Source organism: Haliotis rubra, unplaced genomic scaffold, assembly GCF_003918875.1.
Source record: "Haliotis rubra isolate DU_JTF1 unplaced genomic scaffold, ASM391887v1 Scf604, whole genome shotgun sequence".
Taxonomy (NCBI): Eukaryota; Metazoa; Mollusca; class Gastropoda; order Lepetellida; family Haliotidae; genus Haliotis; species Haliotis rubra.
The window spans coordinates 541,949-673,548 of record NW_025767307.1 but is presented as its reverse complement, the minus strand read 5'-3'; the positions used below and the strand labels follow the sequence as shown (position 1 = coordinate 673,548).

At 39.9% G+C, this 131,600-nt stretch overlaps 3 protein-coding genes and 2 long non-coding RNA genes across 5 annotated transcripts; 1 reads left to right on the top strand and 4 right to left on the bottom strand.

Moving 5' to 3' along the window:
• Positions 1-11,682: 11,682 nt before the first annotated feature.
• On the bottom strand, positions 11,683-28,026 carry LOC124255638. The gene is made up of 5 exons (XM_046689535.1): positions 27,771-28,026; positions 27,116-27,143; positions 25,439-25,642; positions 24,720-24,838; positions 11,683-11,925 (listed from the first exon to the last, which is right to left on the bottom strand). Exons 1-5 carry the CDS (start codon positions 27,972-27,974, stop codon positions 11,683-11,685), a joined length of 798 nt encoding a protein of 265 aa, XP_046545491.1. The 5' UTR covers positions 27,975-28,026.
• Positions 22,743-25,472, bottom strand: LOC124255651. The gene is made up of 3 exons (XR_006892717.1): positions 25,439-25,472; positions 24,720-24,838; positions 22,743-22,978 (listed from the first exon to the last, which is right to left on the bottom strand). It is a non-coding gene; the product is annotated as an uncharacterized LOC124255651 (long non-coding RNA).
• A 31,228-nt stretch (positions 28,027-59,254) lies between the features above and the next one.
• Positions 59,255-93,603, top strand: LOC124255624 (probable methyltransferase-like protein 24). The gene is made up of 8 exons (XM_046689525.1): positions 59,255-59,455; positions 60,140-60,253; positions 86,788-86,865; positions 87,899-87,966; positions 89,034-89,162; positions 90,322-90,396; positions 92,272-92,407; positions 92,961-93,603. Exons 2-8 carry the CDS (start codon positions 60,173-60,175, stop codon positions 93,255-93,257), a joined length of 864 nt encoding a protein of 287 aa, XP_046545481.1. The 5' UTR covers positions 59,255-59,455; positions 60,140-60,172; the 3' UTR covers positions 93,258-93,603.
• LOC124255625 lies at positions 81,031-95,972 on the bottom strand. Its single transcript, XR_006892710.1, has 3 exons — positions 95,843-95,972; positions 95,250-95,255; positions 81,031-81,042 (listed from the first exon to the last, which is right to left on the bottom strand). It is a non-coding gene; the product is annotated as an uncharacterized LOC124255625 (long non-coding RNA).
• Positions 95,973-97,677: 1,705 nt separating this feature from the next.
• Positions 97,678-129,639, bottom strand: LOC124255623 (probable methyltransferase-like protein 24). Its single transcript, XM_046689524.1, has 9 exons — positions 129,490-129,639; positions 117,907-117,984; positions 112,185-112,259; positions 111,291-111,368; positions 108,273-108,340; positions 105,517-105,645; positions 103,879-103,953; positions 102,067-102,202; positions 97,678-98,960 (listed from the first exon to the last, which is right to left on the bottom strand). Exons 1-9 carry the CDS (start codon positions 129,568-129,570, stop codon positions 98,664-98,666), a joined length of 1,017 nt encoding a protein of 338 aa, XP_046545480.1. The 5' UTR covers positions 129,571-129,639; the 3' UTR covers positions 97,678-98,663.
• Positions 129,640-131,600: the final 1,961 nt, after the last annotated feature.

Sequence of the window (131,600 nt, the reverse complement as noted above, 5' to 3'; positions counted from 1 at the left end):
GAGGAAAGTGAGGGCAATACATTACATTGATCCTTTTTCACTGTCGTTCACTGTCTAGCTACTCTGTTTGAAATCGCATTTTAAGTTGGGACGTTTTCTGGACACTTGCTGAAAGGGGTCAGGCGAAGGACCTTTAGAATCTGATCGTAAATCCAGCGGCAGGTTGCTGTGCACTTTAATGTGACCTCAGAGCGCCATTAGCAGAAACTGGCAGAGACTGCCATCAACGGGTCCGGAATATGCACGTCGACCTGGTCGCTCCAGAGTCACAACAGTCCGAGATGATAGCCACATGATTAACACCGCAAGCCAAGGCAACAGACTTCTTAACGCAGCAGATCTTCACCGAAATTCACCAGTTTAATGTAAGGATATCCGGGAGCACCGTTCGTTGATGTTTAAGGGCAGCCGGACCCGCTGCGACTCCGTAGCTCGTCCACCGCTGACACCACGTCACAGGCAGCGCTGCTGAGATGGAGTAGACATCGTAGCGGCTGGAATAAACGTGTCAGTGGTCTCCTGTGCCTTCACAGATGAAACCGATTCAATGTGTCCTTCCAAGGATACGGCAGAGGATTTATCGCAGCAACGGAGAGCAAATCTTAGATGCAAATGCGGCCACGTACAACCGATTTGGCGGGATGTCATCGGTTTAGGCAGGGTAACTCCTACTGGAATCGTCCTCCACCGTGGCTGACTGTAATCTTACCGACAGCGCTATGGGGACGAGACTTGCCAGTATAGCAGTACCATTCCCGCAAACTATGCATGGCTTTACATTACGACACAATGCTGAGCGGATGGAGTCCGCATACCAGACCTCAACCCAATTGAGCTGCCTGGGATAAACTCGATGTGTAATAACACGTCAACCAGCACCAGTGGATATCCTGACTCCGCAGGGCCCCCAACAGAGAAATGAGAACTCGATAAGGATAATAAGAACAAGGCACTTGGCGTCCTAGACGCGAGAGGAGGATACAAAAGACATTGTATGACCGAGGCTTCCATGCCTATTTCATTTCATTTTGGGGAGTTGGTCTATACAAGTGATGCTTGCTAGTGTTGTTTGAACTTTGTCTGTATGTCACGCTCAGTCATGTTTGTCAACACATTAAAAATCATGGTGACACTCCAAGTTCTGCCACATCGAGAACTTCATTTCCTCCCTCATTAACGACGCCCCGGCATAGTTACGCATATTTAATGATTAAAACACGGTGGAACTCTATTGATTTATTTAGAAGATTCCGTATACAATCTTAAGGTTTACGGGTGTAATTAAGTTGTATACAAATCATTCGTCAAAAGAATGGGTAGTTTTAGGAGACCTAAAGTGAGAAAGAGTCGTCATTTAAGTTATTTGTTCTAGTTTTAATGATAACACTTGGAGTCTAGGGTTAGTGTGTTAATACTGAACTAACGGTGGTGGTTAGGGCCATTGAGCCAACGGTCGTAGCTAGGGCTAGGGTCAGGGTTTTTACAAAAATACTGTTGTTTTTATTCATTGTTATTGCTGTATACAACTCATCTGTCAACGGTGGTGGTTAGGGCATTGAGCCAACGAAGGTGGTTAGGGCTAGGGTTAGGGTTATACAAAATAATTTTGTTTTTATTGCAACTGGGCTGTATACAATTCATTCGTCAGTAGTTGGTAGAACTTTTAGAGGTCTAAAGTGAGAAAGAGTCGTCCTTTATTTATTTTGTCTTGTTTTTATGGTTAGCCGAGTCTAGGGTTAGTGCTGACATTGAACTAACGGTGGTGGAGTTAGTTACATTGAGCCAACGGTGTTGGTTAGGGCTACATTGATCCAACGGAGGTGGTTAGGTTAGGTTGGGGGTTACATAAATACTGTTGTTTTTATTGTAATTGGGTTGTATACAATCTTTATCTGTCAAAAGTTAGTCGGATACTTTCTTTGTGAGTTCTCAAAGCTTTTATGTTGTCGTCATCTGTGGGCCATTTTGCCTAGCTTCTAAAGAAACACTCGAGTCTAGGTTAGTGTTAACATTGAACTAACGGTGGTGGTTAGAGCTACATTGAGCCAACGCCCAGTTAGGGCTAGGGCTAGGGTTTTTACAAAATACCGTTGTTTCTATTGATTGTAATTGGCTGTATACAACTCCATTCGTCAAAAGAATGGATACTTTTAGAGGTCTAAACATGGAAACAGGGGTCATTTGGGCGTATTTTGTCTTGGTTGTAAACAAAACACTTGGAGTCTAGGTTAGTGTTAACATTGAACGAACGGTGGTGGTTATACACATTGAGCAACGGTACTAGGGCTAGGGTTTGGGGCTTTACAAAACACTTTATTTTATTGCATTTGGGTTGTATACAATTCATTCGTCAAAAGAATGGGAACTCTTTAGAGGTCTAAAGTGAGAAGGGTCGTCCTTTCATTCTATTTTGTATTGTTTTTAAGGAAAACTCTTGGAGTCCAGGATTAGTGCTGACTTTGAACTAACGGTGGTCGTTAGGCTGCTACTGAGCCAACGTGGTGGTTAGGGCTAGGCTGAAAGGGGTTAAGCACAAGATACTGCGCTTGCTTTTATTGTAATTGGGTTGTATACAATCTATCTGTCAAAAGAATCGGTACTTTTAGAGGTCTAAATATGAAACAGGGGTCATTTGGGATTAGATTGGATTCACGGGTTTATGATCGGACGTAATGCTAAGATCGGTTAGCTGAACTGTTCCAGAAAGATAACATACAGATATTTGTTTTTCTGTTTCCGTACCCAGACCTGAAGGCATATAGTGAAACATATTGAACTCGATCCTTCCAGCGCTCTCCCAGAAACATGATTTCTGTTCAAATATATATTCCGGTGACAATGCAACAAACGAGTATGACGAGAAAAAGTTGAGACAAATGTTTGTGAGACATTACGCATCCCGGAACGTGCAGGTCAACGGGCGGCACGTTTCAGAACTCCAGCAAGCGTTCCAGTAGAGGCATCATTATCAGTTAAACATCGACGCCCTTTCTGAAACGCATATCTGTTTCACAAGTGAGAATTTAATGAATTTTACACTTTAGCATTAATTCCTGCATATTGACGCTAGTACATGAGCAAATAGCATGTGAAACTACAAACGTGTTTGTTCCCTTCTTTACATCATCATCATCATCATCATCAAGTCATCATCTACATCATCATCATCGCCCATCATCATGTCTTCAGCGGTTGGGTAGCCAAGTGGTTAAAGCGTTGGCTCGTCACGACGAAGAGTTGTTCGAATCCCCACATTGGCACAATGTGTGAAGCCCATTTCTGGTGTCCCACGCCGCGGATGCTGTTGGAATATTGCTTGTGTTTATCGTGAAAACCAAAACTCAGTCAGTCAGTCATCAGTCTTTGGGGAGCTGCACCATCACATCTGACAGCGATCTGATTTCGCTAGGTCCGATCGAAATAACACAGTTGTTACAATAAGAATATCTATGGTGGATTTTGTGCCCTCTATTATTATTCTTAAGTTTGTCACAGATGTTCAGATTTGTTACGTTAATAATTTTCCATGATAAAGGTTTAAAGGTCCCTTTGAACTGTTTAAAACAGTCTTAAAATATTCAATAATATATTGAGTAAATAATGAGCAAAATATACCGCATTTCATAATACAGATATCTAGTATTAATGTAATTCAGGTCACAAATTTAAATATTGCCTGAAGTATAAAAACACAATTTCACCAGATCCTGACATCACGGCGTGAGGACATACTGATTGAAGGTGGTTTACAAATGACATATGCTGAATATAAAACCATAGTCAGTCAGACTACGCTAATAAGTGGGCATGATGTACACAAATCCAGTCATGTAAAAAGTCCCGCCCAAACACAATAACCAGCCTTTATATAAATTTTACACAGTTCTCCAAAGCATTCTAGCAAGTTAGGGTGTATCACTATCCTATCATGACATGACGTCAACACGATGAACAGCCAGCCAAGGGAGGCAACTCTGAAACGTGCTGTCTCCGTGCCATGTACCGCTACAAATACTACCATAGAAAAATATATGATGCAAGATGCTTCAAAACCCACACTCAAAACTTTAAACATCGCAACCTACAATAAGTATCACCAATCAACGATATTACAAAGCAAACACACACACCTCGCAACAATATTCCTTTAGCTCTCAATACCAATCGACGAGCAACAGGTTTTCATACCGGACAAACAGCCACGTCGTGCCAAATTCCCATCACGCAAAGTCTCTCTCAGATGACTTCACACCAGCTCTGCAAAATCACGCTTTAGATAGTCATGAATTTATAGGAAGAGGTGGGACATGGTATTAAAATAACCTGCCTCCATGCGACTTGAAGTACATCCCTCAAGGAGAAGAAGAAGGCAAATCTTAAAAAGAAGAATGGTGAATTACTGGAATATCTGACAGAGGAAATACAAGTGTATTTCTTTATAAATGAGAACATTATCTGTTACGAATTTTGCAGCAACATTAGTTTGTTGACGTGAAGGAAAAGGCATGTTGACATATAACGGAAATAACACGGCCTTTAATCAATTCAATTGGAAAATATATAATTTCTTCAAGAATCCCCGTCTTTACTGAAGGTAGAGAAAACTATATATTATCTAATTACGACCAATCATCCGATAAATAATTCTATTTGCTATCAACGTTACAGATCGATATGATTTAAATACAGAACCAGCAAAAATAAGATACAATATATATACGCTTTGTTGACTGAGCAAAAGAGTGTGTTAAGATGAAGGGTTTTGACAACTTGTCCAAGATTTGGTGATGATTGCTTAAGAAATGAAATGAGAGCTTATTTGAACAATCTTTTTGAGGAGACAAAAGACTTGGGGACATTTTCATTTGTTTTGGTAAGTAAGTATGTTAGAAAAATTAACTAGCTGAATAGCTTTTTGGGTGTCTCTTTATTATTTAATAAAAAGCTATTTTAGTTAGAGTCAGATTTTAGTGTCCGGGTACGTGTCATCCAAGGTTGGCGTTGGTTTTGAAGCCAGACAGGACTGGCTTGGTCCAGAAGCTAACTTCACATAGCAGGAATTTGTTGAGTGTGGCGATACACAACCAGGAACTAAATCAAGACGAGTCCGCATCATACGAATGTGGAGCTAGTTTCTTGCAACATTGTGGAAGTGTCACTTCAGGTTCCGCGTGGGCAGGTAACGTGTGTTGTCCTTTTGTCGAAAAATTGCTGTCAAAGACTGATATAGAGGTGAATCGAAACAATATCGCTAGCTCTGACCACGAGGTGCATTGATAACAAGATTAACATTGAAATTGTTCATAATCACACAATAATTTGATTACATGTAGTTGATAGTAATGTTCGTAACTGGAAGTGAGGGACTCTTATTCGTAAACTATCATGCAATATAAACTGTCAGGGATTTCATCACTTTCTATAAGACAAGGACACGACACAAACATCGTCACAGACTGATTTTAAAGGCCTTTGGAAATAATACCACAAGCCCCTGACCATGAAAATGTTCATAAACCAAAATTACATTATTAATGATCGATCAGCAATGATAAAAGCTATCACAACATATTTTCGGGCGATAGAGCTATTGCACCGAAATTTGTAGGTCATTTATTTCCATTTTATACCCTACTACGTGTAAACAGGACTTCAACAGCCACTTAGCTCCGGAGATGTCGGCACTTCATGTATGATAAAAACTAGGTTTGCTGTAATTCTGGAAAACTATCAATTCCCCGTGAATGGATCTTCTATATATATAAGTTTCCAGCTTTCGACATAAACGAAATCGTACAATTGTCTTTCAGAAGGGCCAGAAAATCACTTTGAAAAGTCCAGGTTATAAATTGTTTTCAGCAACCCATGCTTGTCGTAAGAGGAATTAACGGAATCGGGTGGTTCGGATCATGACCTGGTTGACACATGCGTCACCGCATCCCAACTGCATAGATCGGATAACGATGATGTTTAATTCTGGATTGCCTGGTCCGGACTTTACTATCTACAGACTGTCGCCGCATCCTGAGTGCGGAGCTGAACACAATAACAATAAATTATAAACATATGTACAAGGTGTATGGTCACATCTAATGTGACTTTACTGATCAGCCTCGGAAACTTGGTTGATGGTACAATGCACGGAGCCCATTTCCTGTGTCCCACAGTGGTGTTACCGGAATATTTCTAAAGCGTCGTAAACTAAAACTCATTAACTCACTCCCAACACCCAACGTGTGCTCATGTGGCATATGTACCTTAACAGTGCCAGATGTCGCTCTTCTTGTCAAGAGCTGCTCTATTGTTACTTTGTCAATCTCATGACATATGTATGCAGGATTGTTGTATGGGACACTGGATAGTCACACAAGGCGTAGGACAGAGGAGTACATCCTTGGCCTTTACTCCTCTTGTTACCACATAATAGAGGAATAATAAATCGCTTCCACAGCTATACATATACATGGATGTAATTTTACATCTAAAGATTGGAGCCAGGTACGAGAGTAGGCTATGAACGGTGTCAGTGTATCAACATATATAACGCTTCGATTATTAGAAGTCAGTGATAACCTTGTACCAAGTAATCGTGCTGTGCTTGTTTGAATATAGAGACGGTACTCTTTAACGATGGATAAATAATGAATGAACAACTTCATTTTAGTAGGTGCAACGCTTTCTTTATTACATAGTTCATCAATATATTTAAAGGGGATCGGGTGGTCAGGCTCTACTGACTTGGTTGGCACATATCATCAGTTCCTAATTGCGCAGATCAATGCTCATGCTATTGATCACTGGATTATCTAATTCAGGACTCGATAGGCTGACAGACCACTGCCATATAGCTTGAAAATTGCTGAGAGCCGTAAAGCTCAACTCACTACCACTCATCCATATACTGTTATCCACCCTTAGCAATTATCCAACTTCTAAATGCCAACAAGTTAAGATGATGATGTGCTTTGTTTTCCCCACTGCACTATCCCAGTGATAATGGCCCACATACTGAGCCAAGAAATATTGTCAGAAGTAACGCCATCGTTTCAATTTCCAGGGAAACACATTAATAACAGTTATGGAGGCTGCGGTAAGGTAGTGCCAATCTAATATGGTACAAAAGAAGGCAAATGGAAGCAAGAGAATTGTGGAAATGCTACGCTCGACAATTGTACTGTATGAAGATGTATGAAAATGTTGATATCGGGTGCCCGTTTATTTCCATCCATTGCAGAGTAGCTTCGTCAATTCTCAAGAAGTTCATTTTCATGTTGCACGGTTTTATTTTGGTCGTCAATAACTCCAAAACTGAACATCCCACAGAAGATAACTTGTTACACGGAAAAGAAGCAAAGGAATGCCGTGCTTTGTTCAGCGAGAATATCATTACGTATTCATTAGACATAAGTGTCTTAAATTCTTATCTGTTTTTTAAGAGTTGAACAGTAGATAGAGAACTATTATATTTCCATCTTCTATTTTGCTACAGTTTAACATACATTTGAAATTATATCTTTTTCATACCATCCTCCAGTGTAGTGGTCAGGCCTCTGGATCTCGAAGAGTTTCCATATCGAAGGTATCAGGTGCATGCAGGGTTTCCGCTATAGCTTCCATGGCCTTTTGGGCCAACTTCTAGACGAAGTGCACTCAGCTGAAATGGCGGCGAGAGAACGAAGTCTTTTCAAAATGTTTTTGAGAACGATAACCATCATGAAGTATCTCTCAGCAAACAATAGTGAGGAGTAATATTTGTTTTATACGATCACATTACTGTAAACTATTCCACACCTTAGGCAAACCAGTAAGAGGCAATTATTTTCACTGGTTTAGGAAACTCCTCATTTGTATATGGCATTCTGGAATCATAATGTGCCATGGAGGTGCTATGGGATAATCACAATGTGCTTGCACATTCATAGTGTACAGCTTTACATTGCTCTATAGTATACTGGGCAATTTACACACCTTTGAGTTATGTTTATATCCAAAAAAGGTGTAGGAATTCAACAATTAAATGCAACGATGGTAACCTAATTAAACAATGAACTCGAGAGCCGTACTAAAGCAATATTGCAGCTATATGGAGGCGGTCTGTAAATAATCATGTCTGCACCAGACAATCCAGTGATCAACAGCATCCAGCATCAATTTTATACATCTGCGCAACTGGGAACCGATGACATGTGTCGACCAAGTCAATTGATCCTGACCACCCAATCCTGTCAGTCTTCCTTACGATTAAGCATGGGTTACTGAAGATCAATTTTAACCCGGATCTTCATAGATGGTACTACTTCGAGTCTGTAAGCGAGAGTAAGTGAAATGAGCTTTTACTCCACTTTGGTTTTCATTTATAGCACAACATGTACATGGGATGAGGAAAGATTTCTAGTGGGAAATTAGAAACTCAAAGACAAACCCTAGAAATCTAAGGACACAGGATTTTTCATGCAGAAGGTTTGCACTCCACTGGAAGACTTTACAGAGTTCACAAACATGCCGCCCGTTGACCTGGTGCGTTCAGGATGCTTATGTCTCTCACAAACATTTGTCTCAGCTTCTCGTCATACTCAGCTGTTGTCAAACTTGGAATGAATCTTTGAACGAAAAGCTCTGGGGAGCGGTGGACATGTCAGGTTTCTAACATGTTTTCACTATATGCCCTTCCAAGTCCCTACACAGATACGAAAAACAGAAAAACAAATGTCTGTATGTTATGTTTTCTGGAATAGGAGTTGGACACTAACTTATCAAAGCAGATTGAGTAGGTTGATAATTTAACCCAGGCTATTGTAATTTTAATCTGTTGTGTTTGATCAAATATATAATACTCTTTGACTGTAGTGTGTACTCTTCTACTGTCAAACGCATCATAAAACAGAAGAAAGGCATCAATCCTCGTATGTTACATCAAGGTAGAAGTATCATTTAAGAAGCAATCAAGGAACGATGAGCAGGTGCTATAAAATATTTCTGCCAGAAGGTATTTCAGTTCTTTGGTAGCTTTGGGGATCGACTACTCTTGCTACTTTGAACGACAGCCCGTGTTTACCCAAATCCCATATCAACATCTTGGGATATGTCTACCGTCGGCGTATCACATATCATGCAGCAGGAGCATTTAGTGATGCTCCAACCATAGATGTGCAAAACGGAACACACAAAATCTCTACCAGGCATACCTTTCACAGGATATATCCTGTTTGCCCAGAAGTAAGTCCTCATCACCCGCGAGAGACGTCATCCTGTAAATCCTAGTCATGTCTCAGACCAAGTTCCCGGGCAAAGTCACTGCAGTAATACACTGGGGTCACCTTGACCTCATAGCCCCCTTGCGTGCCAGGAAGCTCGTCAACTGTGGCCAGCTGCACGCTTTGTCAACACGTAGAACTGCAAGATAAATATTGTTTCTTGTCCAAGCAACATGTAATTTCTTACTGAGCTCTTTATGGTCCCTACTCTGAAAACTAATGTCTCATTTTAAAACAGCCCAGAAGTTTAGGCGTTAGTGACACTTTACTCTAATTTCCTTCTTGCAGTCACCTTGTTGTGTATAGTGGTAACATATTGTATTAAAGTGAATATATGTTAAGCAGCAATTAGATGTATGTCTAGTTTTGTTGTGACAGAATAAAGCAGAACTGGTTTCTGTAATTGAACTTACCAAGAATTACCATTGAATCTCCCCGATTTCCTGTTAAAGTTAAAACATTAATTCGTTAGTGCCTGAAAAGCCATGGGCAAAGATCCATGAGAACATCTGCTGAAACAAATAGCATGGTCACATAATGATATTGGTAGCTGAAATCACCACCGTTACGTAACACGTTGCGCCTCAGAACTGCATTACAAGAACTACGTCGCAAGTTGAAATGTCTGCCCAGGGCCAGCGTAGATGCATGAATGGCAGAAGGACTGGCATCAAAGTTGGTCCCGACATGAAACGCGGCGGTGCTTCCCTGGACGATTTGGCGGCAATTCCAAATCCAATTGTTGGCAGGCATTTCCCTTCAAACCATTGTGCTGAACCACTCCAGGATTCTGTCCATCTCACGAACACAAATCTCTGATTGATGGTCCCACTTTTTCTGCCACACCCGTAATCTCTGGACACTGATTTAATATAACGCAATTGGAAATCGAGGACTTCCGGGTCACTGTCAGATGGTTGAGTTTTGGCGTGTCTGCGGACACATCGAGTAAACGTTGAGATGCATCGTGGTAGCTTCTGCATCAACTGCGGTGCTTGATCAATTCACCAAGGTCTATCGTGACACTTCTACCCCTCAACATGTTCCACATTTGTCATCAAACCATGGATTGCTATCCCAACTACAGCCCAGTTTGTATATTCCTTCTGAGTCAACTGCTTCAGCAGAATGCTTCAGCTAGATTTGTGAGGCGCCTTTTGATTAAAATTTAGAATTCAATGCATTTTACTGTTTAGCAGTCTCTCTGTATGGTGCTTCCAAGTTACAATTTACGATTACGATTTATTACCAACTGTTTCACGTCCGGACGCCCAACCTATACTTTCAAACAGCTCTTCTTGCCATTGGCATTATTATGACGGAAGGAAATAAAATGAAAAACCCTCCTCACAATTATCGCCAATTTTGTGGGTATCTAGTTTCTAATTTTGTTGAGTATACAAACAAGCGAGGAGCAAGTGCGATCACTTTCTAGCTACCAGTGAAGATCCGGAGTTACAATTCGTCTTCGAGAACAGGTTCTGTTCCTGTTTGGGCGTTGGACATTGACTGTTGTCGACCCGGACTCGGACCCCTAAATGTAGAGAACACTGACGTGAGCCAAAACTAGGTCAAATTCAGTTTCAGCAAAATGTTGAGAAACATTCATAATTGTGTTCCATCTTCTTATAAAAGGTTCACAATTCTGAGTGTTTTATTGTTCCTTGCAAATTTTCACTGTTTTATTAAGTTAAGGTTAAACAAAATGACAGGTATATATGTTGTGACTGTCCAGGAACAGTCACCATCTGACACGAGTCTTGGCTAGATCGACACATTTGCGATCTACGACTAAGTATTGAATATGATTTTACTCGTTGAAAATAATCTTAATCTTTACTGGGGTGTGGTTAATAAAATCGCCATCAAACGAATTTGGAAACTGTTGAACTGTGTTGTTCTTTTCATACCGTTGTCTACGGTACTATATTGTGGTTCGTATACGATTCTATTAGGCTTGAAGCAGTTTGGTTTCGCCCGCGCATTAATACAGCGGCTAGCTCAGCTGATTTACTTGTAAAACACTTACATAAGAAGATGCGGCTTTGAGTTCATAAATACTGGTTTCTCGGTTTAATTACAGACTTAGTTAATAATAGAATAACCCACAAGGTATATGAATAATGGGAAATATGTCCTCTGATGAAATTCCATTTTCAAATCAGTAAACATTAATTTCACTCAGGACATATTTCCCGTAATCACCTCGTAACTCGTTGGATTTATTCTCTAAGTATCCCAACTGCGTAGATCGATGCTCATGCTGTTGATCACTGGATTGTCTGGTGGTCCAGACACGATTATTTTCTACAGACTGCCACCATATAGCTGGAATATTGCTGAGTGCGGCTCTAATCCATTAAAGTCTTCGCAGTGATTCATTGATTCAATGCCCCCACTAATATAAATGAAAACAAGAACCTTGATGTCAGTTTAGTTCAGCCACTGTTGTTTTAAGCTCCAGTATGAAGAACACTCTCGTCCCTCCCTCCTTCGGTGGAAGGGTGATGTCCCCTCTGTACAGCACGGGCATCTCTATCTTCAGGGGCGCCGAGAGCACCGACAGGGGAGACATAGACAGGGCAGGGAGACAAAAGAGGACCGTGAACATTGTTGTGAAATCGTAATGTTTCCACACAGAGAAAAAGACAAAGGCTTCTTGCACTTTTGGCTGCAGAAAGAATATATTTACGTTAACTTGTATTTTTAGCAGATTGTGAAAATTATCAGAATAATTGTGTTTTATAAAATTATGCTCGAAATTGTTGGAAAACGGAAGGCAACTAAATGTCTTGTGACAGAGTATGGTTGCCCTTAGTGTTATCCAACCTAACCGGGTTTTCACATATCATTGAGATGTAGCGGCCAACACGATTTTCATGTTGGTGCATTGCTGAACATTGAGCGTTTGCTTTTACCCCAATATAGTGTGATTTGATTTCCTTTGGTTGCCAGGGGAAACAGAAACTGTATGTTGGCCTTTAAATAAATATCATCGTCAAGGAATGATTGACAGGTATAATAAAACAATATTACCATCCTGGCACTAGAAGGACAAACACGTGTCAGGGAAAGAGAAACTGCAAGTCGGCCTTAATATCGTCGTCAAGGAATGATTTACAGATCTAATAAAACAATATCACCATCCTGGCAGTAGAATCACAAACACTTGTCGGGGAAAGAGAAACTGCAAGTCGGCCTTAATATCGTCGTCAAGGAATGATTTACAGGTCTAATAAAACAATATCACCATCCTGGCAGTGGAAGGTCAGCCAGATGAGAGAACCACTACTACTGTACTATGTCATGTCAATTATGACATCAGCCCTTCACGTTCAGAACATAATCCACCATTAATCACATGAAGATTCATATTCATATATTCCATAATGCATAAAATATTGAGCAACATAATATACTCCGAAAATTTTACCTTTTTCAACGAGTGGTGATGCTCAACACTGGCTGCCGACTGGTGTTTGTGGGGTTGACGGCCGCGAAATATATACATGTCCTTCTAATCGAAATTCCCACTGCGCATGACAGCACAGTGGCGGAGGACGAATGAAAACGCGTTCACCTATATTCGATGCATATATGAATATTTATGAGATAAAATTTGCAAAGCAGTGCCATTTAGTAGGTAGTAATGCAGGATTATTTCCATTTATTTTGAATCGGATTAATGTATGGCAGTAAGTAGCATACGAGGGACAGTCAAAAAGTAGTCGGCCTGACCTAGTAAAATGATTACAAATGCAGCTGTTTTATGTTTTATTTTTCTACATATTATCTGTCAACCTCACGGTTCCAGCCTTACGATCCCCATTTTGTTTGAAATGTTATCTTGGTACCCCCCAAAAGCGCAAAATCTGCAATAAATGCACCACAAACTTCAGGTAACAAAATATGCAAGAAACATTTTGTGTGTTTGAGATAGGTAGACGTCCACTTCTAGAATCAAACTTAGATATTAAGTGCATAAAAAAGCAATTTGAAAGTACAATCGCTTGTAAAATTGATTCCCCCTTCATGTTTACTGAAACAGCTTGTTTTGGAGACACTACCCACCCCCGTTCAGACGACGAAATCATAAGGACATAAGTTATTCTAATGTTTTCACTTTTTCACACATGATGCTAAAGGTTCAAAGTAAATACTGAATGGTCACACAAGTGTCAACTCTCCGTATATTGTAAACAGGGACAGCTTGAATATCGGTACACAATGTTTTTGAAAGGCTAAAATGGGGCGTCCTTAAAAGAAACAGCCCCCGACTATATATGAATCAAGCAATCCAAAGCTTTGACTCTTGATTATGACGGGAAGTCATCCAACACTATACTAACATATTTTATATGACATTATCTGAGGGCATACCATTATCCAAGAGGTACTAAATGACGGTTCGTTTTTCATTTTCTGCATTTTTTCTAGAAATATTATACCCCAATGTATTGTGTTGACTATTATCTCGTTAATCACATAACCCACATATGTGAATTTTTTTATACGGCTTTGCTAATGATTCCTACAAACTAAAATGGAAGCTTTTCAAACATTGGACATCGAGAATATAGTTAGGCCGACTACTTTTTGACCGACCCTCGTACACACGCTGTAACCTAACGCAGTATCTACGTCCTGGAGTGTACACGTATATCACACAGTCAGAATTTTACAATCGACTCTGGTTTTAGTAGAAATTTCGTGTGGATGTGGAAAGGGTTTTGTCGCTTCTATCTCTTGTGATTTCAGATGGAGCTGCATGTATTACCAATTCTACCATAACTACGTGAAATACGATCTCCTGAATGAATCATATTTCCTTATGACCGAATTTGAGAGCTGTGCTTCGCAGTAAGGATATCTTAATTTCCAGCTAGATCAAAATTAGTGGATTGCAATTATCTATCCCTGATTTGCTTTTAAACTGAGATAGTATCCTAGTTAAAACCATTATTCGAATGAAAGTCCTGCTGACTATGGTTCATAAGTAGTTTTAATCTTTCCCTGTACTGTTCAAGGGCAAGTGGCACGTAGATTGGTATTCTAGTTGATTCTTGCTTCACTCATCACAGAAAAGTTTTGTTTTTGTTTCCTTTCATCCACATTTACAAAAATACCTTATGGTACAACAACGATGATTCTTTTCATCCACAATTACAAGAATACCTTATGGTACAACAACGATGATTCTTTCATCCACAATTACAAGAATACCTTATGAATTTACAACAACGATGATTCTTTTCATCCACAATTACAAGAATACCTTATGGTACAACAACGATGATTCTTTTCATCCACAATTACAAGAATACCTTATGGTACAACAACGATTCTTTTCATCCACAATTACAAGAATACCTTATGGTACAACAACGATGATTCTTTTCATCCACAATTACAAGAATACCTTATGGTACAACCCAACGATGATTCTTTTCATCATCCACAATTACAAAGAATACCTTATGGTACAACAACGATGATTCTTTTCATCCACAATTACAAGAATACCTTATGGTACAACAACGATGATTCTTTTCATCCACAATTACAAGAATACCTTATGGTACAACAACGATGATTCTTTTCATCCACAATTACAAGAATACCTTATGGTACAACAACGATGATTCTTTTCAGTGGCTGTGAAATGTCCACTGTAGGCAGTGGGATACACACACACACACATGTATCGACTATTATCAACATTTATCAAAATGTAAGGTCCTGATCTATATGATTATATTTAGTAATAATATAATATCACCTCAGTCTCCCCTAGAAGATGTCTGTTTTCAGGAGTATAAAGAGCATTTAATCCTTGGCCGAAAATTTAAACGGGTTTTATGCCTAAAATGATCAAATCCTTAACTGTTTTAAATTGCCTGGACTGAAAGCGTTTTAGACTAATTAATTATATTAAAAGCACATTCATACAATATTCAGATGATCAAGAACATTTGATGTTAAAATCACCATCACAATTACACGGACACACAGGTATGCACGCACACACAAACGCATACATACATGCAAATACGTACACACAGGGACTTGCACGTGGCTAAGCAACTCCAGTAATCACGCGACCATTTCACCAACCCTTAGCTAGAACAATGTTATGGAATATCGCCAATGTATCTGGTATATCCTCAAAGGTATCTCTGCAACCGGTGCGAGAACGTAGTATAGATTCTCTCACTCTAGCGAGTTCACTGATCGTTTATTCATTTTACAGGAAACTCTACAAGACTTCACATAGGTACGGCTATGCTTTCATAGAAATACATTTCGATTTTTTTTCACTTTACTGCATTCATTCGTCGTTGTGACTTTATGGGTCAGGTATACTCAGTCGCCTCACATGGATTGGATTTTTTAGCAACATGAGCTTTGTAAATTAGAAACAGCACAGTACTCCGATACGCGTAATAATATCTATACGTTATACAATTTAAGCACATACATCAGTATTATGTCCCTGTGCTGTTCTTGGAATGCACCCCTGTTACAATACCAGATCTTCGTGAAATTCGTTATACAACACATAATCAATATGTGATACATTTATTTACATATAGACTATACGTTTATAAGAAAATGTGTCAAACACGCTTCCTATGTACATATCTGTGTACAGGGTTCCTTAAAAGGTAGGGCAAACACTGTAGCACGCGCTCTCGCAGCGCGTAACCTTATTTCAATTGTACCACTCGATAGCAGCTGTACATGCACGGTTAGGAGTAAATCCGGCACTGTTGGAAGTATGATTGACTATGTGTTCATAAACCTTGAACTTCGCAGCAGTGTTGTAGGCTATTACGTAGATACAAGCGTCCCATAGTCTGTGTCTGATCACAGCCCTGTCTTAGTATGTTTCAGTATGGACGCTGATAACGGTGAACGTCCAAACTGGCGGAAAGCAAGTTGTACTGATTTTATGCTATATCGGTATGAAACTAAAAATTACTTTAGAAATGTACAGTTGATGTTGCCCATGTTTCATCTCCTGATAAATACATCGAGTATAGTTATATCACAGAATGTCTACATGCTGCAACTATACTTGCAATTCCTACTTCCAAATTCCAAGCACAATTAAAGCCATACTGGAGGAAATATGAACTTAAACACATTATGATCATATGCGTAATTGCCGCAAACATTGGATTTCTAACAAAAAACGCCACAGCTGAGATGACAATTATTTTATTGCATATAAACAAGGTAACGTGCATTTCGAAGAAACCACCGTTCAGCTAAGCAACGTTACAGAAATGAAACATTTGATGAAATTTACCAAGCAGCTGAGGTAGACATCCAAGAGTACTTTAGAGTTACAAAAAAGTTAAAACATAAAAGAGAGCAAGTCTAACTTATAACGGTGACTCCTGTAGCACACAGGAAGGTGTATGTAATCTCTCTGCCTCAGAATGCAGAATGCTTTGATACTGGATTTACAGAGCACGTTGATAAGTTTGTAGAAGATGTTGTATATAACCCTGTAAATGACGACAGTTTACTAAAGATGAGGCACTTGATACCGTGAAACGTCTTGAAAACAACAAATCACCAGGTCCAGATGGTATTTCAAACGAGCATGTAAAATATACTGGTCGTTCTGTTATTGGCCATATTGTATCACTATTTAATGCCATTGTATCGTTTGAGTATGTACCAAATGCATTTAGCGTTGGTAATGTTTTACCAATTCACAAAGGAAATGGTAAAAGCAAGGATGATCCATGTAGTTGTAGAGGTATCACTCTTACACCTGTCCTCCCAACACTTTTTGAAAGATTACTGCTCAAAAGAATTGAAACAGCTAAAAAAGATTTCCCCCAACCTCTCCAGTTTGGATTTAGGAAGGGTGCGGGGGCGGAAACGGCAGCGCTTACTCTAACTGAAAGAATTGCCTACTGTGTTGAAAGAAATTCACCAGTTTATTGTGCCTTCCTTGATAATGAAAAAGCGTTTGACAGAGTTTGGTTGAATGGACGTTTCTATAAGCTTTACAATTTAGGAATTCGGGTTAAACTGTGTACACACCAATGAAATTATGTGTTAGCACTGGTGGCTGTATTTCTAATGTATTTGATGTAAAACAGGGGGTAGGTCAGGGTCGTGTCTTATCAGCTTGGCTCTTCGCTCCATATATAAACGACTTAGTTCACAGTAGCGCTGACTCTGTGCATGGCATATGTTTACCATCGGGTAAAACACCAGGGGTTCTGTTAGACGACGACTTGTCTTTGTTAAGTGCATACCCAGGTGGCCTTCAAAGGTTGCTTGATGTTGTACATAAGTATGCGCACACATGGCACTTGCGTTTTAATGCATCAAAGAGTCTATTTCTTGTATTTGGAGATACAAAAGGTTGTCAATCCTAAAATGTACACTGGAGAGAAGGAAATACTTTCCAATACACATGTAAAATTTGCTGGTCTCCAAATCTATTCATCCGGTAAAACTATAGAACTCACGCAGTTTGTATGTGAAAGGCTTAGGATACTCTTTAATGCCAATAAGAACCATGGCCTGTGTTTTGGTGGCCTTAACCCACTCTGTTGTGTCCGTATTTGGGAAAGAACTATTCTGCCATGCGGTTTGTACTCTTGTAATGTATGGGCCCGTTTACCTGAAAAGGAATATGATATGCTGGAAACTGTTCAAAACCAGTTTTGTAAGAGAATCCAAGGCCTTTCTATACGTGGATCATCCACAATAGCCAGAGACAGTCTCGCCCTGGTCACATAAAGATATATGCACCAGAAGTCCTTGCTATTTCTCGGTAAACTGTGTAACATCGATACTGAATTTGTCTTTAAGAACTTCAGTGGAGAAAGAGCGATATAGCAAGTCATCGCCATGCTTAATCTTGTAACAATGTATGACCCAGATATGCATTTGTACAACTATGTAAACCAATCTTCCTTCTTAACGAAGGCTGAGTGGTCTGTACTGGTTAAAGAAAGAATACTTAAAGCTGAGGATTCATATGTTGCTTCTGTAGCGAGGTTGAGACTTAACCTTGAAAGATATCAAGCCATAAGATACCCTAAAAATGTTCACAGACTGTGGTCTGCATGTTATAAAATGCCAGAATGTTTCAATAATATTGCTGTTCTTCTACGTATCAGCACACTTAGCATTCAGTCTCTTGAGCGTGAATGTGACATAGTTGCCTATGATATTGTAAAACATCTATTTCTACACTGTACTCTCATACAAAGTAGTAGAAACCCTTTGACTGAGTCACTAGTTGACATGCTTGATGTTGACACTTTTGTCAGTTTATGGAAGGACGAAAACCTATTTGTCTCATTTATGCTCTATGGTCTACCAAATGTAAATGCTCAAGAGCTTGAACAAGAAATATGGTTTAAATGTATAAAACTAATATAAACTCTATAAACCCTGGCTGCATCAACTAAAATACCTGTTCTAATTTCGATTGTCACACTCTGTAACCTGTATATACATATGTACATGTATAACATATGTTACAACCTGCTGTATCTTTTCCTTGAGGAAATAAAGATCATCTGTCTATCTATCAATCTATCTATCTATCTATCTATCTATCTATCTATCTATCTGTCTATTATCTATTGCCTGTCATGTCGGATGTCGAAAGGGTACAATCATGTTGTATATGAAGATGATATTGACAAAGTTTGGACATTTCCGCACATAGAACACAATCATGTTGTATATGAAGATGATATTGACAAAGCTTGGACATTTCCGCACATAGAACACAATCATGTTGTATATGAAGATGATATTGACAAAGCTTGGACATTTCCACACATGGAACACAATCATGTTGTATATGAAGATGATATTGACAAAGCTTGGACATTTCCACACATGGAACACAATCATGTTGTATATGAAGATGATATTGACAAAGCTAATATTTTCAACTACAACTTAGTGAGCATGGCAACGGTTAGCAATGCTTCTGATGACGTAATAGATAACTGTTCTGACAGGGAAGTCAACCAATGCCTCTATGACATAAGTTTACAAAGTGATGAAGTAAGACATATTTTACTGTCGCTTGATGTCACAAAAGCAACTGGGCTAGATCATCTTAGTAATCGTGTCCTGAAATGTTTATCTGATTCCTCTTTGTGCTCTTTTTAATGTTTCTTTATCAACTTCACAATTACCAATACATACGAAAAATGCCGTGCATCATTTTACTAATTACCGACTGTCTCAGTTGCTAGTTGCTTGTCAAAAGTATTTGAGAAGTATGCTTTCAAGCATGCATTAAATTTCTTTTTAGATAATGGAACTATCACCACATTACAATCAGGTTTCAGGACTGGTGTTTTTACATCATACCAGCTACCCCATTCACTTGATTATATAGCTAAGGCAATGGATAGTGGAAAGGATGTACGTGCTGTCTTTTGCGACATTAGTAAAGCGTTTGATAGGGTACAGCACAAGGGTCTTTTGTATAAATCATGGGCTAATGGAATACGCGGTTCCCTTTCATCATGGTTTGAAAGTTATTTGAATAATCGAAAACAATATACAGTAATTAGTGGATCAAAATCAAATATCGCCTTCAGAGAAAAAGCCTACAAACACAGCATAACTCATCTATTCTACCAATATTTGACTATTGTGATTATATTTGGAATAATTGTTCAAATGCATAAGAGTTCTTATTAGAAAAATTCATTTAAATGCCTTACGAAACGCATGTGGATCTATAAGAGGAGTACGTCATTCCAAACTTGATCTTGAAACTGTTTTTTTTCATCATTAAGCGATCAACGCAAGCTTTACAAGATGAGTGTTTTCTTAAAATGTTCTATAAAAAAAGGCCGAAACACCTATCAGATTTAATTCCATTAAATATATCCTCTGTATCCACATATGAATCTAGGTCATCCAACATTCTTTTAAAAACATCCTCTTTGTCTCCCACGAACATATAAAAAATAATTTATTCCGTCATGCATGCGTGAGTGTTACCTTGTTTAAGAAACATTTTGATCGAACCTTGCCTTGAAATGCGCATCATACTATTAAAAACACCGGTATAAGACACAATCCAATTATTCCCTGCAAGATAAGTCTGGGCTGTAGTGACCTATATGTCCCACAAATTTGACCGTTTCCTTCAAAACATTTCCACTTGTAATGGGAAATATGTCCAAGTTCGATCAAGATGTTTCTTCTATCAAAATGGCTTTGATCTACAATCACTTTTGTATGGAAATTATTTATTTTCTGATACAATTAATCAGCATATTGTCAACTTTGTACACAACTATTTTACCCCGACAAAACGTTTCTTTGGCATATTTCCTTGTATAGTATGTATATTAAGGGTGGGTATTGCAGAGAATTTTCATATTGCGATATATTGCGATGCGAAAGCATGTATTGCGATATGTATTGCAATATATTGCATGAAGTATTTCTAAACAAAAACTACTTATAATCCAGTTAATGCTTGATTTATAGAGGAAAAACACAACAAAATCACTATGCTTGATCAAGCTTTAATAACAACTTTTAATCATGATAAAATATAAATGTGAATAATATTTGGCACAAACGAAACAAGGAAATGTCCGAAGATTTCGAGTGTTACGAAGTTTTCCGAATGCAAGTCAAAATACCGGTTTTCGATCAGCGTATCGCAATACGCATCGTTTTCACGTCTGAACCGGTAAATACCGGTAAACCGGTTATATTGCGCAGCCCTAATGTATATATTAATTTCATATCATACTATTACTTATTACTGTAGACCCGTGAAGATCCGGGATAGAATAGGTCTTCAGCAACCCATACTTGTCATAAAAGGCGATTATGCTTGTCGTAAAAGGCGACTAACGGGATCGGGTGGTCAGGTTTCGTTGACTTGGTTGACACATGTCATCGGTTCCCAATTGCGCTGATCGATGCTCATGCTGTTGATCACTGGATTGTCTGGTCCAGACTCGATTACTCACAGACTGCCGCCATATAGCTGGGATATTGCTGAGTGCGGTGTAAAACTAAACTCACTCACTCACTTATTACTGTAGGTTCAAAGTGTGTTTTCCAGTGTCGATAAATGAACGTTGCATTACTATTATGCATTACTTTTGTATCGGAAAATTATTCATGTAGGCGTAATGCCCTTTACCGATCCATTCATTTATTGAATAAACTTTTGTTTAAATGAAAACGTCAATCTTTAAATATTGGCCGTAGCGGGTGACCTCGGCTGCTGTCGTTCATTGTCCGACGAACTTTGTCGATGTAGGGTATGGTTATGGAACAGTCAATATTTCGCGCATCATGGAATTTGCTCACGTGAGGTACTGGTTTCATTATGTGACAAACGCCCAAAAAGACAATGCCAATCTTTATATTTTAGATAGTAGCGGGTGGCCTCACGTAGATGGACATTGCCAAGCCAGCTGCCGTTCATTACCCGATGAAGGTCAGTGTGTGATTAAGTTGTCAGTCGAGCTGAGAGTTCAACAATTGTCGATATTTCCCGCATCATGGAATTACTGGGACGTGGTCATCTTACGACCTTTAGATAAATCGTGTGTATATGAAGGACAATAAAAAACGGATTGTTTATTTACAGTTACAGATATTGCACTATTTATCTGACGCATCGAAAACTGTAATCGTGCCGCATCAAGCCTTTTCTGATTATCGACTTATTAGGTTCTAAGTACAGCTGAAGAAACATTTAATAACTCGCCACAAGTTAAAGAAACATTATGGCAATAGCTTTTATTTTATCATACTGCAGTGTCATGCAGACACATTTCCCAGAGGGTCTGTCAATGTAGACAACGCTGCACCTTAACAATGATAAGCATTGAAATCGTCTCCAGTCAGTTCTCCAATTGTCATTTTCCTTCCATCTTTTTTCTCTTTTCTGATTATCGCATTACGTTCGAATGAAACTCTTTTTCATAGGACTTTGATATTCTATGTGTGTCAATACCAGTGGTTGGTATCATAAGGAACTACAGTTAACAGGTATAGTGGCCTACATCCAGACATCTGCAGGTAACACAATAAACCCAAGATCGATATTTTCCATATCTGAATAGTCATACAGTTGGCACTGTGTTGGCAAGTACGTAGTGAACAGCTCTGCGTGAAAGGAGCCCCAGCTCTGCGTTCGTCTGAAGATCCCATCCTTTAAGTTGGTCATACAGAGTATTCTGACTTATGGGACAGCCAATCTCGTATTCTCAATTCGATCTTACAGTTATATGAGAATGTCTTCTACCTGTTTACACAAAAGGGGTTTTCAACAGGAACTTTGTAAAAGCATTCTCCAATTAAATGTACTATTCGCATACAGTGCACAGTCACAGAATGTAACCACAAATGTCACACTACATTTATTGATTTACAAGAGGAGTCATGGAATGCTGTAGTTTATTCACTGAAAGATGACTACATATTATTTACTTGACGTGTATTCCTTTAATTCATCTGCTTTTATGGTGGAACAACAGATGGATGACTATTATATTTAATCTTTGTTTTCTCAGTTTAACATTCATGTCTGCATTCGGAAGTTATATCATTCTACTCGCAACCTCCAGTGTACTTGTCGAGTTTCTGGATTCGAAGGATTTCAAGATCAAAGTGACCAGGTGCATTCATAGTTTCCGCTATAGCCTCCATTTCTTTTGGCCAACCGGAGCGAAGTGTATCAGCTGAAATGGTGGCAGAGAATGAAGTCGTTATGAAACGTTCTCAGGAACGATAAACATCACAGTATCTTCAACAAACAATAGCAAGGGAGATTGCCTTTGGACAATACTTTAATATTGTAGATCAGATTGAATTGATGATTACCACTTTGGTCAAACCCGTGAGCATAGGAATCATACTGAGGAAAAACAAAACTGTATGAGACTAACCCTCCAGACTGACACAAACGTGTGTTATCCTCACTTGATCGTGGCCTTTGGGTATTCTATTACCCTATCAAAGCATTTTGCTACAACATTATACTTAATACGAAAACTCCTCAACAAATGTTTCTAAACGATAGTAATGTCAACGGGGAGGCGGAGGAAGAGTAGACAGTGGCGATGGAGAACTTAGAAACACAGAAACAAACCTAGAAACACAAAAATGGGATAAATGAACTGTGCAAAGTTTACTTCAAATGGAAGACCTGCTATAATAACGTTAGTCAACTGATGTAGACTAACAGTTCAAAAGTAGGGAATTTTCGTTTCATAAATTGCGAGCAGTGCTATTACATAATCAAAATATATTGGCGTATTTATCATATACAAAATACCTTCGCTTGCTGTAGCATACAAGACACATACTGGTATTATATTATGACCAATGTTTACACTCAAAGAGGTGTAGAGGTCTCTAGCCATACGGATAGAATGTGACATGTTAATAACTGAGTAAGTGAGATGAAATTTACTTCACTTTCATTTCATTTATACCACGGCTACTAGTCCATACATCTTCTTGAATGCCCCAAAAAAAAAAACAAAAAAAACCCCCAAAAAAACCAACAAAAAAAAACAAACAAACAACAACAAAAAACAACAAAACATCGATTTTCGTTTCTAAAAGGTCACGATGGAACCATTAAACACATTAGACACATTAGACAAACAATTCAATCAAAATGGTATTAATCATATGGTGTAAGTAATAACCTCCATTGCTCATACATACGAAAGGCTAACAAAAGTACATTATGACTTATTTTATAGGCAAAGACATATAGACTTCAGTATTTAAAAGAGAAGAAGGATGCATGATTTGACAATGAATATGAACATAACGTCCACTCCACTTTGCCCGGCATTTGTATTGACTCTACTTTGTTCGGTGTCTGTATTCGATGTGGAAGGGAAGAGAAGGGCGATTGGGAATTCAGAAACACAAACACAAACCTAGAAACATAAGAATGGGAGTAATGAACTGTGCAAGGTTTACTTCAAATGGAAGACCTGCTATAATAACGTTAGTCAACTGATGTAGACTAGCAGTTCAAAAGTAGGGAATTTTCGTTTCATAAATTGCACAGCAGTGCTATTAAATAATCACAATATGTTGGCGTATTTATCATATACAAAATACCTTCGCTTGCCGTAGCATACGAGACACATACTGGTATTATATTATGACCAATGTTTACACTCAAAGAGGTGTAGAGGTCTCTAGCCATACGGATAGAATGTGACATGTTAATAACTGAGTAAGTTAGATGAAATTTACTTCACTTTCATACTATTTATACCACGGCTACTAGTCCATACATCTTCTTGAATTTTTCTTTTGCCAGGCATTTGTATGACTCTACTTTGTTCGGTGTCTGTATTCGATGTGGAAGGGAACAGAAGGGCGATTGGGAATTCAGAAACACAGAAACAGACCTAGAAACATAAGAATGGGAGTAATGAACCGTGCAAGGTTTACCTCAACTGGAAGACGTGCTAGAGTTCTGAAACATGCCGCCCGTTGACCTGCGTTCAAGATGCTCATTTCTCTCTCAAACATCTCTTTCAGCATATCATCATACTGAGTTGTTGTCAAATCTGGAATATAAGAATGATTTAAACGAAAAACATGTTTCTGGGATAGCACTGCAAATGTATAGAAAATCCGTGTGTACGTGTTCCTCTGACATGTTTCTGGAATAGGTTTGACATGTTTCTGGAATAGGTCTTGGACGCTAGTTTCACAATACGTTCAATGGATTGTGTAGTGTTTAATGTAAACTGTCAACTCTAAATCCAGCGTTAAGTTGTTGATCATATATATAAGCCACCTTAAATTGCAGTGTGTACCTTCAACCGTCTTCCTGCTTCATTATGAAATTATCTATCTCTGTCACTGTGTCGCATCAAGGTCAATGTGCCTTCAGGCCACATATACGAAAAAACCTGCCTGTCTGTTATGTTTCTTGAACAAAAGCTTGACACTAATTTCATTTACGCATCATTTCAAAAGCAACTGAATGTCAGTTCTTCTTTTGTGAATTTGGATGACTGCCGTGTTTACCCAAATCCCATATCAGCATCTTGGGATATTTCAACAGTCGGGGTATTACATCAGGCTGTATGTGCATCTAGTGAAGCTCCAACCCTAGACGTATAACTACATACACATAAACTGAGTTGAACTGTCAGGCTTACCCTTGACAGGAAACATCTGTCTGCCGATGATTAATTCCTCGTCATCCTCGAGAGACGTATCATAAAAGTCTCTGGTCATGTTCAGGCCAAGTTCCCGGGCGAAGTCACTGCAGTAATACACTGGCGTCACCTTGACCTCATAGCCCTTGCGTGCCAGAAAGCTCGTCAACTGTGGCCAGCTGCACGCTTTGTCAACACGTAGAACTGCAAGTAATAGGTAGTAGTTATTTCTTGTCAAGTACCGTGTACTTTCTTACTGACCTTCAGGTTCCTGCTCTGAAAATGTCTCATTTAAACAGACAGAAATTCAAGCAATAGATCACACTGAATTTCATTTTTTAAGATAAATACTGTATTTTCTCATTACATAGTAAACTAGAAATACATACACAGATAACACAATCTGCGCTAATTTTGCACTGCTACCTCGTTTTGTAATACAGTAACATATTGTACTCGGCGATTATACGTTGAGCAACAATTAGATTTGTCTCTTAAAGGGCAAGTTTACAGAAAAAATTATACTTTTTGTCTTGCATTTTTCAGCATATAATGTGTTTGTTAATTAGTTTCATAGCTAAAACAGTACAGGCATCATAAGTAATGAATTTATTTTTTGCATTATATTGATTTCTATTTCGTACATTTACCGAGAGTTCTATGCCCACAATAAACACATCATGGCTTACGTCCCTTGCAATATGACGTCAATGGTTCCATACTGATAAACCAATGACGTCATTAGAACGTATTAGACCAATTTCACGTGGTGTAGGTACAGGTGTGTGTTGGTTTAACCCTCTTGTTACCTAGCCGTCAGCTGGCCTTGTCATTTCCACACTCTGATGATGTTGCAGTTTGACAAAAACGCATAGATCGTACAAAAAGTGTTACGACGTAACCAAATTGTATAACATTCAACTGAGTCGGTCATCTTCGTACAGCGAAATTAAACGTATGTGCACTTCATCTAGCTAGCCATCGGTGAGTGTGCCGGGATTCTGGGTTTGCTAGTTGCTATACGTACAATATGTGTCCCTCCTCTTGGATCAGTCATCACTTTGATGTCGAAACCACATCCAAATACATCACGACGATAAATGCACAGTTTTGAATTCTGCTTGAAATTCGCTCTTCTAAAATATCCTCATTGTAGAGGACAAATTTATTGAAATTTACATACATCGTACATTTCGTCAGTTTTGACAAAGTACTAAATATCCATTCACGGCGTTTTGTGTAGTTTAGTGTGTGTCTCTGAATTTAGAAATAAAACGTATCATTGCGATCAGACGTATTTTTGTTGTTGTTGTTGCTGCTGTTGTCAATTCTTGATGCAGTTCAAAATAAAATGACAAATAGTCAGATAAAAATACACATGATCAATCTATACTGCTGCTTGAATTTTCACTTAGAATGTCCTTTCGTATTTGTCCATACTTTTTTCATAAGATTAATTTCATTCTGAATGTGTTTTCCTTTGGGACTAAACAGAAGACCAGACTTAATGAATTGGCACCTTTATAATCAAAGGTTTGTAACTTTGGCCTTTTTAGCTTGCCAAATAAAGGTATCATAATGGTATAAAATTTCAGGAGTTATATTCTGTTACACTTCCCCTTTAAACCACATGTGTCTGAAAGAATCAAACAGAAACAGTTTCATAATTGAACTTACCAAGAATAACCACAGAATTCCCGAGTTCCTGTTAAAGAAACATCAATTTGTTAGTGTGAGAGACAGAGCGAGAAAGAGCGGCAGTGTCAGTGTCAGTGCACACTGTATGTATGTGTGTGTGTGTGTGTGTGTGTGTGTGTGTGTGTGTGTGTGTGTGTGTGTGTGTGTGTGTGTGTGTGCCTGTGTGCCTGTGTGCATGCATTCCAATGCACGTTTCACGCTTATTACCAACTTTTCACGTCGGAGGCTCAAACCATGTGCTCAGCTTCTTGTATATGCATGGCACACGCAACTAAAATGCATCACCCTCCTCAGAATTATCGCCAATATTGCGGGTGCCTGAGTGTGGATAAAGGATAAAAAAGGAACATGATCTCTTTCAGATTTAGAATTGGTCTTTGGGAACCCACGCATGTCATAAGAGGCGACTAGCGGAATCGGCTTTTCAGCCTCGCTGACTTGGCTGACACATGGTTGTATGTCAATTGCGTACGTCGACGCACACTTTGTTAATCACTGGATTGGCTGGTCAAGGCTCGATTATTTACATATTGCTGACTGTTTAACAGACAAAACAAAATCTCTTTCAGTATAGGCTCCCGATCCACATTAAGGCTAGGCAGTATCTGTTCAATGACCCAATGACTTCACTTACCTTAAACGAAAACAGAACCTTGATGTCAGTAAGCCCCGCCACTGTTGTTTTTATCTCCAGTATGTCGGCATTCTCGTCCCTCCCTTCCTTCGGTGGAAGGGTGATGTCCACTCTGTACATACGGGCGTCAGCATCATCAGGGTCACCGAGCACCGACAGGGGGAGACACGACAGGGCGAGGAGACCAAAGAGGACCGTGAACATTGTTGTGAAGTCGTAATGTTTCCACACAGACAGAAAGACTAGGCTTTGCTATCTTAGCTGCAGAAAGAATATACACTCTTCACAACAACAAAAAGAGAACGCAAAATGAAATTTGAAAGTTTGTACGCATATATGTCAAATTAAACATGTTTTGAGGGTGGAATATTGTTGTTGGTATGGTTTAGAAGAACATGCGTGAGCGAAAGCAAATATAAACGACTGTCATGGAAAACAACCAAATTATTGTTTTCACGTGCAAAACCTAGTAAACCCTATGATTTTAAAAGACCCAAGTGCATATCGCAAATTCATCCAAGATCTTTGTATGGGATAAGAAAATGGTGCGTATCAACGCTGCCGACCGAACTATTGCCACAAAGACAAAAGACCAGGCTTCGCACTCAGGTTTTCGCTGCTTAAAAATATAGGTAGCAGAATATAGCAGATTTTCAAATTTTCAAAGTACTCAGAAAATTTACGTATGTTCATGACTACTGGACTTTTACTTCGAAATATTGCGAGATTTGATTTCCAGTAGTCAGGGAAACAAAAACTGAACGTTGATCTTTGGTCGAACATTGTCGTCAAAGAACGATTTACAGGTATAATAAAATAATATTACCTTCTCTGGAAACGGAAGATGACAGAGTTACCACGACAAATGTAACTGTTTTTGTCTAGTTTGTAACGACAAGGACTCCATATGTTCGGTAATATTATCTCCCATTAATTACATCAAGGGGCATATTCACTTTTACATAAAAAATATATCTATTAAATATTTGAATTTTTACCTTTTCAACAGTGGTGATCTTGAACGATGGCTGTTGACTGGTGTTTGTGGGTTGACTGCCGCGAAATATATACACGTCTTTCTAAACGAAGTGCCCACTGCGCATGTCAGCATAATGCAAGGAGGGAAAATGTGAACACGGGCTCAATTTCACAGTTTGCATATATGCATATTCATGAGATAATCTTTGTAATGTAGGGCTTGCTTAGAGGCAGTTTGCACCGAACTGAACTGTAGCATGCACTGATTGCACTCCCCAGGGAAGTGGATGTGTTAACGTGATGTATTTGAATACTATCACTCATAGTCTTTTCTTCTATTACCCTTCACTCATAACAGAAAATGCTCCGTCGTTTACCCTCCGTTGCATGCACATCTTATATTGGAACAAAGCTGATTCTTTTCAATGTTTGTGGAATATCAACCAAAGGTAGCTGGATAGTGAAACATCATTTACTGAGTACCTGAACGAACTTACTACGTCGTGCACTCCAACAACTAATCTTCCAAAAACAAGTTAAGTCCAAACGGTATAACTTGTCCAATTACCCTGAAATGAGTGTTTACTGCAGCCATTGAAACTAGGTTTCCTGACTCTGTATCAGTAAGTTATTCAGAGCTTTGAGTTTTAATAATTTCATGACTTGACCTTGACCATTATCATAGCTGTGAGTTTTAATCATTTCATGGCTTGATCTTTACCATTGTCATAGCTGTGAGTTTTTATAATTTCATGACTTGATCTTTACCATTATCATAGCTGTGAGTTTTAAACATTTCATGGCTTGATCTTTACCCTTGTCATAGGTGTGTGTTATAATCATTTCATGGCTTGATCATTACCATGTCAGATCTTTAACCTTGTCAGTGCTGTGTGTTTTAATCATTTCATGGCTCGATCTTTAACCTTGTCAGAGCTGTGTGTTTTAATCATTTCATGGCTTGATCTTTACCCTTGTCAGAGCTGTGTGTTTTAATCATTTCATAACTTGATCTTTACCCTTGTCAGAGCTGTGTGTTTTAATCATTTCATGGCTTGATCTTTACCCTTGTCAGAGCTGTGTGTTTTCATCATTTCATGGCTTGATCTTTACCCTTGTCAGAGCTGTGTGTTTTAATCATTTCATGGCTTGATCTTTACCCTTGTCAGAGCTGTGTGTTTTAATCAGTTCATGGCTTGATCTTTACCCTTGTCAGAGCTGTGTGTTTTAATCATTTCATGGCTTGATCTTTACCCTTGTCAGAGCTGTGTGTAGAGCTGAGTTTTAATCATTGCATGGCTTGATCTTTACCCTTGTCAGAGCTGTGTGTTTTAATCAGTTCATGGCTTGATCTTTACCCTTGTCAGAGCTGTGTGTTTTAATCATTTCATGGCTTGATCTTTACCCTTGTCAGAGCTGTGTGTTTTAATCATTTCATGGCTTGATCTTTACCCTTGTCAGAGCTGTGTGTTTTAATCATTTCATGACTTGATCTTTACCATTGTCAGAGCTGTGAGTGTTATTTATTTCATGACTTGATCTTAAAATTATCAGAGCTGTGAGTTTTAATTTGTTCATGATATGATCTTCACCATTGCCATAGTTATTCGTTAGATATTATATTAATATCATCCCGATCTTATATTAAAAAATGACACTTCCACTCCTTGGACGACATAAACTAGGTACCTACTCTAATAAAGCAATCCTGGACCAATAATGTATATGCATTTTGATGACTAAATTCTTGAATCCTACACTTCTTTGGAATTGTTTATATTGACAATGATTTCGATGATCACAGCAAAGCGATACATTATTCAGATAATCAAGTACATTCTAAATTTCTAAATGTGTTAGGTGATCCCCCGTTGACTAATAGTTTGAGAGTCTTTTCCTTTCTGTTACTCCTAGTTGTTATGTTTTATATCTCCTGATGTATTACCAAGCAGCGATAGCATCATTCTGTTACTCCTAGTTGTTATGTTTTATATCTCCTGATGTATTACCAAGCAGCGATAGCATCATTCTGTTACTCCTAGTTGTTATGTTTTATATCTCCTGATGTATTACCAAGCAGCGATAGCATCATTCTGTTACTCCTAGTTGTTATGTTTTATATCTCCTGATGTATTACCAAGCAGTGATAGCATCATTCTGTTACTCCTAGTTGTTATGTTTTATATCTCCTGATGCATTACCAAGCAGTGATAGCATCATTCTGTTACTCCTAGTTGTTATGTGTTATATCTCCTGATGTATTACCAAGCAGTAGCATGATAGCATCATTCTGTTACTCCTGGTTGTTATGTTTTATATCTCCTGATGTATTACCAAGCAGCGATAGCATCATTCTGTTACTCCTAGTTGTTATGTGTTATATCTCCTGATGTATTACCAAGCAGCGATAGCATCATTCTGTTACTCCTAGTTGTTATGTTTTATATCTCCTGATGTATTACCAAGCAGTGATAGCATCATTCTGTTACTCCTAGTTGTTATGTGTTATATCTCCTGATGTATTACCAAGCAGTGATAGCATCATTCTGTTACTGCTAGTTGTTATGTTTTATATCTCCTGATGTATTACCAAGCAGCGATAGCATCATTCTGTTACTCCTAGTTGGTATGTTTTATATCTCCTGATGTATTACCAAGCAGCGATAGCATCATTCTGTTACTGCTAGTTGTTATGTTTTATATCTCCTGATGTATTACCAAGCAGCGATAGCATCATTCTGTTACTCCTAGTTGTTATGTTTTATATCTCCTGATGTATTACCAAGCAGTGATAGCATCATTCTGTTACTCCTAGTTGTTATGTTTTATATCTCCTGATGTATTACCAAGCAGTGATAGCATCATTCTGTTACTGCTAGTTGTTATGTTTTATATCTCCTGATGTATTACCAAGCAGTGATAGCATCATTCTGTTACCGCTAGTTGTTATGTTTTATATCTCCTGATGTATTACCAAGCAGCGATAGCATCATTCTGTTACTCCTAGTTGTTATGTTTTATATCTCCTGATGTATTACCAAGCAGCGATAGCATCATTCTGTTACTCTAGTTGTTATGTTTATATCTCCTGATGTATTACCAAGCAGTGATAGCATCATTCTGTTACTCCTAGTTGTTATGTTTTATATCTCTGTTACTGATGTATATCTCCTGATGTATTACCAAGCAGCGATAGCATCATTCTGTTACTCCTAGTTGTTATGTTTTATATCTCCTGATGTATTACCAAGCAGTGATAGCATCATTCTGTTACTCCTAGTTGTTATGTTTTATATCTCCTGATGTATTACCAAGCAGTGATAGCATCATTCTGTTACTCCTAGTTGTTATGTTTTATATCTCCTGATGTATTACCAAGCAGCGATAGCATCATTCTGTTACTCCTAGTTGTTATGTGTTATATCTCCTGATGTATTACCAAGCAGTGATAGCATCATTCTGTTACTGCTAGTTGTTATGTTTTATATCTCCTGATGTATTACCAAGCAGTGATAGCATCATTCTGTTACTCCTAGTTGTTATGTTTTATATCTCCTGATGTATTACCAAGCAGCGATAGCATCATTCTGTTACTCCTAGTTGTTATGTTTTTATATCTCCTGATGTATTACCAAGCAGTGATAGCATCATTCTGTTACTCTAGTTGTTATGTTTTATATCTCCTGATGTATTACCAAGCAGTGATAGCATCATTCTGTTACTCCTAGTTGTTATGTTTTATATCTCCTGATGTATTACCAAGCAGTGATAGCATCATTCTGTTACTCCTAGTTGTTATGTTTTATATCTCCTGATGTATTACCAAGCAGTGATAGCATCATTCTGTTACTGCTAGTTGTTATGTTTTATATCTCCTGATGTATTACCAAGCAGTGATAGCATCATTCTGTTACTGCTAGTTGTTATGTTTTATATCTCCTGATGTATTACCAAGCAGTGATAGCATCATTCTGTTACTCCTAGTTGTTATGTTTTATATCTCCTGATGTATTACCAAGCAGTGATAGCATCATTCTGTTACTGCTAGTTGTTATGTTTTATATCTCCTGATGTATTACCAAGCAGTGATAGCATCATTCTGTTACTCCTAGTTGTTATGTTTTATATCTCCTGATGTATTACCAAGCAGTGATAGCATCATTCTGTTACTCCTAGTTGTTATGTGTTATATCTCCTGATGTATTACCAAGCAGCGATAGCATCATTCTGTTACTCCTAGTTGTTATGTTTTATATCTCCTGATGTATTACCAAGCAGCGATAGCATCATTCTGTTACTCCTAGTTGTTATGTTTTATATCTCCTGATGTATTACCAAGCAGCGATAGCATCATTCTGTTACTCCTAGTTGTTATGTGTTATATCTCCTGATGTATTACCAAGCAGTGATAGCATCATTCTGTTACTGCTAGTTGTTATGTTTTATATCTCCTGATGTATTACCAAGCAGTGATAGCATCATTCTGTTACTCCTAGTTGTTATGTTTATATCTCCTGATGTATTACCAAGCAGTGATAGCATCATTCTGTTACTCCTAGTTGTTATGTTTTATATCTCCTGATGTATTACCAAGCAGTGATAGCATCATTCTGTTACTGCTAGTTGTTATGTTTTATATCTCCTGATGTATTACCACATCAAGCAGTGATAGCATCATTCTGTTACTCCTAGTTGTTATGTTTTATATCTCCTGATGTATTACCAAGCAGTGATAGCATCATTCTGTTACTCCTAGTTGTTATGTTTTATATCTCCTGATGTATTACCAAGCAGTGATAGCATCATTCTGTTACTGCTAGTTGTTATGTTTTATATCTCCTGATGTATTACCAAGCAGTGATAGCATCATTCTGTTACTGCTAGTTGTTATGTTTTATATATCTCCTGATGTATTACCAAGCAGTGATAGCATCATTCTGTTACTGCCTAGTTGTTATGTTTTATATCTCCTGATGTATTACCAAGCAGTGATAGCATCATTCTGTTACTGCTAGTTGTTTATGTTTTATATCTCCTGATGTATTACCAAGCGGTGATAGCATCATTCTGTTACTCCTAGTTGTTATGTTTTATATCTCCTGATGTATTACCAAGCAGTGATAGCATCATTCTGTTACTCCTAGTTGTTATGTTTTATATCTCCTGATGTATTACCAAGCTTGCGATAGCATCATTCTGTTACTCCTAGTTGTTATGTTTTATATCTCCTGATGTATTACCAAGCAGTGATAGCATCATTCTGTTACTCCTAGTTATTATGTTTTATATCTCCTGATGTATTACCAAGCAGTGATAGCATCATTCTGTTACTCCTAGTTGTTATGTTTTATATCTCTGATGTATTACCAAGCAGCGATAGCATCATTCTGTTACTCCCTAGTTGTTATGTTTTATATCTCCTGATGTATTACCAAGCAGCGATAGCATCATTCTGTTACTCCCTAGTTGTTATGTTTTTATATCTCCTGATGTATTACCAAGCAGTGATAGCATCATTCTGTTACTCCTAGTTGTTATGTTTTATATCTCCTGATGTATTACCAAGCAGTGATAGCATCATTCTGTTACTCCTAGTTGTTATGTTTTATATCTCCTGATGTATTACCAAGCAGCGATAGCATCATTCTGTTACTCCTAGTTGTTTATGTTTTATATCTCCTGATGTATTACCAAGCAGTGATAGCATCATTCTGTTACTCCTAGTTGTTATGTTTTATATCTCCTGATGTATTACCAAGCAGCGATAGCATCATTCTGTTACTCCTAGTTGTTTATGTGTTAATATCTCCTGATGTATTACCAAGCAGCGATAGCATCATTCTGTTACTCCTAGTTGTTATGTTTTATATCTCCCGATGTATTACCAAGCAGTGATAGCATCATTCTGTTACTGCTAGTTGTTATGTTTTATATCTCCTGATGTATTACCAAGCAGTGATAGCATCATTCTGTTACTCCTAGTTGTTATGTTTTATATCTCCTGATGTATTACCAAGCAGTGATAGCATCATTCTGTTACTCCTAGTTGTTATGTTTTTATATCTCCTGATGTATTACCAAGCAGTGATAGCATCATTCTGTTACTCCTAGTTGTTATGTTTTATATCTCCTGATGTATTACCAAGCAGTTGATAGCATCATTCTGTTACTCCTAGTTGTTATGTTTTATATCTCCTGATGTATTACCAAGCAGTGATAGCATCATCTTGTTACTCCTGTTACTCCTAGTTGTTATGTTTTATATCTCCTGATGTATTACCAAGCAGTGATAGCATCATTCTGTTACTGCTAGTTGTTATGTGTTATATCTCCTGATGTATTACCAAGCAGTGATAGCATCATTCTGTTACTGCTAGTTGTTATGTTTTATATCTCCTGATGTATTACCAAGCAGTGATAGCATCATTCTGTTACTCCTAGTTGTTATGTTTTATATCTCCTGATGTATTACCAAGCAGTGATAGCATCATTCTGTTACTCCTAGTTGTTATGTTTTTATATCTCCTGATGTATTACCAAGCAGTGATAGCATCATTCTGTTACTCCTAGTTGTTATGTTTATGTGTTTATATCTCCTGATGTATTACCAAGCAGTGATAGCATCATTCTGTTACTGCTAGTTGTTATGTTTTATATCTCCTGATGTATTACCAAGCAGTGATAGCATCATTCTGTTACTGCTAGTTGTTATGTTTTATATCTCCTGATGTATTACCAAGCAGTGATAGCATCATTCTGTTACTCCTAGTTGTTATGTTTTATATCTCCTGATGTATTACCAAGCAGTGATAGCATCATTCTGTTACTCCTAGTTGTTATGTTTTATATCTCCTGATGTATTACCAAGCAGTGATAGCATCATTCTGTTACTGCTAGTTGTTATGTTTTATATCTCCTGATGTATTACCAAGCAGTGATAGCATCATTCTGTTACTCCCTAGTTGTTATGTTTTATATCTCCTGATGTATTACCAAGCAGTGATAGCATCATTCTGTTACTGCTAGTTGTTATGTTTTTATATCTCCTGATGTATTACCAAGCAGTGATAGCATCATTCTGTTACTCCTAGTTGTTATGTGTTACTCCTTATATCTCCTGATGTATTACCAAGCAGTGATAGCATCATTCTGTTACTCCTAGTTGTTATGTTTTATATCTCCTGATGTATTACCAAGCAGTGATAGCATCATTCTGTTACTCCTAGTTGTTATGTTTTATATCTCCTGATGTATTACCAAGCAGTGATAGCATCATTCTGTTACTCCTAGTTGTTATGTTTTTATCTCCTGATGCATTACCAAGCAGTGATAGCATCATTCTGTTACTCTAGTTGTTATGTTTTATATCTCCTGATGTATTACCAAGCAGCGATAGCATCATTCTGTTACTCCTAGTTGTTATGTTTTATATCTCCTGATGTATTACCAAGCAGTGATAGCATCATTCTGTTACTCCTAGTTGTTATGTTTTATATCTCCTGATGTATTACCAAGCAGCGATAGCATCATTCTGTTACTCCTAGTTGTTATGTTTTATATCTCCTGATGTATTACCAAGCAGTGATAGCATCATTCTGTTACTCCTAGTTGTTATGTTTTATATCTCCTGATGTATTACCAAGCAGTGATAGCATCATTCTGTTACTCCTAGTTGTTATGTTTATATCTCCTGATGTATTACCAAGCAGTGATAGCATCATTCTGTTACTCCTAGTTGTTATGTGTTTATATCTCCTGATGTATTACCAAGCAGTGATAGCATCATTCTGTTACTCCTAGTTGTTATGTTTTATATCTCCTGATGTATTACCAAGCAGTGATAGCATCATTCTGTTACTCCCTAGTTGTTATGTTTATATCTCCTGATGTATTACCAAGCAGCGATAGCATCATTCTGTTACTCCTAGTTGTTATGTTTTATATCTCCTGATGTATTACCAAGCAGCGATAGCATCATTCTGTTACTCCTAGTTGTTATGTTTTATATCTCCTGATGTATTACCAAGCAGTGATAGCATCATTCTGTTACTCCTAGTTGTTATGTTTTATATCTCCTGATGTATTACCAAGCAGCGATAGCATCATTCTGTTACTCCTAGTTGTTATGTGTTATATCTCCTGATGTATTACCAAGCAGTGATAGCATCATTCTGTTACTGCTAGTTGTTATGTTTTATATCTCCTGATGTATTACCAAGCAGTGATAGCATCATTCTGTTACTCCTAGTTGTTATGTTTTATATCTCCTGATGTATTACCAAGCAGTGATAGCATCATTCTGTTACTCCTAGTTGTTATGTTTTATATCTCCTGATGTATTACCAAGCAGTGATAGCATCATTCTGTTACTGCTAGTTGTTATGTTTTATATCTCCTGATGTATTACCAAGCAGTGATAGCATCATTCTGTTACTGCTAGTTGTTATGTTTTATATCTCCTGATGTATTACCAAGCAGTGATAGCATCATTCTGTTACTCCTAGTTGTTATGTTTTATATCTCCTGATGTATTACCAAGCAGTGATAGCATCATTCTGTTACTGCTAGTTGTTATGTTTTATATCTCCTGATGTATTACCAAGCAGTGATAGCATCATTCTGTTACTGCTAGTTGTTATGTTTTATATCTCCTGATGTATTACCAAGCAGTGATAGCATCATTCTGTTACTCCTAGTTGTTATGTTTTATATCTCCTGATGTATTACCAAGCAGTGATAGCATCATTCTGTTACTGCTAGTTGTTATGTTTTATATCTCCTGATGTATTACCAAGCAGTGATAGCATCATTCTGTTACTCCTAGTTGTTATGTTTTATATCTCCTGATGTATTACCAAGCAGTGATAGCATCATTCTGTTACTCCTAGTTGTTATGTTTTTATCTCTCCTGTGTATTACCAAGCAGTGATAGCATCATTCTGTTACTCCTAGTTGTTATGTTTTATATCTCCTGATGTATTACCAAGCAGTGATAGCATCATTCTGTTACTGCTAGTTGTTATGTTTTATATCTCCTGATGTATTACCAAGCAGCGATAGCATCATTCTGTTACTCCTAGTTGTTATGTTTTATATCTCCTGATGTATTACCAAGCAGTGATAGCATCATTCTGTTACTCCTAGTTGTTATGTTTTATATCTCCTGATGTATTACCAAGCAGTGATAGCATCATTCTGTTACTCCTAGTTGTTATGTTTTTTATATCTCCTGATGTATTACCAAGCAGTGATAGCATCATTCTGTTACTGCTAGTTGTTATGTTTTATATCTCCTGATGTATTACCAAGCAGCGATAGCATCATTCTGTTACTCCTAGTTGTTATGTTTTATATCTCCTGATGTATTACCAAGCAGTGATAGCATCATTCTGTTACTCCTAGTTGTTATGTGTTATATCTCCTGATGTATTACCAAGCAGTGATAGCATCATTCTGTTACTCCTAGTTGTTATGTTTTATATCTCCTGATGTATTACCAAGCAGCGATAGCATCATTCTGTTACTCCTAGTTGTTATGTTTTATATCTCCTGATGTATTACCAAGCAGCGATAGCATCCATTCTGTTAGAAATAACCACAATTCTCAATAATGGGTTTGTTATACTTTTCTTGTTTAGAAGAAGCATGTTTGACCTTATAACACCCTCCGTCGGTGGACAAGAGTGAGTGAGTGAGTAGTTTTTTTATGCCGCTTTTAGCAATATTTCAGCAATATCAGAAATGGACTTCACACAATTTACCCATGTGGGGAATAGAACCTGGTTCTTCGGCATGACGAGCGAACGAATATATTGAAGTAGAAGACGACTCGTTATCCAATTTACACGGGTCATATTCATAATATCACATAAAGAGATATTGGTACTAAGTAGACATAGAGTAGTAGGCATGGACGTGATCTGTAATAGTAGACGAGACCATGAACAATTAAGGTACAACATTCACTAAATGCTTTGTGGGGTGAAATACGAGAAGAAACAACATATATATGAGGGAATGAGGGTGTACATGGAAACACTGATAAAAATCGATCACAGCAAGTAAAGGAACAGGATGACTACTAGCTATCCATAATACGCATGTATGTCCGAATACAAGCCTTATCTCAATAGAAAAGTAATACAATATTGCCGTAAGAGTGGGTATTAAGACATGACTTAACACCCCTCATGTGACTCAATAGTTATAATAGAGATAAAACACCTGATGGTATTTAATGCTAAAACAGAGAACAAAATATTAATATAACTTTAGAAAATGGAGTCTTTAACGATACTATCACCTATCAAATTCTACACCATTATGTAGTCTCAAATCCTCAATGTGTCCAAATGACAAATGTTAATAACGCTGACAAATGACCGGTCGTTAATAGGTTGTTGATCTCCATCACAGTATGAGATATGACGTGCATAAAACACAACAGGGACAACGGAAATGTGGCATTTGTCTATACGTGACAGATGGCAAAGGCTGACAAGTTAAGGTAGCTTCAATAGGATGGGCAGAATGCTGTGTGCGATATGGATTATGTCACACAGTGCATCCACAATGATGGATTACCATAAATCACCTGTCAAAGTAGTAAAAAGAAATCTTTTCAACTGAAACGTTTTTAACCAACTGACAAATATCTTACCAGAATTTTATAGATCGTCTATCTTTGAATTTGTAAACTAGGACCACCAGCAGTAAATCATAAGTGACGTGAACACATCGAATAAGACAAAATCTTTAAAGGGATTTCAGGCTGCCAACGTGAGGTCTCGTGGGTAAAGATAGAATTGTGAGACTATACTCGCACGAGGCTGCCGTCAAGGAGATCCGGTATCCCCATATATTTTAATTCTTTGCGCGGATATTTTAGCAACACTTATTGGAAATAACACAAATATTAAAGGTATAAAAGCTCGAAATGTAGTTTTTGTCCCAGCTCAGTTTGCAGATGACAATACCCTACCTTTAGATGGCACTGAGAGAAACTTATACGCATTACTAAATACCCTATCTTCTTTGGCAAGATTCTCTGGGCTGAAAGTTAATGCAGAAAAAACAAGGTCGATATGGATAGGCTGAAAGAAAAGGTGTCGATATAAGCTTTGTATGGATTGGAATTTGAATTGGTCCCAAAACAGTTTTAGACTACTAGGAATACAGTTTGATGTTGACCTGGCAAATACGATTGAATTGAGTTACTGTGTGAAATTGAAAAAGATAAAATATAAAACGAATTTATGGTCAATTCGTACTCCATCTCCAATAGGAAGAAATATAATTTTGAAATCATTGTTACTTGCTACACGTAACCATCTTTTTTCATCACCTCCGAATGAAACACTTAAATCTTTTCAGACAAAATGTTTAAAATTCATATGGAGAGGTAAACCGGATAGAATCAAGAGAAGTATGCCTCCAAAGTATGGAGAACTAAATGTACATATTATGAAGGAAATATTTTGTGCTCAAAAGCTATCCTGGATACAACTACTACGAGGAGTAAATGTTAAATGGAAAATATTGGTTGATAAATGAATGTTTGACAATTGTAAACTATCATTAGGTGATCCTCAATACATCATGAAGTCACAATTAGAAACATATTTTGTGAATGTAGCCATGTGAAGGAGCTTTGGAGAAGTTTGACCAGTTAGCTGAAAACTGTTGCTGAAGGTGCAATTATATTTAATGTCGAAAACATAGCATATGCTAAAAGTATGGGAACACCTTAAAATGTCATAGTCATATGTAAACATAAACGTGGGGAGATCATTTATTCTCTGAGGTAAATGCAACCTTTTGTGTGCTTAATGGGCACTTTAAACGACATGTTAGAACATACAGTGAAGCAACTGATTCAATATTCGTTGAGTTTGAGTTAAACGAAACATTGTCCAAAACAGCGAAAAACAAGGGTGCTGAAACACACCAGCACCATGTTTGATTCAAACGCTGCATGGGACGTCTGTCTTCCGCATGCACTAGGCTGTTGTGTTTGGGCGTTTGAATCAAACATGGTGCTGGTGTGTTTCAGTGTTGATGTCACATAGTGTTGAAGTAAATTTGATACCTAATACCTCAAATTCATCCCGGTGCCATTATATAATTATACCATTACATAATCATCCACCCCTAACCGCTTTTGATCATATCTAGATTGCTTTAGTCTTATCAATATTTGTCTTTAGACCCGATATCATGTAAAAGGTATCCAATGTATTGATGGCAGCGTACAAACTATACTAGCCACATAAAGAAACTGTGCATTGTCAAAATATTATCCCAGTTGATAAGTACGATAACAATGTCAAAGGTACATATAAACTTTAATGGAGGGATCATGAGACCATAACAAGTAGGGAGAATTGCAATTGAAAAGTCAATCACGATGACGTCACGAGTCCACAAGCGGGACAGGGGTCAAACGACCATGTCACAAGCTCAATAACGGGTATGTCCACCATCGGCATTGAGAACAGCAGTGCATCGACGACGCATAGAGCCTATCAAACGTGCAAGGAAGGCTTGTGGGATGTCACGCCAGATTCTCTCAAGTTCTGTTGCAAGGTCAAGGACGTTATCTGGCGGATGAGGAAGACGGCGTAGACGTCGATCCATCTCGTCCCAAACATGCTCTATCGGGGAGAGATCCGGTGAATTTGCAGGCCAAGGCAGTAAGTCAACGTTGTGGTGTTGAAAGAAATCCATAGCAACCCTTTGCCGTATGAGGGCGGGCTTTGGTCCTGTTGGAATGTTAACCCAGGGCCATGACGTTGCAAAAAGGAATTGCCACAGGTCGAAGAATCTGATCCCTGTAGCCCACACCAGTTAAGTTGCCCTGAACAATCACCAAAGGAGTTCTTTGGCGTGCTGTTATTCCACCCCAAATCATCACGGAACCACCACCAAAGCGATTCCTCTCCAAGACACAGGCCTGTGCATAACGTTCTCCCACACGTCTATAGGCACGTTGACGTCCATCACTATGGGAAATGTTAAACCTGGACTCATCTGTAAAAACAACATTTCGCCACCAAAACAAGGGTCTGCGGACATGATTTCGGCACCACATTCGGCGAGCTTGTCGATGACGTTGTGTCAGGATAGGCCGTATGGCGGGACGTCGATGTCCTGATCCCGTGATGACGTAAACGTTGTCGAACTGTGTTGGGGTGGATACGGCGAAGTCCTGGGATGGTTAGGGCAGTCATCACTGCAGTCTGAAACCTGTGGCGAAGATGGGTCACCCTTATCCATATGTCCTGTCTTGGCGTTGTTACACGTGGACGTCCAGAACGTGGCCGATCGATGACGTCATTTGTGTTCTGGTAGCGTCTCACCAGTGCAGAAATGGTGTTCCGGTGGCAGTGGAAATGTGCAGCCACTTGTCGTTGAGACATTCCCCACGGACCATCCCAATGGCCTCAATGACGTTGTGCAGACGTGAGCCTTGGCATGCTATGCGTTTCAATAGCCGTTTAATTTTTTGAACGATCGCAAGGGCAGGGGTTGAGCTTTCCAAAGTGACAGTATTGTGTGGCATTCATTTGCTGTGTTTCTCTTTCCCGGAATGCACGTGCAACAACGTATTGCACGTCTCAAGGACGAACCCACTGACGTAACGGAACGTGGCACGTGCATGCATGTTGGATACATGTCGCTAATCCCTGAGTTTAAATCATTATGTGTCTACACAGGTTTGATAACTTTAGATTTTAAATTTTAGTATGCACAGTTTCTTTATGTGCCTAGTATATTTTCTGAGCCATTAAGAAATAATTCTGTGTCATCAGCATATTGTCCAAGTTTATATTCTTTATCACTTATAGTAATTCCTTGTATGTCCATATTTGCTTTTTCCATGCAACCTAAAATTTCAGCTACAAAGAAAAATAGGTAAGGGGATAAGGGGTCTCCTTGTCTGCAGCCTCCTTCATTTGTAAAAACATCTGTTAAATATCCATTTTGAATTACACTGGATGTTGTGACTAAAGTTAAGAGGTCTATCAAGCTTCTAAGTTGAGGGCCAAAGCCAAATTTTCCAATACTAAATGAATAAACTTTTTGAGACCGTATTATTGCTGTAATATATACAAGTTGGAACCAAAGGGTAAACTCTCGGTAGAAAAATAGAATTTCCGTCGAGAACCAGTCGCCCCGGTCGAACACAAGTCGAGTAGCGGGCGGGCCGGCCGACTTAGGGACGAGATTAAGTCGAGATTCGGTGGAAATTAGGTCGATGTACAACTCGAGTTGGTCAAGCACAGGTAAAGCTGGTCGAGTCGAGATTGGTCTACTGAAGTCGAACCGAAATCAAACTAAGGTCGTAAAGGTCCCCACGAGGTCCTTATGAGGGCGTTGTTGTGAGCTCGACTCAGGTCGAGATACCCCCAAGTCGGGACAGGTCGAGTAGTTTGCGAAGTCGAGTTGGTCGAACTCCGATATTGCCACTGGGACCGCACCATTAATTGTTATTTTTATTATAATTGGATATTTATATAGCACACATCCACACACTCAGTGTATGCTCAAGGCGCTGGTATTTTCACCTGGTCATTATTGATGTCAATCTGATCAGCAGATCTTATTATAAATCTCGATTCCCTGGGGATCATACAACTCTTGCTGCCACAAGGCGCACCGAGTTACTGCGGCTACCAAAGGTACCCATTCACAGCTGGGTGGACTGGGACATAATCACAGAACTTTGTCCAAGTTTACTGCACGCTGCCGTACCCACAACTAGGTGTTTTCAAGTATCCATGTGGCCACCATCTGTTCATATACCAACGGATTCGTGGGTTCTTTTAAGTGCACATGGCTGTGTACTGTACACTAGGTGTTGTGACAACACTGAATGAGTCTGCACACAAAGTTGACACCATAACTGACCACGGCATTTGAACAGACGCCTTCCTCTGACATGTTTATTCCGGTTCGTTTCGACCTGACAGTTCCTGTTCCTCTCGTCTCTTGCAGGGCGGTGGGAAAACTCAGTGGTTAATTATAAAGCGTTCGCTCGTCACGCCGAAGACCCGGTTTGAATTCACACATGGGTACAATATGTGAAGCCCATTTCTGGTGTCCACCGCCGTGATATTGCTGGAATATTGCTGAATAACTCACCCAATCACTCTCGTCTCTTGCCTTTATTGACATCCTGCCTGGACCTTGTTTCAATGCCACACTCCATACATTGGCGACTAAATTTATGTGCTCGTCCAGTTAGGTGCATATAAGACAGTAGGTTTGTGTTACTGTCTTAAACCTAGAAATATTTCGGGGAGTAACCTCCAGGATCCCCACGCCTTCAAAAACAAACAGAGAGGGATCTCAGGCAAAGAAGGAATCTTTATTACATATAAACATAGGACGGCAATGGACTCATATTCAATTAACTGGTAATCCAGAATTATTGGTCAAGACAAATATATATATAATATTGTTGCAGAAAACTATTCAATTGAAATTACAAAAACAATATGACAGAGATAAAAATATAATACTTAGAACATGTAAATGTTACACACGTTGGGCGATTATTGACTTTAAGCATCCACGACTCTATTACCTAAAGCGAACCTTATATTTTAACTGAAATAGTTTAGGCGTCTGATACACTACTAGTGGCCTATGAAAGTAGTGATTTCTTATCTGGGCTTCTCGATTATTCATAAAAATAACATATAGCGACCGAACGTTATAATCGAACAGCATTTTAACTCAGCAATGGCTGCAAGAGTTGTATACTCCCCAGGGAGTTGAGATTGATAATACAATGGGCCGTTGAGAATGACATCCAATGATTGAGGGAAAAAATACCAGCGCCTTGAGCATGCACTAGTGCGTGAATATGTGCGCTATATACATATCGTATAATAATAATAAGAAGAAGAAGAAGAAGAAGAAGAAGAAGAAGAATAAATTTATCAAACAAAATAAACTTTTTTAGAAATAATGAAAAGCACTTCTACAGGCAATTGAAAACAAAGGGTGATGGTGAACATGATAAACGGCCTCCCATGGATGCCAATGAAAGGTTCTGGAAACAGTTGTGGTCTGTACCCGGCAACTGTAACCTTGAGGCACCATGGGTCCGTGATTATGACCATGCAATGCATGAGAAAGTAACTAGGTCGTTTGTCTGTTACATCTCACCAGATTGCCTGAAAAGTGTTATAAAAAACTCCAAATCTAATACAGCTCCAGGGCCTGATGGCATTTCGAAACCGGTATTGAAACTGTTCCCCTGTGTCCAAACACCATTGCTGCACTGTTTCAATACTCTCGTTGACACACAGGTGTTGTTCCTCCACGGTTCTGCAAAGGTCGCATTACTTCTCCCAAGAAAGGGAGACTTGACTGATCCCCAAAACTTCCGCCCCCTATCACATGTTTGAATACACAATACAAAATATTCACAGGGTGTTTGACAAACCTCGTGTCATCTTACTGCTCTTCCAATGATATCATTTACAGAGAGCAGAAGGAGGCAAGAAAGGATGTTGGGGTGCAAGGATCAACTTCTTGTGCAGGAAAATGATTTTTGGAAGAGGCAAAAACATATCACCGCAACCTCTCCATGTGCTGGATTGACTACAAAAGGCATACGACTCTGTCCCCTCACGAATGGATTCTGAGAGTCTCTTCATTGTATTGACCTCCCTGAGAGACTACTTGGATTTACTCAAGTCCTTAATGAGTTGCTGGTCGACTCAGCTTGAGATGTACTCGCAAAGGGCAGGTGCAGACTTCGGAATCTATTCCAATCAGAAGAGGAATATTTCAGGGGATTCCTTTAGTCCTTTGCTTTTTGTCTGTCTTTAAATCCTTTGAGCTTTCTGCTCAATAAAGAGGAGGGTTACCATCCCGGACCTCCTCAGCACAGATCCCTCAACACCTCTTACTCATCTCCTTTACATGGATGATATCGAGGCTCCTTGCCAAAGGAGATACCAATTTGAAAGAGCAGGTTCTCCTTGTCGAGTCCTTTTCGAATGATATTGGCATGACATTTGGACTCGACAAAATGTAATACTCTTTCATTTGAAACGAGGCAAGGTAACTAATGATGGATCGGTCAAGTTACAAGGTGGAGGAGTTATTGAGCATCTTGTGGAAGATCAGGCCTACACCTATCTTGGAATGCAAGTTCGAGACAAGCTCAGGAAATGCCCAGATTCAAGACAAACTTTGGGCCGAGTATAAATCTCGTTTAAAGAAAATCTGGAGCTCAGAGCTAAATGCTCGAAACAAGGTCAAAGCCACCAATACTTTTAAGCTGTGCCAGTCCTTTCCTATTCCTTTGGAGTAGTTGATTGGACGAAACAAGACATCCAGAGTCTTGACCGTCTGACCAGAAGGATCATGTCTGATAACAGAGCCCACCACCCTCGTTCCTCTCTTAACCGTTTATACATGCCAATCAATTCTGGAGGTCGGGGTTTGATTAATGTGGAGGCTCTTCATGACAGAATTTTATTATGTACTTTGCACATATTTATTTATCAGATGATCCTCTGGTGATGCATGTCCAAGACTAATTTATGAAAGCAAGGAATTCCACAGCTATTTAAGCGTGCCAAGGTTGTTGGACAGAATCTGAAATTTGAGGGTTGATTTTGTTAATGGCGATGTACTGCTGGACAAGGTACAGCAATGGGAGTAAACCAGGTGACGTCCTTCACCAAGTCTGCTCCACAGTCGGTCTTTTGTGGATAAGCTTTCTGAGAAGCCATTGCATCGTGTGTGTACATGCAGTGTGTTGAACAGAATAGCAATCCACCGACTCCTTCGCCTGGATGAAGTCGGCTGGTCTTAAATGTGAAACTGAGGGCTTCCCTTTTGCTGCTCAGGACCAGTCACTTCCCCACTCGTAATCGCCTAAATGTGATTCTTAAAGAAAATATCAATATGAAATGTCGACTTTGCAATGAATTCACGGAGACTGTCCAACACCTTGTCAGTGGATGCCCTTCCTTGGCACAAACAGCATATCTTAAACGACATGATGGCATGGCTCGCTTGCTTTACTACCGTCTCCGACATGCCTGTGCTTTTGACTCGAGGTCCATCCATGGTACGACCCTGAACATGTCCAGGGCGTCATGGAAAATGACCACTTTCAAACTTCTGTGGAATAGGCCCATGTATACAGCCTCAGAAGAATTCCAGCTAACAAAAAGCCTGATCTTGTCCTTTTGATAAAGCCAATGAATTTATATATATCATTGAATTTTCTGTCCCTTTTGACACCAAATGTGATTGACAAGATCAAAGGAAAAGCATATGATAAATATGCGGACCTCGCCTTTGAAATGTCTCGCTTGCATCCCAAGTACACTGTCGTCAGGCTCCCCATTGTTCTCAGTGCCCTTGGTTTGGTACTCTGATCTCTTGGCACAGATCAGGAGAGTGCCAGGTTCTCCACCAGAGTACAGCCCTTCTGACACTCTAGGGTAATGCAGAAGGCTGCAGTGTTGAGGGAGCCTTCATATTCTCCGGAAAGTTCTTGGTGGGTTCGACTAGAGCAGCGTTTCCTGGGAGAAGTCCCATTCGCTGTCTGGCTGCATGTAGAGAGGCAAGGGCCCTGAGCTGATGATGAGCCGCCTTACCAGCCTGACTGTGCCAGGATCACCCGAACCCTCTCTGCTATTATCTTAATCTGTGTACCAATAATAATAAGAAGAAGAGATCAGGCCTACACCTATCTTGGAATGCAAGTTCGAGAAAAGTTCCAGAATGCCCAGATTCAAGAAAACTTCTGGCCTAGTATAAATCTCGTTTAAAGAAATCTGGAGCTCAGGAGCCAAATCTGTGCATGACAGGTCAAAGTCACCAATACGCTTGCTGTGCCAGTCCTTTCCTTATTCCTTTGGAGTAGTTGATTGGATAAAACAAGACATCCAGAGTCTTTGACCGCTCTGACCAGAAGGATCATGTCTGATATCAGAGCCCACCACCCTCGTTCCTCTCTTAACCGTTTATACATGCCAATCAATTCTGGAGGTCGGGGTTTTACTAATGTGGAGGCTCTTCATGACAGAGAATTTTACTGTGTACTTTTGCACATATTTATTTATCGCATGATCCCCAGGTGATGCATGTGAAGACTCTCATGAAAGTGAAAGCGGCGAGTTCCACAGCTATTTTAAGCGTGCCAAGGTTGTTGGACAGAATCTGAAATTTGAGGAGTTGACTTTGTTGACGGCAATGTACCGCTGGACGGCAATACAGCGATGGGAGGCAAACAAGGGTGAAGTCCTTTACCAAGTCTGCCCACAGTCGGTCTTTTTGTGGATAAGCTTTCTGAGAAGCCATTGCATCGTGTGTACATGCAGTGTGTTGAACAGAATAGCAATCCAAATACTTAAGCCTGGATGAAATTCGGCTGGTCTTAAATGTGAAACTGAGGGGCTTCCTTTTGCTGCTCAGGACCAGTCTTCCCACTTTCGTGGCTGTCGCCCTACAATGCTTGATTCTTAAAGAGGAATATTAACATGAAATCTCCAGCTTTGCAATGAATTCACAGAGACTGTCCAACTTACCTTGTCCAGTGGATGCCTTCCTTAACAAACAGCATATCTTAAACAATAACATGATGGCATGGCTCGTTGCTTTTACTACCGTCTCGCCCGTACCTGTGGCACGGCTCGAGGTCCATCCAAGCTGTTACGACCCTGAACATGTCCAGGGCGTCATAGAAAATGATGCTTTTCAAACTTCTCTGGAATGAGCCCATATACAGCCTCAGAAAATTCCAGCTAACAAACCAGATCTGTCCTTTTGATAAAAACTAATGAATTTATTTATATCATTGAATTTTCTGTCCCTTTGACACCAATGTGATTGGCAAGATTCAGACATATTGATAAATATACGGACCCTGCCAGCCTTTAGAAATGTCTCGCTTGCATCCCAAGTACACTGTCGTCAGGCTCCCCATTGTTCTCGGTACCCTAGGTTTGGGTACCACCCATTCTCTTGGCGCAGATGGGAGAGTGCCAGGTTCTCCACCGTGAGTACAGCCCTTCTGTCCTCCTGGGTAGTACAGGAGGCTGCAGTGTTAGAACCTTCATATTCTCTGGAAAGTTCTTGGTGGGTTCGACTAGGCAGCATTTCCTGGCAGAGTCCCATTCGCTGTCTGGGCTGCGAGTAGAGGGGCAGACCCTGAGGCTGATGGGGTGGACTATGTTATTGAGTCAGTGCACAGGTGACAACAAACAGTCTTTCACGATATATGTTGCGTTGGCCATAGATATGAGTGACCCTTACTTTACAATTACCTGGTTTCTGTGTCTCCTAGTTATAGAATAAGGTGTTGGGGGCTCACATACTTTTCAACCCAGGTCAACTCTTCTAAAGGCTCCGTTTCTACTTCACAAGAGGCCCATCCTGCTTGGCTTGATAGGCTGCGGCGTGGCTGGCTCTGTTTGCCACCCTGTATTCGGCACCAGCCCCTTTAATTGACTCCATTGTGGTTGTTTTTTTAAGGCCACCACTCGAGTACATTCCCTTTCGTCACATCCTTAATTGCTTATGCATTCTGTTCATATTTTATGTATTTTTTAGCCATTTGTGTGACCGGTACGTGTACACTTTACAACAACAACAACAACAACAACAACAACAACAAAAGCTCCACGACGCTTGGGGTACTATACTGACCAGCCAAAGCCAGTTATTTGTTTTGTTGATTAATATTTATCTGATTTAATGGAAATGAGTAAAGCGATCAAAATGTAACGAAGCGAATATAACATAGCTATCTTCCTGTTTCCAGGTTGCCATCCTACTCAGCAAAATAAACGTCGGTACAGATTCCAAAATAAGATGGAAACTGTAATCAGATCATTTACAGAAATGGACATAATAAATTAGGATCAAAAACATTTTTTGTGTACAATATCTTGACACATCAGTGAATAACTCAGCACAATTCAAGACATTACGCGAACGTTTGCAGTCCATTCAGATTCTTGACAGGTATCTAGTGTGACCACCACGAGCAGCAATAACTATGAAAAATTACCAGTCGATGGATGAGGTCATTTGGCACCTTGAACCACACTCTGAGAAAGACTGGCGCAATAAAATCAGCTGTGTTCGGCCTTGGTATGACATTGTTCAGGTCCTCCTCTGAGTTTCATCCCAAAGATGTTCCAGGTGGGACTGAAATCAGGACTAAGTTTAGCGCAAATAAATGTTGACACCGTTATGCAGAGTCCTGTGGCTCTGGCACTATGGTGCGTTATCATGCAGGAAAATGTTGTTCGGTGACGTGCGAACTGTGGTATGACGTGGGGTCTGAGAGGCTTGGTCGATGTATACCACTGGTCGCACCTCCTCCCTGGACCAAGGTTCTGGAGACACCTGGGACCCACTCTCTGGTTCAGGCCTGTTCCACCCATACCATGATGCTTGCCGCCCATGAGTCTCTTTCCATAACACATTGGTCTGACTAACGCTGGCCACGTCGTCGCCATTTCTACCATCTACAGTTGATACATAGTGCCGATCCCATCTCTGAACAGTACCGTTCTCATTGCCTGTATCGCCAGTTTTGGTGTTGTAAGGCAGAGCTAGAAGAGACTATCACGCACTTTCCAATGACGAGGGTCGAGGATAGATCAACAATGGGTCGCTGCAATGGAGGTTCCTTTGGTGAGACGTCCGGCGTACTGTATCCAGGTAACACAGATTTGGTCTGTGTGTTCCCACTGTCTGGCGGTGTTTTAGGACCTATACATGAAGGGATTCGTGGTGCTGTATACATTTGGTCTTGTCGTCTTGTGGTCGCCTTGAGTCTCTGCTGGTACAGGGCAAGCAGTTGTGGTGTTGGTGACCAGGAAGCGTTGCTGCACCCCAGCCTGTAGATAGTCCGACGTTGACCTGGAAGTGATTGGCAATGAAGCGTGCAGTGTGGCCAGCTAGGTCTTCCTGGGGCTCGGAACCCTCTGAGCTGTCGTGAGAAGGGGCATACTACTTTGACATTGTAATGTAGATGTTTCAACCAGGTTTGGGGGTTCATTTTATAGGGGCTGGTCTGCCTTAGACAGCACGTGCAGCATGAATTGCATAGAAAACATGGAGAACACAGTACTGATCTAGCACCGAGATCAGGTTGCGACGAGACCATTTCCTGGGTTTCCATTCCTGAGTTTAGGAAGGAATGTCTTTACTCAAGGTAAAGGTTGGAATGTTATCAAAAACTATACAAGTAAAGCATTAAATGAGTTTACAGGTTATCGTTCTGCTAAGGAAAATTCCAAACTGACGTTCCTTTTTGCTGCTTAGTATATAGCAGTGTCAAAATTGGTCATTTTCTTCTAGTTTTTGCTAAGTTCGTTCCTGTATATCTGATCTAACGCCATTACTGGTAGAGTCCTAAGCCTTACCAGCCCTGACTGTACCAGGATCACGAACCCTCTGCACCATACTATCTTTAATCTAGCAAAACCTTAATAATTTTAGATTAAAGTAAGTTGATTTCATTGTTCAAATAAATTAGCACGGTTTTAAGCAATGCTTGACAAAGAGGCAAAGTAAAAGTGGCCCTACCTTCAAAAACAAACCAGAGAGGATCTCAGGCAAAGCAGGAATGGGATTCTAGTGTGCGACACATCTATATATACCCGAGACCCTCCTGTCCAGATTAAAGAAAGCAAGTCTGTACGAGTATGTAGAATTTGCAGATTTCGATAATAGAATACTCTTAAGTCACTTTATTTACATGACGCATTCTACATCTGGATTGTTTATCAACCTTGTCGTTTGTGTATACTGTCATTCATATAACTGCTTTTGGTTAATCAATTATGGATACTCCATGTTTTCGTTTTCGAATTTAATTTTCAAGTTATTTTTTCGACTCCAACCCAAATGAAAGTAAAATAAAATGCAGAGTCAGTCGCTAACTAGTTAACTTCCAGTAATTGGAATGTGAAATGAGATGAGAAATGTCAAGTGTGTATGCATGTATGTGAAGGCAGCTGTAAAGTCATGCATCAGGTGATGGCTCAGTGGTGCCTCAACATTTTTACATAACAGAACGGAGATATAATCCGCTCCATAATTGAAAGTGTATCAAAGCGGCAAATCCAGAACACAGTTTATCACAACCTCAACTCGCTATGCTATAGCCAGTCACGGTCCGTGAATTCGATCCAACATTCAGTGTGGTTGCAATCTTTTAAATGACTTACATTATTCGGAATAAGTACTTGGATGTACATATCTAATACCTGTAAAATGGTAAACCGTCCGCTCGTCACGATGAAGACTCGGATTCGATTCCCCACATGGGCAAAATGTTTGAAGCCCATTTCTGGTGTTCCCTGCCATGATATTGCTGGAATATTGCTGGAATATTGCTAAAAGCGGCGTAAAACTATACTCCACTTACGGTTGTTTTGTACAACGGCACCCTGGTTGGTTTGTACAACGGCACCCTGGTTGGTCTGTACAACGCCACCCTGGTTGGTCTGTACAACGGCACCCTGGTTGGTCTGTACAACGCCACCCTGGTTGGTTTGTACAACGGCACCTTGGTTGGTTTGTACAACGGCACCCTGGTTGGTCTGTACAACGGCACCCTGGTTGGTTTGTACAACGGCACCCTGGTTGTTCTGTACAACGGCACCCTGATTGGTTTGTACAACGGCACCCTGGTTGTTCTGTACAACGGCACCCTGGTTGGTTTGTACAACGGCACCCTGGTTGTTTGGTACAACGGCACCCTGGTTGTTTTGTACAACGGCACCCTGGTTGGTTTGTACAACGGCACCCTGGTTGGTTTGTACAACGGCGCTAAGGTTGTTTTGTACAACGGCACCCTGGTTGGTTTGTACAACGGCACCCAGGTTGTTTGGGACAACGGCACCCTGGTTGTTTTGTACAACGGCACCCTGGTTGGTTTGTACAACGGCACCCTGGTTGGTTTGTACAACGGCACCCTGGTTGGTTTGTACAACGGCGCTAAGGTTGGTCTGTTGTTTAACGCCGCACTCGGCAATATTCCACCTATGTGGTGGCGGTTTTGTAAATAGTGGAATCTGGACCAGACACTGTAGTGATTACCATGTGTCAATCAAGTCAGCGAACATGACCACTCATCCCATTAATAAATCACCTCTTATACCCCAGTCACAATTTTGCGTAGAACAAGTGCTTATGGAATACATAATGCATTTTTAGAAAGTGGTCAAATGTAACATATGTTTGGGATTACACTTTCTTAGTAAAGTACAGATTGTAGTACTTTGGGGGTTTAGAAGTCGCGGTGGTTGAGCGGTCTAGGGGTCTGACATTGGGTGCTGGCGATTAGGTGCCTGACTCTGAGGGTGTGGGTTCGAATCCCGGATGGGACTCAACCCAAAACGTACTAGAATCTGTACTTTTGCTGAGAAAGTGTAATCCCAAATATAACATATTTTACATTTGACCACTTTCTAAAATGGCATGGTGTATTTCATAGCTTTCGGGATTCGAACCCACGCGATAGAGGAATTCTGGACCTAACAGATTTGACCTGGAAATGAGTGGTTGAATTCAGTCATTTCCAGGTCAAATCTGTCGGGTCCAGAATCCCCTCTATCGCGTCCATTTTACGAGGGCTTCCTGGAGTGAAGTTGATCAGCTGAAAATGAATTCATCAGAACGATATCACAGTGTCTTCAATAAACACCCAGGAATGAGGGGTTTGGTGTTTAGCTTCTAAACATAACATATGCGGTGACAGCCTTTTGTACGAGGAAAGCCAGACAAGATGTATACTTGGCTGTTTACCTCTTTGGCAAAACACCCGCGAAGATCTGGCTGAGACCTGGCTGAGACGCTGGGACATTGCTGAGACCTGGCTGAGACCTGGCTGAGACCTGGCTGGAACCTGGCTGGGACATTGCTGAGACCTGGCTGGAACCTCTCTGAGACCAACGATCGTACTGGTCGCGTACTTTATGGCGGCCGATCGCCCCTTTGCGTTTACACCGTACAGAGTGTGCGATTTGACTACGACCAAAAACTTTATATTTCTCATTTTATGGCGACTTGGTTGACACTGGTGCGATTGGTCTTACGCATCGCAACTTGGTCGCAATGTGGTCGTTGACCCTGCCGAACGGCGCCGACCAGGTCGAGACCACAGCTGCAACATCTGCGACTGACTTGCGACTTGAGTACGAGCAATTAGATCGTTTTTGCCACCAGGTACGATCGTTACGACTCCAGTGCGACGATGAGGAGCTTTTGGAAGACTGCATTTAGACCTATGCGATTTCTCCACGACGCCAATTGAGAGTGCGCTCATAAAATCGTATAGAAAGGACCGGACCGCCTGCGATTTCGTCATCCGTCGCCTGACAAGCACTGGAAACACTCAGAAAAAGATGGATATTCACTCTGGGGATATTGCCTTGAGCCTTGCCGGCAATGATCAGACAACGTGAAAGAAGAAGAAAGACACCCGTTAGATGAGGGTCCGAGACTGGCTGACCCCTATGGCGAGACAGGAACACTGTCAGCACTAAAACCATGTCCAGAGGTTGAAGCAGGACTATCCAAATTAGTTCCAGAACTATATGAGGATGCCCGTGGAGCTCTTTGATGACATTTTTGAGAGAATAAGGCCCATCATCACAGGAGAAGGAACCAATTACAGACCCTCTTTGGAAGCAGAGTTAAAACTGTCACTGACAGTAAGACACCTAGCCACTGGTGACCAGTATCCAAGCTACAGGGGGCGCATGTCATCAATGACACCGAGTTTGCCAGGCTATCGTGGATGCAAACCGGGACGAGATATTCAAGATTCCTGCTACACCAGGTGAGTGGAAGGGTACAGCCAGACAATTCGAACTTAGATGCCAAGTGACTCATCGCCCTGGATGGAAAGCACATCAAAGTCCGTGCACCTGCACTTAGTGGAAGCGAAAGCTCCTACTCCATCATTCTCCTGGCGCTTGTGGACTACAACTACAAGTTACTGTGGGAGGATACTGGAGGTCTTGTATACCAATCAGACGCCCAAATATATAATGTATCGGATCTGAAAGACCGCTTGGTGGCTGGTACACTTGGTCTCCCCCTCCTGAACCTATTGAACAAGCTGATGTTGGCGCAAATGGTCAACCAAGGAACCTGCCATACTTCATACTGACTGAGTTTGGTTTTACGCCGCTATTAGCAATATTCCAGCAACATCACGGCGGGGGACACCAGAAATGGGCTTCACACATTGTGCCCATGTGGGGATCCGAACCCGGGTCTTCGGCGTGACGAGCCAACGCTTTAACCATTAGGCTACCCCATTGTTCAGACAATGACACAGTGTTGTATAGTACTTCACAACGCCGAGGTTGAAGATGACAATCACAGCGTCATATTAGGTGGATGGAGACAATTGATAGAACCGTACGACGACAACACTGCTCCTTACACTTACTCAGTAAAGTACAGATTCTAGTACATTTGGTAGGTTGAGTCAGATTCTGCACATACAAGTAACTATTACAGGACATAATTAACTAGTTTACCCCGTTTACATAGACAATTTTTACTCATGTGTGTATATTTACTTTGCGTTGACATGAAGAATTAGAACCTATCAGTATTTTATGTTATGGTCAACTGTTTTTGTTTCATTTTGAATTTTTCACATCTGAGGCAAGCATCATATCGGATCTTTCACTTGACTCTCGTGTCAACAATAATAATAATAATAATAATTAGTCCATTTGTATTGCGCTAAATCCACACCGACAGCATGCTCATAGCTCAGACAAGATAGAATTTAGGAGTAACTTGTAAAACATAGAAAAAAGGTATGTCTTTAGGTTTGCTTTGAAACATGTGACTGTTGGGCTTGTTCTAAGGTGAGCTGGTAGCTCATTCCAGTTCATCGCGGCCGCCACTTGAAAGGAACGAAAACCATAGGATTTCAACTTCCATTTTTGAATGTGAAATAAGTTTTTGTCACTGGAGCGAAGCTGTCTGCATGGAAGATATGGTTTGAACAGTTCTTTGAGAAAGGCCGGAGCAGTGCCTAGTATGCTCTGGTAGACAAGGGTTAAACTTTAAAGTTCACTCTAGCTCTTATGGGCAACCAGTGTAACTGTTTTAGAATAGGGGTCATGCTTGAGAATTTTGGTGCTTTGCTTACAATACGTGCCGCAATATTTTCTATGCGTTGCAGACGGTTTAAGAGCTCTTGTGGGATGTTTAAAAGCAAGCTATTACAATAGTCTATTCTGGTCCTGTCGCTAATTTTGTTCATGGGTTGACTATTGTAACTCCCTACTGTCTGGAGCAACAGCTGCTTAACAAACTACAACGAGTTCAAGATACTGCAGCAAGGATTATTACACTGACTAGGAAATCAGAGCACATCACTCCACAGCCTTCACTGGCTCCCTGTGGAACAGCGTATCACGTACAAGCTTCTTTGTCTTGTCTTCCAGTCTCTGTCCAGTTAGGCTCCTCCCTACATATCTGATCTGATTAAAGCCTACACACCTGCAAGAACTCTACGTTCCCAAACCAAAGTCCTGCTCCACGTTCCCATGGTAAAAACACCCCGCTATGCAGAGAGAACATTTGCATATTTAGCCACTAAAGCCCGGAACTCTCTGCCCCAGTACCTCAAAGACTGTGAATCATTGTTATCGTTTAAAACCCAACTTAAACCTTTCCTGTTCAGACTTGCCTTCTCTATGAAACTTCTCTCATCTCATCGCTTACATGTGCGCACAGAGCATGTACTGTGCATGGCTTCAGCGCGTTACAAGTGGACTATTATTATATACTCGATCCCTATCAATAGTGTAAATGTAACCACTGCGCTGATGTATTGTAAAACAAATTCGTGACGTTGAAAGGTTTATTGTCATGTGTTCAATAAATGAAGAAACTCGGTGCAAAATGGCGATTTCTTTTCATCAAAATTTTACACCAAAACGCAGCTGTTCACATGAACGATATTTGCACATGCTTCTCAGCAATTTGATGCATGATCCTCGTGCAATTAATCTGCATAAGGAAAGCCAGACAGGATGTATACTTGACTGTTTACCTCTTTGGCAAAACACCCGCGAAGATCCGAGTTAGAATTGATCTTCAGTAACCCATGCTTGTGGTAAGAGGCGACTAACGGGATCGGGGGATCAAGATATCCATTCCTACATAGGTAAACCATCACATCAAATCAGCCGACTCCTGAAACAACAAGCAGGCATAGACACAACCTTCTCAGCGTCCTCGAGCCTCAACAACCTCCTCCATGCCAACGGAAGAAAACAACCCACCGTCAACAACAACAACCCAAAATGTGTTATTTATAAAATAAACTGTGATTGTGGACAAACCTACATAGGTGAAACATCCCGACCCATCAACACCCGAGTCAAAGAACATCGCACCTCTGTTGCTAATTCCGACACCAAATCAGCTATCTCTGACCACATCAAAGCAAACCCCAATCATCAAATAGAGTGGTCCGACTTCACCATTCTCGCCAACAACCGAACGGACTTCACTAAACGCAAGCTCATCGAAGCCATTCACATCAAACGCCATAAGCCCACCATCAACCGTGACCAAGGATACTTCATTCCATCAGCTTATGATCCACTCCTCCACCAAGCCCAATCTATTGTATAAACATCGCACCTATTGTATAAACATCGCCTTCATTGTAACCACTCCTGTATTTATACATCTCTGGCTTCCATTCACTATCCTTTGTGTACTCACTGGCTTCATCAGCTTACTGCTTAACCAATTATGGCAATTATGTTGTTTCCTTTGTCAATTACAATATATGTTGTTTCATTGTTATATACTGTATATATATGCAGCTCCTCCACTTCATGTATCACTCTTGCTTGACAACGGTACAAGAATCTGTATTGAAACGTCGCACTCAAGAAATAAAGAAGTTGTTATACATATACATAACAACTTGTTCCATATTGGTGTAGTCACTGTATAACCCCCGTACCCAACCCCTTCACTTAACTCCAGAGTGAGTGAGGTATAGTCACAGTATACCCCCATACCCATTCCCTGTTTGCTTCACTCTAGAGTGAGTTAGTGAGGTGTAGTCACTGTATAACCCCATACCCACCCCCGTGTGCTTCACTCCAGAGTGAGTGAGTGAGTGAGTTATAGTCACTGTATCCCCTCCATACCCATCCCCGTTCGCTTGACTCCCCAGTGAGTGAGTGAGGTATAGTCACTGTATACCTCCCATACCCACCCCCGTGTGCTTCACTCCAGAGTGAGTGAGTGAGTGAGTGAGGTATAGTCACTGCATACCCCCATACTCCTTCCCTGTTTGCTTCACTACAGAGTGAGTGAGTGAGTGAGTGAGTTATAGTCACTGTATCCCCTCCATACCCACCCCTGTTCGCTTGACTCCCGAGTGAGTGAGTGAGGTATAGTCACTGTATACCCCCATACGCAACCCCTTCACTTCACTTCAGAGTGAGTGAGTGAGGTGTAGTCACTGAATAGCCCCATACCCACCCCCTTCACTTCACTCCAGAGTCAGTGAGTGAGTGACTTATAGTCACTGTATCCCCTTCATACCCACCCCCGTTCGCTTGACTCCCCAGTGAGTGAGTGAGGTATAGTCACTGTATACCCCCCATACCCACCCCCGTTTGCTTCACTCCAGAGTCAGTCAGTGAGTGAGTGAGGTATAGTCACTGCATACCCCCATTACCCTTCCCTGTTTGCTTCACTCCAGAGTGAGTGAGTGAGTGAGTGAGTGAGGTAGGTAGTCACTGCATACCCCCATTACCCTTCCCTGTTTGCTTCACTCCAGAGTGAGTGAGTGAGTGAGTGAGGTATAGTCACTGTATACCCCCATACCCTTTCCCTGTTTGCTTCACTCAGAGTAGACACTCAGACGCGTACTGGGGTCGGCGGGTTGTAGACTTCTATTGGTCTATGAGCCAGACCCCCAAAATGGTGAAAATGTAGTGCAGTTCTGGCGACCAAACGGGATGTGATTTCTCACAATCAGGAATGATTTAGCTTTGATTTACAGCCGGTTGTCATCAGCTACCGTTCGTGACTGCCGTGTAGGGGCCCTTTTAAGGTGCAACATGTCATGTCAATTATGGCAATAATTTAACCGATAACTGGATGGTTTAATTTCATAACTCTGGTTTGGATTAACCGATTTTGGAATGCTCAGATCATGATTTAAATTTGTGGATAATAATATTACATATGTGCTCATCGGAATTGTGTTTTGAAAGGTCAAAGGTCAATTTTAATAGAAAGGGCATTTGGTGAGAAAATATGAGTTGAACTTTACAATTGAAAGTTAATTGTTTCCAAAATTATGTTTTTCTAATTCAACTATAATATCATTTGAAGATCATATATACCTTTGGTTGGCCTTGTATTCATGAAAAACCATTACAAGGAAACAAATTCTCCACCACAGGGACAGACACGGACGTTTTAATATTGTCGCTGTTCCGCGCCCGTACAATGTCTCAACACAACCGCAGCGACAGCTCACAAAACTATCAAACGCCTCCTGTTTCATAAAAGCTTGCCATTGATCTCCACATGTTTATACAGTCATAGGACTTCTGTAGCAACTGCTCTGCGCCAATGACCGGGCCCATACCTACGATATCGACAAGTGATCAGATGTCTATCCCCTGCGGTTGTCGAAGGTCAGTAAATGTTTATTCTTAAACAGTCTGCAGTTCTACACATGGCACGCTTAACTCATAAACAGTTATATATAATATTCGTGAAACCTCCAACAGGCTTGGAGGAACATAATCAGCATTAGTTCTGAGCGCCCTCCTCAGTAGTTTTTCTTGTAAATACCCTTCAAAGTTTTAGTTGTGAAGTAAGAAGTGGAAAAGGAATTATACAGAAAGATTGTCTCTGAGCAAAACCTCTGATATGATTATACTTGTATGTTTTATCGCATACGTAAATACATTCCTTTTTCGAGAGTTCTCTAATACCTATGTATGTATATTTGACTCTTGAAAGCGGCATAATATTATGATGTAGTCAACTCAGTGGCTAAAACGGCTTCCGATTAGTTACAGTCTATTATCGATTGCATGTAGTGTCGCTAATACAGACTTTAGAAGAGTTCCTGGTGTTTGAAATGCAAATAATTATGTCATGTCGATTTGTCATTACTGTTATCGTTGGGGTAGCCTAGTGGTTAGACCGTTCGATTGTCACGACTAAGGCCCGGGTTCGATTCCCCACAGAGGTACAAAGCCTGAAGCCCATTTCAATTGTCCTCCGTGATATTGCTGGAATATTGCTAAAAGCGGCGTAAAACCACACTCACTCGCTGTTATCAGTACAACATGTGTTTTTGTCTGTTTCAGTATAAACATCTACGCCTCATTCTGAGATAAAACATGAAGTTTAACCAAGCAATCGTCGGATTTGTTTTTGGAATTGGATGTTGTGTAGTTTTATACACGGCAATGAGGAATGGGGTAAGTCCTGTCATACCTAGTATCACATGCAGTATACAGTATATCGAGTGCAATATACTGTATACCACATACACTATACTGTGTGCCACGCGCAGTGTGCCCCGGGCGAATTCCCGGCTGGGTCGTAATACCGATAGTCTCCCCCTCTCCCCTTAGCTAACACCGCATGGGGGATGTAACGAGGTCACAGGTCAGGCATGAACTGGTCAGCTGTTCGGCCGCTGGCCTGATAATGGGTGCATGATTTAAAGAACCACTAAACTTTGTTTTTTGTTACTCTTTTAACCATTACATATGAAAGATTTGTGGTTAGTCTTATGCGGAACACCAAATTTATTCTTTAAAAACTTGTGGTTAATTAATACCGAGCGATTAAAAGTGGCCAAAAAGTCGCCTGCTTCCCTCTCGCCCGCCAACGAAACCACAGACAGGTTACGTAACTCTGTCGCCAGAGAACTGCAGTGACGTCATATGAGGAACGATTTTCAGTTAGTTGTATAGAAAATGTGTAGCACGCTCATCATTTTGATGATTTCTCGACATCAACGACGACATGCCGAATCGTTGCTTTGTCGTCAATTGCTCCTAGGGGTCGGGCGATGGTGTCCCCATGCACAGATTTCCACAGGACCCCGCAGTTCGTGCTAAATGGGTTATGTTTGTGAGTGCGAAGCGAGCGTTGTGGAAGCCTGAAACGATATCTTACTTGTGTTCAGATCGCTTCACGGAAGTTAAAGAATCAAAACTACTTACTGTTATAGTAAAATATGCATATGATTGATGACCATAAAGATTTTCTATGACACAACTTGAAACATAACGATTTCTTCCTCGGAAGTGAGGTTGTGGTCGAAGTAACAATAATATTGTAAGTAGTATTATATTGACACCCACCTCGCTGCCACGAGAGAAATTGTTATGATATACGCTATGTCATGCAAAACCTATTGGCTATCAATAAAATACATATTTTACTACCAGTAGAAAGTAGTTTTGATTTTGTAACTCGGTGAAAACAAACCTAAATACCATTTATCCTCAGACTGGCGGATGTTCCCGACAGGGCGCCGCCATTTGTAAAAATAAAAAAATCTGTTAGAATTAATGAGATTATAGTTTGTTTTCATCAAGTTAGAAAATCAAGACTACTTTCTACTCGTTGTTAAATATGTATTGGAATCATAACCAAACGGATTTTGCATGACACAACTTATAACATAACGATTTCTTCCACGGAAGCGAGGTGGGGGTCGAAGTGACAATACTGCTCGATAAATTTCTTGCTACATTCCCATGGTTAATGTCCACTCACCAGTATGTAGATACTAGTCAATGTGCGTCTTTATATTTGGTCTTATAATCCTAATTAGTTTATTATCACACTTGTATGCATTTTGAAACTAAATACAAAGCAGACGATCTGCTGATACTTATAGTGAATTTATAACAGAACTGTAATATCTAGACATTTTATAGTTTGCCAATGTGAATCATAATTCGCACACACCCCCTAGTGCATGTTGTCTGTCTCATTACACTTCACGGCGAAAACAATGATTCTGTTGAATGCTACGACAAATGAATAAAAACAAAATGCAAATATTAAAATTAAAACAGATTAAAGTTATAGGAACAATATCAGGCCATTACCTTGTTCGAGGAATGTATCCATCAATATCCACAAAACTGTTCCAAATGATGTGTCTTTTAACAGTTTAATATACGAAAAAGTGATAAATCTTTTCAGGTATTGGTGTATAGTCTCATTGATCACCCAAGATAGCACACCTGGCAACTAATTGCATAATGTCCGCCTTTCTTTAAAAAGAGTAATTTAGTTAGCCAATAATGGGCAATCAATCAATGTATTGCCGGTTAATCCTTTGAAAGAAGGACGTTGTTTTTACGCAGACACCGACACGACAGAGTGTATTCAGTATAGATTAGTAAATCTACATACATAAACACTACCTTTTGACAATTCCGCTGTGTAAGATAAAAGTAATTAATCAATCAGCGTGTTATCGGTTAATCCTTTGATCGATGTTTGTAATGTTGAATATTTACTCCAGACACAAGAAATGCCAAATGGGAACCTTTGTCGGGTAATCTAAGTGTGTTACCGCTAATTATACCTGTTATAAATTCATTAACTTACAATCAAGTGAATGATGACAAATAACATGTGTAGGTTTATACCACCTAACACGGGTTACAACAAGGGAGTATTAATTGCTGTATTGCATGTGAAAACTTATGGGCCGACACTGTTTTGAGAATACAAACAGATTTTTACATGACATGATTAAATATCGAGGTAAAACAACACAGAAATGGGATCAATTTGGATCAGTCATTATACAAATAGGGCCTAACGACACCAATCGATTTTGACAGAATCGTCTATGAAAACAAGTTGTAACTCGGACACTAGGCAAAGCAGGAGACAAAATTAAATGACAGTAGATTGTGAGAACATATAGCTTTCATTTTCCACAACAATTGTCACGATTTCAGGTTTATTCAAGCCTGTAAACACGATAATTTACCCCCTAAAATGTAGATGAATTCTGCATCGGCCCTCAAAGCTTTTCCTCATATGACGTCACAGAGTCGCGCCGCTCTGATTGGTTGAAATTTCGTTCGCGGGTGAGAATTGTGCACTGTTGTCAAAAAGGTCGATTTAAGTCAATTAAAGGTCGAAATGAGTAGTTTTAATGACGGGGTTTCATTTATAACGATGCCAGTTAGTGATTTATGTATTTGTACCCCCTAGGGTTTATGTGACCTTTAAGCATACTCATGAAATTCTGAGACTGTGGCTTTCTGCTATGGTCTTATTAGGTCAAGAGTAGGATGGTGACAGTAACAGTCCGCTTATATGGTGCACATATCCAGGCACATTGCCTGCTCATGGCCCTACGGACATTGTCGCAGTGATTAAACGACCAAGAAATTGATCATGTTTTTTCATAATCGAGCAATTCTGGAACATGTGTTGGCATTAACAATGAACAGTTGTCACAACGTATTTAATTTGCGTAACAGCTTTTACTTAGAGTGAACTAACACTATCGATAAACATACGACCAAATTGGAAGCCTGTCAGTGAATATTTTTCACATGTTCTGCGCATGCGTACAGCGAGTTAAAAAGTAATGCCAAACCAACGAATACATAAGCATCACGAGCTTGTTCCAAGTTATAATGGAATTTATCTTAAAGATTAAAAATTTGCAACAACAACAACCACCCCCAACCCAACCCCAAACAAAAACCCAAAGAACCCCCTACCCCCAAAAAAAAAAAAAAAAAAAACAACAAACAAACAAACAGAAAAAACACGAAGAGATTTGTTCTTTATTATATTGTGCATTAGCAAACATAACAGGAAGATTTGGTTAATGACACAAACCAATTATTTTCGATGATTGAACGGTTGTTATGATCCAATGATCAATTGTGATATTTTTACCAATTCCAAACACGAATAGAGATGTCATTTTATGATAGCATACTAGATTTAATGGGCCACTGATCCAAGACTGGTTGTTGCTTTTGTTATTGTTGTGAGTACCCGGATGATATCCCATAACTCTTGACTGGTTCGTGACCTCTGCTGCGCTACCCGCATGCGCAATTGATTGATGAACCAAGAGGAAATCTTTTTTACTCGATAATATTTCCATCTTCATTAATTTGATAACAAACGAAAACATTTTGAAGTTCAACCATCTGCCAGTGGTGAAAATTGCTAGGACTGAAAAATAACGAAGTCAATGTACGTCTTTATATTTTGTCTTATAATCCTCATTAGTTTATCATATTTGTATGCAGTTTGAAGGCTAACAAAATGCACACGATCTGCTTATACGTATTGTGAATTTATAACATGACTGTTCTATCTAGACACTTTATAGATTGCCAACGTCGATTATGTATTATTTCACACACACGCCCCAAGTGCGACCTAGTGTAAGCATGTTGTCTGTCTCATTACACTTCACGGCGAAAACATGATTCTGGATAATGCTACAACAAATGAATAAAAACAAAATGTAAATATTAAAATTAAAACAGACTAAAATAACAGCAACAATATCAGGCTATCCTACCATGTTCGAGGAATGTATCCAGCAATATCCACATAAAGGAACGACATGCCATTACCTTGTTCGAGGAATGTATCCATCAATATCCACATAAAGGAACGACATGCCATTACCTTGTTCGGGGAATGTATCCAGCAATATCCACATAAAGGAACGACATGCCATTACCTTGTTCGGGGAATGTATCCAGCAATATCCACATAAAGGAACGACATGCCATTACCTTGTTCGGGGAATGTATCCGTCAATATCCACATAAAGGAACGACATGCCATTACCTTGTTCGGGGAATGTATCCATCAATATCCACATAAAGGAACGACATGCCATTACCTTGTTCGGGGAATGTATCCATCAATATCCACATAAAGGAACGACATGCCATGCACTTTCAGCTGACGAAGAATCCTGCTCCATGTCATCCGTCTTTTTACGGTCTAATATGCGAAAAAGTGATATATCGTTTCAGGTTTTTCACATTGGTGTAGAGTCTGATGGTCACCCAAGATAGCACACCTGACAACTAATTATATAATTGCATGATGTCCACTATTCTTTAACAAAGTAATTATTTAGCCAGTAATGAGCAATCAATCAATGTATTGGCGGTTAATCCTTTGAAGGGAGGACGTTGTTTTTACACAGACACTTTGCGACAGGGTGTATTCAGTATAGATTAGTAAAACTACATACATAAACACTACCTTTTGACAAATCCACTGTGCAAGATAAAAGCAATTAATCAATCAGCGCGTTATTGGTTAATCCTTATATCGATGTTTGTTTTTGTAAGTCAGCTGATAATCCCTCTTGCTGCACTTCCATGCGCATATTACATAAGATGTAATACAATTGCCACATCAGACCTTAAGACCTTAATCAATAATGAAGGAAAACCAATTGCAAGTTCTATGGATAGTCAACTTGTTTATTGCAACAGGTGCGACGTTTCGGTGTAGGTACTAACACCGTTATCAAGCATGGTGTAGGTACTAACACCGTTATCAAGCATGGTGTAGGTACTAACACCGTTATCAAGCATGGTGTAGGCACTAACACCGTTATCAAGCATGGTGTAGGTACTAACACCGTTATCAAGCATGGTTTAGGTACTAACACCGTTATCAAGCATGGTGTAGGTACTAACACCGTTATCAAGCATGGTGTAGGTACTAACACCGTTATCAAGCATGGTGTAGGTACTAACACCGTTATCAAGCATGGTGTAGGTACTAACACCGTTATCAAGCATGGTGTAGGTACTAACACCGTTATCAGGCATGGTGTAGGCACTAACACCGTTATCAAGCATGGTGTAGGTACTAACACCGTTATCAAGCATGGTGTAGGTACTAACAGCACGTTGAGACGTTACGCACATCGGTTTATACCGCCGCTTCTTGTGTGGTCGCCCTTTCAAATGCGCCCTTGTTCAGTCTTTGCCTTATCGCGTCTTTGTTTGCTTCTAACTCCGTTATACCTATCTGCAACAAACCTGTGTTGGTATCATTAGAAAGCTCTTTTGACGTAGGTGACGGTGGTGAACACAGATTGGATCTATCCTGAAAATTAAAATATATATTGTACAATTTGTTTGTAAAAATCGTCATGTTTTGCTATACTTCCGCAGGAAATCCTATATAACTTTTCTGTCCAAAGTCAGAAATCAAATTGGCTTATATTGCCAGAAAGCCCATTTAATGGCGGAGGTGCATGCAAAAGGGCGTTTTTCTAACCCCTCAAATAAAGTATTTATTAACTTTTTAAAATGCATAGTACTCTCAGGCGAAAGTCTAACTATCCAACGTATTTACGGGGTAAATAATAAATAATAATAATTAGTCCATTTATATTGCGCTAAATCCACACCGACAGCATGCTCATAGCGCAGACAAGATAGAATTTAAGAGTCATTTTAAAACATAGAGAAAAGGTATGTCTTTAGGTTTGATTTGAAACATGTGACTGTTGGGCTGGTAGCTCATTCCAGTTCATCGCGGCCGCCACCTGAAAGGAACGAAAACCATAGGATTTCAACTTCCATTTCTTTATATGGGGACAAGAGCCAGGCTGGCCACTGGCTCAGACATTTGCCTATGTTCCTGGGCAAGACGATGCGACGGGCACGGCGATGTGAAAATTGCGACGCTGCCGTCCACGTCTGCCCACGGAGGTCGGAAAGATGGGGGACCCGAGGTAGTGCATAGCGGGATAATTCCGACCTCCACCATGATCAAGCTTTTCGTTGCCTTGGTGTTTAGCTTGTGTAACGGCGCGCGACGTTGCTCATGCTATTCGTCATTCGTTCTCCCGAAGATGCTCGATGCGGCCACGGTGTAGCAGAACTGAAACACATTGAGTCCCGGCAGGGGCTCAGAGGCGACTTGGCAGTAAGCAAGCGCAAACGGTGGTGGATTTCTCCTGGAAGCAGGACGAAATGATGGTGTTGCATGGGAGTGAAGGGGCGACCCTTAGAGGAGAGGCTATGACGGTGAAACGGTAGCTGGCGCAGGCAAACCAGTTCGAGTCCCGGCAGGGGCTCAGAGGCGGCTTGGCAGTAAGCAAGCGCAAACGGTGGTGGATTTCTCCTGGAAGCAGGACGAAATGATGGTGTTGCATGGGAGTGAAGGGGCGACCCTTAGAGGAGAGGCTATGACGGCGAAACGGTAGCTGGCGCACCCAAACCAGTTTGAGTCTTGGCAGTGGCTCAGAGGCGACTTGGCGGTAACTGTGCATGATTTGCCGTGTCAAATCTTTGCAATTCCCTAAGGTGTGGCATATTGGAAAGGAGAGGTATATTGCTGTAGTGTCTACAGCTATGTATGCGAGTCACCCAATTGATGGGTAGACGCAATGGCATTACACGCCAGACGGACATTGACGTTTTCTGACGTTTGTTATGCATGTTGATGTAAATTGTAGTATGTATTGTTCATCACGTGTAGCAGCTCCACTGCCATTGTCAACAGTACCTGAAGAATTCACAGAGATCTGATCTACCACGACGACCTTCCTACGTAGACTCAACTGCGCCATCACAGCAATCGGACTTTGAAATCAAAGTTGTATCCTTCCAGGTTTAATGTTTCGTATTATATATTTGTGCTAGCATGTTTGAATTATCTGTCCATTATGCAATTGTTAGGGTATTGAATTCGTGAGCTATGGTTATCCATGTGGGTATATGACTGTGATGCACAAATGCTTCGTCATGATCATGTTCGTCTTACAAATGGGGAATGAAGGTTAAAACGTAAACCAAACCTGAAAAAAAACATAAATTAAAACTAAAAGCCTACGGCCTTCTCTTTAAGCTGAATCCCTAACCCAAACCGCAATGACATAAACTTAAAACAAAGAAGGTTAAAACGTAAACCAAAACCGAAAAAAAACATAAATTAAAACTAAAAGCCTACGGCCTTCTCTTTAAGCTGAATCACTGACCCAAACCGCAATAACATAATCTTAAAACAAAGAAGGTTAAAACGTAAACCAAAACCGAAAAAAAACATAAATTAAAACTAAAAGCCTACGGCCTTCTCTTTAAGCTGAATCCCTAACCCAAACCGCAATGACATAAACTTAAAACAAAGAAGGTTAAAACGTAAACCAAAACTGAAAAAAAACATAAATTAAAACTAAAAGCCTACGGCCTTCTCTTTAAGCTGAATCACTGACCCAAACCGCAATAACATAATCTTAAAACAAAGAAGGTTAAAACGTAAAATAACAATAACAACACGACACAAAGAACTAATAATACCGGTAAATTAAAGGGGAAAAAACATCGATGTGGGCAATAAGTCCTTCTCTCCCAAAACCGAAAAAAAACATAAATTAAAACTAAAAGCCTACGGCCTTCTCTTTAAGCTGAATCCCTAACCCAAACCGCAATGACATAAACTTAAAACAATAACAACAAAGAACTAATAATACCAGTAAATTAAACGGGAAAAAAACATCGAGGTAAAGTCGGGCATGTGAAACTGAAATTTTCTACACTTGGCTCAAGTTGTATGAATTGAGTCGGTAGGCCGGCCGAGGCATTGATAGTATTGTTTCCAGGTGAGGGGAACATGCTTTCAATGTCTACGAACTAGCCCGGATATTTGTCTTCAATTCCACCTGGTGTGATGGCGAACTGAATTTTTTGCTATGTTTGCACTTGGTTTGATGTTGTCTGGAAGGATGAATAAAACGTTTTCATTACTGCGCTTAGCCGTGGTATTGTCTTCAATTCCACCTGGTGTGATGGCGAACTGAATTTTTGCTATGTTTGCACTTGGTTTGATGTTGTCTGGTTTTTCATTGCTGCGCTTAGCCGTGGTATTGTCTTTAATTCCACCTGGTGTGATGGCGAACTGAATTTTTGCTATGTTTGCACTTGGTTTGATGTTGTCTGGAAGGATGAATAAAACGATTTCTTGGCTACGTTTAGCCTTGGTATTGTCTTTATTTCCATGTGAAGAGAAAACGGAGACACGTTTTTTGTGATATTTAATTCTTATTGTTTGTTACTAAAGGTCACCTTCACACAATTACATTCCTAAAGTAGCTTCATAGTGAGTTCTTACTCACCTCATTGTCTTTAAATGAGCCTTCATTGGCGTCACGTTTGCAGAGGCACTTGTTGTGGTGGGGCACACAGGCTCTGCTCTGATGTTTTGATTGTAATGCCTAATCCGAGAGTTTCTGAGTGAGACATGGAAGCCAACCAAGTGGCGGGAATTACGACTGAAAGCGCCAATCGTTGATCGGTTGTTTAATCGCATAAGTGAATGGGATGAGTGAGTCGTGTCAGGTTTAAGCTACCAACCGGCCTTAATCCATGAATGATTGATTGACTCTGTGACCTCAATGCAGAGCTTAATACAAACACTTTTCAATCGCTCGGGCTATATATACCTAGCAGTCAGATACAAGCATCATTGTTGAAGACTTCATTCAAGCCATGGCCTACACACTTTTTAAAGGTCCTGTTTCAAAGCCCGTCCACTTTGCCATCCTGGGACATAGCTTCGTGCGGCGACTTGATCAAGTCTGTCCCCCTCCACGTGGCATCATCACTTCCGTGCGTGAGATAGGAGGGGCGACTGTCGCTCGGATGAAAGCAGTGGTGGATGCCCTTGATGCAGGTTTCCAGGGCATTGTTTTCTTTCAAGTGGGAGAGAACGACGTGTCGGCGTCAACTGATCCTCAGAACCTGGTTGAGGACTTGCTGGATCTTCTGGACTACCTTCGGTGGAAACGGCCGGGCTCCAGAGCAGTGATAGGAAGTCTGTTCCCGAGGGTAAAACCAAGGAACATGACGGTCTCTGCCTACAAGCGGAAGGTGGAGGAGACGAATCGGCGCTTGAAGAGGATGTTGCGACGCCGTCTGGATGCCACCTTTGGGACCACAGCCAGCACATGAGGATGGGACCTGCACTGTTAGGCAAGGATAGCGTCCACTTGACGTCAAAAGCCAATGCCCAATTCTGGCTTTCCATTCGTAAGTGTATGTGTAGGTACGTTTAAACGCACATGCCCTGTCCGGTAGATCATCATTTTATCGTAATTCCAAAACTCTATAATTGTCGTTTCGGCCCATTGTGTTTATATACAGCAGTGGCAAAAGGGGATCCGCGTGTGAGACAATCAGTGCAAACGGGACGCACAGATCAGTCAAATCTGAGCGCACGGGGCTTAGCTTGGGATGGCTTTAAGGGTGGGAAAACGTGACGACATCCGCGCGTGTCGCACATGACGTGAAAGCTAAGACACGGGGCTTTCGATCCATAGTAACCAATAAAAGCTTGTGGTCGATGTACGAAACATAACAAGCATCTGCAGCGTGAAATACTGCCGTAAATCGGGTCAAATCGGGCTTCGAAGCGCCCCGGCTTCGAACCCGTTAAAGACAGGTCACTTCTGATGATACCACCAGTTGGCCCTGGGAACCAGCTTCACGTCGATGTGCAACAATGGGTTGCGTATATTTGTCGTCCACGCGACGTATAAAAGATGATCGCAGAGCAAGGCTCTTTTCTTGGTAAAAAGACATGTCTATATCAGATGGCCAAATGGACGTGGACGTCCAACCCGGTGCCCCACGTCGACCCCGTGACGATCCCAGGTGCCTTGTCCACGTGGCAACATTTTCATATATGATATGCGTGCATATGTTTCTTTCTCCGGGTGCGAGACGATTAGTGCAAGCGGGATGCAGAGATCAATCCCCTTTTGATATGAAATCTGAGCTGTTTTGGCTCCCGTCACACGCACGGGGCTTAGCTTCGGGGGGCTTTAAGGGTGGGAAAACGTGACGACACCCGCACGTGTCGCACATGACGTGAAAGCTAAGACACGGGGCTTTCGATCCATAGTAACAACAAAACCCTGTGGTCGATGTACGAAACATAACAAGCATCTGCAGCGTGAAATACTGCCGTAAATCGGGTCAAATCGGGCTTAAAAGCGCCCCGTCTTCGAACCCGTTAAAGACAGGTCACTTCTGATGATACCACCAGTTGGCCCTGGGAACCAGCTTCACGTCGGTGTGCAACATGTCAATGGATTGTGTATAGTCGTCGTCCACGCGACGTTTAAACAACAACAGCCACCGTTTCTGGCCCGTGATATAGGGCGCTTATATGACGCACAAATCCAGGCACATTGCCTGCTCCTGGCGCTACGTACATTGTCGCAATGACTAAACGACCAAGAAATTGATCATGTCTTTTCATAATCGAGCAATTCTGGAACGTTTGTTGGCATTAACAATGAACAGTTGTCACAACGTAAATAATTTTCGTAACAGCTTTTACTTAGAGTGAACTAACACTATCGATAAACATACGACCAAATTGGAAGCCTGTCAGTGAATATTTTTCACATGTTCTACGCATGCGTACAGCGAGTTAAAAAGAAATGCCAAACCAACGAATACATAAGCATCACGAGCTCGTTCCAAGTTATAATGGAATTTATCTTAAAGATTAAAAATTTGCAACAACAACAACCACCCCCAACCCCAACAAAAACCCCAAAGAACCCCCTACCCCCCGCCCCCCAAAAAAACAAAAAACAAAAAACAAACAAACAAACAGAAAAAAACACGAAGAGATTTGTTCTTTATTATATTGTGCATTAGCAAACATAACAGGAAGATTTGGTTAATGACACAAACCAATTATTTTCGATGATTGAACGGTTGTTATGATCCAATGATCAATTGTGATATTTTTACCAATTCCAAACACGAATAGAGATGTCATTTTATGATAGCATACTAGATTTAATGGGCCACTGATCCAAGACTGGTTGTTGCTTTTGTTATTGTTGTGAGTACCCGGATGATATCCCATAACTCTTGACTGGTTCGTGACCTCTGCTGCGCTACCCGCATACGCAATTGATAGTATAAGTATAGATTGATCAACCAAGAGGAAATCTTTATTACTCGATAATATTTCCATCTTCATTAATTTGATAACAAATGAAACATTTTGAAGTTCAACCATCTGCCAGTGGTGAAAATTGCTAGGACTGAAAAATAACGAAGTCAATGTACGTCTTTATATTTTGTCTTATAATCCTCATTAGATTATCATATTTGTATGCAGTTTGAAGGCTAACAAAATACACACGATCTATACTTATTGTGAATTTATAACATGACTGTACTATCTAGACATTTTATAGATTGCCAACGTCGATTATGTATTATTTCACACACACGCCCCAAGTGCGACCTAGTGTAAGCATGTTGTCTGTCTCATTACACTTCACGGCGAAAACATGATTCTGGATAATGCTACAACAAATGAATAAAAACAAAATGTAAATATTAAAATTAAAACAGACTAAAATAACAGCAACAATATCAGGCTATCCTACCATGTTCGAGGAATGTATCCAGCAATATCCACATATAGGAACGACATGCCATTACCTTGTTCGGGGAATGTATCCATCAATATCCACATAAAGGAACGACATGCCATTACCTTGTTCGGGGAATGTATCCATCAATATCCACATAAAGGAACGACATGCCATTACCTTGTTCGGGGAATGTATCCATCAATATCCACATAAAGGAACGACATGCCATTACCTTGTTCGGGGAATGTATCCGTCAATATCCACATAAAGGAACGACATGCCATGCACTTTCAGTTGACGAAGAATCCTGCTCCATGTCATCCGTCTTTTAACGGTCTAATATGCGAAAAAGTGATATACCGTTTCAGGTTTTTCACATTGGTGTAGAGTCTGATGGTCACCCAAGATAGCACACCTGACAACTAATTATATAATTGCATGATGTCCGCTATTCTTTAACAAAGTAATTATTTAGCCAGTAATGAGCAATCAATCAATGTATTGGCGGTTAATCCTTTGAAGGGAGGACGTTGTTTTTACACAGACACTTTGCGACAGGGTGTATTCAGTATAGATTAGTAAAACTACATACATAAACACTACCTTTTGACAAATCCACTGTGCAAGATAAAAGCAATTAATCAATCAGCGCGTTATTGGTTAATCCTTAGATCGATGTTTGTTTTTGTAAGTCAGCTGATAATCCCTCTTGCTGCACTTCCATGCGCATATTACATAAGATGTAATACAATTGCCACATCAGACCTTAAGACCTTAATCAATAATGAAGGAAAACCAATTGCAAGTTCTATGGATAGTCAACTTGTTTATTGCAACAGGTGCGACGTTTCGGTGTAGGTACTAACACCGTTATCAAGCATGGTGTAGGTACTAACACCGTTATCAAGCATGGTGTAGGTACTAACACCGTTATCAAGCATGGTGTAGGTACTAACAGCGTTATCAAGCATGGTGTAGGTACTAACAGCGTTATCAAGCATGGTGTAGGCACTAACACCGTTATCAAGCATGGTGTAGGTACTAACACCGTTATCAAGCATGGTGTAGGTACTAACACCGTTATCAAGCATGGTGTAGGTACTAACACCGTTATCAAGCATGGTGTAGGCACTAACACCGTTATCAAGCATGGTGTAGGTACTAACACCGTTATCAGGCATGGTGTAGGCACTAACGCCGTTATCAAGCATGGTGTAGGTACTAACACCGTTATCAAGCATGGTGTAGGTACTAACAGCACGTTGAGACGTTACGCACATCGGTTTATACCGCCGCTTCTTGTGTGGTCGGCCTTTCAAATGCGCCCTTGTTCAGTCTTTGCCTTATCGCGTCTTTGTTTGCTTCTAACTCCGTTATACCTATCTGCAACAAACCTGTGTTGGTATCATTAGAAAGCTCTTTTGACGTCGGTGACGGTGGTGAACACAGATTGGATCTATCCTGAAAATTAAAATATATATTGTACAATTTGGCTTATATTGCCAGAAAGCCCATTAAATGGCGGAGGTGCATGCAAAAGGGCGTTTTTCTAACCCCTCAAATAACTTTTTAAAATGCATAGTACTCTCAGGCGAAAGTCAAACTATCCAACGTATTTACGGGGTAAATAATAAATAATAATAATTAGTCCATTTATATTGCGCTAAATCCACACCGACAGCATGCTCATAGCGCAGACAAGATAGAATTTAAGAGTCATTTTAAAACATAGAGAAAAGGTATGTCTTTAGGTTTGATTAGAAAACATGTGACTGTTGGGCTGGTAGCTCATTCCAGTTCATCGCGGCCGCCACCTGAAAGGAACGAAAACCATAGGATTTCAACTTCCATTTCTTTATATGGGGACAAGAGCCAGGCTGGCCACTGGCTCAGACATTTGCCTATGTTCCTGGGCAAGGACGATGCACGACGGGCACGGCGATGTGAAAATTGCGACGCTGCCGTCCACGTCTGCCCACGGAGGTCGGAAAGATGGGGGACCCGAGGTAGTGCATAGCGGGATAATTCCGACCTCCACCATGATCAAGCTTTTCGTTGCCTTGGTGTTTAGCTTGTGTAACGGCGCGCGACGTTGCTCATGCTATTCGTCATTCGTTCTCCCGAAGATGCTCGATGCGGCCACGGTTTAGCAGAACTGAAACACATTGAGTCCCGGCAGGGGCTCAGAGGCGACTTGGCAGTAAGCAAGCGCAAACGGTGGTGGATTTCTCCTGGAAGCAGGACGAAATGATGGTGTTGCATGGGAGTGAAGGGGCGACCCTTAGAGGAGAGGCTATGACGGCGAAACGGTAGCTGGCGCACCCAAACCAGTTTGAGTCTTGGCAGTGGCTCAGAGGCGACTTGGCGGTAACTGTGCATGATTTGCCGTGTCAAATCTTTGCAATTCCCTAAGGTGTGGCATATTGGAAAGGAGAGGTATATTGCTGTAGTGTCTACAGCTATGTATGCGAGTCACCCAATTGATGGGTAGACGCAATGGCATTACACGCCAGACGGACATTGACGTTTTCTGACGTTTGTTATGCATGTTGATGTAAATTGTAGTATGTATTGTTCATCACGTGTAGCAGCTCCACTGCCATTGTCAACAGTACCTGAAGAATTCACAGAGATCTGATCTACCACGACGACCTTCCTACGTAGACTCAACTGCGCCATCACAGCAATCGGACTTTGAAATCAAAGTTGTATCCTTCCAGGTTTAATGTTTCGTATTATATATTTGTGCTGACATGTTTGAATTATCTGTCCATTATGCAGTTGTTAGGGTATTGAATTCGTGAGCTATGGTTATCCATGTGGGTATATGACTGTGATGCACAAATGCTTCGTCATGATCATGTTCGTCTTACAAATGGGGAATGAAGGTTAAAACGTAAACCAAAACCGAAAAAAAACATAAATTAAAACTAAAAGCCTACGGCCTTCTCTTTAAGCTGAATCCCTAACCCAAACCGCAATGACATAAACTTAAAACAAAGAAGGTTAAAACGTAAACCAAAACCGAAAAAAAACATAAATTAAAACTAAAAGCCTACGGCCTTCTCTTTAAGCTGAATCACTGACCCAAACCGCAATAACATAATCTTAAAACAAAGAAGGTTAAAACGTAAAATAACAATAACAACACGACACAAAGAACTAATAATACCGGTAAATTAAAGGGGAAAAAACATCGATGTGGGCAATAAGTCCTTCTCTCCCAAAACCGAAAAAAAACATAGATTAAAACTAAAAGCCTACGGCCTTCTCTTTAAGCTGAATCCCTAACCCAAACCGCAATGACATAAACTTAAAACAATAACAACAAAGAACTAATAATACCAGTAAATCAAACGGGAAAAAACATCGAGGTAAAGTCGGGCATGTGAAACTGAAATTTTCTACACTTGGCTCAAGTTGTATGAATTGAGTCGGTAGGCCGCCGAGGCATTGATAGTATTGTTTCCAGGTGAGGGGAACATGCTTTCAATGTCTACGAACTAGCCCGGATATTTGTCTTCAATTCCACCTGGTGTGATGGCGAACTGAATTTTTTGCTATGTTTGCACTTGGTTTGATGTTGTCTGGAAGGATGAATAAAACGTTTTCATTACTGCGCTTAGCCGTGGTATTGTCTTCAATTCCACCTGGTGTGATGGCGAACTGAATTTTTGCTATGTTTGCACTTGGTTTGATGTTGTCTGGTTTTTCATTGCTGCGCTTAGCCGTGGTATTGTCTTCAATTCCACCTGGTGTGATGGCGAACTGAATTTTTGCTATGTTTGCACTTGGTTTGATGTTGTCTGGAAGGATGAATAAAACGATTTCTTGGCTACGTTTAGCCTTGGTATTGTCTTTATTTCCATGTGAAGAAAACGGAGACACGTTTTTTGTGATATTTAATTCTTATTGTTTGTTACTAAAGGTCACCTTCACACAATTACATTCCTAAAGTAGCTTCATAGTGAGTTCTTACTCACCTCATTGTCTTCAAATGAGCCTTCATTGGCGTCACGTTTGCAGAGGCACTTGTTGTGGTGGGGCACACAGGCTCTGCTCTGATGTTTTGATTGTAATGCCTAATCCGAGAGTTTCTGAGTGAGACATGGAAGCCAACCAAGTGGCGGGAATTACGACTGAAAGCGCCAATCGTTGATCGGTTGTTTAATCGCATAAGTGAATGGGATGAGTGAGTCGTGTCAGGTTTAAGATACCAACCGGCCTTAATCCATGAATGATTGATTGACTCTGTGACCTCAATGCAGAGCTTAATACAAACACTTTTCAATCGCTCGGGCTATATATACCTAGCAGTCAGATACAAGCATCACGGCACTTGTGCTAACATTGTTTGACACAACTCATTGTTGAAGACTTCATTCAAGCCATGGCCTACACACTTTTTAAAGGTCCTGTTTCAAAGCCCGTCCACTTTGCCATCCTGGGACATAGCTTCGTGCGGCGACTTGATCAAGTCTGTCCCCCTCCACGTGGCATCATCACTTCCGTGCGTGGGATAGGAGGGGCGACTGTCGCTCGGATGAAAGCAGTGGTGGATGCCCCTTGATGCAGGTTTCCAGGGCATTGTTTTCTTTCAAGTGGGAGAACGACGTGTCGGCGTCAACTGATCCTCAGTACCTGGTTGAGGACTTGCTGGATCTTCTGGACTACCTTCGGTGGAAACGGCCGGGCTCCAGAGCAGTGATAGGAAGTCTGTTCCCGAGGGTAAAACCAAGGAACATGACGGTCTCTGCCTACAAGCGGAAGGTGGAGGAGACGAATCGGCGCTTAAAGAGGATGTTGCGACGCCGTCTGGATGCCACCTTTTGGGACCACAGCCAGCACATGAGGATGGGACCTGCACTGTTAGGCAAGGATAGCGTCCACTTGACGTCAAAAGCCAATGCCCAATTCTGGCTTTCCATTCGTAAGTGTATGTGTAGGTACGTTTAAACGCACATGCCCTGTCCGGTAGATCATCATTTTATCGTAATTCCAAAACTCTATAATTGTCGTTTCGGCCCATGTGTTTATATACAGCAGTGGCAAAAGGGGATCCGCATGTGAGACAATCAGTGCAAACGGGACGCACAGATCAGTCAAATCTGAGCGCACGGGGCTTAGCTTGGGATGGCTTTAAGGGTGGGAAAACGTGACGACATCCGCACGTGTCGCACATGACGTGAAAGCTAAGACACGGGGCTTTCGATCCATAGTAACCAATAAAAGCCTGTGGTCGATGTACGAAACATAACAAGCATCTGCAGCGTGAAATACTGCCGTAAATCGGGTAAAATCGGGCTTCGAAGCGCCCCGACTTCGAACCCGTTAAAGACAGGTCACTTCTGATGATACCACCAGTTGGCCCTGGGAACCAGCTTCACGTCGATGTGCAACAATGGGTTGCGTATATTTGTCGTCCACGCGACGTATAAAAGATGATCGCAGAGCAAGGCTCTTTTCTTGGTAAAAAGACATGTCTATATCAGATGGCCAAATGGACGTGGACGTCCAACCCGGTGCCCCACGTCGACCCCGTGACGATCCCAGGTGCCTTGTCCACGTGGCAACATTTTCATATATGATATGCGTGCATATGTTTCTTTCTCCGGGTGCGAGACGATTAGTGCAAGCGGGATGCAGAGATCAAACCCCTTTTGATATGAAATCTGAGCTGTTTTGGCTCCCGTCACACGCACGGGGCTTAGCTTCGGGGGGCTTTAAGGGTGGGAAAACGTGACGACACCCGCACGTGTCGCACATGACGTGAAAGCTAAGACACGGGGCTTTCGATCCATAGTAACAACAAAACCCTGTGGTCGATGTACGAAACATAACAAGCATCTGCAGCGTGAAATACTGCCGTAAATCGGGTCAAATCGGGCTTAAAAGCGCCCCGTCTTCGAACCCGTTAAAGACAGGTCACTTCTGATGATACCACCAGTTGGCCCTGGGAACCAGCTTCACGTCGGTGTGCAACATGTCAATGGATTGTGTATAGTCGTCGTCCACGCGACGTTTAAACAACAACAGCCACCGTTTCTGGCCCGTGATATAGGGCGCTTATATGACGCACATATCCAGGCACATTGCCTGCTCCTGGCGCTACGTACATTGTCGCAATGACTAAACGACCAAGAAATTGATCATGTCTTTTCATAATCGAGCAATTCTGGAACGTTTGTTGGCATTAACAATGAACAGTTGTCACAACGTAAATAATTTTCGTAACAGCTTTTACTTGGAGTGCACTAACACTATCGATAAACATACGACCAAATTGGAAGCCTGTCAGTGAATATTTTTCACATGTTCTACGCATGCGTACAGCGAGTTAAAAAGAAATGCCAAACCAACGAATACATAAGCATCACGAGCTCGTTCCAAGTGTTGATTGAATTTATCTTAAAGATTAAAACAACAACCACCACCCCAAACCCCACCCCCAACAAAATACCCCAAAAGAACCCCCACCCCACCCCCAAAAAAACAACAACAACAACAAAACAAACAAACAAACAAACAGAAAAAACACGAAGAGATTTGTTCTTTATTATATTGTGCATTAGCAAACATAACAGGAAGATTTGGTTAATGACACAAACCAATTATTTTCGATGATTGAACGGTTGTTATGATCCAATGATCAATTGTGATATTTTTACCAATTCCAAACACGAATAGAGATGTCATTTTATGATAGCGTACTAGGTTTAATGGGCCACTGATCCAAGACTGGTTGTTGCTTTTGTTATTGTTGTGAGTACCCGGATGATATCCCATAACTCTTGACTGGTTCGTGACCTCTGCTGCGCTACCCGCATGCGCAATTGATAGTATAAGTATAGATTGATCAACCAAGAGGAAATCTTTATTACTCGATAATATTTCCATCTTCATTAATTTGATAACAAATGAAAACATTTTGAAGTTCAACCATCTGCCAGTGGTGAAAATTGCTAGGACTGAAAAATAACGAAGTCAATGTACGTCTTTATATTTTGTCTTATAATCCTCATTAGTTTATCATATTTGTATGCAGTTTGAAGGCTAACAAAATGCACACGATCTGCTTATACGTATTGTGAATTTATAACATGACTGTTCTATCTAGACACTTTATAGATTGCCAACGTCGATTATGTATTATTTCACACACACGCCCCAAGTGCGACCTAGTGTATGCATGTTGTCTGTCTCATTACACTTCACGGCGAAAACATGATTCTGGATAATGCTACAACAAATGAATAAAAACAAAATGTAAATATTAAAATTAAAACAGACTAAAATAACAGCAACAATATCAGGCTATCCTACCATGTTCGAGGAATGTATCCAGCAATATCCACATAAAGGAACGACATGCCATTACCATTACCTTGTTCGGGGAGGAACGACATGCCATTCTTGTTCGGGGAATGTATCCATCAATATCCACATAAAGGAACGACATGCCATTACCTTGTTCGGGGAATGTATCCATCAATATCCACATAAAGGAACGACATGCCATTACCTTGTTCGGGGAATGTATCCGTCAATATCCACATAAAGGAACGACATGCCATGCACTTTCAGCTGACGAAGAATCCTGCTCCATGTCATGTGTCTTTTAACGGTCTAATATGCGAAAAAGTGATATACCGTTTCAGGTTTTTCACATTGGTGTAGAGTCTGATGGTCACCCAAGATAGCACACCTGACAACTAATTATATAATTGCATGATGTCCGCTATTCTTTAACAAAGTAATTATTTAGCCAGTAATGAGCAATCAATCAATGTATTGGCGGTTAATCCTTTGAAGGGAGGACGTTGTTTTTACACAGACACTTTGCGACAGGGTGTATTCAGTATAGATTAGTAAAACTACATACATAAACACTACCTTTTGACAAATCCAATGTGCAAGATAAAAGCAATTAATCAATCAGCGCGTTATTGGTTAATCCTTAGATCGATGTTTGTTTTTGTAAGTCAGCTGATAATCCCTCTTGCTGCACTTCCATGCGCATATTACATAAGATGTAATACAATTGCCACATCAGACCTTAAGACCTTAATCAATAATGAAGGAAAGCCAATTGCAAGTTCTATGGATAGTCAACTTGTTTATTGCAACAGGTGCGACGTTTCGGTGTAGGTACAAACACCGTTATCAAGCATGGTGTAGGTACTAACACCGTTATCAAGCATGGTGTAGGTACTAACACCGTTATCAAGCATGGTGTAGGTACTAACACCGTTATCAAGCATGGTGTAGGCACTAACACCGTTATCAAGCATGGTGTAGGTACTAACACCGTTATCAAGCATGGTGTAGGTACTAACACCGTTATCAAGCATGGTGTAGGCACTAACACCGCTATCAAGCATGGTGTAGGTACTAACAGCGTTATCAAGCATGGTGTAGGTACTAACAGCGTTATCAAGCATGGTGTAGGTACTAACACCGTTATCAAGCATGGTGTAGGTACTAACAGCGTTATCAAGCATGGTGTAGGCACTAACACCGCTATCAAGCATGGTGTAGGTACTAACACCGTTATCAAGCATGGTGTAGGTACTAACACCGTTATCAAGCATGGTGTAGGTACTAACAGCGTTATCAAGCATGGTGTAGGCACTAACACCGCTATCAAGCATGGTGTAGGTACAAACAGCGTTATCAAGCATGGTGTAGGTACTAACACCGTTATCAAGCATGGTGTAAGTACTAACACCGTTATCAAGCATGGTGTAGGTACTAACACCGTTATCAAGCATGGTGTAGGTACTAACACCGTTATCAAGCATGGTGTAGGTACTAACACCGTTACCAAGCAACGAAACGTCGGACTCATTGCAATAAAGAAGTTGATTATCCATAGAACTTGGTTTTCCTTCACCTATACACCTTCTAAAATACCTCTCAAAGAACTTAAGTAATAATGTTGAGTATTTACCCCAGACACGAGAAATGCCAAACGGGGACCTTTTACGGGTAGTCTGAGTGATGTTACCACTAATTATGCTTGTTATAAATTCATTAACTGACCATCAAGTGTATGATGACAACTAGTATGTAGGTTTATACCACCAAACACTGGTTACAGAAAGGGAGTAGTAATCGCTGTGTTGCATGCAGTTTTTATTGCCTGACAAAGACTTATAGACATTTCAATGTATAAATTGTTCTAGATTAATAATGATAATTCATTGCGCCTAACAGGCAGCATGGCTGTATGATCCCCAGGGAGTTGAAAAGTATCGGTTAGTATAATCAGGGATTTGGGACATTTTGTTTTCTCTATTTCCTTGGAAACAGTTTGTACTTGGTCTTATATAGGGAGGATTGTGTTTCCGGAGTACAACTCAACGGCCGTTCATTATCTTCAACAGAACTTGAGAGCTACAATTGCGCAGATAGATGCTCATGCTGTTGATCTCTGGATTTGCCGACTTCGGTAACAAACATAATATCATATTCGTGCCCATATCATACTGTTTACGACACTCGTGCCTAAATATCGGTATATGCCTCTCTCTCACTCGAGAAATACCAACATTTAGGCACTCGTGTCGTAAACATAGTATGACATGGGCACTTATATAATATCCTCTATAATAACCTCTATAGAGGATATTATATGAGTGCTAATTATATGATGTACCGATATTTAGGCACGAGTGTCGTAAACATAGTATGATATGGGCACGAATATAATATCCTCTATAATAATCTCTATAGAGGATATTATATGAGTGCTAATTATATGATGTACCGATATTTAGGCACGAGTGTCGTAAACATAGTATGATAAGGGCACGAATATAATATCCTCTATAATAACCTCTATAGAGGATATTATATGAGTGCTAATTATATGATGTACCGATATTTAGGCACGAGTGTCTTAAACATAGTATGATATGGGCACGAATGTAATATTCTGTTTGTTACCGAAGTCGGCAAATTGAGGAATAAATAAGTACAAACCTATTTGCAAACATAGGCTGGCTACCTGCCGCCTCCGTATGTTGAAGGCAACGTCATAGAAGACACGTAAAGAAAATTGTTCATGACGTCAAGTCTCCATGACAAAGTGATATTTTGCCCTCAGGCATCGTATGAAAAATATTAACCCCGACATTTCACCCCCGTAGGTAATAAATGTATTTATGACACAAATGATCAAGACAATGGCAGGCTAATTTGTATGTCAACGAGAATATCACTTTTCTCAATGAAATTCTGATTGTCACAGACACGCGATCTGAAAGCATCCATCAGTATATTGATTTTATACCGTGTGCGTTTTGGATAAAAGAACAAGATCTGGATTCCAGTTCAATCACGCCTCTGATGAAGCTGTATAGAAAAAGGGATCCTCTCAGTAATGTTAACGTTGTACATTTAGAGCTGTAAGCTCGAAATCGACGTAAGGAAAAATATATGTACGGCAACATGTGGTACTGTAACGATTGAGCATCGTTTATGGATAACAAATTCTTATATTTTTTTTATGTCCATTGCGCATTTGTCGACAATAGCATTGTTGCTCTTTGTCAAGAACTGCGCAACTCAATACATGGTAAATACATCCTTTCAATATCATCGTCACGGGAAAAATATTTAAATACTTCCACCTTCAAAGATTGAAAAAAAGGAAGGCTGTATTGTCTAGCAATATTTGCAGCGGTTGCTGTAAACACCAGATGCAATGACAATATGTAATTGTACTAAAATTGATCGTTTTGACACGTTGTGTACTAACTTCGTGGCGAGATGGCCAGGTGGTACGCTTGACAGCCAGAGTAATGTGAAGCAACACATGCCCGGCCATATTTCATGTCTCCGGGCGATTCATTAAAATAAAAAATGTAATCCATCATTTGGGTTTAACGTTGCTATCAGTTAACGACGTAATGCTGTAACCGGATCCTGGTCATGATATAATGTCAACTCACAGTTATGAACTGCCAAACGATACACTGCCTGGAGTCCTAGCTAGCGTCAGTGGCTGCAGTAAACAAACGTTCAAGTTTGGTGAATGAGACAAGTCATTCCGTTTTGTTTTGAAGTTTAGTTTCGGAACATATTTCATGACCCTGTATCTAAAGCCCCTAGAAAGAGCGATTCATTCAAATGAAAAGTTTAATGCATCATCAGGGTTTACGCGAGTGAGCGAGTGAGTTTAGTTTTACGCCGCACTCAGTAATATTCGAGCTATATGTCGGCGGTCTGTAAATAATGGAGTCTGGACCAGACAATCCAGTGATGAGCATCAATCTACGCAATTGGGATATGATGGCATGTGTCAGCCAAGCCAGCGAGCCTGACCACCCGATCCCGTTACTCGTAGTTGCCTCTTACGAAAAGCATGGGTTACTGAAGACCAATTCTAACCCGGACTTTAACGGGTATCAGGGCTTTAGGCACATAAAAGCTTCACAATCACTCGGGATTTACATTAACCCGTTACCCCTTCACAATACTTCAGACATCACATTAACCCCTTTACAATCAATTAGACATAACAAAAAGACCTCACAATCATTCATATATTACATTAACCCCTTTGCAATTAATTAGGCATAACACAACCCCTTCACAATCACTCACATATTACATTAACCCCTTCACAATCATTCACATATTACATTAACCCCTTCACAATCATTCACATATTACAATAACCCCTTCACAATCATTCATGTATTACATTAACCCCCTCTCAATCATTCATATATTATATTAACCCTTTCACAATCATTTATATATTACAATAACCCCTCACAATCATTCATATATTACATTAACCCCTTCACAATCATTTATACATTACAATAACCCCTTCACAATCATTCACATAATACACCAACCCTTTCACAATCATTCACGTATTACACTAACCCCTTCACAATCATTCATATATTACATTAACTCTTTCACAATCATTCACATATTACACTTACCCCTTCACAGTCATTCACATATTACACTAACCCCTTCACAATCATTCATATATTACATTAACCCCTTCACAAGCATTCATATATCACACTTACCACTTCACAATCATTCACATATTACACTTACCCCTTCACAATCATTCATATATTACATTAACCCCTTCACAATCATTCACATATTACACTAACCCTTTCACAATCATTCACATATTATACTAACCCCTTCACAATCATTCATATATTACATTAACCCCTTCACAATCATTCACATATTACATTAACCCCTTCACAATCATTCACATATTACACCAACCCTTTCACAATTATTCATATATTACATTAACCCCTCCACATCCTTCACGTATTACATTAACCCTTCAAAACTATTCACATATTATTTTAACCCCTCCTCAACCATTCATATATTACACTAACCCTTCCACAATCATTTATACATTACATTAACCCCTTCACAATCATTCACATGTTACATTAACCCCTTCACAATTATTCACATATGACACTAACCCCTTCACAATCATTCATACATTACATTAACCCCTTCACAATCATTTATACATACACTAACCCCTTCACAATCATTTATACATCGTGTGATGTCTTAATAATTATTTATGTATGTAAACTCTTTACTTTGAGACACGTGAAGGTCCGGATTAGAATATTTGCCTTCAGTAACCCATGCTTGTCGTAAGAGGCGACTAACGGGATCGCGTGATCAGGCTCGCTGACTTGGTTGACACATGTCATTGGTTCCCAATTGTGTAGATCGATGCTCATGCTGTGGATTGTCTGGTCCAGACTCGATTATTTACGGACCGCCGCCATATAAGTGGAATATTGCTGAATGCGGCGTAAAACTCAACTCACTCACTCACTCTTTACTTACGACGTTTCAGAGTATATTTCTACTCCTTCATCAGGTGAATCCTATTTCTCAAAGTAAAGACGCTGACGCCGTTCAAAAAGTCAAGCGTCTGACTGACCCTGAACAGTATGATGTGTCGGGAGTTATATCCCTATGTTCTATTCAATCGTTTGATTTCATCATTGGTCTTGTTGTTATTCAACCCGTGAACATCTGGGTTAGAATTGGTCTCCAGCAACCCATGCTTGTCGCAGTAGGCGACTAATGGAGCAATCCCACCGTCCCCGTTTATATCAGTATATATAAAGCAAGTCAACATGACGCCCCTGCAGGTGAGGTGAGGTGAAATTGGGTTTAACGTCGTGCTTGAGAATATTTCGCTCATATGACGACGTGCATGCGTGTGTATGTGTACGTGGGCTGCTTGTACTAGGCCAGACTGAAGGTGGTTTTATAGTGCTAGCCCACTGAGATAACATGCCGCAGTGAAGCATGAATACCCCACTCAGACACATTATACTGACCCCGAGCCAACCAGTCCTTGTTGTACCCATTAATGCCGAGCCGCCAGGCAGGGACCAACAAGTACCATAGTACCATATTTTAACGTCTTTTGGTATGACGCGGCCGGGGATCGAACCTGCGACCTCCCGCTCTCCGGGCGGACGCTCTAACCACTACACCACGGAGGCGGTCTCCTGCAGATAAGAAGACCTCGTGCTTTGTAAAACATTGGACTTTGCAACGGAAGATCTGAAAATAATATCCATGTTGTGGTCCAAACACTTGTCACAATGCCTGTTGCCGAGTGATCATTTAGTGGCATTCGACGCGTGAAAACCAATTTTAGGTGAACAATGGTGACTGGTCGGCTTTAACCACCAGGGCCTCCTTTCACAAAGCACTAAGGTGATCGTAAGTCACTAAGGTAACCTGAGTGCAGTGTTAAAGACAGGACGTTAAGGTTAACATGACTAAAGGGTGCTTTGTGAAAGGAGCCCCAGGCCTTCTTTATATTAACAGACTTTTCATATTGACTTTGATCAAGTTATTGACAGTACTTATGCGGTTGGGTAGCCGTGTGGTTAAACCGTTTGCTCGTCACACCGAAGACCCAGGTTCTATTCCTACATGGGTACAATGTGTGAAGCCCATTTCTGGAACCCCCGCCGTGATGTTGCTGGAATATTGCTAAACGAGGCGTAAACTTAAATTCAGTGACAGTATAATTGGAAATGAGGAATCTTGTATTGCGTTGTGTGTTATGTTACCAAATTTTAACCCTCTTTGCAGTAATTTGCCTGACAATCTAACTGGCACCATTCTTTGAGATATTGTTTTTAGAACCTGCTTGGGTTTCGTATGTTCCAATATTTGTTTAGATTCGGATGAGAAGAACAAGTTTGTTAAGAGGCGACTAACGGGATCGGGTGGTCAGGCTCGCTTACTTGGTTGGCACATTTCATGATATCCCAATTGCGTAGATCGGTGTTCATGCTGTTGATCACTGGATTGTTTGGTCCAGACTCGATTATTTACAGACCGCCGCCATACAGCTGGAATATTGCTGAGTGCGGCGTAAAACAAACTCACTCATTTTGTGGATCGTGGCCCAGATCCTCAAGAAATAGTGACATAAAATGTATCTCTGTCCAATATATATCTATATTTTGACTCTTCAACATATAAACTCGTTCTTTCTTTCAGAACCGATCACCATCTTGGGTTCTTCATTCTGAAACAAATAATGCTGGACCACTCAAGCAAATCCGCCAGCAGGGACAGGTATGAATCTCCACATTGCATCATTTCATTTTAAGGGTGGTCCTGAGTAACTTCCCTTGGACGTGCCAGGAACCAGTCATCCTGGGTTTAAATCCTGGTTAGCATATTGTTTATTTGGTCCCCAAGTTGTCCCTGTATAATATCATATAACAAACTCCCTCTAATCAGACATCGGTCTGTTTAGTTCGAATTCCGACACTCAAATCCGGTCCCCAATCATGTTTTTAGTGAAAATTGACACTTTCTAAACCGACAGTGTAATTGCATTAGCCAACTCATGGTGTGCATTTAACAATTCAACGCGCTTGGGCGAGAAGAGTGTGAGTGAGTTACAATTTAACGTCACACCGGCAATATGTCAGCCATATAGTGACAGGAACAAAGTTAGTTTATGATAAATATATGTCAGGAAGGACAGTACAACTTTAGCAACGTATCACAGAATGCAAGTCTAAAAACTAATCATCTCCAATTCTAAAAATGCAACTCGATGTGACATATATTAACATTAAAATATAGGCTATGGACTACCAACAACCAAAGCTAGGCCACCTTACTGGGGTTCATGGGGACTTACAGTACTTCAGCTGTCTGCATGAATCACCAGCAGGATTTACACCATCACTTCAGCCGCTGGTAGTCATAAACAATGCTAGCCAGACATTAAAACAATACAATTGAAGCAACAGAATTCCAGTTGTCTGCAATGTACTATAATACTATTATGCAATGACAAAGGGACAATCCTTTTACGACACTTCAACCTCATTACTTGCTAATTATTTGTTCAATGGATTCATAGATTGGTGAATTCACCTGTCAAGTGCTTGTTATGATTCATTGACATTGACACTGACATTGAGATCATTTCTGTTTGTTTAGTTTTGTCTGTGTGGTTTAATTTTGGATTGAGTGCCTAATACCTCCTCTAATCCGACAACCCTCTAAACCGACAGTTTTCACCGGTCCCGTGCCATGTCGAGGGAGCTCACTGTATGTGTTGTGCGTTATTACATTCATTTCCATGTTGTAGATCGTTCTACCGGATAAGGATGGCATCGCGAAGATGACCGTCAGTGAAGCGTTCAGAACGTACCACAGGTGAGCAATTGTAGGTCAGTCTGGGTCAAAAGTTTAGTGCCGGCGACAACTACGAAAGCTACTACTACTACATAGGAATCTTATTTCTATGTAAAAGGTTTCTCCCCTCGGGGTGTGCTAAATGGTAATAACTCAGTATCACATCAGACGAATATGGATATTCTACGGTCAGTCCATCAATTCATTATTACATCAAAACGATTTGATATATAAAAGTGTTTGTATTTTCTGTTTATTTCCTATTTGTATCAACTGGCCACGAAACAAAACCAAGATAATTTGTTGATATCCAATATTGTTATTATTCAGAAATAACGTGTTATGACTATTATAAATATGTACAACATTACGCATTGTGAGTGGCATAAATTGTGTGTTTCGCCTGACCGTTATCTTGCGAATTTCCCATTCTTATGATTCTAAACGGAAACAAATATACCCTTTACCAGGTAGGTAAATGATTAGTAAGGATTTGCTGCACATTTTGTATAGATAGGGATGAAATTTACAAGGCTTTCTGATTTACATGTTAGATATTGTTTGTTTATGTTTGGGGCTGTGTATTGTAATTGAGTTTGAATATGTTTATTATAGAAGGTAATATGACAGTGAGGTTCCCTAATAATTGTGGAGGAAACATCATGTAATAATTGTATTTTTCGAGTTTTAATAGATGTTTTATCAGCATTTCCATCACGTCTGTTGTGTTGATATGAGCCATGTTGGTGGTCAAGCTGATGCGGCAGTGTTGTATACGTGCGCAGTGAAGCTGTCATGAAATCAGACGAATTTTCAATCCAAAATTGATAGCGTCTCATTTTACTGATTGACCAATCAAAATCGACCATTTTACGTAGCCATGGTAGAATTCAATATACCTGACGGTGGAATGCAAATTTTCTTGACCAAATAAACCACGCCGTCATTAATGTCAATTGGTTGTCTCTTACGAGATCTGTTAGATTGTTCAAATCCCTATGGGAAACATGCCCATAAAAAATCGTGATATGATACACTATACATAATTATTATATGATTAAAAATGTGTATTTTTTCTTGCTGTTCAGTTACCTTGACAACACAGATACGTTGTGCAACCGGAAGCTGCGCATGGGCAAACTGGGGGATGGTGGCTGGGAGATCTGTGACGACCCTGGTTACCGCCCAGTAAAGAATTGTATCGTGTACTCGTTTGGGTGAGTAGTCAATTAACTGGAACACGTATTAGTCCAAGAAGGAGAATGGTATGGAGACACCTTTATAAATGCCAAGGAGAAAATGAGTGAGTTATGTTTTACGCCGCACTCAGCAACAATCCAGCTATATGGCGGCAGTGTGTAAATAATCGAGCGCAATTGGGATACGATGACATGTGTCAAACAAGGCAGGGAGCCAGACCACCCGATCCCGTTAGTCGCCTCTTACGACAAGCATGGGTTGCTGAAGATCAATATTCTAACCCGGACCTTCACGGGATGTTAAAATCGAAGAAAAGTAGGGTTTCAAACTATAAAACGAACATATATATGTTCTCCCAGCGCAACACCTTTGAACATATTCTCACAAGTCATGTACCATCTCAAGTGCATGTTAGAGTATGGGAGTTAGCGTTAAGAGGGGAGGTGGGGTAGCCTAGTGGTTAAAGCGCTCGTTCGTGACGCCGAAGACCCGGGTTCGAATCCCCACATGGGTATACTGTGTGAAGCCCATTTCTGGTGTCCCCCTGTCGTGATATTGCTGGAATATTGCTAAAGGCGTCGTCAAACTAAATTCGCTCACTCACTCACTCACCTATCGTTAAGATCGCTTTGCACAAGTGGGACCATATCTTTAACTCCGTATCCACGTGGTGTTGCGCCACATCCTGGTGCGGTGCTGACTCAGCATAACGTCACTGCCAAATACATAGTTGTATATCGCCTGTTTAGACTCTTCACTTTCTCTCATTGTGTACAAAGGAGCTTATTCTGCATTTTGTGAAAACCTATTGAGAGCCATTCATGCACTTTATATACCTTTTTGCACATTATTACACCCTTCAAAAAAAAAAGAATGCATAGGCCAAAAATAAGAATTCTGTCAATATAACATAAATACACAGATGGAAAAGTTTTCATCGCACTTTAGGATATTTTCTCAATTCTATCCAGTATTGTACATCAATATTTGCAGATTCGCCTCAAATGAAACATGAAGAAAATATACAATATATATGCGTACTCCTATCTTCTTGTTCCCAAGCCGCCATATAGCTTGAATATTGCTGAGTGCAGCATAAAACTAAACTCACTCACTCTTGTTCCTAATTGGTTTTGTCATAACACACTTTCATATGCAATGCCTTTTATTCCACAGAATCAACAACGATTTTTCCTTTGACGATGACACGGCCAAAAATTATGAGTGCAATGTTTTTGCCTTTGATCCAAGGTTTGTATATACGTTTGTGCAGGTCGGTTGTGTGTTTATTTGTTCGGACGCATATCAACAATATGTTGTTATCTGGCAGATGTTAATATGCTACTCACACTTTGCTAAGGATCACAAAAATTCACAACTTTACTTAAATGTAGCTTATAATTTGAAATTGAATCCATTTAAAAGTGGATAAATAATAATATGGTAACCCCTCATCAGTCAAAATAGTCACTTTAATCTAACCTTATGTACTTGATACATGAGTAACCATGAAAATGGTTTTCGTGGCACTAATCAACCATTTTGAAAATCATGGAATGAGTCATTGACAAATAAACAACACATGTCAATAGCAGATATAGGATCCACAAGATGCAGTGACATACTGAAACCTAGGATATATGCTTATAGGCATTAAAACCAAATTTGACCCCACATAATATTTTTCTGTTGAATCCATGACTTGATCCGTAGTAAAGTGTGAATAGTATAATTTAGACATCCTGGAGTCTGGAGTCTGAACATCCGGGAGTCTGGAGTCTTGACACCCTGAAATCTGGAGACCCTGGGGTCTGGACATCCGGGAGTTTGGACACCTTGGAGTCTGGACATCCTGGAGTGTGGAGTCTGGACATCCTGGAGTCTGGAGTCTGGTCACCCGGGAGTCTGGAGTCTTGACACCCTTGAATCTGGAGTCTGGACATCCTGGAGTCTGGACATCCTGGAGTCTGGACATCCTGGAGTCTGGACATCCTGGAGTCTGGACATCCGGGAGTCTGGACATCCGGGAGTCTGGACATCCGGGAGTCTGGAGTCTGGACATCCGGGAGTCTGGACACCCTGGAGTCTGGAGTCTGCACATCCGGGAGTCTGGATATTTTTGCCCATAGTCCATGCCAGAGTCATCGAGCTTGTCCATCCAATACCCAAATCGTCTCTGACGAATAGCATCTATTGGGTTCGAACCGTAAACCATACGGAATAAGCAGACTGTTTCTGGATGAATGAGAACCCTTTGCCTGTGCATGTCAGCTGTGCTAGGGCTGTGTGACAAGTTCCAATCCCATCCTCGATAGAATCTTGTTCTGCAAAGTTATTTATATTTTTGATTCGACCACCGAATCTATGAAACAGTTTTAAGACATTTGAGAGTCAATTTTGGAAAATATTTGTACACATGCCCTACAGTTTTGATTTTCTGTGAATGTTTAGTTTGCGTCAGAAAATGCTTGTAGAAAACATCAGCAACATCAAAGACCTGACATGTTACACAAACAAGTGTGTTAGTAAAGGGCTTCGTTTCCGTGAAATGAAACTCAGTTTAGTTTACTTCTATGTCGCTTTTGTCAATATTCAAGCAATATCACGGTGTGTGTGTGCGTGCGTGGGTGCGTGCTTGCGTGCGCGCGCATAGATCGTCTTCGTTTTCGTATTGATCATGATTGGAGGTGTGCGGGAAAAGTCAGCCGGTAAAGATACTTGCCATGTAAAGTTCCAAGACAGCCCACCCGTGAAGATCCGGGTTAGAACTGACCTTCAGTAACCCATGCTTGTCTCCTCCCCGTGAAGATCCGGGTTAGAATTGATCTTCAGTAACCTGTGCTTGTCGTAAAAGGCGACTAACGGGATCGGGTGGTCAGGCTCGCTGACTTGGTTGACACATTTTATCGTATCCCAATTGCGTTGATCGATGCTGATGCTGTTGATCACTGGATTGTGTGGTCCAGACTCAAATATTTACAGACCGTCGCCATATAGCTATAATATTGCTGAGTGCGACGTAAATCTAAACTCACTCACTCACTCATTTTCTACTTGGCATTTACGTAGGAAGACTGCCTGACTATAATACTAGTAATGACGATAGTGATAATAATCATATTTCAGTATGAACCAGGCCAGTTACCAGAGGTCGCCGCGTGTCCGGTTTTTGAGGATAGGCATTGATGGAAGGGACTACAAAAGGGCAGCTTGGGACATGCGGACATTGACGAGTATGAAGCTAATGTTGAACCACACCGGGGTAAGTGACACAAACATATATTGACATTTTATATTTCACATATTTTGACATGTCACTGCTCCGGTGAATGCCTTCGTGGCCCCATTTATAGTACCTGTTAGTCATGTCACTGCTCCCGTTAATATCCTGGTTTTCCCGATGTTTCCTTCCTGGAAATCAGACTATTTGACCCTCAAGGTATGATCTGTTTGTTGTTTAACACACACTGCACTCATCACTACTGAAACTAACTGACTCTCTCTCTCTCTCTCTCTCTCTCTCTCTCTCTCTCTCTCTCTCTCTCTCTCTCTCTCTCTCTCTCTCTCTCTCTCTCTCTCTCTCTCTCTCTCTCTCTCTCTCTCTCTCTCTCTCTCTCTCTCTCTCTCTCTCTCTCTCTCTCTCTCTCTCTCTCTCTCTCTCTCTCTCTCTCTCTCTCTCTCTCTCTCTCCTCTCTCTCTCTCTCTCTCTCTCTCTCTCTCTCTCTCTCTCTCTCTCTCTCTCTCTCTCTCTCTCTCTCTCTCTCTCTCTCCCTCTCTCTCTCTCATCCTGTAAAAGAATTCCTTTTGTTTTTCAGAGAGTCATTGATGTCTTGAAGATGGATGTGGAAAGTTCAGAATGGCCTTCAATCCCCAACATGGTGTCATCAGGCGAACTGTCCAAAGTCAGACAGTTTCTCGTGGAATATCACGGATCTTGTAGCGAAAGGAATGACTGCATCAACAGACTGAAAATATTGAAAGACGTCCATGATGCAGGATTCAGGAAATTTTATGTCCACAAAAATCATCACTGTGGCTTTACAAATAATTTCTTTCCTGTCGTGAGGACACTTTGCTATGAGATTCATTACGTGAACATCAACCGTATGTGAGTATTAACAGATCTCGGGATTTTCAGACAAACAGGTTTTGGGCCGTATCAGTATTTTCATTGCTCCTGGGTTGTCCATAGTTCAGATTATTTCACTTAGACATTACCTGAGATCACTATCAGAACTGTCTTGAAGTACATATATAATGACCTATGCCAAGAATGTCACACGCTAAATGCTTTTTTGGCAAATCATCTTGGTTTGCAAAAAACATGATCCTGTGGTTTCCCAGGTAGCCCGGGCTTTGTTTGTCAGAACATCGTCATCATTAAGGATGTATTGTGGGGCGGTGGGGTAGCCTAGTGGTTAAAGCGTTCGCTCGTCACGCCGAAGACCTGGGTTCGATTCCCCACATGGGTACAATGTGTGAAGCCCATTTCTGGTGTCCCCCGCCGTGATATTACTAGAATATTGCTAAAAGCGACGTAAAACTAAACTCACTCACGAACATGTATTGTGTTATTGTCAACATGTATTGTGTTATTGTTAACATGTATGCTCAGTGCTGATTAAAAACTGAATTGTTTGATGTTTTTGTTAATTTGCAAAGGGATAGGCATGGTTTGTGTTTTCAATTACATTGATAGAAGTGCCACGTTATTATTGGAATTGTATATATCGAACCCGGGTTAAGTCGAATTATTTCTCTAATCCCAAGGAATAGAAGACATGGGTGAGTGAGTGGGTGGATATAAAAGTTTGTTGGTTTACGCCGCACTCAGATATATCTTAGCTATATGGTGGCGGTATGTAAGTAATCGAGTATTGATCAGAGAATCCAGTGATCAACATCATGAGCATTGATCAACGCAATTGGGATACGATAAAATGTGTCAACCAAGTCAGCGAGCCTAACCACCCGATCCCGTTAGTCGCCTTTTACGACAAGCACGGGTTACTGAAGATCAATTCTAACCTGGATCTTCACGGGGAGGAGACAAGCATGGGTTACTGAGGATTAATTCTAACCCGGATATTAACGGTTAGGCCCATTTCTGGTGTGCTCTGCCTTGATATTGCTGGAATATTGCTAAAAAAAGCGGCGTAAAACCATACTCACTCACTCACTCTTCACGGCTAATACTGTTTGTAAATTTTGCACGTTTGTGTGTTTGTTGTTGAAAACCAGCAAATAGTCCATTAAAAGTGAGCGAGTGAGTTTAGGTTTACGCTGCACTCGGCACAATTCCAGCTATATGACGGCGGTCTGTAAATAATCAGGTCTTGACCAGACAATCCAGTGATCAATAGCATGAGCATCGATCTACGCAACTGGGATACGATGACATGTGTCAACCAATTCAGCGAGCCATAACCGGCGTTTGGGTGTTAGTAAACCCTACCACCATTACCTCTTGATTATGGTCTACATTACATTCATGTACTGGCATACATACATTCAAGGATAAACGCAACACCAAGTCCTATACTCACATAGGTTTACTGTCTCTCAGTCCATATCACTCTCTAAGTACAACTTCAACACAAGACAGAGCAGGCTCGTATCCTACAGGAAACTTAGTAAAGTGGATTAGCTTGCCATATATGGAATGTAAACAATTGCTCCGTATCTCGAAAACTGTCGCCCGCGGTGTTTTTAGAGATGTGTGATATGAAATAGTGTCTCTCAGAAAAACGAAACCTTTTCCCGGGTCGTTGAAATTTACTTGTTTCTACTAGCAATCGCAAAATACAATTAGATCCTTAAAGATCCGGGTAGAATAAATCATTGATCATGCTGTTGATCACTGGATTGTCTGGTCCAGACTGTATGATTTACAGATCGCAGCCATACGCTGAGTGTGGCGTTAAACAACAACTGACTGACTGAGTTTGGTTTTACGCCGCTTTTAGCAATATTCCTGCAACATCACGGCGGGGGACACCAGAAATGGGCTTCACACATTGTACCCATGTGGGGATTCGAACTCGGGTCTTCGGCGTGACGAGCCAGCGATTTAACCATTAGGCTACCCCACCGCCCCGTTAAACAACCAACTAACCAACTAACAAGTATCCAGCCTTGCAGAATGGATTACCATATACACTTATTAAAAAGACATAAACGATGATGGAAAAAAACACCCATAATTTATTTCAAGAACAAATGAAATGTCCCAGAGAGATATATATGCAAACAAACACCGTTGTGTCGAACTCTGACGTGACGAACTACGACTCTGTCACAATACAAGCATTGTCCCTGCGAGTTCTATATTTCGTCATAATCTTTCCTTTGTGTCGAACGTATAGAAACTAAGTGTTTACGCAGGTTCCCTCAACTTCGACAGAACCGGGTGTGACTGTATTTCGAACAACCCGTATGCAATTGATTCTGATTGTGTCGAACTCATAGGACCAGAGAAGGTTCGACGTATCCTCTTTTCGTCACGTCCGAGACAATAATAATAATGTGGACCTAACTATCCTGGTCCAGAACATGAGCTCGTCTCAACCAGACATTCTTGACAACGGTGTAGAACATGAGCTCGTCTCAACCAGACATTCTTGACAACGGTGTAGAACATGAGCTCGTCTCAACCAGACATTCTTGACAACGGTGTAGAACATGAGCTCGTCTCAACCAGACATTCTTGACAACGGTGTTGTACTGTATATTAGTGGTGGTCCGATTAATCGAAATAATCGAAGATTGGTCGTAGTGACTAAACGACCAAGCAATCGATCATAATTTCTCATAATCGAACACAAACAATTCTGGAACACTTGTTTTCATTAACAATATTTTTCACATGTTGGTTTTGTCTGTTACATTTCGCAAGCACTGCAAGCTCGCTTCAAGTCATGATTGAATTTATCTTAAAGATTCCACGAAATTTATGTTCCCAACATACTAGTCATCCTTTAAAGATGTGAAATTTTGCCAAAAAAAACCTAACAGAACTACATGTTTTTTCCTTATTGTTATGTGCATTAACAAATTTCATAAATGACGCTAACCAATTATTTTCGATGATTGATCGGTAGTGATGAACCAATCATCAATTATGAGATTTGAACCAATTCCCAACACTACTGTATATACTAGTGCAGATAAAGCAAGCCAGACATCCGAGCTTCCCTACATCCACCACTAGAACAAAGACACTGTTATGTGATATAAAATTACGTAAATAGACACATTTCCTTACGGATGTATACACAAAGAATTCGAACTTAATTAAGCAACCCCTGTATTTTTGCAATGACATGTTTTCAACACGTACATAAAACATCTCGTGGTGTTCCTCTGACCCGTATCACCCGTTGTCTCATACAAAACGACAAAATGGTCGGAATCCATGAGGATTTTATAATGATAATTGCTCATTATATACAAAAACACACACTGACTTTCATAGAAATCCGTGTCTGTACAAGTCTGTGACCTTATTGGTGAATGTGAACATTCAAAATGTCATTTTGCGTGTCTTAGACTATTCAAGGTCAATACCAAGTGTTATGTGATCTAGTGAAGGTGATATTGAAACGAGGAAACTCTAGGCGTCAGTTAGACTTTTGCATTACATGTACATCTATAATTTCTAGAGCAGGTTAGAGAAAGTCAAGACACATTTAAATAGTTCTAAACGTTATAAAAGTATCAATAAAATACTTGATATTGCACACTAGTACAAAGTGGCCACTCAAACAATACAACTGCCGCATATTTGTTTATTGTAATATTTGTGTAGGGCCAATATCCAGCTCAGTTGCTGAAAGGTGCTTTGTTTTTCCGACGATCATTGGATGTCAGTCTCAAACAGCACATGGTATTATTAATCTCAACTCCATACTCGATCCCATGATTAGTACACGCCCACATGTATTTATATCCTATTTTTTAATTACATTAAATTCATTTTTTACCATGTGTGATGTCCAAAGGAGAATAATACGCAACAAAAAACCATAGGGGTAGAGGCATTCTAAAAGTCACTTTCCGTGATTAAAGCTGAACTAAAAGTGTAAAATCGCACACAAAGAAGTACTAGCATTTTTCGACAGCAGAGGCGGGTATCACGTGACCTGACGTCATATGTGCCTATTGCCGATGGCTTTCTCTTTGATTTTACCTAACAAATTGTCCGTGACCATGGATTCTGAAGCAGTAAATGATGTGTCTTTCTTACATGGATGTTAGACCCGATTTTACGTCTTGCAAGACAAACTTCCAGTGAAGATGATGATTAAGAGGAAGAACCAAGCCAAACGGAGGTACCACTTGATGTCAAATTATTTTTTTAAAATAGACCATATAGACCTTAATAAAAATTGTCTGCTACAAAAAATACACTGTTGCAAGGAATTGTTTCTTTGTGAAAAAAGAACGGATCCTAATTCTCCTTAATAAATTATCAAGTCCCCATACAAGATTCCAGCCTGGTCCGGCTCCGAACCGGAACGAACGTTATAGCAAAACCTTTTCAAGCATTGATTTGAAAGAATACAAAATACCACTGACGGTAACTTGCAACATGGAATAATGTAGAAAAATGAATCCTGTGGATACTGCTTCCATTTTTAGTCTAGATTTTGGATTTTCATATCCTATGTGTGCAAGGCGAATTGGATCTTCTTCATATGTATCCAACTCGAAATGATCGGAAGACAGGACTGCATTCTTGCTTGGCTTCCAGTGTGTCTCCCAACGTTGGCACCTATGAATCCAAACCTTTCTCCTACCTAAATCTGTCTCTTTACTTGGAAAACGGAAGAAATGGTGTCTCTATCCAACTTTCGATGACGCCGTGCATCCCAGGGTAAAACAAAACACTATCATGCCATTTACTAAACCGACAGAAACAACACGATTTGTATTACTGTATCGCTTGGTCTTAGGTAATATGGCTGACTTTAGTCACAAATGACGTCATGAGCGAAAAGGTCACGTGCGTTCCAGCTGAATGTGCATAATGGCCGAAGCTCAGATAACAGAAACTGTTTTCGCTTTTAAAATATAAATAAAAATACTTTTGCATGAAAAATTGGGGTACATGTTTCTGATGACTTTATATTTCACCCAGTCAGTTATTGCAATTTTCTCGAATTCTCCTTTAAATTCATTTTAACAACTTGTGGTGTTCCCCTGCTTCAGAAAATCCAAATCTTCTCGAATGAATTGATAATGCATCTAGTCTTAATAGATCAGTTTCTGGAGTCTTGGGGAAGTGATGTTACATATACTTCTGCAAATCCATATTCTTCTTCTTTTTTTCTTTTTTTTAAAAATCACTTTGTTCTGAAAAGTATTAACTACTTACAGAAAAAAATTCTAAGCTTTTACTTTATTTTAGAACACGCAATCACAAACAAACAAACAAATTAAAAGTGATAAAATATTTCACTTAGTGTTAAAGGCGGCGTAAAAAGTAAACTCACTCACTCACTCGATGAACATGGACTTCATTGTAGATTGATGTTCACGTAATGAATCTCGTAGCAAACTGTTCTTACGACAGGAAATAACTGATTATTAATACTACATTGATCATTTTTGTGGACATAAAACTTCCTGAATCCTGCATCATGGACGTCTTTCATTGTACTCAGTTTGCTGATGCAGTCATCCCTCTTGTCACAATGTCCGTGGTATTCCACGAGAAACTGTCTGACTTTCGACAGTTCCCCTAATGACAACATGTTGGGTAGCGAGGGCCATTCTGAATTTTCTATGTCCATCTTTAAAACATCAATGTATTTCTGGAAAAGAAACAAAGAGGCATTTATGTATTAAACGACACCATTACACATCTGACAATATTGGGTTGAGGGAACGAGTGAGTTTAGTTTTACGCCGCTTTCAGCAATATTCCAGCAATATCATGGCGGGGGACACCAGAAATTGGCTCCACACATTGTACCCATGTGGGGAATCGAACTCGGGTGTTCGGCGTGACGGGAGGACGCTTTAACCACTTGGCTACCCACCGGCCCCGAATACAAAGGAATGAAGTGGGGAATCGAACCCGGGTGTTCGGCGTGACGGGAGGACGCTTTAACCACTTGGCTACCCACCGGCCCCGAATACAAAGTAATGAAGTGGGGAATCGAACACGGGTGTTCGGCGTGACGGGAGGACGCTTTACCCACTTGGCTACCCATCGGCCCCGAAATGAAGAACGGGTTTGTTGTGTTCAACATGGTTCACTTAAAGGGACATACATCCATGTGTAGTTGTGTCTTGTTGTGCTAGTACATCCATGTGTAGTTGTGTCTTGTTGTGCTAGTACATCCATGTGTAGTTGTGTCTTGTTGTGCTAGTACATCCATGTGTAGTTGTGTCTTGTTGTGCTAGTACATCCATGTATAGTTGTCTCTTGTTGTGCTAGTACATCCATGTGTAGTTGTGTCTTGTTGTGCTAGTACATCCATGTGTAGTTGTGTCTTGTTGTGCTAGTACATCCATGTGTAGTTGTGTCTTGTTGTGCTAGTACATCCATGTGTAGTTGTGTCTTGTTGTGCTAGTACATCCATGTGTAGTTGTGTCTTGTTGTGCTAGTACATCCATGTATAGTTGTGTCTTGTTGTGCTAGTACATCCATATGTAGTTGTGTCTTGTTGTGCTAGTTCATCCATGTGTAGTTGTGTCTTGTTGTGCTAGTACATCAATGTGTAGTTGTGTCTTGTTGTGCTAGTACATCCATGTATAGTTGTGTCTTGTTGTGCTAGTACATCCATGTGTAGTTGTGTCTTGTTGTGCTAGTACATCCATGTGTAGTTGTGTCTTGTTGTGCTAGTACATCCATGTGTAGTTGTGTCTTGTTGTGCTAGTACATCCATGTGTAGTTGTGTCTTGTTGTGCTAGTACATCCATGTGTAGTTGTGTCTTGTTTTGCTAGTACATCCATGTGTAGTTGTGTCTTGTTGTGCTAGTACATCCATGTGTAGTTGTGTCTTGTTGTGCTTGTACATCCATGTGTAGTTGTGTCTTGTTGTGCTAGTACATCCATGTGTAGTTGTGTCTTGTTGTGCTAGTACATCCATGTGTAGTTGTGTCTTGTTGTGCTAGTACATCCATGTGTAGTTGTGTCTTGTTGTGCTAGTACATCCATGTGTAGTTGTGTCTTGTTGTGCTAGTACATCCATGTGTAGTTGTGTCTTGTTGTGCTAGTACATCCATGTGTAGTTGTGTCTTGTTGTGCTAGTACATCCATGTATATTTGTGTCTTGTTGTGCTAGTACATCCATGTGTAGTCGTGTCTTGTTGTGCTAGTACATCCATGTATAGTTGTGTCTTGTTGTGCTAGTACATCCATGTGTAGTTGTGTCTTGTTGTACTAGTACATCCATGTGTAGTTGTGTCTTGTTGTGCTAGTACATCCATGTGTAGTTGTGTCTTGTTGTGCTAGTACATCCATGTGTAGTTGTGTCTTGTTGTGCTTGTACATCCATGTGTAGTTGTGTCTTGTTGTGCTAGTACATCCATGTGTAGTTGTGTCTTGTTGTACTAGTACATCCATGTATAGTTGTGTCTTGTTGTGCTAGTACATCCATGTGTAGTTGTGTCTTGTTGTGCTAGTACATCCATGTGTAGTTGTGTCTTGTTGTGCTTGTACATCCATGTGTAGTTGTGTCTTGTTGTGCTAGTACATCCATGTATAGTTGTGTCTTGTTGTGCTAGTACATCCATGTATAGTTGTGTCTTGTTGTACTAGTACATCCATGTGTAGTTGTGTCTTGTTGTGCTAGTACATCCATGTGTAGTTGTGTCTTGTTGTGCTAGTACATCCATGTGTAGTTGTGTCTTGTTGTGCTAGTACATCCATGTGTAGTTGTGTCTTGTTGTGCTAGTACATCCATGTGTAGTTGTGTCTTGTTGTACTAGTACATCAATGTGTAGTTGTGTCTTGTTGTGCTAGTACATCCATGTGTAGTTGTGTCTTGTTGTGCTAGTACATCCATGTGTAGTTGTGTCTTGTTGTGCTAGTGCTGACTTGTGTGTGTTTGGTTGTGTAGCCAAATTAGAAAGCACGTTGCAGTGTGGCAGGGTGTCGATCAAACCCTTAATTTGTCCCTTTTTCTGAGCGCCAGGCAGGTTAACAACAAGTAACACGGTAATCACAAAGTACGCGATCTGAACTTCTATTAAGTGGAGGCTGAGTGGGTTCGATTGTTAATTTTGTAAGCAGGCAATTTAGGTGCGTCACTCCGAGTGTATTTGTTCATATTTCAGGTGGGATTCAACCCACATATGTACTAGGGTCTGTACTTTACAGAGAAAGTGTAATTCCAAATATAACATATGTTCAATATATTGTGAAAATTGTGGATTGTCTGTAGGTTCAAAGCCGTGTCTTTACACCATCAAAGGGACCAAGAAACCTTTTGTGATTAAGAGTGCAGGTCCTAGTGACTTACACTAACGAGGTGACCGAATGGGCTGGTTGTTAGTACAGGTCACTGTATCCTGATGGCGTGCTAATCACTGGATTGTCTGACCCAGGCTCGATTATTTACTGCTGGGATGTTTCTGCATGTGGTTTTTAAACTGACCCATAGATCATCCTGGTGGTATGCCAATCACTAGGTAATATAGATGGGAAGAGTGCAGGTTCAAGTAGCTTACACTAACGAGGTGACCAAGTCAAGTCAAGTCAAGAGTTTGTTATTGTGGGTTCGAAGCTCAGGTCGGACTCATCCCTCGCAAAATCTCTATATCAATTGTACTAAGAAAGTGTAATTCCGAAACACTTGAGCACTTTCTAAATGACACATAGTTTAGAGTATGGGAAGGTTCCTACTTCATGAGGAACAAATTTCCAAATATTTGTAAAAGATATTTCAGATTATTCAAAGTGTGACTGACCCCGGTGTGGTTCAACATTTTCTTGATGGTCGTCAAGGTCTGTAAATCCCAGGAATTCCTCTTCTGGTCTTTTCCGTCAAGGCCTGATTTAAAAAACCGGACATGTGGCGACCTCTGGTAGGATGCCTGGGTCATACTGAAATATGATTATTATTACTATTATTACAATAATACAGCATCAACGATAATAGACGATGTTTATGACACAGTTTGTCCAAATATCACCAATAATGATCGATACAAATGGTAACGTCATCACCCGTCAGTTATGTCATTCGTAATATTAGCTGTTGCGCGTGGTGTGATGTACCTATGTCAGCCTAACGGCTGAGGGTACATAAGGATACATACTGACACACACAGGGTACATCGGATGATCGGATGACCACGGATTCATTTTACCGACATTCTTTCACCCAGTTCCAAACCTGCGCACTTATATTCATTGCGTTACCAAAACACGTAGCAGCACGAAACGAGATACCTCCCTGTACCAAAAGCATTCGGAAAACATCGGTTATTCGAGAAACCCATGTATGTGAGATAAACAAAATTACCCAAGCTGCGCTGCTATCGGTTTCTGAGCGTACGCAATGAAATTTGTCCCCCGCATGTGAGCAGGGTAAATGGAAAACCTTCAGAAGTTCCAATCTGATATTTTAATGTGCGGTTACATTCTGAACAATCAGCATGACAATCAAGCAATATTTTTTTCTTTGATTTAGTGGCTGTTTTGTTACTTTTCCGTCAGCATTTTCATTTAATTGAAAGCTACAACCGCATATTATTGTTTGGCACCGATCCAGATCGTGCTATCCCCAGTTAGTTGCACAAATGTGCCTAACGTACTAAGGAGAAAATCTGTTGCGGGATTCTTGTTTTGGCGCCTCCTTCCACAGATTTCAAGTGAGTATAGTTTTACGCCGCATTTAGCAATATTCCAGCAATATTGGCGAAGACACCAGATCTCGGCTTCACACCACCAGGGTTTTCATAGTGGTCCCCATAGTGAGTGAGTGAGTGAGTAAGGTTTTACGTCGCTTTGAGCAATATTCCAGCAATATCACGGCGGAGGACACCAGAAATGGGTTTCACATGTTGTACCCATTTGGGGAATCGAACCCGGGTCTTCGGCGTGACGAGCGAAAGTTTTAACCACTAGGCTACCCACCCGCCCCAGTGGTCCCCAGAAGCCAGTTTTTGTCGTGAGAAGCGACTTAGTGAATCGGCTGGTGAGGCCTGCTTGATTGATTCATCGTAATCTGCCATGATGTCAACCACTGGTTTGGCTTGCTTACCTAGGCCTCAGACATATAACTGGAATTTTGCTGAATGTGCAGTTTAAGGAACAACAAAAGAACGAACGAACAAACGATCGAACGAATGAACAAAAGAACGAACGAAGAAAAGAACGAAAGAACACCAGTACATGGTGGTGTATGGTCCTGCACACGGAGCTCAGGTGACAATCAGCAGTAGTTAAGCAACGCTGGGCGTGGAGAGTTCATGGATGGGTGACCGTGTTTGACAGCTTGACTCCTGAGAGTTCTCAGGACTTCAGTCCTGCCCCACAACGAAGCACATGATATACATGTGGTCTCACCTCAGGCAAGTGAGTTTGTTCAAAATTGCCTCTGTTCACCCAGCAGAAAATGGGTACCCGGTGAAATAATTATTATTAACCTTGTGGCGTCTAACAGGCTCTTCCGGGGTAATAAGGATCAGATTTTGCGCTTTCAGCATGATATCTAGTCTGGAAAAAACATTCTCATTATTACAAACCAGAAGACCTGAACAAGCATATATACAAACCTCGGATCAAAGGAAGAGACATCACACTCATAGTTTTTGGCCGTGTCATCGTCAAATGAAAAATCGTTGTTGATTCTGTAGTAAAAGAAAGTCATTATTATTTTAAGTTCCATTTGATCACTTTCTAAGTGGCACTATTTATTCATGAAGGAACAAAAGTTTCGCGTAATATCTTTAAAGTCTTTATTTCGGTAGATACATTTTTTGACAGCCTATTGAAAGTGAAGGATGCACGGGCCCTTCACACAATCATAATACAGATTTGAAAAGAACCGCGCTGCATATTATATTGTTAGAACATATTTTTGGCTTTTGAAAAAGATATTCGTCATTGCCCCACATTCAAATTGAGTTTCCTCATTGGCTTTCATAGCTAATAAGAAGACTGTATTGCCCGAGATGGAATTAGGGTTACATCATCACGCTAACATAGCTTAAAACACATGCATGGATCTTGGCATTTTAGTGTTTTTGTTTATGTATCTTAGACTGATACGTATTCCAGTCAGTTGACTACTCACCCAAATGAGTACACGATACAAGGCTTTACTGGATTGTATTCGGCGTAGGTGTCTTACATTAATACGTTTTCCAGTCAGTTGACTATTCGCCCAAATGAGTACACGATACAATGCTTTACTGGATTGTATTCGGCGTAGGTGTCTTAGATTAATACGTATTCCAGTCAGTTGACTACTCGCCAAAATGAGTGCACGATACAAGGCTTTGTAGATTGTATTCGGCGTAGGTGTCTTAGATTAATACGTATTCAAGTCAGTTGACTACTCGCCCAAAGGAGTACACGATACAGGGCTTTACTGGATTGTATTCGGCGTAGGTGTCTTAGATTAATACGTATTCAAGTCAGTTGATAACTCACCCAAAGAAGTACACGATACAAGGCTTTACTGGATTGTATTTGGCGTAGGTGTCTTAGATTAATACGTATTCCAGTCAGTTGACTACTCGCCCAAAGGAGTACACGATACAAGGCTTTACTGGATTGTATTTGGCGTAGGTGTCTTAGATTAATACGTATTCCAGTCAGTTGACTACTCGCCCAAATGAGTACACGATACAAGGCTTTACTAGATTGTATTCGGCGTAGGTGTCTTAGATTAATACGTTTTCCAGTCAGTTGACCATTCGCCCAAAGGAGTACACGATACAAGGCTTTACTACATTGTATTCGGCGTAGGTGTCTTAGATTAATACGTTTTCCAGTCAGTTGACTATTCGCCAAAAGGAGTACACGATACAAGGCTTTACTACATTGTATTCGGCGTAGGTGTCTTAGATTAATACGTATTCCAGTCAGTTGACTACTCGACCAAATGAGTGCACGATACAAGGGTCTACTGGATTGTATTCACCCGACGAAGGGGCAAGGAAATGCCCAGAAACGTTGTGTATAGAATAAACAAGAAGTTGACATCCATAATATTTCGTGTTATGCCTGTGTCTAAGCCTAATGCGTATTCTGTTTAGTCAACTAATACATATTCCAGTCAGTTGACTACTCGCCCAAAGGAGTACACGATACAAGGCCCCACTATATTGTATTCGGCGTCTGTGTCTAAGCCTAATGCGTATTCTGTTTAGTTAACTAATACGTATTTTAATCAGTTGACTACTCACCCAAAAGAGTACACGATACATGGCTTTACTGGACGGTAGTTGGCATCGTCACAGATTTCCCAGCCTCCATCTCCCAGTTTTCCCATCCGCAGCTTCCGGTGGCATATTGTATCCACGTTGTCAAGGTAACTAAATAGCCAAAAAAGTGAGACATTAGCATTCATAAAGTCATGAATCAGCGAGTGTGTCAATATATACACTAGGTTGTGGTGTTCCAATGATAAAAAATAATCGAAAATCGATCGAAAGAAGGATTAAAAACAATTATCGATTGTAAAAAAACATATTTTCGATTAATCGGAATTATGTTGTTTTAGATTAACACACTTGAATGAAGTAAACTAACCATTAAAATTGACGAATATACACGAATATACATGTCCTCAACAGCCTAAAGCTAACTGAAAAGTCATGACTGAATATTTCTTGAAGACTCCGGGAAGTTTATGTTCATGATATATTAATTAGTCATCACTTTAAAGTAGCAAGTTGCATCATGTTATACATATCTGCAATAACAACCTGGATAGGAAAATCTGAAAAATGACGCTAACCAATTTTTTTCGATGATTGTTCGTTGGTAATGAGGCAATCACCAACTGTTAGATTTCAACCAATCCCCAACACTACTGCACTCACGGCGGTGACGCAGTGAGGTAAATGGTATGTTGGCTGAGTATTTCATCCCTGCTCTGCATTCACATATTGCCAGCAGTTGATCACGGCGGTGATGTAATGAGGTAATTGATATCATATGACGTGCAAATGAAATAATGTAATATTAGTTACACGGTGTTTTAATAGGATGTAGGAGACTGTAAATTCCTTGTCAGTACGCCATTTACAGTCCCGTACACCCTTCAAAAAACCGTGGGGGGCCGTGGGATAGCCTAGTGGTTATATCGTTGGCTCGTCACGCCGAAGACCCGGGTTCGAATCCCCACATGGGTACAATGTACGAAGCCTATTTCTGGTGTCCCCCGCCGTGATGTTGCTGGAATATTGCTAAAAGCGGCGTTAACACCAAACTCAGTCAGTCAGTCACATGGGTACAATGTGCGGAGCCCATTTCTGGTGTCCTCCGCGGTGATGTTGCTGGAATATTGCTAAAAGCGGCGTTAACACCAAACTCAGTCAGTCGAAAAACGTGTGTCGTATTAATTACATTTAAGATCTGTTTATTTTGCTTGTCTTTAAATGCCGACATTCACTGTTTGGCAGGATGAAACGCAAAGCATTTCGCCATAGTTTTTCCTGAACGGTCATGGAGGGAGATAACTCGTGATGGCTTAGTATGTGATCGAATTTGAGGTTTTGGTAAACGACAAGTTAACTATATAGAAACATATATATATATATATTTATAAATATATATATATATATAGACGCAAACAAATAAGAAATTATGACACAATTTTATTACTCTATTTATACTCATAATTGTATACGCCAACTTCAAGATTTCGGATCGATCAGGTTTTTGGCAGCCACATCCCATCTATTACAGGGAGCCAGTGTAAGTCCTTCAGGACTGGTGTTATGTGCAGATACATATGTGTGCGTGTTATGAGCTTGGCAGCTGTGTTTTGAACACGCTGTAACTTGTCCATGTATTTCTGCTGTATTCCATAGAGTAGACTATTGCAGTAGTCTAGGCGTGATGTCACAAATGCATGGGTTAGGCATTTTACTGATGGTGTGTCCATGTACCTGCTAATCTGTCTGATGTTCCTTAGCTGGAAATATGCAGATTTGCAGATGTTACTGACGTGATTTTCCATGTTCAATGTTGAGTCAAAGATGACACCTAGATTTCGAGCATTGCTTTCTGGTTGAACAAACGTGTCTCTAATTTGAACTCCAGGGACCTTGAACCTTTATTTTGTGTGTTTGGAGCTGATGATGCGAATCTCAGTTTTGTCATCGTTCAATTTCAGAAAATACTGTTTATCCAACATTTAACCATGATCTTCTTCTACTATGAACTGCTCAAATACATGCCCTTGATATCCGGAATGATACATACGTTTCTAAGGCATAAAAAAACATTTGAAAATTTACTAATGAACAACATTCGCAAATATTTCAGACGTTAGAAATGCATGTATGTGAAAGTAATGACAGTATTTACACACCTTACTCCTATTGTTCTTAGTCTCCGTGAATTGTAAACGTTCGTCATATAGGCCTCGGATAATACCTATATTTCCTCACATGGTCAAACTTAGGAGGTGAGGTGAAATTGGGTTTAACGTCGTGCTTGAGAATATTTCGCTCATATGACGACGTGTATGCATGTGTGTGTGTGGCTGCTTGTGCTAATCCAGACTGAAGCTGGTTTTATAGTGCTAGCCCACTGAGATACCATGCCGCAGTGAAGCATGAATACCCCACTCAGACACAGTATACTGACTCCGAGCCGACCAGTCCTTGTTGTACCCATTAATGCCGAGCGCCAGGCAGAGACCAACAAGTACCATATTTTAACTTCTTTTGGAATGACGCGGTCGGGGATCGAAACCGCGACCTTCCGCTCTCTGGGCGGACGCTCTAACCACTGCACCACGGAGGCGGTCGTCAAACTTAGGAAATACTGTTTCTATACTGGGATGTAAACGTCGGGTACCCGCGTCGATTCGGGATTTCTTCCATCGTCAAACAAACTAATGTGAAGCATATTTAAAATGTGTAAAACAGTTCACAGACTTTTGATAATGTGTGCATTGTGTTGTTATATTCAACAACGTATACTATACCTGTGGAATGTTCTAAATGCTTCACTGACGGTCATTTTCGCTATTGCAGCTTTCTCCGGTAGAACAATCTGAATGAAAAACAAACATATAATGATTTATAATGATCAAAGATACTAGTCAAGTCTCGTTTGATACTAAATCTTTCACGAGTTCAATGAAAATGGTATTTCACGGAAGCGACTTTAGAATTGTGTTTATAACTCTCCAACATAAATTGATAGAAACTGCTTTCAGCTCGATGACTCTCATCAAGTCAAGCAAGCTCTAATACCATTGCGACAGAGGGTTTAGTCTCTATTCGCCTACATCCCATTTCGCATACAAAAACAATGTAGGCTAGTTTGGATTAGAAAATGCACCTCTACGCTTATAATGAACCTGACTCACTGGTCAGTGCCACACTAATTAGGTAAATCTTCCAAATTATCCTTACTCATGTCTAAATTACTTTTTAACGACACACATTTTGGAAAAGTAAGCATAAATGGATAATAATATTAAATATTCTTTTGACGAAATTGGACTTAGTTTTATCTGGAATTTCCAACATTTTGAATGTAAACTACAAGAGACGCATAAGCAAGTGTGGTTGTCTTTTGTCTTCGGTAGAACATTCATCAAGAGGTGTCTTATATAGCTCCTTATCTAACTTTGATTTAAGGTTGAGTAAATATTTGGATATTTTAAATGATAATTGTTCAAAGGCATTGTTACGTTATGAAACAGCAAATCATAACTTACCCATTGAAATTGGCCGCTGTTGCAATATTCAGAAACGTGATAGAATATGTAAACTTTGTAATGGAAAGGACATTGGCGAGGAATTTCACTATTTATTTATTTGTTCTCACTCTATAAATGCGAGAGTTAAATATTTAAAGCCATATTTATATTCCAAACCAAATTTTCATAAAATGTATACATTATTCAATGACAATAACAAAGGTATTCTTAGAAAACTGTTTATTCAGTAATATTATCATAACATGTTTTTTAAGAATCTTTGGTAAGAAAACTCCATCTAAATATTTCTTTTATCTTTATGCAATCTATTTGCAGATAGATTTGCAATCTATCTATATATATAATGCATTACTTATTCATCTGTATATATGAAATACTCGACTGCACACACTATGTGAATTATTTAATTGTAACATATATGTAACCTCATATGCCGCTGTCTGTGAATATCATTGTGATCGGAAAATGGACAAATAACAGAGTAAATAAATAACAGACAAAAAACAGAAATAAATTCTTTAAAAATGTCTTTTTGTCCTTCAACTACTTCAACTTGAAGAGTCCACTTTTAGATCATAGGGATGCCACTAGTTTATCATTGCGTAATAAACAGTCAACAGACCATCAAATGTTGTTTTAAGACTATAGGCGAATTGGGATGTAGGCAAAATGAGAACATACCGCGACAGAGGTATTAGCATTGTGACGTCGTAACTGTAACCATTATGACGTCATATGTCTAGCGGTATTACACTAGTGTAATATTGCCGTAAAAATATTACACCGCAGTATCTTCCACGGTCGAGTAATAAACGAATATCTGTAATCACTGAACCGTACCTCTCTACCAGATATCCTTATTAGAACATAGCACAGATAACCCAATATCTGTAATCACTGAACCGTACCACTCTTCCACATCACCTTATTAGTACAGAGCACAGATAACCCAATATCTGTAATCACTGAACCGTACCTCTCTACCACATCACCTTATTAGTACAGAGCACGGATAACCCAATATCTGTAATCACTGAACCGTACCTCTCTACCACATCACCTTATTAGTACAGAGCACGGATAACCCAATATCTGTAATCACTGAACCGTACCTCTCTACCACATCACCTTATTAGTACAGAGCACGGATAACCCAATATCTGTAATCACTGAACCGTACCTCTCTACCACATCACCTTATTAGTACAGAGCACGGATAACCCAATATCTGTCATCACTGAACTGTACATCTCTACCACATCAGCTTATTAGTACAGAGCACAGACAACCCAATATTTGTCATCACTGAACCGTACCTCTCTACCACATCACCTTATTAGTACAGAGCACGGATAACCCAATATCTGTAATCACTGAACCGTACCTCTCTACCACATCACCTTATTAGTACAGAGCACAAATCACCCAATATCTGTAATCACTGAACCGTACCACTCTACCACATCACCTTATTAGGACAGAGCACGGATAACCCAATATCTGTAATCACTGAACCGTACCTCTCTACCTTATTAAATACAGAGCACATCACCTTATTAGTACAGAGCACAGATAACCCAATATCTGTAATCACTGAACCGTACCTCTCTACCACATCACCTTATAAATACAGAGCACGGATAACCCAATATCTGTAATCACTGTACCTTATTCACAGAGCACAGATACAACCGTACCTCTCTAACCCACATCACCTTAATAAATACTGTAAGTACACGGATCAATATCTGTAATCACTGAACTGTACCTCTCTACCAGATTACCTTATTAGTACAGAACACAGATAACCCAATATCTGTAATCACTGAACTGTACCTCTCTACCAGATTACCTTATTAGTACAAAGCACAGATAACCCAATATCTGTAATCACTGAACTGTACCTCTCTACCAGATTACCTTATTAGAACAGAGCACAGATAACCCAATATCTGTAATCACTGAACTGTACCTCTCTACCAGATTACCTTATTAGAACAGAGCACGGATAACCCAATATCTGTAATCACTGAACTGTACCTCTCTACCACATCACCTTATTAGTACAGAGCACGGATAGCCCAATATCTGTAATCACCGAACTGTACCTCTCTACCAGATTACCTTATTAGTACAGAGCACGGATAACCCAATATCTGTAATCACTGAACTGTACCTCTCCACCACACCACCTTATAAGTACAGAGCACGGATAACCCAATATCGTACATTTGCTTAGTGATGATGGGACGTGATTTAAGGGGAATTTCATACCTGTCCCTGCTGACGTAGTTCTTTGAGTGGTCCATCCATGTTTTTTTCTGCATGCAACTCCCAGTCTGATTTTCTTTGCTGAAGTAAAGATGGGAATACAGTGCTTGTAGTTCTGGATGTTGACTGGAGAAAACGATTCATATGTTACTCCTCTGAAATGATGAAAGGCATACTTTGTTTCTTGCAACAGCAATTTCTTTTTTGCAGTAAAATCTGGAGCCATTTAATATTTTTCAACATCATTCTGGCGATATACCTGCTCAGGCCCTTACAAGCGGCCAATTCAGTTTCATCGTATATACTTCCAAGCCAGCTATTATCTTACTGGATCGTGTAACCCGTGAAGATCCAGGTCTTAGGCAACCTATGCTTATCGTAAGTGGCGAGTAACGGGGTAGGGTGACCATGCTCGCTGATTTGGTTGACGCAATGTCATTGTATCCCAATTGCGTAGATCGATGTTCATGATGTTGATCACTGAACTGTCTGGGCCAGATTTGTTTATTTACAGACCACTGCCTTATAGATGGAATATTGCTGTTAAACAGCAAACAGAAAAACAAACCAAAAAAACCATGAGCGTATTTAATCTTAACATTGTTATTCATCAGTATAACCCCCTCTTTGTTATAAACCGCGTTGCTTGTGAGTGAGTGAAGTTGGTTTTGTGCCGCTTTATTCCAGCAATATCACGGCGGGGGGCAACAGAACACACATTGTACCCATGTGGGGAATTGAACCCGGCGTGACGAGTGATCGCTTTAACCACTAGGCTACCCCTCCGCCCCGCGTTGCTTGTGAATCTACATTTGGTACAAACGAGAGGGATTATTCTAATGACAAAAATTAAATAGAAAAAATTATGATTAATAACTGGACACTTTTTAAAATTACCATGTTTGGCTTTACCACCAGGTTCGTCACCGAGGGTTGTACCTTGGTTCCATTAGTCCTTTCAGTGACTTGGAGCTGTAAAAAGAATTATCGACTTTCAACGCTTTTGTTTTGAAAGATGCAATTTGATAAATATGTGTTATAGGGATGTGGACTGGAGTTTCGTTTCAATTACCCGTCTTTGTGGGCTGGTCGAGTTCAATGGTTCAGAGGTGCTCTCCTGCCGGTGCGCCATCTTTTCCGCGATTTGATGTTGTAAATAGAATGAGAACTCTTCATCTGTGGGTTGATAAACGATTACAGTTTGGTGTTTTCTGATGATTTGTACTTTAACATTTAATACTAAAATTCCTTTTTTGTGGATGTCAATGGGTACCTGAGCAATACCCAATAAATACAACAAATCATGATGCGGTAAACATACAGATACTTTTTAAGACAAATAACCAAACTTGAGTTTGATTTCAAGGCAGGACAACACATACTGCCCTTAGAATATTTTAATCTATTTATCCTTCTTTTTTGTATTGCCTCACTTGATGCTCTTGATGTTTATTTGTCTTGTTTGTTTACAGGACGCCGTCGAATGGCAGGATTTGCTTTGTTTGTTTGTTTGTTGTTTAACGCAGCACTCAGCAATATTCCAGCTATACACACTCTTAAAAAAACTATTTCATGTAATTCCAATCATTATGGTAAAAAAGGTGAAAATTTACACGTCTATAGACAAAGAGTTCGCCAACTTAACATCAGCCTTTATTGTTGTGTTTCTCACCACACAAAATGACTGTATTACCCAAATTCACTAACGTTAGGAAATATTCGTTTCATCCGGCGTCCATATGAATAAACGTTCGAAATCTACGTACCATCTGGCTGTCAGATTTACACACGTTTAAAGGGGTGTTAACATAAATGGACACTCAACTCTGTATTTACATGTATTTCACAGGCGTGTAAATCTGGCCATTGTTTTCATGTGTTTTCTAACATGTGTAACATATGTAAATGTTGTGATTGTAGGACATGCATTTCAATACCTTTGAAATCTCGTATGACCAGGATTAGGTTTGTCATATATTTAGTACACGCGTAAATGTTTGGTAATGTGTAAATAGAGTGTTACAAGATTGACACTACTTTAACATGTATTTCAATAGTTCTGTAATATAACTGTCACACAGTGTTCGTTAGCGCGTCCGAGCACACAATAATGGACTGAGATCATTTGAAACACATGGCAAAATGATACCCATGACTGCGCACCGCTATTAACGGTGACGTCTGTTTAAAAGGTTTAAATATCGGGTCCATGGGCAAGAGCGATATATATGTTACGGAGTGTGTGTGTGTGCGTGCATGCGTGCGTGCGCGTGCGCGCGCGTGCGCGCGTGCGTGTGTGTGAGAGGGTGTGGGATGGGGTAGGCCTAGGATAGGGTGGCGGCGGTGGGGTACTGATAAGCCTTTCTGATCAGTAGGTAATATCGTTCATACTTTTTGTAATGGAAATTACATTACAGTTTAGATAACTGACCTTAGGTACACTTCTTATATATGCCATACAAGGATACACTGCTTATTACAATATAACACAGACATCAACCGGTAGGTCCCTAATTTTAGTGCACACTTGTATGAGTTATCCGACTGATCTTAGCTGCACAAATTTCATTATCTATACTTTCAAAAAAAGATGATTACAATGTATTAATGATCCCCGATGTAATATACTGTTGTAAATGTGTACACATGCACACATGACCTCTTTTTGATGCGGAATACAGACATTATCCCATACGGACGTTTTCCCAAATTTCAGTTAACCGACGGAACATACTGTACACCTATTTTGCAAATTCTAGTGATTGCAATTAGTTCATAAACTGAGATATCTAAGCAGTTTCGATAATTATTGAAAGCTTACTACCTGACAGCATTTTTGTTGCTCATGCGTTTTCATTTTTGCTTTTGCTTTTTGCTGTCTGATTTGTTATACATTATATAATTTTGCTAATCATTTTGGCATCCCAATATTATGGAATATAATTTGTACTTATTAATCTGTCAAAATACCAAAACGAATTATCTGTATGCTTTACTGTTACTGGGTGAAACTATTAAATTACCTTCGTACAGAATTTCCAGGAAATAGATTCTGGAAATTGCTAAATAAATAGAAACCTAAATTGGGTAAAGATTGCAAACAATTATTATTTATAAACCTGTTTTAAATTCTCATTGTGCAGATCATGTCACGAACTTAAAAAATGAATTATGGGTGTGGAACGAATGGGGAAAAACATTTGCAAAGTATCTGAGTCAGCTGAGATTATCGTTCAAAAACATCATATGTACGTAATCAGTTATCATTAAGGGCATCTAAAGCATTACAAAATGGCCATATTTCAAGACAGAATAGCATCACCTTTGGCTCGAGTTCCACATATTGGACACCGAAAGCCCGTCAGTTAACTCAAAGGAAATAACCTTTGTGGTTTACAATGAAGCATAGGTTGCCATGAGTCTTCCAATATCATTGAGACAGTGAAATACTAATATTTACCACATAAAATTCTAAAGGAGCCTTTCTTCAAGCAGTGGATTAAACACATACATAGCTAGACTTGCTTAGATTATGGGCTTTATATATATATATATATTTCACAAACATGGTACAGGACCCTTGGCCTCATCAGCTTATTGCCTCACCACTTGCGAATTAAGCATTGGCAGATGTAAATGTTACTGAAGATGTTGGTTGTGCAAGCCATGGGTGTTTGGTATGTTTACTCTGTAACCTGAACCCTGCAGTGAGTTTTCCTGCAGATTAAAACAGACGCTGAACCTGGGAATACCTAGACATGCTTTTTTTAGGGCGTAAGCATTACTGTAAGGGCTGGCGGAAGGGGAAATAATATCGTTCTGTGACTGTGATACAGACTGGGACAAGACATGGAAAACAAAACATTTGGACAACAGACCATTGTTCGGGTCTTTTAATTGTAAATATGATTCAAATAGCTTAACCAAGATTTCGATATCATTCGAATTTAAATTTGGTTGAAGCTGGCAAATATACATTTATCCCGAGACAAGAACGAAAGTTTACTTATAATTCAAGGTATAACAACACCAGTATCCATTTTGTCTTTTGTCTTCTACACAACAATCAGGCCTAGATACCACCTTCCCCGCATTCTCCAGCTCAGCAACTGCAAAACCCCTAAATGAGTCATTTATAAAAGAAACTGTGATTGTGGGAAGAGATACGTAGGAAAACCATCCCGATCGGTAACACCCAAGTGAAATAACAACAGTCTCCCGTTACCAATTCTGACAGCCATGTCTGATCACATCAAATAAAACCCCAATCACCAAAAAAAAACTGAACACACATCAACATTCTTGCGAACAATCAAACGGACTTGACCATACGAAAACTCACCAAAGCCATTCACATTCACATCAAGCGCAAAAATCCCAAATTTCAACCGACATCAAGGATATTGATTTTCCATCTGCCCTTATGATGAACTCCTCCACGAAGCCCAATCAACTATGTCTCAGGCTTTAACGTTGTTACAATCAGTATATCTACATCACTTCCACTTCCTGATTGACAATGGTACAAGGATCTGTATCCACATGTCGCACTCACGGATAAGGAAAATTGTTATCCATGAAGTTTTTTTCTAAAATGAATTTGTTCGTGCTTTATCAGTTCATGTCCTGCGATACAAATGCAAACTTGACAGCCACATTGTATGTTCATTTGAAATGTTGGTCATATGATACGTTTATTTCCTCACGTGGTAAAATCTGGGGAATACTGTTCCTTCATTTAGTGTAGGTCCCTGACAACGTATGTTTGTCTCCATTTGAGGTTTATATTTAAAATTTAATTATAACGTTATATACACACAAAAACCTTAATTAAGCAGCCCCTGACATATCTCACGATTGCATGAGCCCCGATCTTAACCCTTTGGAGCATATCTGGGACATGATTGGTCGTTGTGTGCAACAAAGGGATCCTCCTGTACAGAACCTGGCCAATTTGGAAGCTGCTTTACACGAGGAATGGCGTAGACTGCCCCTTCAGAGGATCAGGAGGCTGACAGGAGGTATGAGGAGGAGAGTGCTGGCTGTCATACAGTCACATGGTCGTTACACTCTGTATTGATCTTGAATCGTGTAAATCACGCAAAATAACATTTTGAATGTTCACATTTACCAATAAATTCAACATTAAGCATTCAAGGGCCATACTTGTACAGACATGGTTTTCTATTAAAATCAGTGGGGTTTGTTTTAAATGAGCAACAAAATCAGCAGTTTTTAATGAGTCAAAGGATCAGACTGGTCAGAAAAAAGACTCATGTTTTTTCCCATCGTGGTCACCACGAGAAGTTATATGCACGTGTTGGAAACCTATCATTGCTAAAATACAGGGAATTACTTTCTTTGTGTATCAACATAGGGCCTCATATCAAGTGCTTGTCTCCCTGTAGGGATTCCGAATGTGGGTCCTTGAAAAAATTATGCTTGTCTCCAGATTTGTAACATGTAAGGTTTCAGTCACATTTCAATTTGTGATAGTTTTGATGTGAATGGTATCCATCCGTCTCATGCAATTTTTGTCAGAACAGGTTATTTCAAGTATAAAAATTAACATAACACACATTAAATGAAATTTACATAACACATATACAATATGAAAAACAATATGGTTTGTAACAGACAGAGCAGTGAGGAAATGGTTTAACGTGAAATATTTTTCTTTACAGAGTTGCGTGCCTTATCTCTGCCAGGATCCAAGGTTTGATCTGACTGTTATCCTTTGTATCACAGGTTATCCCGGGATATTCTCCTGCACTAACCAAACACGCCGCAATCCTGACATGTTCAAAGTATCGTTACAAGCACTATATCACACCAAACTTCTCTACAAATGAATAATGCATTTCTATCAATAATACGAACTACCAGCCCCCAGGGAAGGTTCGAATGAATTCGAATGAATTAATACAACGTTTGATTAAATCGACTCTCGCGCCTCCTACCGGCCGAACATTATTTTGGCGAACCACAAAGAGTTATGTCCCATGGGGTGTACTTTACGAATGTCAAAGGCACAACTATGTGATTGAAACCAGTTCAGCAAACACCGACATCATCGCGTGCGACAGTTTTCGATGTGGGGAACAATCGTTTACATTCCATATATGGCAAGTGTTCTCTGTTTGGGAGCTGTTCGCTTCCAGGTTTCAATTATCGATTTCAGGCAAGTCGTAATGGATATTAAGTCTTAATTACATCAATAGGAAGCTAAAGTGAGTGCATATTCCCTAATATATATAACCAGGGGGACTATGTTTTAGATTATCCCTGATATAACATGGGCCACAATATTGTCGAAAATGTTTGGCATTGTGCCTTTAAACAAGAATATATGACCTGTAGATGAGTGAGTGGGTTTGCTGTACCTCATCAGTGTTACTTCATAGATGCATGTTGCCACGAGTAGACCGGGATTCGAACCCGGGTTTCCTGCACGCACAAAGTGATGGAGATCACCCATGATGCAGTGCACGTGTGTATGTTGCTGACAAGCGTGATAAAGTTACGCGGGAACTGGCTCTTCAAAGGGGGCAACTCTGCACGGCGAATTCTGGCGCCATTTGCTTGGAGATGATTGGATCATGCAAGGGGAATTTCATACCTGTCCCTGCTGACGTATTTCCTTGAGTGGTCCATCCACGTTTCTTTCTGCATGCAACTCCCAGTCAGATTTTTTTTGCTGAAGTAAAGATAGGAATACAGTGCTTGTAGTTCTGGATGTTGACTGGAGAAAACGATTCATATGTTACTTCTCTGAAATGATGAAAGACACACTTTGTTTCTTGCCAGCGCAATTCTGTTTGCAGTAAAATCTGTTCTGTGTACAAAATCTGGAGCCAGTTAATATTTTTAACATTATATAGGCGATATAATTTCTTAGAACTTACAAGCGGCCAATTCAGTTTTATTGTATATACTTCCAAGCAAATTATTATCCTACTGGAGCTTAAAGCCCGTGAATATCCAGGTTAGAATTGGTCTTCGGCAACCTATGCTTATAGTAATAGGCGACTAACGGCCGAGTCGGGTGATCAGGCTCGCTGATGTGGCTGACACATGTCATCTTAGCCCAGTTTCGTAGGTCGATGCTCATGATGTTAATCACTAGATTATCTGGCCTAAAGGACAAGGTATGATAAAGGCCCTTACCATGATTCATTATTTATTTTGATTTTTTAGAGCACTAAATCAACTTATCAAACAAGTTTATTAAAACATTTTCAATATCAGAAGGGACTCTCAAGGCTGATTACTTTGAGGTAAACAAGGGTAGTTTTTTGGAGACCCTGTTGATCTCTGCTGGAAAAGTAAGAAGACATCAGAAAAAAAATCAAAATATGATCAGGCAGCATTCTAAAGGTGAGAATCTTTGTAATTAATCTAGAATTTTATCATATTTGTTTTATCATCTGTATATCAAACACCTCTGAGTCACCTGTCACTGTCAAATAACACTGTCGTTCAACAGGATGTAACTGTATATAAACATACACATTTTAACAAAAATAATGTATCTTGATGTTTTCTAGGATATATTAGATTACATTTAACCGAAACGACTATACTTAACTGTGTGAAAAGTTTACTGTTAGAATAAGAACATTGTATCAAGATCTAACAGATGATGGACGCAAGCAGACACCAAGTGACACATTGTTGCAAGATGTAATGTATAAGCTTACAGTGGCAAACGGTAATAGTAGAATATGTAGCTTAGTGGTTGCAATGATGGCCTGTTAATTTTTTCTATCATCAGACATGCAGGTTCAAATCCTGGTAATTTCTTTTTCCTTTTTTTCAAAAGATTGGTCAGCCAATTTACAATGTTTAACTTAACTTGTACACATGAAATTCAAATTTTATAAAAGAATTCTTAAGTTTGGTAAGCTATGTTACGCTGTTCAAACAAACTTAAATTAAGATCATGTAAATCCTTTTTAAGCCTAAAGACACTGATTGTTCCACTCTGTCTCGTTGCCTTTGTTCCCACACAATAAAGTACATGGAGAAGGTAAGCATTGTTTCAAAATGTTAGCATTGTAATTTATTTAAGTAAATATTTACAAATTGCCCAGAGCTGTTAATTAGTGGTTTGAAAATAAGTATTGTTACCCTTGAATAAGATTATCGAACTTTTTAAAACAGAATTTTCTATTGATATAAAGTCATTTGTTTTTCAGTTGAGAAGATCTTGGTATGGCAGACACCAAGACAAGATGCCTGTTTCCAGTGATACACTGTTGAATGCTGCAGCTCTTGACAGTGATTCAGAAACTGAGATTGATGACCATGTGGATGAAAAGTGACTTTTAACCATTACATGGTGTTAAAATCAAGCTGTGCCAAGAATCTAATTTCACCCGAAATGGGACCCCTTTGCGGTCAAGACTTGTGATTTTTAGTGCAACATGATTGGTTATTGTAATAACATATTGTGAATGAGATGTTTACTGCATATTTGCTACAACTTGTTGGGAATACTGAATTTTAACTCTTACTTGTTAAACCCAAGCTGTGCCCAAGATGTAATTAGACCCAAAATGGGCCCCTGTGATTTTTAGTTCGACATGCTTGGTTATCATAAGTGCATGTTGTAAAATTGACCTATAGTTTATATATGCAAAGAAAGTTATGAACAATGAGGTTTTTTGTAAACAATTGGAAAGTAATTGAATTACTGTTCACAATGTATTGCAACCCTAATTGGGCCTCTTGAAGTTAAAACCTTGTGATTGATATTGACATGTTTCTTGATCATGAATACCTGTTGTAAAACTGATGTTATTTGTATGTTAATAAAATCTCATAGTTGTAAATAAGTCATTATGGCACACTGATATTTCAGACTTCTTGGGTTTTTTTTCATTGGAACTGATAAAACCCATTTTGGGCCCCTTTGCATTAAAATTACGGCCTCAGATCATTTAAAAAATAACTTTTTTATGCAAAGCTATCTTGTCTCTAAACAAATAACATGTGTTCAGCCAATCCTTGACCTTTGATTGTTAAACAGCAAACACAACAACACAAATACAGATGCACATTGTATGATGTATGATAACGAGTAAATTGATCAGAAAATATTACATGATGCTTATTGACACATGTAATGATGGGAAATATATAATTACTCTACATTACAACTTGGTACAGGTAGATTTATTTCAGTCAGATACTCAACTGACGAGGGTACTTTATCAGTTATCGCCCCAGACAGGCATTCCCAATCATTACTTAAGGAGATATTTCACTGAGGTAATATGCGACAGACATTAGCAGGTGGTTGTTCTTGAAGAACCGTCTTTATGTGGGATTCATGTGCTACAGGATTGTCCTAGTGCATTTTAGACGCGATCTACTTCGAAATATTGTACTTTACATTGTATCATATTTGAAAGGTGTTTTACAATGCTTTACAAAAGATCAGCCGCTTGACATGTATTTCCTGCACACCCACGTACACAAGGTGGTTGGTTGTTCAGGAGTATGAATGCAATGTCGTAGTGTTATCAGTTAGCTCAAAATATTTTGCGGGGGGTTACAGGATTAGGGCTTGGGGATTACTCTGTTGCTGAAATGTGTTCACCAGTTAAGGATGCAGCTCATGGCTCCCCAGCTCAAACTATAGCTTGATGAACTGTGTTTAATGAGTATCAGGAACATGATTATTTACTCAATTTATATAATGCTTTGTTTGAAATCGACCATTTTGGTGAATTTGCGAATTACTCCTCAATCTATTAGACGACTTTGATTAAAAGCAATCAAAGAGGCGATAAAAACATTGGCATCTTCAGTTAACATGTCAAAATGACAAACGCCAATGTTCAGATACAGTTTTTTTCAACATCTAATGGTGATCAAATATGAGTTCATGCTGAATTTCAATAAACCCCAAAAACAGTTAAAAATAGTATCTATAAAAGAGTGCTGTTTATGTAACTATAGCTAAATTGCCCATTGAAAAAAGATGTGTGTGTTTTCTAAAATGCAAATGAAAAAGACGTTCAGTGAATCTACTAGTACTGTGTTGTTATTACAAAAGTTACAAATACATTGTCCATTTAAATGAAGAAATGTTGATTGAAATGTTGAGCATAAAATAGTGCTATTTGTCTATATATAACTAAATTGTCCATTGAAATATGTTGGAAATGGTATTTGTTTGTTTCTTTAATAATGAAAAAAGACATGTGTGTTTTTATTAAAAATGCTACAAATAAAATCGCATATATATATATATATATATGTGTGTGTGTGTGTGTGTGTGTGTGTGTGTGTGTAGATCAACTACTTTTTGAACGAACACAGGATTTTACACTATTATAAATAGACTGAACATTTTACCAATTTTACGACTCAGACCATCTTTATATAATAACTTCCAAACAAAATGTCTTTGAACAGAATCAAAAGCTTTCGAGAAAACAACAAAAGCTACATAGAATTTACCACCTTTGCGAGAAAGATAACGTTGGATAATAGAATTCAGAACAAAACAATTGTCAACCACTGAATAACCTTTTCGAAAACCTGCTTGACACTCAGAAATTTTACTCAGTACATCAGCCCAGCACACTAATCGCTGAATCAGGATGTACGTGAAGACTTTACTGAGAATACTCACGAGGCTTATTGCTCTGTAGTTGTCGGGGATAGAAGTGTCACCTTTCTTGTGAAAAGGGATTATTATTCCTGTTGACCAGGTCTCTGGGAATATACCCTTTTGGTACATACTGTTGAATATTATCTCGAGGTATGGAACGATTACGTGAGAGGAATGTTTAAGATATTCACTCAATATGTCATCAAGTCCTGGAGATTTGTTGTTCTTTAGCGCCTCGAGACTGCGAGTGATCTCCAATCTCGTTAAGGGGGAATCCAAAATAAATTCAGTGATTTCTCTAATAGAATCTGGGGGATCTTCTATATCATGTATCACGATATGGCTGAACTATTGCCGATGTGACGTTAAATATTAACTCACTCACTCACTCTATATCATGTACACTAAACGCCAAAAGAAACATTACCCTCTTACCTTTATGAATTACTGAAAAACTATCAAAGATGTGTTAAAAGATATTAGTTTACAAGAAAGCTTAATAACACAGCTTTATGCAAATCACAAAACAAAATTCTCAAATGCATTCATATTTAGGTGAAATGCATCTTTTTCAGAAGAGTTAAATTGTCCTATATTCGTCCATGCCGAAATAAATCAATAATAGTGATTTTGATGTCCAAAAGGAAGGTTGAAATAAAGTTCTGCTTTGGGGCAAAGATAAACCATTTAAAGGCACCATTTTTCAGCTATTAAAACAAGAAACAACAGTACTGTTGTAGAGTGTGTAAAATTGTAAAATAATCATTCCTATGATTTCAGTCTTTTAAAACATTTACATCAGTGAAAACAAGTAAGGCGTATCTTTGATATTGTGAAAAAAATGTTCAGGAACATCTAAAATTATCTTTGTTAAGATTAACATTTTTCCACTTTCTGTTTACACATGGCAATATCAATCGCCAAAACGCAGCAATATTCAAGCAGTATTTGCATCCATTTCAGACGCAGAATGAGTCTATAGGGTATGAAGAGAGCTTAGAATGCATTATATGATAAACAAGAGAAATATGCTACGATTAACAGCTGAAGAGAGAGAAAGAGCCATTAGGATGGTGTAGATGGGGTTGACATACAATGCTGTTGCCAACGCCCTCGGATGCCACCGTATCACTTATTCAGGGCTTCAGACAGACTGGGGTCACCGTAGACAGACCAAGAAGTGGACGTCCACGCATCACAACGCCAGTTGAAGACAGGTAGCTCCGTCATTAAGGAAGGTGTCCTCCCATTTGTGAAAACTCCCAGTTGTGAGACACATTAATTAATGGTTCAGTGCACATAGGTGGTGTTTCCACATCCCTACAATGAAAGTGGGATCAGCCCAGTTGTTGAAGAGTACCCACAGGAGTCATTGATGAGTAGATTAATGAAATGGATTATCAAACATTCTATTTACACAGAAGAAATAGACTATTATGAAGTTTGGAAGTCATTTTGGTTTAAACATATTTTATTATTATTTATGAAAATGAATTGGGATTGGTGAAGTATTATTTTCCTGAGAAAATTTGAAGCAATGTGTCTTGATATAATCGTGGACAGATTCAACTATTTCCTTGTTTACACAAGGAGTAAATTCTTTGTTTCCGTTCAAAATGGTATCCAGGTTATAATGGGGCCCGGCCGCGTCATACCAAAAGACCTTAAAATATGGTACTTGTTGGTCCCTGCCTGGCGCTCGGCATTAATGGGTACAACAAGGACTGGTCGGCTCGGAGTCAGTATAATGTGTCTGAGTGGGGTATTCATGCTTCACTGCGGCATGGTATCTCAGTGGGCTAGCACTATAAAACCAGCTTCAGTCTGGGCTAGTACAAGCAGCCGCACCTACACATACACACGCATGCAGGTCGTCATATGAGCGAAATATTCTCAAGCACAACGTTAAACCCAATTTCACTTCACTTCACTCATAATGGGGAGTGCGGGTAAAAAGGATTTGGCATAAGAGGCAGTTCGACTGTAAACTTGTATTTCAGAGTTATTTCTTAAACTGCATCTTGTAGTTTCGGAGAAGGATGTAAATCTGAGTAGGTAAATTAATTTCTCTTTCAAATGATCACAAAGTTACCTACACAAAGTGTATGTTAATCAATTTATCTTAGTAAGTTTCATTAAGATTCCACAAGATTCAGTTACAAAGCAAATCAGTAATTAGCTAGGGTTAATCCATTCTATCAGACAGGGGAGTATGGTGTGTTTTCTTTGTTAATTACCTACTCCACTGTCTCATAACTGGGAGTCTCACAATTGGGAGTTTCACAAATGGGAGTAGACCTTAAGGAAGGAGGCTAACGTTTCTTTTTGGCGTTTAGTGTATATCGTCATTAGTACATTCTAAATTATCTTGACTGCCGTAGAGGGTAGAGAAATAATCCACCCAGTCTCAAATATCTATGGAGTCTGGGAGCAGTTTACGACCTGATAAACGTTTTAGTGTACCCCCAAAACGCTTCGAGTCAGTTGTCAATCGTCTCTCTGACGTTAAATACTAGTATATTCTTCTTTCTTTGTTCGACATATTTCATCAAGAAAGGTGTGCCTTTTGATTTTTTTGTATTTGAAACTGACATCGTTCATGCTTTTTTGGAGAGGCATTCACTGTCGTACCATGGTGAAGTGTTGCTTTTGTGACTTTCTGGTCGTCTAAACATGGAGGCAGCTGAAAGGATGGCGTCCGTGAATATAGAGACTGCTTCCGCTACATTAGTCAATGAACACATGGCTGCTTGTTCCAGTTTTCGATGTACAGGTAGCAATTGTTTACACTCCATACATGGCAAGTGTTCTGTTTGGAAGCTGTTCGCTTCCAGGTTTCAATTATCGATTTCAGGCAAGTTGTAATGGATATTAAGTCTTTTATTACATCAATAGGAAGCTAGTGAGTGCACATGCCCCAGTATATACATGTATAACATAGGCCACAATATTGTCGAACATGTGTGGCATTGGGCCTTTAACCCGAGTCAACTCAGGGCATATGAAGTTCAAAGGTTAGGGGAAATGCTCCTCAGGGAATCTTTTCGGGGGAGAGAGGGGGGGCACCGCTGCACCCCACTTGATCAGCCCCTGCGTTTGACATAAAAACTGAATAAAAGACCAATTTACACAATGATAAAATTCCGGAGTACTGCACTACTTTAACCCTAGGATCGGAACGGTTGTTTGCCGCAAAAGACGCGTCAGCTCCCTATGATGCGAAGTGCCACTGGAGAGCACCAGAGCGTGAGGCAGCAGCAGTATAGCGAGGCAGCGAGCGCGCCATACTGAGATAATTGTTTCGCGGCGGTCAGGCTTCACTGGTTGGGACGACGCCCAGTAAACTGCATTGTTACGATGCGTTTCTATTACAATTTACGTCGTAACATGCATGCTACCCAAATGTCAAAAGATTGCCATTCACAAACTGAAAACATCAACATTCCCGGATAGATGTCACATGGGGATACATAACAGAGCTCAAGGGGTAAAAAACGTCTTGTGTATTGTATAGAGCAACGTTTTGGGGAAATGCCAGCCATACTGATTATATTGCATTCCATTGTACTGTATTGTATTGTATTGCATTGTATTGTATATATAAACTAAGAACTTTCATGTGTAAGAATCCAGTCAGTACAAGTGCTCTACTTAAATCGTGTTGAGACAATGCATGCCACACGTATATGCAATGTCAACTTTGTCCAGGTGTATGTCATTGAGAAAAGGTGGGTTTTCAGACTGGTTTTAAAGGAGGCCAAGTTATTGACAAGTCTCAGTTTGAATGGCAGATCGTTCCAGAGTCGTGGAGCTGCTCTGGATCGAGCGATCGATCTCCACGTGCGGCGGTCCTTGCGTGTGGAACACACCGCATGTCTTGTCCCACGGATCTAAGAGACCTCGCGGCGTTGTACAGTCCGTTTGGGTTCACTGAGAATAATGAATTATTTAACAACTCGATATGGGAAACGTGCACATAAATAAGACACATGGTCCTGAAACCCCTGTACCCAAAAGGATCTGAAAAATAACGTCTTATGACAGATTACGGAAAAAAGTTGTTTAAGAAACTATCATGTCATGTTGTTCTATTTTCATGATTTACACTGAAGGGTGACAAACAGTTGGTGGAACAGCGTCGTCATGCACTTCGGGTGCAGCTTAGCACAGCCAGGTGAGATGAGCCCTGCTAGTCAGGAAGCGGCCATACAACTCAGGCACAAAAATCGTTGAGATCGATTTTTTGACATCTTCAAATTAGTCCGCGAATATTGATTCCGAAATACAGTTAGTTAGAACATTAATTGTTAATAGTTCCGTTTAAGAACATTGATTAATTCACATGAAATGACATCAGTAGTAGTCGAATACAATAAGGTAGAACATCGATCGTTGATAGATCTATTTAAGAGACGAATAATGTTCTGTATTGTGTTTGTGCCCCCGAGTTTCCATATAGTCTAAAAATAGCACAGTTACCATATCTTCCCCGAGTGAATGAGTGAATTGGGTTTTATGTCGTTTCCAGCAATAATCCAGAAATATACAGCGGGGGACACCAGAAATGGGCTTCACACATTGTACCCATGTGGGGAATCGAACCCGGTCTTTGGCGTGAAGAGCGAACGTTTTAAACCAGGCTACCGCTGCGCCCCCAGTTTGCTGACGAAATGGAAAATAACAGTAAAGGTGACATACACATGAATACTGATGCTGTTACAATACGTGGTTTAAACATATTTATTTTCAGAAACCTGGGTTGGTAAACAAGCATTTTTATCCTTATAAATTACCGCCCCAGCAACATAACATTTCCAAAATTGTGATGGTTACAAGTAAACGAAAATAATTAACAACTCATGTGTTCATAGATAAGTAAGCATGCGTTCATAAATAAATGAAGCAAAGGTGCGATTAACATTATGATGATAAGTGCTGCAATGACGGTACACGTACAGACATACAAGAGTTCCAGCTTTTTAGATTTTACAGTCATAATCATACGAAAGTTGCCTATGCATTTACAAATCGATTGCTTTCAGTTATGAGGTGATATACAGATTTTAATATATCCATTTCAACATTTTTTATTAAAATCTTGTTACCATATAAGTTGGTTTCTAGATCACATTCGTGGATGTAAAAGAAGGCATTTTCTGATTTCACTATATTTAGTACAAGTAAAAAAATAATGATATGAATTCTCAGTTTGGTGCCCACAAGAGCAGACCGGTATATATATCTTTGAAATTTGTCCCAGTTAAGATCACTAAATCCTAGTCACAGTCGACTGTGAGTTATTTGACAGTTTCTTACATCAAAGTAACAATATGTATAATTCTCTTGGCTGATGATGTTCTAGTGATCTCGAGTACAATTAGTGGACTACAAGCTCAGATAAATATGCTCTACTTCACGTCACATCTAAACTCAAACAGGATAGCCTCAGAAGTATGTTAGTAATGTGCTAGTGTTTTTTATTATGCATCAATGTTGCAAGTGTAATATATATACTGACAGGGGAAAGAACCTGTGCATAACATAAAATACAAGTTATTTGAAAAATTATAAAAGTAACCCTCAATAAACACGTAGCAAAGCACTTTGCATTATGTGTGACGATCATGCACCCTGTCTCGCCTGTTAAAGGAGATATATGTTCAGCGCCATAGAGCGTCACTGAGCAGCTCAAAGTTGGAATATAGGCGCTATACAAATTTATTATTATTATTATTATTATTATTATTATTATTATTATTATTATTATTATTATTATTATTATTATTATTATTATTATTATCATATAGTAGAAATCTGAAATCAAATCATTTATAAAGCATGTAACAAGAAATATCTTAAAAAAGAACCTAGGGAGAGTAGAGCGGTGGGGTAGCCTAGTGGTTAAAGCGTTCGCTCGTCACGCCGAAGACCCGGTTCGATTCCCACATGAGTACAATGTGTGAAGCCCATTTCTGGTGTCCCCCGCCGTGATGTTGCTGGAATATTGCTAAAAGCGGCGTAAAAACCAAACTCAGTCAGTCAGTCAGTCCCCCGCCGTGATGTTGCTGGAATATTGCTAAAAGCGGCGTAAAACCAAACTCACTCACTATCGAGAGTTAATGAGCAGTGTTGGCATCAAGTGGCCTGATGTCTTACAGGTTTTATTATTGATTTGAGATGACTACCGGTGCACTGTTGTGTTTGCTGCTATTGTGTTAAACGTTATTGTGTTGTATGTTGTCATGGTGATAACATGATATCATGATGATATCACCTTTCAGTGTTGTTTGTAGGCTTCACGCATAGTTCTCGAGTAACTATTTACTTTCAACCTGGGGTCAATACGTATGTTTACATGGCGATCGAAGCCCCCACTTATAAGTTCAATTGGTCGGGGCAAACATACGAGATACACACCTTTTTAATCTCTAAAGACAGTGTTATATTAATCGTAAGCTACGTCATTAAGATATCGGAAGGACCACTAATTTTAGTTCTTTATAACCGTGTACATCACAGGCATTTGATCGATTGGGATATATACTATATGCCTCGACAATTATACAATATTTGTCATATTTTTATGTTTAACAGCTGGGCTAAGTAAAGCTAAGTAAAGCCTATCTTTCAAACAATATTTTTTTATGCCAAAAAAGAACGTAGTGATACTGAATCTTCTCGTAATTTTATGAATACTCTAATACTGACTAATGTTATTTCCCCTAAATATATATGTCTCTCATTTAGATTATCTTTTAATCCTGCCCCTTCCCCGGGATTGTGTAAATTAAATCATCAATTGTCTTGTTCCGGGGAGTGGGGAGGAGCGGTTGCCGAGTCCCAGGGAATGAGCAGTTCCGTGAATTGGGCACGGCATATACATTTGTGTATGACGATTATGACTTTGGAGATTTTTATATAAATATTTCGAAAAACGATTGAATGGAATCACACATTCGAAATAACTATCGAAAGAAACCACATGTGTTACAATTGTAGAACAAACTCTATGGATAACACCTCTTCTCGTCATGAAGGGGGCGTGTAATAGATGTAGAAATTGAAAACGTAAATTGTTTAAATTTAAATATAAATTGTTTAAGCCTCCGCTTATGTGCCACTGTATCCCGCCTGAGAGAAATGCACTGTCATTTCGCTTTGAACATTGGATACCGCCTCATCAAGTATTGTAGACATTTCTAGACTATTGTCTTGTGTATATAAGGTAGCTGCTTCTTGCCTCTAACCTCACAATGCATCTCAAGAAACCAGAAGGCCACCATTGTGATGATCATATCTTGGTTTCAGGCTTAGTTCTTGAGTAACTAGTTAGTAGCATCCAAAATTAGTAGCATCCAAAACATTACAAGATTGAAAAATTGTTGAAATTCGAGGGTACTCTCCACCGCCGTTCATACAGAGAGAAAGGAACTGTCATTCCGCTCTGAAAATTGGAAACGCTCTTGACAAAATAACATAAAAGCATACACGGCAGAATACACAGCATTATCTTATCTACACAGTGTTTTCGGGTTGAATGCACCCGACACCCGTTCTCCATAGAGATCAACAACGTACCTGCTTTGAGTAGATCAGCAGAAACATGGCTGCACAACCAATTCCAAATATAAATCCAGTAAGTCTTTCTCTAGACGGCATTTTATCCTCACAACGAAAGTTTAACCTGATGGCCTGTGACAAAGATGGTAGAACAACGATTGCAACAGAGACCGTCTCCAAGCAACGAGGAGACATTAACATAATAACTTGTCATGAAGCCGAGTCATGCAGACCAAAGTCCATATAAAATGCAGTAGGGTTTAGTGTAGTGTAGTTTAAAGTCCCGCACACAGTTCTATGAATAACAAGTAGCATTCAAGTCGTCATTGTTGGAACCTGGGCGAGACATCAATAGTGTGTATCAATTACTTTGTGTGCACAGGTGTTATTTAGATGTTTAATCCAGATCAATACAGATAGTGACAAATCGAGGAGAGTTGCGAGGGCGATCATTTTCACCTTCGTAACAAGTGACATTTGTACAACCCCTATATATAAAATCAAACCAACATGTAGAAACTAACTTATGTAAAACATTAACGCAAAATGTAAAGAGATGTCTTTAACTCAATACGTCAACACCTAACGCAAAAGGTAAATACATTCATCAAACAAGTCGTAGTGGTGTACAAACAATGGGCGTCTTTTTCTCGCAGTACAACAGAGTGGGCCAGGAGGAACAGTTTACAGATACCAGGGGAAGTCGACTAAGTCCGGCTTGCACAACCCCAGTATGTAAAATCAAGACAATATGTAAAAACTAACGCAATATGTAAAAAATTAACTCAAAACGTTAAAATAACGCAATATGTAAAAAATTAACTCAAAACGTAAAAATAACGCAATATGTGAAAAATTAACCAAAATTGTAAAAAATGTCTTAAACGCAATACGTAATCACCTAACGCAAAATGGAAAACAATTTTAACGCAATTTGTAAAAGATTAACTGAACATGTAAAATCCAGCCTTTTTCTTGTTTATAAGTCTTGGCGACTGACATTCATTTTTTCCGAAACTTTACTTTAATGTTTTTCAACAATATTAGATATTGCAATATTTCTGTCAAAATTAACCTCATTTCTAATTCAATTAAAATCTGATCTACAGTGTCATTAAACATAAAAGTAAAGCCGATAATTGTATAATATACATGTATAGCGATACTTGATATCATAATCTATATTCGACAGTATCCAAGGAAATCATTTTATTCTTCATAGTATCTTTACATAAATGGTCATATGGGTTGTATTCATTCTGTCGTATTCAAGGAGGTTTTACCTTTTGGCCTTTTTTCTTATCCCACAACGCGCATGTAGCGCAAAGTTGGGAACATAGAATGACCCTCCGTCCGCCAGTCCTCCATATCTCAAGAAGTGGTTTGTCAATTTGTAATGATATTTGGTAACCTCCGTCCTCGATACCACAAGAAGTGGTTTATCAATTTTTAATGATACTTGGTAACCTCCGTCCTCGATATCTCAAGAAGTGGTTTATCAATTTTTAATGATATTTGGTAACCAAGCGTCAACTTGTGAAATTCTGCAGATATCAGTTTTTTTGTATTTGTTTCTGTTTCTTTTTAATTGTTTTTGTTAAGAGACCAGCTTGTTCAGATTTGTCCTATTTAGTGGTGAATTTACAGCAATTTATTTTCCTTTTTGGAATTATTGTGCCATCCCATACGAATTACAGAGACTTGCAATGTATGTAATAGACCATCAGTCCTCATGTATGTAATACACCATCAGTCGTCATGTATGTAATACACCACCCAGTTGTCATGTATGTAATACACCATCAGCTGTCATGTATATAAAACACCACCAGCCGGCATGTATGTAATACACCATCAGTCGTCATGTATGTAATACACCATCAGTCATCATGTATGTAGTACACCATCAGTCGTCATGTATGTAATACACCATCAGTCGTCATGTATGTAATACACCATCAGTCGTCATGTATGTAATACACCATCAGTCATCATGTATGTAATACACCATCAGTCGTCATGTATGTAATACACCATCAGTCGTCATGTATGTAATACACCATCAGTCGTCATGTATGTAATACACCATCAGTCATCATGTATGTAATACACCATCAGTGGTTATATGT

What these genes read in the sequence shown, in the direction of transcription:
- LOC124255624 (XM_046689525.1), top strand. Translation starts at nt 60,173, where the DNA reads ATGAAGTTTAACCAAGCAATCGTCGGATTTGTTTTTGGAATTGGATGT. An exon ending in AAATCCGCCAGCAGGGACAG is followed by an intron (nt 86,866 to 87,898) that starts GTATGAATCTCC and finishes TCCATGTTGTAG; the next exon opens with ATCGTTCTACCGGATAAGGA. An exon ending in GTTTTTGCCTTTGATCCAAG is followed by an intron (nt 90,397 to 92,271) that starts GTTTGTATATAC and finishes ATCATATTTCAG; the next exon opens with TATGAACCAGGCCAGTTACC.
- LOC124255638 (XM_046689535.1), bottom strand. Translation starts at nt 27,974, where the DNA reads ATGTTCACGGTCCTCTTTGGTCTCCTCGCCCTGTCGTGTCTCCCCCTG. An exon ending in ACAGATGTTTCCTGTCAAGG is followed by an intron (nt 24,839 to 25,438) that starts GTAAGCCTGACA and finishes CTTATATTCCAG; the next exon opens with ATTTGACAACAACTCAGTAT. An exon ending in TAGCACGTCTTCCAGTTGAG is followed by an intron (nt 11,926 to 24,719) that starts GTAAACCTTGCA and finishes TTCTTTCTGCAG; the next exon opens with CCAAAAGTGCAAGAAGCCTT.
- LOC124255623 (XM_046689524.1), bottom strand. Translation starts at nt 129,570, where the DNA reads ATGCCGTCTAGAGAAAGACTTACTGGATTTATATTTGGAATTGGTTGT. An exon ending in AAATACGTCAGCAGGGACAG is followed by an intron (nt 112,260 to 117,906) that starts GTATGAAATTCC and finishes TTCTTTTTACAG; the next exon opens with CTCCAAGTCACTGAAAGGAC. An exon ending in GCATTTAGAACATTCCACAG is followed by an intron (nt 105,646 to 108,272) that starts GTATAGTATACG and finishes TTGGCTATTTAG; the next exon opens with TTACCTTGACAACGTGGATA.